Below are 107,869 nucleotides of genomic sequence, written 5' to 3'. Positions count from 1 at the left end.
GAAAAATATCTTTAAAACTTTCAAGTACTTATTATAGTTAAAAGTAAAAGCCATGCTATTATGGTAAAAAGTATAACAGTATATACAAAACTATGGGCCTAGCTGACAGATTGAAGATTATTTTGAGAAGAGAAATAATTAAGGACCAGAGAGATTTAAGCAAGATTAAAATAATGTAATAACTCAGTAATAGGACTTCATGACTGTTAAGTGGATGGCAAAGTAACCTCAGAATAACTTGAAGATGTAAAAATTAAGGCAGAGTAAAATTGATTATAATAGTATAAAACTGAGCAAAAAATGTACATAGATCATTACATAAAAACACAAGGATAAATGTAATTGGATTAAAGTTATCTCACAGAAGAAGTGATTTTATTTGTAATAAGTCAACTGCATTTTTATCCTTTTTAAAATCTGAAATAAACTTAATAAGACATCATATAATTTTTTCTAGAGATAACCAGGTAACAAGTTCTAATAGCTCAAGTTTTCTATGAATAGAATGAGACTAAAGAAAGGAAAGTATCCTGGGCCTTCTTAATGTTACTAATGAGTGGAAATAAGAGAACATTAATGAGGAACTTTAATTTCTCATATCCCCATTTAGAAAAATGCATTCATTATTTTTTATTTTAATTTTTTGCTCCTGTAGAGAATTAAAATAAACATTCCAATTTTACAATCCACACAGGGAGTAATAATAATATCTTTCTCATGGTTCTTGTCTCCTAACTCCTCTTACTTTTTCATATCTTCTTTTTTAAATTCAGGGGTATGAGTGCAGGTTTGTTACATGGGTGAACTTGTGTCTTGGAGGTTTTTTGTACAGATTTTTTTGTCACCCAGGTATTAAGCCTGGTACCCATTAGTTATTTTTCCTGATCCTCCCCCTCCTTCCACCCTTCACCCACTGACAGGCCCCAGTGTGTGTTGTTCCCCTCTATGTGTCTATGTGTTGTCATCATTTAGCTCACACTTATAAGTGAGAGCATGTGGTGTTTGGTTTTCTGTTCCTGCATTAGTTTGCTAAAGATAATGGTCTGGAGCTCCATCCATGTCACTGCAAAGGCCAGGATGTCATTCTTTTTTATGGCTGCATAGTAGTCCATGGTGCATATGTATCACATTTTCTTTATTCTATCATTGATGGGCATTTAGGTTGATTCCATGTCTTTGCTATTATGAATAGTGCTGCAATGAACATACACGTCTGTGTGTCTTTATAATAGAAATTTTAATATTCCTTTGGGTATATATCCATTAATGGGATTGCTGGGTCAAATGGTGTTTCTGTAGGTCTTTAAGGAATAGCCACACTGTCTTCCACAATGGTTGAAATAATTTATGATACTGTCTCTTTTTTAATCAAATTAACTTTTCCACATCATTCCCATGTACATGTACCATTTTACCTTCTCTTCTTCTTGCTTGCATCTTTTGTATATTATATAATATAAACAGTCATTCCTATAGCAGAATAATCAAAAGAACTTTAAAAATCAACAAATATAAATGCTAATATGCTTGATGAGAGCTTCCTACCCTTTCTGATTTTTATTTGGAAACTCATTTCTTCATTTGTTTGATGCTATTTTGTTTCAATTAGTGTTTCTAACTATAAATCACAGATCAACTGATTTATTTTGTTTATTAATATTTCATTGCTAAGTTCTTAATATATTTGGAAATTCAGTGCAATATTTTTTTCTCAGAAAATAATTATCCCTTCCACCTTATGTCTATCTAATTCCATTTTATCCCTAGAGTTATCACACAGATAAAGGAGCTCTTGAAGTACACTCCAAAGTCTTTCACAATATACATTAACTAAAATGCTATCACATGAAAAATAATTACATTTAATACTTTTTAGAGGTGCTTCTGGTTATTGTCAACCATTGAATTGGCGAAGGAAACTAGAAAGTAATATACCATACAACCAATAGTGAGTTTCTCATTTTTTTCCCCCAGTATCTTCTGACCTAAACTTAAAAGCAGTCAAGAAATGTACACTGGGTGCAGACAGAAAGAGTTCCAGAGGAACCTATTTCTAGGCCATCCGATGAGCAGGAAAGGAGGCCCCTGTGAGTCAACGAGAGTGGGACAATTTTCTTCTTTTTTTTGTGTGTGTTACTTTTGGCGCCACCTTCCAAGTAATCCTGTAGCAGCAATGGCAGCAACAATATCAGTGAGTAGTCAACAGCCTAAAACTTAGAGAGTGGCGTTTTATCATTGACCAGAGAATCTGATCTGAAGAGGGGAGAATGTCCAATAATTTATTTTTCTCTCTTTACCCTCTCACCACTTGGCTCTGGATGCAGACACATTTTCAGGAATGCATGACACAGTAGGAAACCAAAGCCACAGCTTTTTATGAAGAGGATCAGTGAGAAGGGCCTCTGGGAGTTAGAAACCACTGGGAGAGTATAGAGAGGAGAGAGCTCAAGAAAGCAATACTCTAGAGTTTTGTATTTGCTTTTGTCCTTGCCCTGTAACTATTTTCAAATTTGACTCTGAACAGTGTGTAAAACGATTCAAGAACTGAACTATGAATTTAGACTGCCATCCAGGTCTCATAGTAGCTACCGTGTTGCATTTGAAATTGAACTAACATTGAAACTACAGCCCACAGAAAGCAGGTATAAACTTGCTGCTTTAATCTCACAAGCCAATTTCATGCCCAAACAAGCAAGTAAATAAATAAATGAGTATTTTTCCATAGGACTAAAATAAAACCCAGAGTCATATAATATTCAAAAGACCCAAGATATAATCCAAAATTGTTCAATATATAAGAACCAGGAAAATCTCAGCATGTTGCTAGGTAAAATACAATAAATACCAACACATAGCAATTGAAATTATTAGACTACGATTGTAAAATAGCTATTATAGCCATGTTCCAAAAAGTAAGTACATTGAACACACCTGAAATGAATGGAAAGCTGGAAAGTCTCAGCAGAGAAAGATATAGAAAGAAACCAAATGGACATTTTGGAACTGAAAATTACAAGTGAAAACAATTTCACTGTATGCTTGACAGCAGAATGAAGATGACAGAGGAAATCAGTACACTTAAAGACAGATTAATATAAATGATCTAATCTGAACAAGAGGGAAAAGATTTTAAAATATTGAAAGATAAATAAATACCTTCTCAGATTGAGAAAAGCTGAGGGAATTTGTTAATAGCAGACTTACTCTTAAAGAAATACTAAAAGATCTTTAGATGAAAGGGAATTGCTACTAGAGAGAAAGACAGAATTTTAAGAATAAATGGAGAACAATGAAAATGGCAAACATCGGGGTAAATACGATAGATAATATTTCTCCTCTAAAGTTCTATAAAATATATATGATGGTGTATCAGTGTATATATGTGCAACACTTATGATACCTGCAAGACAAATGAAGCAGAGTAAAGGGACCTATCTATAAGATAAGGTTTCTACATTCCCTTTAAATTAAAATATTAATTCAGAGTAGATGATGAAAAGTTAACCATGTCCATTTTAATTCCTAGAGCAACAACTATGAAAAACTATTCGAAGAGATACAGCTGAAGTGGAATATTAAAAATTATTCAAATAATTCAAAATAAGGCAGAAGCTAGGAAACAGAGAAACAAAGAATAAAGAGAACAAATGGTAAAGAAATAATAAGATGACAGAGCTACCGTTACATTCTAAATTTCATCCTAGGAGTCCTATGACCTCTTAAATAATTTTTAAAGAAATTTGCATATTTAAGACTCTCTTATTGCTGTAAAGTTCTATGAGTTTTGACAAATACATAGTATTTTGTATCCATCATTATGGTGTCATAAAAATAGTGACATTGCTCAAAAAAATGCATGGTGCTTCACTTACTTAACTCTTCCTCTTGTTCTAACCCTCTCTTAGCCGCTAATATTTTTGTCATCTCTACAGTTTTGACAGTTCATGAATGGCAAATAACTAAATCATACAATATATATAGCCTTTCAGAATGCTTTCTTTTATTTAGCAATATGCATTTAAAATGAATACATGTATTTTCACGGCTTGATAGCTCATTCCTTTTTATTGCTGAGTACTATTCCACTGAATGGAAGTTTATTTCACCTTTTGAAGGAGATTTGGCTCCTTTCAGTTTGGCAATTATGAATAAAGCTCCTAACAACATTTCAAATCAATTGACTAAATACCTAGAAGAAAACTGCTAAATTGCATAATAAGGCTACATTTTACTTTGTAAGAAACTGTCAAGCTGTCTTCCAAATTTGTTGTACCATTTTACATTCACATCAGCAATGGACTTTCTGTTGCTCTGCAACCTTATCAGTAATTAGTATTGTCAGGGTTTTTATTTTATTTTATTTTAGACATTTTAATGTGTGCAGTCATATCTCATGGTTGTTTTAATTTGTATATCCCTAATGTATATTGAGTATCTTTTCATAAGCTTATTTGCCATCCGTCTATCTCTTTGGAGAGGTGTCTGTTTAGATCTTTTGCCCAATTTGTTCATTGAGAGACTTTTAAAAAAATCTTAACTTGATGGGAATTTTATTAGAATTCCATTAAATGAAGATTTAATATCTCAGTAATATTACACCTTCAAATTCATTAATATAGAATATCTCTCAATTTACTTATATCTATGATTTCTTCATTCAATGTTTTGCAGTTTCTGCATTCAGATGGTATTCATACTTCGTTAGAATTATATCTACAAGTATTTCATTTCCAGCACTATTGTAAATGTATTGTTTAATTTTAAGTTCCAATGTTCATTGATGGTGTATAGATAGGAAAGTGGCTTTTATATATTCACTTTATAATCTGTGACCTTGCTGTATTAACCTATTGGTTGCAGAAATTATTGCGTAGATTATTTGAAATTTCTGCATAGGCAATCATGTCATTTCCAAATAAAAACAGCTTTTTTCGATATGCATACCTTTTTTTTCTTATTTTAGTGCTCTAAATAGAGCTTCCCTTATGACGCTGACTATGACTGCTGTGAAAGGACATCCTTACATTTTCCCAAACTTAGGGAAAAAGCATTCAGTCTTTCAACATTAAGTATTAATTGTTTCAAAAAGAGGCTTGTTTCAGAATGGTGGTATGTATATATATATTTTTTGCATAACTCTTATTTTTTCTAGCAAATAATTTTTAGAAAATTTTCTCTATTCTTAGTTTGCTTAAAAATTTTATTATGAATTGGATTTTTTTCAAATGATTTTCCTGCACCAATGTATGATTATATCCTTTTTCTTTTATATCCTTTGACATGTCAGATTATGTTGAATGGTTTTTAATGTTGAACAAGGCTTGTCCACATTGAATAAATCCCACTTCATGCAGGTGTATCTTTTTATATTATTAGATTCAACTTGCTAATATTTAGTTGAAGATTTTTGAGTATATGTTCATTAGAGATACTGGTCTGTAGTTTTTCTATTATGTTAGGTCTCTATCTGGCTTTGAAATTAGGGTAACACTGGCCTCATAGAATAAGAGTATTCTTTATGCTTATTTTTTATGGAAGACATTGTGGAGAATTAGTATTATTTCTGACTAAATGTTTGTTAAAATTCACCAGTGAAACCAACTGGGCCTGGTGTTTTATTTTGGAAGGTTATTAATTATTGGTTAAATTTCCTTAATATACTTAGGGCTACTGAGGTTATCGCTTTCTCTTTGGGTATGTTTTTCAAGAAATTTATTCATTTCATTTAAGCTATCAAATGTATGGACATAGAGTGTTCATAGTATAACTTTGTTATAATTTTAATGTCAGTGAAATCAGTAGTGGTGGCCCTTCTTTCATTTCTGAGACTAACTGCAGCATTTCCAAACAATTTTCTTGAAGCCCTGACCCCTATTGACTATGTCTTCTCCCCTCTCTTTGGTGAGACAGGAAGCCTGGAAGGAGGTCTGAAGTGGGAAGAATACCCTGGGGTAAACTACAGCCCAGTCTTTTCTCCCAGAGATTAGGCCTTTATTATGGAGAAGGTTCTCAGAATACTTCAGAATGATTAATACTTCCTTTCTCTGCTAGAGCCACAAGGAATCTTTCTTGGATCTTCATCATATAAACATGCTGTGATTCCTGGAGGCTGCCCTATGACTATGACCTCCAGTAGTTTCTCATATCACACCAGTCCACACTCCATCTCCAGCAATTCATTAAAATGACCATAAAATATTTCTATCAGATTATGACTCCAAGGTAAGCAGATCTTGGCTGTGTCTCTCTGGATGTGTCTGTCCAGGTTTCAGGGTGGAGGTTTGTCCTACAACCTCAGTTGTCTGATGGGTCCAAGGAAAGTCCTGATTTTCAGTTTATCCTTCTTTCTCACGATGTAAGGATAGGAGTGACAACTTTCAAGCTCTATATATGTCAGGGTTGAAACTGGAAGTCTACTAGTTGATTTAAGTTGCAAAGACATTTCAATAAAGTAAGAACTGTCCTTTGAACACATGGTATTGGAACAATTTTATATAAATCAGTCAGAACAACTCATTCTAAATCTCACACCCTATACAAAATATTAAGTCAAAATAGATACATCTAAACAAAAAATTTCAAACTATAAATTTTTTGAATAAAACCTAAGTGAACATTTTCCTGACATTGATTTAAGCAGTGTTTTTATGTATGGCACTAAAAGCTTGATCCATAGAGAAAATAAAACCTAAGCTGGATTTTATGAGAATTTAAAACTTTCTTGTAAATTTTTAAATTTGCTTTCTGAAAGACATTTTTCAGAGAATGATAAGACAAGCTCTAGACTGGGAGAAAGCACAGTTGCTTCTTGTTATTTGCACTGGTTATGTGCTATAAAGTACCATGAACAATGAATTGATGAGTACCGAATAATTGCTTCTGGAGGAAATACATGGTTAATTCTCTGGTCACAATATTTTCATTAACTGATCAATACACATCCTTGTTATATGTTTGTTTCTGTTTAAATATGCCTTATTTAATAAGTATTGTTTGCTCTTTAACATTGAATTCACGGCCAACAGCTCTAAAGTCACGCCTGAATGAACCTTGTCTAACTCATAACATTTTTTCTGTAAGGCACATCACAGCCTTCTTGTGCTTGAGATCACTAGACGGCACTTCAGCACTATGTTCAGGGCCATTCTAAATGACTGAATTCCAAAAAAAAAAAAAGAGTGAAAAATATGTGATTAAGTACGCTGCAAAAAGGATGCTTTACTATGAGAGCTGATGCAAGAGAGCAAAGTGTCACCTTATTCAACCTTGGTGAGGAATGCTAGGCAACACAAATGTTTTACCACTCTTTGCATGCCTGTGAATTACTGCAAAAAGATGGTGAGAGTATTAACTTGGAGTTATTATTAAGTTGTAGTGAGCAGACAAATGTGCATTATGGAATCTGCAAATAACATTCAGGTATATTTTAAAATCATATATCCACCAAAGTACTTACATTCTGAATATGTAACAGTCAAACTCCACAGTAAAAAAAAAAAAAAAAAATGCAATAAAAAACGGGTAGCAGGCAAACATTTTCAACAGACACTTTACCAAAAGAGATATAGGGATGGCAAATAAGCACATGAAAAGACGCTCAATATATTAGCATTAGAGTAATGCCAGTTAAAAGCACAGTGACATACCAAGTCCTATGACATACCTAGTAGAACCGCTAAAACAAACAAACAAAATAAACTGACAAAACCAAGTGCTAGCAAGGATTCAGAACACGTAGATATTTCACACATTGCTAGTGCAAATGAAAAATGTACAGCCATTCAGGAAAACAGATTGGTGGTTTTAGGTAAACTTAAAATTATACTTACCATTTGAGTCAACAAATCGATTCCTTATTATTTACCCTGGAGATACAAAAACTTAGGTTTGGAAACCTGTACATGAATGTTTATAGCAACTCTATTAATAATCATTAGAAATGAAAAACAGTCCAAAGGTATTACAATGGATAAGTGCATCATACAAACTCTGATCCATAGATACATCCATACAATGGAATACTGCTTAGCTATAAAAAAAAATCATCAACACATGCAACAATATGGATGAATCTCAAAGGCAGTTTGTGTTGAATGAAGGAAGCCAGTCTCTAACAGTTACATACTATATGATTTTACTTAATAACATTCTGGGAAAGAGAAATCTGTAAAGACAGGGACAAGATCAGTAGTTGCTAGATTGAGTAATGGAGAGATGGTTTGACTACAAAAAAAAAAAAAAGCAGAAGAAAAAGTTTTGCGGTGTAATAGAACTAGTCTGTATTTTGGTTGTGGTGTTATATCAATATAAATGCATTAAAATACAATTGTGCACCAAAAAAATCCTTTTCACAGTATTTAACTTAAAAATATGGGGGTCATAAACATTCAATTGTTAGAAACGTTAAGTTCAATATATTCTTCTTATAAGTTTTATTCTTTCTCTTTTCTCATGCACTACTTAAAAAAAAATAAAATACACAGTGTTTTAACACACCCAAATTCTCCATCAGTGAGAAATTGAATGAATGTATGTTGTGCATATATATGTACAATAAAGAAAATTTTGATAATTTCTCCCCAGTTCTCGTGACCATTTTCTGCACCATTAGGTACTCAAAGAAATGTAGTTAAGTCTAGTGCCTAATTTTACAGGCTCAAGCACACTTCTTTCAAGCTCTGAAATCACTTTTCAAATAGTACAATATTATATTAGTTCTTTCTTGCACTGTTATAAAGAAATACCTGAGACTGGGTAATTTATAAAGAAAAGAGGTTTAATTGGCTCACAGTTCTGCAGGCTGTACAGGAAGCATTGTGGCTTCTGCTTCTGCGGAGGCTGGAGGAAACTTCCAATCATGGTGAAAGGCAAACAGGGAGCAAGGCACTTCAGAAGGAAAATGCTGGAGCAGAAGGAAGACAGAGATGGGAGAAGACGCTAGACACTTTTAAGCAACCAGATCTCACGAGAACTCACTCACTATCACGAGAACAGCACTAAGCAGGATGGTGTTAAATCATTCATGAGAAACCACCCCCATGAACCAATCACCTCCCACCAGGCCTCACTGCCAACATTGAGGATTATAATTCTACATGAGATTTGGGCAAGGACACAGATCAAAACCATACCAAATGGTCTTAAATTCATCTAGATTAGGAAAATCTTCACTCTTCCTGAATTTCAAAAAGTTTTTCAAAATAATTCAGTCATTATTTCTTTCCTTATGTTTAGTTTGAACTTTTAGAAAATGCCATTTAATTTTTCCTCCAGTTTGAACTCTATTTTTTACTTTTTTTTGAGATGGAGTCTCACTCTGTTGCCCAGGATGGAGTGCAGTGGTGCTATCTCGGCTCACTGCAACCTCTGCCTCCCGGGTTCAAGCGATTCTCTTGGCTCAGCCTCCTGAATAGCTGGGATTACGTGCCCATGCCACCAGTCCTGGCTAATTTTTGTATTTTTAGTAGATACAGGTTTTCGCCATGTTGGCCCGGCTGGTCTCAAACTTCTGACCTCAGGTGATTTGCCTGCCTCAGCCTCCCAAAGTTCTGGCATTACAGGCATAAGCTACAATGCCTGGCCCAGTTTGAATTTTAAATGTAAGGATGGTTTTCCTAACAAAATGTCTTATGTACTACACTCTGTATGAATGCATTGTTAATTAAAAGAGGACTTGATACCAGCTCTTTGAGATGGGACCCAGAAGATCCCAAGGTTGCTGATCGTAGCTTTCCTCATTTATAGCAAGATTCTTTCTACTTGGACAAGCTACTTTAAAGTAGAGGTGGCAATTTTGATTTTTTTTTTGTTTGTTTTTACAAACTGTTTAGATCATCTCCAAAGCGATTTTCAGATTTCCTAAAAATAGCAACTTCAGGGAAAGTGTGAAATCATGATGCTTTCCTAAAAGGAGATATTCTACATTCCATATCATATCTTTCAGACATGTTTGAAAATTTCGATAAATATGTCATTAACTGATCCATTAAGTAAAATTATTTTCTACCCTTCAGCTTTTCCTCTAAGGAGTTTTCAAGATAGTCCATTTAGGTTAAGCAAGTACTTGTCAGGTAAGTCAGGGTGTAATAACGAAGTATTTTTAGCCCAGGAGACTCCCACTGGATCTTACTCAATTTGTTCATCTTGGTTTTTATTACGACATTTAAAATCAGACTTAATATTTTTTACAAGGCTAATTTATACTGACCTAAGATAAAGCTTACCTTTTAATTCTTGCATTGTTAGACTCATTGTTGGACTCAGACATTTACATATATACATACATAGTCCAAGTGTTTTTAAAACTTCATTAATAACAGCAATATCAGCTTAATCATTCATTTAAAATGTTATTTCTCATTTGTTTGTTAAAAAAATTAGTCCTTCTCAGATAATTTTTAAAATTTGCTTAGTTTTGTAAATAAGACACTTTGTCCTTGCTATGCAAATGGAAAGATTGTATGAAGGAGCGCATGTGTGTGAGCCTTGGCAGAATTAGGTTCAAACCTTTGGGTGGATTACTTAATTCTGAACCTCTGTTTTCTCATCTCTCAAATGGGGACAATAATATTTGTCTTGTAGGGATGTTAAAGTTCTAGAAATAGTATAAGAAAAGGAATCAGTCAGTGGCTGGCAGTAGTTGTTGGCCCACAATTAATGGCAATAATTTGAAACCAATAACTTCTACAACCCACAGATTTAATTTTTTTCCCTGAAAGAAAACTCAGCTCTCTTAACAGGTATTCTTTCTTTAGTCTAGCATCCAAGAAAAATTTGTTTATGCAGTATATATTTATGTTAGAGATTGTATTCCTTAAAAAAGAAAAAACAAAACAAAATAATAATTGATATTTATAAAAACACCCTTAAAACTTCTAGATATTTTTACTATTAAATTAAAAATGATTAATATCAGATTTTAAAATGGTAATGGCTATCAACATTTCAAGAATAACTTTTTCTTCCACTTTTCTTTTAAATATTGGATTTCTTTTCACTGTAAACATGATACCATTGTTATCAAGAACATTTTTCCCTATGGTGTGTAAAATTATTTATATTATATGATATATACATATATATTTAGTTTTTAATTTGAAATTTTCTAAGATTTCTTCTAGTCTATGCCTTGGTTTTCCTTAGAGAAAACTAACCCAGCACTTTTGTTTTTAATTTAAAATGTATTTTTAATCAAAATATGCATATTAAAATTAGTCCATGATATTACCTAGTATCAGTGTTTTATTCTTCTCAAAGTTTTTTTTTCTTCAAATTAGGTGAAATTTTGCTCTTGAGTAATCAATAGTTGAGAAGTCATTATTTAAAAATCAATACATTTTTTGGTATTTCTTCAAAGAGAGAAAGTCAAGGAAAAGCTTCTATTTCAGAGTCAATAGATTTGTAATCATTTATTTGTTGTTGAAGGAATTTCTATGCATTTTTCATACTCTACCACAAGGTGGAGTATTGCTTTAAATATTGGACCTTTTTACCCCATGTGTTCCTAACTAGACTAATTCTATTATGTAGGTAAACAGTGAAATAAAATTTTGGTGAATGTTAACAGAACTTTGGGCAGTAAAATTTTGATCACTAAAGGATTCACCTGATAACTACTAAGGTATATTAAGAAAAAAAGCCATAAATATTGCATTCAACGGCCCTCAACAGAAGAAAGCAAATTTATTCCACTGTAGGGACTTTATGACATAAGTCTTGAAATGATATTTAACTTTCATATATCTTTTTCCTCAAAGGCAGGAGTGTCATAGCCTACTGTTTAGATAATTTACTTCTATTTTGTATATATGCATTCATTGTGAAAATGTAGTCTGTGCTGAAGAGTATTCATTGAATTCCATCACATTGTTTTGAAATGACGGCTGTGCTACTGAACTGCTTTAGAATCATCATGCTGAAAACTTACCAGAACAAAATTTTTTATTGACACTAAATGATTTCTAGCTGAGGTACAGTCAAAGGAAATCCTTCAATTACTCGATGCTGCTTTTAATTCAGAGCAAGCAGATGATCTCCCCAGAAGCTAAGGCTACTTGCAGGAATTTTTATGGATTTAACGGTCATGAGATTACATCTCTCTGCCTTACCACTCATGTTTGTAACTCTACAGGCTAATGGCAGGGGCTATGATAGGTAGCAACATAGATATAACAGAATCACAAATGACAGTTATTTATGAATGTGAAGAATGCATGCTTAAATAGTATCCAGTGGCTCATCTCTCAGACCTCTATGAGAAGACAAATGAAATGTTTGAAGTGCTGCACATGACTTAGACCAAAATGTCTCATATTCTCATTCAGACATATCTATTTTTTTAAAAAAAATTTCAACTTTTGAACATTGGATGAAGAAGTAAAAAAGAAAAAGAGGACTTTTCCTAGCTCCTCAGCCCACCCCCAGCATGTATATAAAGCTAAGATTAAGACAGTAAAAAGACAAATTCTAATTTGGAAAGGTGAGGATGACATTTAAAGCAATTATTTCAAAATCAAAGAGATGTTTAATTTTTCTTTTTATAATTGCTGAATAGTAAGACACCAGTTTATGTTTAGACCAAATCGTATTTTTTTCATTGATGTGCAGTTCAAATAACATACAGTAAACCATTTTAAGGTGTACAATGCAGTGGCATTTAGTGCATTTGAAATGTTTTGCAACTACTTCTTCTTTCAGTTTCAAAACATTACCACCTCAAAAAACACCTTGTAGCCATTACATGATCACTCAATATTCTCTGCTTTCTCTGTCCCCTAGCAACCAGAAATCTGCTTTCTGTCTGCATGAATTTGCCTCTTCTGTATATTTCATTAAAAAGACATAATATATAACCTTTCATATCTGGCTTCTTTCATTTAGCATAATGTTTTCAAGGTTCATGCATGTTGTAGCATGTGCCAGAATTTCATTCCTTTAAGGCTGAATAATATTCTATTGTATGTATATTACCACATTTTGTTTATATTTGTCTGCTAATGGACATTTGGCTTGCTTCCACCTTTTGTCTATTGTAAATAATGTGGCAATGAACATCGGCAAACAAAAACCTGTATCCTAGAAGTGGAATTGCTAGATCATATAGTAATGTTATATTTAGATTTTTGAGGAACAGCCAAATCGTTTTGTACAATGGTTGCTTCATTTTACATGTCTACCAGGAATGTATGAGGATCCCAATATCTCTGTATCTTTGTCAATACTTATCTTCTGTTAAACAATTATATCATTCCTAATAGTTGTGAAGTGGTATCTCATTATGGTTTTGTGTTTTCTTAATGACTAATTATGTTGAACGTCGTTTCATGTGCTATTGGTCATTTGTATTCTTCCTTGAAGAAATGTCTGTTCAAGTCATTTGTTCTGTTTTTAATTAGATTGTCTTTTTGTTGCTGAGTGTTAGGAATTCTTTGCATATACTGGATATTAAACCCTAATCAGATATGATTTGCAAATATTTTCTCCAATTCCAGAGGTTGTCTTTTCACTTTCTTGGAACTGTCCTTTGATGCACACAATTTTTTATTTTTATGAAATCCAACTTATCTTTTGTTGTTGTTGTTACTTGTGCTCTTGGTGTTAAATCTATGCATTCATTGCCAATTAGAAGTCATCAATTATTACTCCCAATGTTTTCTTCTAATAGTTTTAGAGTTTTGGCTCTTGCATTTTGGTTGTTTTTCCATTTTGAGTTTGCATATGAAGTAAGGTAGGAGTCTAACTTAATTCTATAACATGTGGTTGCCCTGTTGTCTCATCACCTTATGGCAAGGAACTATTCTTTCCTCATTGAATGATCTTGGCACCTTTGTTAAAAATCAATTGTCCATAGATGTTCAGGTTTTCTTTGGGACTTTCAATTCTAGTCCATTGATGTAGATTTGTATCCTTATGCCAGTATCACATTGTTTTGAATACTGTAACTTTGTAGTAAGTTTTAAATCAGGAAGTGTGAATTCTTCAAGTCTGTTTTTCCCTTTATATATTATTTTGGCTATTTGGGGGTACCTTGAAATTTCATGTGATTTTTGGAATTGGCTTTTCCATTTCTGCAAAAAAAAAGGCAATAGGAATTTTGATAGAGATTGCATTGAATCTCTGTATCACTTTGTGGATATCTGTTGCCATCTTAACTGAATTAAGTCTTTCAGTCCATGAACACAGGGTGTCTTTCCATTTATTTAGGTCTTTAATTTCTTTCAGGAATATTTTGTCATTTTCAGTATATAAATCTTGCACCCCATTGTTTAAATTTCTTCTTTGGTATTCTTTTGGATGCTAATGTAAATAATATTATTTTCTTTATTTGACCTCAGATTGTTTATTGTAGGTGTAAAGAAACACAGATTTTTTAATAATGATCTTATAACACAACTTTGCTGAATCTGTTTATTAGCTCTAATAGGTTTTTTAAGGGGTTCTTTGGGATTTTCTATTTATTTCATCATCAAATAGTTTATTCATTCTTTTTTACTTGGATATCTTTTATTTATTTTTCTTGCCTAACTGGCAAGACTGGCCAGAACTTCCAGTATAATGTTGAAGGGCAGTGGTAACAGTGGACATCCTGATGTTATTTCTAATCTTAAAGAAAAGATTTCCATCATTCACCATCGAATATGATGTTAGCTGTGGGTTTTTTATAAATGCCTTTACCATGTTGAGGAAGTTCCTTGCTGTTCCTAGTTTGCTGAGTGTTGTTATCATTAAGGAGTGTCAGATTTTGTCAAATGCTGTTTTCATGCCTATTGAAATGACCACAGGTTTTGGAGTCTTTTTCCCCCCCTTGGTTTTATAAATATGTTGCTTTTTATTGGCTGATTTTCATATGTTTGACCACTCTTTTATTTCTTGGAAAAATCAAACTTGGTGATGGTATATAAACATTTTAATGTACTGTTAAATTCAGTTTGCTAGTATTTTGTTGAAGATTTTTGGCTTTATTTTACTAATGGGTATTGGTCTATTTTTTTCTTTTCTTGTAATGTCTTTGTCTCATTTTAGAATTAGAGTAATGCTGGAATCATAGGATGTGCTAGAAAGTGTTTCCTCCTCTTCTATTTAGGAAGAGTTTGAGTAGGATGGGTGTTACTTCTCTATATATTTGGCAGACTATATCAGCAGAAGTTATCTGGCTATGGACTTTCTTTGTTGTGAGATTTTTGATTACTTACTGATTCAATCTTTTACTTGTCGGAGCAGTGTTAAGATTTTCTGTCCTTTCTGAAGTCAATTTTGATAATTTGTGTGTTTCTAGAAATTTGTTCCATTCACCCATTTATACAATTGTTTAGCCTACAATTGTTCATAGTATCCTCTCAAAATATTTTTAATTTCTTAAGGTCAATAGTAATATCCCTACTTTTATTTCTAATTTGAGTTATGTATTCTGTTTATTTTTCTTAGTTTGACTAAGAAATGCCAATTTTGTTGATCTTTTTAAAAAACCAACTTCTGGGTTTGTTGATTCTATTGTTTTTCTGTTCTTTATTTCATTTATCTCTGCTCAAATCTTTATTGCTGCTTGTTTGGGATTTAGTTTTCCTTATTTTTTAAAGGTCCTTAAGGTGTAAAGTTGGGTTGTTGATTTGAGCTCTTTCTTCCTTGTTAATGTGGATATTCATAGCTATATACTCCTCTCTAGGCATTGCTTTTGCTACATCCTGTGTTTTGATTTTTGTGTTTTAATTTCCATTTTCATTTATTTCCAAGTATATTCTAATTTTTCTAATGACTTTTTTTGACCCATTGGTAGTTTAAGAGCATGTTGTTTAATTTTCATTTTCTTTCTGTTATTTATTTCCATCTTCACTCCACTGTACTTGGATAAGATACTTAACATAAATTCAATCTTTTAACATTTACTGAGAATATATTATAGCTGTAAATATTTATAGCCTGGAGAATGTTTTATGTGAACTCCGCTTTCATTGCGTGGTGTGTTTCTGTATACAGCTGTTAGGTTTAATTGGCCTATGGTGTTGTTCAAGTCTTCTACTGTTGATTTTATTTATAGATATTCTATCCATTCTTGAAAGTGGAGTATTGAAGATTCCAACTATTATTGTCAAATTATCTATTTTTTAAATTCAATTCTGTCAGTGTTTGTAAAATGGACCAATCAGCTGGACGTGGGTGGGGACAAATAAGGGAATAAAAGCTGGCCACTCCAGCCAGCAGCGGCAACCCATTCATGTCCACTTCCATGCCGTGGAAGCTTTATTCTTTTGCCCTTCACAATAAATCTTGCTGCTGCTCACTCTTTGGGTCTGTGCCACCTTTAAGAGTTGTAACACTCACCACAGAGGTCTGTGGCTTCATTCTTGAAGTCAGCGAGACCAAGAACTCACTGGAAGGAACTAACTCCGGACACATCTTGGTGACCATGAAAGAAGCATCACCAACTGGTGAGTACCATCGGACCTCTTTCGCTTGCTATTCTGTCCTATTTTTCCTTAGAATTCAGGGGCTAAACTCCAGGCAGCTTTCGGCCAGTTAAAAGCAACTAGCACAGCCAGCAGACTAAAGACACAGGTGTCAGGCTTTCTGGGAAAGGGCTCTCTAACAATCCCCGACTCTTTGGAGTTGGAAGTGTTGGTTTGCCTGGAACCAGCTTTCGCTTTTCCTGTACTTCTGGGCTGAGCTGAGTGTTGACAGAGAGGAAAACTATTCAGCTCCGGGGTCCCGACAAAACGTTGGTTGACCCTGCAGACATGAGCAGAACTCTCAAAGTCACGTTGCCCAAGTGAGACTCTCCCATCTATCCTATCTTTCCTGACCCTTGCCTCCTGGGTCCTCATGCCTTCAGACAAATTTCCTTTCACTTCTCTTCTCCAAGGCTATTTCCACTTCTAAAAACCACTCCTTGTCTCTGGTGCTTTTCTAGTTTCTCCTAGAAGAATGATTTCTAGTATAAATTTTGGGACTCTGTTCCTTTCTTCAGGCACCCAGGCTCACCAATCAGAAACACACAATTTTTGTCCAAAGCCCCATCGGCGGGAGACTATCTGGAATTTTAGGATCCCTCCTCACACTAGCAGGCCTAACAAAGGCTATTCCTGAAGTTAGGATATGGGGAGCCTCAGAAATGATATCCTTCCTATCCATAAGACGAAAAGTGAGGACAAAAGGCATCACTCTTCCAACCCTAGAGATCTCTTCCCTCCCTCAGGGTGTGGCCCTCCACTCCATTTTGAGGCATAACATCTTTATAGGACAGGGGTAAGGTCCCAATACTAACAGGGGAAAACACTTAGGACTCTAACAGGTTTTAGAGACTGTGTTGATAAGGGCCACTAAATCCGATTTTTCTTGGTCCTCTTCGTGGTCTAAGAGGAAAGGCAAGGGTGCAGCTTTTCAAGAATGCATTGCTAAGGGCCACTAAATTCGACCTTCCTCAGTCCTCTTTGTGGTCTAGGAGGAAAACTAGTATTTCTGCTGCTGCATCAGTAAGTGCAACTATTCCGATCAGCAAGGTTCAGGGACCGTCGTGGGTTCTTGGGCAAGAGGGGATCTGCTGCTGTGTCGGTGAGTGCAACTATTCTGATCAGCAGGGTACAGGGACTGTTGTGGGTTCTTGGGCAAGAGGGGGACCTGCTGCTGTGTCGGTGAGTGCAACTATTCCCATCAGCAGGGTCCAGGGACCCTTGTGAGTTCTAGGGCAAGGGGGGAATAACAAACCAAAACCGCAGGTGATTTTTTCTTTTAGATAGGAAACACTCAGGCGTCAACAGCCTCACCCTTGAAATGCATCCTAAGCCATTGGGACCAATTTGACCTGCAAACCCTGAAAAAGAGGCAGCTCACTTTTTTCTGCACTACAGCCTGGCCCCAATATTCTCTCTCTGATGGGGAGAAATGGCTACCTGAGGGGAGTATAAATTACAATACTATCCTGCAGCTTGACCTTTTCTGTAAGAGGGAGGGCAAATGGGGTGAAATACCTTACGTCCAAGCTTTCTTTTCACTGAGGAGAATGCACAACTATGTAAAGCTTGCAATTTACATCCCACAGGAGGACCTCTCAGCTAACCCCCATATCCTAGCCTTCCTACTAAAGATAAGTCTCCTCTAATCTCCCCTGCCCAGAAGGAAATAAGCAAAGAAATCTCCAAAGGACAACAAAAAACCCCTGGCTATCAGTTATGTCCCCTTCAAGGGGTAGGGGGAGGGGAATTTGGCCCAACCCAGGTACATATCCCTTTCTCCCTCTCTGATTTAAAGCAGATCCAGGCAGACCTGAGGAAATTTTCAGATGTTCCTGATAGGTACATAGATGTCCTACAGGGTCTAGAGCAAACCTTCAATCTCACTTGGAGAGATATCATGCTATTGTTAGATCAAACCCTGGCCTTCAATGAAAAGAATGTGTCTTTAGCTGCAGTCTGAGAGTTTGGAGTTACCTGGTATCTTAGTCAAGTAAGTGATAGAATGACAGTCAAAGAAAGGGACACATTCCCTACTGGTCAGCAAGCCGTTCCCAGTATGGATCTCCACTGGGACCTAGACTCAGATCATGGAGACTGGAGTCATAAATATCTGTGGACCTGTGTCCTAGAAAGACTAAGGAGAATTAGGAAAAAGTCCACGAATTATTCTATGATGTCCACCATACCTCAGGGAAAGGAAGAAAATCCTTCTGCCTTCCTCAAGCAGCTACGGGAGGCCTTAAGAATATATACTCCCTTGTCACCCAACTCACTTGAAGGTCCATTGATCCTAAAAGACAAGTTTATTACCCAATCAGCAACAGATATCAGGAGAAAGCTCCAAAAGCGAGCCCTGGGCCCTGAACAAAATCTGAAGGCATTATTAAACCTGGCAAACTTGGTGTTCTATAATAGGGACCAAGAGGAACAGGCAGAAAAGGAAAAGCAAGATCAGAGAAAGACTGCAGCCTTAGTCATGGCCCTCAGACAAACAAACCTTGGTGGTTCAGAGAGAACAGAAAATGGAGCAGGCCGGTCACCTGGTAGGGCTTGTTATCAGTGTGGTTTGCAAGGACACTTTAAAAAAGATTGTCCAGTGAGAAACAAGCTGCCCCCTCGCCCATGTCCACTGACATGGCAAGGCAATCACTGGAAGGCATACTGCCCCAGAGGTCAAAGTTTCTCCGGGCCTGAAGCCCCCAACCAGATGATCCAACAACAGGACTGAGGGTGCCTGGGGCAAGCGCCAACTCATGTCATCACCCTCACTGAGCCCCAGGTACATTTAACCTTTGAGGGCCAAGAAATTGACTTCCTCTTGGACATTGGCATGGCTTTCTCAGTGTTAATCTCCTGTCTCAGACAGCTATCCTCAAAGTCCCTTACCATCCAAGGAATCCTGGGACAGCCTGTGACCAGGTATTTCTCCCACCTCCTCAGTTGAAATTGGGAGACTTTGCATTTTCACATTCCTTTCTTGTTATGCCTGAAAGTCCCACACCCTTATTAGGGAGGGACATATTAGCCAAAGCTGAAGCTATTATCTACGTGAATATGGGGAATAAGTTACCCATTTGTTGTCCCCTGCTTAAGGAGGGAATCAACCCTGAAGTCTGGGCATTGGAAGGACAATTCAGAAGGGCAATTCAGAAGGGCAAAAAATGCCTGCCCAGTCCAAATCAGGTTAAAAGACCCCACCACTTTTCCTTATCAAAGGCAACATCCCTTAAGGTCTGAAGCTCATAAAGGATTACAGGATATTGTTAGACATTTAAAAGCTCAAGGCTTAATAAGAAAATGCAGCAGTCCCAGCAACAAATTCTAGGAGTACAAAAACTGAACAGTCAGTGGAGACTAGCGCAAGATTTTAGACTCATCAATGAGGCAGTAATTCCTCTATATCCAGTTGTACCCAACCCCTATACCCTGCTCTCTCAAATACCAGAGGAAGCAGAATCATTCACTGTTCTGGACCTCAAGGATGCCTTCTTCTGTATTCCCCTGCACTCTGACTCCCAGTTTCTCTTTGCCTTTGAGGATCCCACAGACCACAACTCCCAACTTACATGGATGGTCTTGCCCCAGGGGTTTAGGGATAGCCCTCATCTGTTTGGTCAGGCACAGGCCCAAGATCTAGTTCACTTCTCAAGTCCAGGCACTCTGGTTGTTCAGTATATGGATGATTTACTTTTGGCTACCAGTTCGGAAGCCTCATGCCAGCAGGCTACTCTAGATCTCTTAAACTTTCTAGCTAATCAAGGGTGCAAGGTGTCTAAATTGAAGGCCCAACTCTGCCTATAATAAGTCACATATCTAGGCCTAATCTTAGCCAGAGGAACCAGGGCCCTCAGCACGGAATGAATACAGCCTATACTGTCTTATCCTTGCCCTAAGACATTAAAACAGTTTTGGGGGTTCCTTCGAATCACTGGCCTTTGCCAACTATAGATCCCCGGATACAGCGAGATAGCTAGGCCCCTTTATACTCTAATCAAGGAGACCCAGAGGGCAAATACTCATCTAGTAGAATGGGAACCACAGGCAAAAGAGCCTTCAAAACCTAAAAGCAGGCTCTAGTACAAGCTCCAGCCTTAAGCCTTCCCACAGGACAAAACTTCTCTTTATACATCACAAAGAGAGTGGGAATAGCTCTTGGAGTCCTTACTCAGACTCATGGGACAACCCCACAACCAGTGGCATACCTAAGTAAGGAAATTGATGTAGTAGCAAAAGGTTGGCCTCACTGTTTACAGGTAGTTGCGGCAGTGGCTATCTTAGTATCCCAGGCTATCAAAATAATACAAGGAAAGGATCTCACAGTCTGAACTATTCATGATGTAAATGGCATTCTAGGTGCCAAAGGAAGTTTATGGCTATCAGACAACTGCCTGCTCAGATACCAGGCACTACTCCTTGAGGGACTGGTGCTTCAAATACACATGTGTGGCCCTCAATCCTGCCACTTTTCTCCCAGAGGATGGAGAATGAATCGAGCATGACTGCCAACAAATTATAGTCCAGACTTATGCCCACTGAGAGGATCTCTTAGAAGTCCCCTTAGCTAATCCTGACCTTAACCTGTATGCCGATGGAAGTTTATTTGTGGAGAATGGGATATGAAAGGCAGATTATGCCATAGTTAGTGATGTAACAGTACTTGAAAGTAAGCATCTTCCCCCAGGGACCATCACCCAGTTAGCAGAACGAGTGGCACTTACCCAAGCCTTAGGACTGGGAATGGGAAAAAGAATAAATGTGTATACAAATAGCAAGTATGCTTATCTAATCCTACATGACCATACTGCAATATGGAAAGAAAGGGAGTTCCTAACCTCTAGGGGAATCCCCATTAAATACCACAAGGAAATCATGGAGTTATTGCAAGCAGCACAAAAACCCAAGGAAGTGGCAGTCTTGCAATGCCAAAGCCATCAAAAATGGGAAGGAGTGGCAGGGAAAGACCAGCAGAGAGGAAAGACACAGACAGAAAGTCAAAGAGAAAGAAAGAGGTGGTGGGGAGGAGGGGAAAGACAGTCAAAGAGAGCAGGAAAGAGAGAGAGAGGAAGAGACAGAGAGACAAAGAAGGAGTCAGAGAGAGAGGAAGAGACAGAGAGACAGAAAGAGAGACAGACAGAAAGGCAAAGAGAGAAGGAAAGAGAGAGAGAGAGATAAAAGTATAAAGAAAAAACTGTGTACCCTATTCCTTTAAAAGACAGGGTAAATTTAAAACCTATAATTGATAATTGAAGGTCTTATCCATAACCCTATAACACCCCAATACCACCTTGTCAGTGTAAACAGGGGCGTAGCCCGAAAGCACTGAGGTCACTCACAACCCATAGCCTTCCTATTAAAAATCCTTAACCCAGGAAGTTTCCTAACAGGGGATCTAAATCTTAATTAATTACCATACAAAGGTCCAACTAGACCTAGGAGGAACTCTCTTCAGGACAGGACAATAGATGTTTCCTCCCAGGCGATTAAGGGAAAAAGACACAGTGGATATTCAGTAAGTGATAAGGAAACTCTTGTAGAAGCAGTTAAGAAAATTGCCTAATAATTGGTCTGCTCAAATGTGTGAGCTGTTTGCACTCAGCCAAACCTGAAAGTATGTACAGAATCAGGAAGGAGCCATCTATACCAATTCTAAGTTAATATGGACTGAACGAAGTCTTATTAATAGCAAAGAATAATTGAAATCCCAAACTTCAAAGGTTTCCAACAAAAGTAAGTTTGCTACCAAAACCACTAAGGCCTAGACCTCCTCACTACTGAGAAAGGAGCACTTTGTGCCTTCTTAGGGGAACAGTGTTGTATTTACACTAACCAGTCAAGGATAGTATGAGGTGCCACCCAGCGTTTACAGGAAAAGGCTTCTGAAATAAGACAATGCCTTTCAAACTCTTATACCAACCTCTGTAGTTGGGCGACATGGCTTCTCCCCTTTCTAGGTCCCGTGACAGCCATCTTGCTATTACTCGCCTTTGGGCCCTGTATTTTTAACCTCCTTGTCAAACTTGTTTCCTCCAGGATTGATGCCATCAAGTTACAAATGGTCTTACAAATGGAACCCCAAATGAGCTCAACTAACAACTTCTACCGAGGACCCCTGGACTGACCTGCTGACCCTTTGGCTGGCCTACAGAGTTCTCCTCTGGAGGACACTACCACTGCAGGGCCCCTTCTTCACCCCTATCCAGCAGGAAATAGCTAGAGTGGTCATCGCCCAATTCTCAAAAGCTGTTGGGGTGTCCAGTTTAGAGGAGAGATTGAGAGGTGAAGCCAGCTAGACTTCTGGGTCAGGTGGCGACTCAGAGAACTTTTCTGTCTTACAAGAGGATTGTAAAATGCACCAATCAACACTCTGTAGCTAGGATTGTAAAACACACCAATCAGCGCTCTGTGGCTAGCTAGAGGTTTGTAAAATGTGCCAATCAGTGCTCTGTAAAAATGCACCAATCAGCGCTCTATGGCTAGCTAGAGGTTTGTAAAATGGACCAATCAGCACTCTGTAAAATGGACCAATCAGCACTCTGTAAAATGGACCAATCAGCAGGACATGGGTGGTGACAAATAAGGGAATAAAAGCTGGCCACCCCAGCCAGCAGTGGCAACCCGCTCAGATCCCCTTCCATGCTGTGGAGCTTTGTTTTTTTTGCTCTTCACAATAAATCTTGCTGCTGCTCACTCTTTGGGTTTGTACCACCTTTAAGAGCTGTAACACTCGCCACAGATGTCCGCAGCTTCATTCATGAAGTCAGCAAGACAAAGAACCCACCAGAAGGAACCAACTCCGGACACATTACTTTAAAGTTTATTTTGTCTGAAATTAAAATAGCAACACTTGATAATTTATGTTTTCCATTTGCTTGATAGATTTTTCTCCATCTCTTTACTTTGAGCCTATGATGTCATTGCATGTGAGATGGGTGTCTTGAAGACAGTATACCATTTTTTGTGTCTTGCTTCTTTATCCAATTCACCACTCTGTGTCTTTTAATTGAGGCACTTAACCTATTTACATTTAAAGTTAGTATTCACATGTACAGATTTCTTCCTGTCATCATGTTGTTAGCTGGTTTTTATGCAGACTTGGTCGTATAGTTTCTTTATAGTGTCACTGGCCTATGTACTTAAGTGTGTTTTTGTAGTGGCTGGTAATGGTCCTTCCTTTCCATGTTTACGACTATTTTCAGGACCTCTTGTAAGGCCAGTCTTGTCTGGTGGTAATGAAACCCCTTAGCATTTGCAAGTTTGAAAAGGATTTTATTTCGTCTTTGCTTAGGAAGCTTAGTTTTGCTGGATTTGAAATTCTTGGTTGGAAATTCTTTTCTTTAATAATGCTGAGTATAGGCCTCCATTTGCTTCTAGTTTTTAGAGTTTCTGCTAAAAGATCTACTGTTAGCCTGATTGGGTTCCCTTTGCAGGTGACCTGCCCCTTCTCTATAGCTGCCTTTAGCATTTTTTTCCTTTTATTTAGATTGGAGAATATGACGACTGTGTGTCTTAGGGATAGTCTTCATTTGTATTATTTTGGAGGTATCCTCTGCATTTCTTGAATTTGAAATGTTGGCCTCTGTAGCGAGGTGTGGAAATTTTCATGGAAAATATACTGAAATATGTTTTCCAATTTGCTTGCTTTCTCCCCATCTCTTTCAGGGATGCCAATGAGTCCTAAATTTTGTCTCCTTATGTAATCTCATATTTCTTGGAGGTATTGTTTGTTCATTTGTTCTTTTTCTTTATTTTTGTCTGAGTTAGTTAGTTTGAAGAACCTGACCTGATCTCTGAGATTCTTTGCTCAGCTTGGTCTATTCTCCTGATAATACTGCAGTTGCATTATGAAATTATTCTAGCGTTTTTTTTTCAGCTCTATTAGATCAGTTTGATTGTTTCCTATAATGGTCATTTTGTCTATCAACTCCCACATTAATTTATTGTAATTCTCAGATTCCTTGAATTGGGTTTTAACTTTCTCCTGAATCTCAGTAATCTTCATGCCTATCTGTATTCTGAATTCTGTTTCTGTCATTTCAACCATTTCAGCCTGGTTAACAACACTTGCTAGAGAACTAGTATGGTCATTTGGAGGAAAGAAGACACTCTGGCTTTTTGCATTGCCAGAGTTTTTGCACTGGTTCTTTCTCATTTGTGTAAGCTGATATTCCTTTAATTTCTAGGTAATTTGAGTACAGTCAGTAGATCTTTTTTCTGGATGTTTTCAGACAGTCAAGGCTTTGTGCAGGGTCCTTATCTGTAGCTGAATTTTTGTCCTTGTTTTCACAGGGGTGTACATTAGCAAAGAATTTTTGGTGTCAAAGTTTGGGCTGCAATCCAGTAGACAGTGTTTGGGCATAATGGTTAGTAGGTAGGTTCTTCCTCAGCCACCTGGGTTCTCTGTATTACCTCATGATTGCAGCCATGCTCCCTCTCAATGCTCTCAAACTGTGGGCTCCTCTCTCATTTGAGTGCTGTCTGCATAACTTGGCTTAGCGCTCTTGAGCTGCACACTGCAGCTCTGGGGTGAGCTTATACTTTATGTTCCCTCTGCAGCTTGGAGGCAGGAGGGGAAGGGATGTTGGTAGTGGATGTGGCAGAGGGTCTTTTACTTGTCTCTTGGGGTTCCACCCCAGAGAAATGCAGAGCCACTATAAATAACTCTGACTGGCCCAAGGTGGGGGCGCCTTCTCTGTGGGCCCAATCTGAGGGGACTCTGCCTGGTGATGAACATGGGGTACAGAGGGGTCATGAAGACAGACTGGCCTCATCTCCTTATGGTCACTGCAGCTTGCTGGAGGTGTGCTTAAAGCACTAAGGATCTTTGCCCTTTCCCCAGTCCAAGGGTAAAAATAGCAGTGCCACTGCAGTGGTACTGGCAGAGGGGCTTTCAGTTGTCCCTGGGTCTATCTCAGAGAAATGCAGAGGAACTGCTACCAGAAATATTCAGTAAGAGGGTAGAGAGGCTGCACTGCTGCCTGAGTCAGGGGCTCTCCTTGGTGAAGAGCCAGGGTTGACGGCTCTCAGAGAGAAGAGACAGAGCTCCTCTCCATATAGTGACTGTGGCATGCTGGAAGTACAAGTGAAACCCTTGCACTTTCAAGTGGTTCAGCAGGAACAGAACCATTGCTGTGTTACTGGCAGAGAGGCTGTTGGTTGCCTCTGGGGGCCCCTTCCCAGGGAATCACACAGCCAATACCAGTGGGTAAGCTCAGCCAGGGATGGGACAACTGTTTTGTGGTCCCAAGTTGGGGCCTCTGTATTCTGAAGAGTGGAGTATGGAAGCTTACAAGGAAGAGAGGCTGGACTCCTCTCTGTATGGCAGCTGCCGAGTGGTGGAGGTTCCAGCATAGCAACCAGGTCTTTTGTTCCTTCTCCAGCCCAGTGGTGGTTAGGGCAGTACTACAGCCGCTGCAATGGCAGAGGGGCTATGGGTTGTCTGTGTGATTACCTCCTCAGAGAAATGCAGAGCCATCTCTGACTAAAGTGTTTGGGTAAGGGCAGGATAGTTGTGCTAGAGTCCTAGGTCAGGAAGCTTTGACCAGTGAAGAGAAGTGGGAACGGGGACCCATGTGGAAAAGAGTCTGGCCAGTATTCTGTGGGGCAGCTTTGCTGTGCTGAGGGATCTGTGCCAATTCCTAATCACCGTGCTCCACCCAGGGCCTGAGGGCAACAATGGTGAGGGTTGTAGGACAGCAAGAATGGCCACCTGCATCTCTGGGAACTCTGTCCCAGGGAAGTACAGAGCTGCTACTGGCCTGAGAACCCAGCCGAGGGTTGGCTGGAGTCCTAGGTTGGGAGGCTCTGTCCAGTGAGGAAAAGCAGAAATGAGGACCTGCATTGAAAACAGTCTGGTCACTTTTCTTTGGGGTGGATTCACTGTGCTAGGGATCCACTCCAATCCCTAATTACCATGCTCACTCCAGAGCCTGAGGGCAACAGTGGTGAGGGGTGTGAGAGAGCAAAAATAGCAGCCTGCCTTTCCCTCTGGGAGCTCTGTCTCAAGGAATTTCAGAGCTGCTACCAGCTTGAGAGCCCAGGTGGGGCAGAGGAGGGCACACTATGGTCCCAGTCCAGAGGGCTTTATCCCAAGAGGGCCAGTACAGGCAAACTCTGCAGTCTGTCATGGCTCAGCCCCCAGGATTTGGCTCCTTTTTTCAGGGTATGCAAGGGAGCCTGACCTCCCCCATAGCTGGAGCTGGAGCCACTAATGCTGGGATGCCTGGGGATCCAAGGCACCTGGGACTCCATGTGTGCCTGAGTGGTGGCCTTGCCCAGACTCCATGTAGCTCTCCATGTCAGTCTGGAGGCCTTGGTGTGGGGACTCATGCGGGAATCACCTGAGCCCAGGGTTGCAAAGCTCTGTGGCAGAAGTGTGGGTCCCTGGGGACTCTCACTCACTTACAATTTCCCTACTATAGAGGGACCTACCCTGGCTTTGTGCCACTCCTGGGTGGGCAGTTGTCCTGTCTCGCTCCTCTCTGTTCTCCATGGGTCGAATTGTTTCCTTGATTAATCCCATTGAGTCCACTTGGACATTCCAGCAGAAGAGGTTGTATTTACTCACAATTGTTTCTCTCTCAGTGAGAACAGTGCACACTAGCTGCTTCTAGTCAGCCATCTTGACTCTTCTCAAATGCTTTTTATCTTTTCCTTTCTCTGTCTTGTCTTCTGTGAATTCTATAACGTGCATATTGGTATGCTTGATAGTGTCCCATAAGTCCCTTTGTGTCTTCATTTTTCTTTCTTTTGTCTTTCTTCTCCTCAGGCTGGATAATTTTATTTTAGCTATCTTTAAGTGCACCAATTCTTCAGAAGTTACATCTTGGTTTAACCCTTCTAGTGATTTTTTCATTTCGTTTGTTGTACTTTTTAGCTCCAAAATTTATAGTTGGTTTCTTTTTACAATTTCTATCTCTTCATTTGGTATTTCCTACTTGTTCATACATTATTCTTCTGATTTCCTTTTTTTTTTTTTGTCCATGGTTCCCTTCAGTTCTTTGAGCATATTTAAGATACTAAAGTATTTGTCTCGTAAGTCCAATGTAAGAACATCCTTGAAAATAACTTTTCTCATTTTATTTTTCTAAGTAAGTAGGGTAGAACTTTCTCCTTTTATTTTTGTTGATTTTGTTGTTGTTGTTTAGAAATGGACCCTTTGACTATTTTAATGTATTGATAGTAATTCTAGAAATCAGATTTTTCTCCCTCTCCAGGATTGTTCTTTTCTTATTGAAGGTTGCAGTCATTCATTTGTTTATTACTTTTCCAAACTATTTTTGCAAAGACTATTCCTTTTTTTCTCTGTGGTCACTGAAGTCACTCTTCCGTTATCTGTGCAGTCAACCTATCACCTAAGATATTTCCTTGAATGCTCTGACTCAAGGGGTAAAAAAAAAAAAAAAAAGGTGTCTGACTCTAAATTCTTTCAACAGATGCTTCTAGGGAAGTAGCTTTAGACTGAGGGTGTTGAAACAAAGGCCAGCTTCTGAGCAGGTTCCTCAGTGAACCACCAGGCAGATTCAAACCTAAAACTCCAATTATTGGAGGACAAGGTTTTCATTGTTCACCCTGACAGAGGCAGACTACACCATGAGTTTTGGCCACTGTTTCCATGGCCATTTGCCCTGAGGCTGGAGATGGTTGTTGCAACACAAAATGCTGAAATTCACCCATATTCACCAGCCACTTTCTTTCATCAAACACTCTTGTTGATGAGTCCAGTTTACAACTAAACTTGAGGTCTAAAATAGTTGATTCTCACAGTCTTGAGAGCTTAGTAGTTGTTCTGGTGGCGGAAGTGATTCCTGAGCTGCCTACTCTGATATCTTTTGTGTCATCACTACTAGAAATCCTAACAAATTTGATGATATACTATCTTTCTGATAACAATAAAAATCCACATACCTGCTTGTACATAAATTCCTTTAATTTAGGTTAGATGTTTTATGAAAATAGTTAATCCTTGGGTGGCTTTTTATTTTTTGCCATAAGTATTATTTCACCTCTTTTTTTCCCGTTTAATATAGTCAAATATTAAACTCTGCTTCTGTAACACATGCTCCAAAGAAACCTTAAATATTCTGGGAATGAAGAAAAATCTTTAATCTGATGGTTCCACCTCATTTCTTGTTTATATCACCTCTACAAGAACCCACCAATCTTCCATTTAAACATCTCAGGGCTTGGAGTTTATATTATTATCAACATTATTCCATTCCATATTTTAGAATCTTTGATTGCTGTAATGATCTACTTTGTATGAAGTTGACACTTTCCCCCACTACTTTGGTACTAGTTTATTTATGAGGTAATCACAAAATAAACCTGAACTTCTACCACATAACAGAAATGGATATTTGTAAATGGTTGTTCTCTGGGTTGTCTGAACTAAGTGTTCTTAGTCTTTTCCATTTTTTTTTCCCACATAAACTTTTAATCAAACCACTCAGGTAATAGCTTATTTATGGACATTTTCATCCTGGGAATATTATTCCTAAAACAGAAACTCAGTACTCCAGAACAATTGACCAGCTTCGGATTGATCATTCTAGAAACTACTAAAAAGAAATAATTACAATCCGGCTTTATTTTCTTCATGAACTCACCGTGGCATCTTCCATTTAGATACTAATAAACCCATTTTGTAATGCGTTTATTAGTATTTAATTCCTTAGATATATATATTACAGAAACTGTAGAAAAAAGAATAAAATGGATTATTACACTACTCTAATACTACTATTATGATTTTTCAGTGTTTCTTCTTGTGCTCTATTGTGTAAGTATAATATCTTAAGGTTTTTAAAGTTTTAGTGATAAACTTAGGAAGAATCAATATTCTCACCATTATAACATAATTAGTATTTAGAGTAAAATTAATACAAATTTTGGGCTAAATGTTTCTTTTTTTAAAGTAAGCATTTTAATGCAATTAGCACATATGCAATTTCATATACTACTTTTTAATATTATATGCGATTACATGGTATTTGTAACTATCATTTTCAGGTTTCGTTAACAATTTCCCTAAAGGTGCTATATTTAATCTTGATGTAATATTTGTATACATCTTTATATGTATAATTTTGTATTAGGTTTACTTATGTAAGTTAGAAAATTGAAAAGAATGGGCTAAACACCATGAATCTTGAAACCAAGTAGATATTTCTATGTTCCAAAAACAGGTTAAAGAAATTCACATTGCTGTGAGAAATTTATGCCCACTTCACTTTGTACTTTTTAACATCATTTTTCATCATCTTTTATTAGGTTGGTGCAAAAGTAATTGCAGTTTTTTCTGTGAGTAATGGCAAAAACCACAAATACTTTTGCACCAACCTAATAGTTTGATAAGCAAAAAAAGTCATTTCTTTCTTTGCAGTTCTCTGATTACAGTTGATATTAAGTTTTTAACTCTCCATGTTTGTTTACTATTGTCTTTCTTCTATGAATTACCTATTCATGGTATTTGTCAGTTTATTGATATTTTATCTTTTCATCTTGATAATGTTTTTGAAAGTAATATTAACTTTAATTTTTGCTCCACATCTTTTAAATCTTGAGTTGCTTCATTTTCTTTTCATGCATAGAAGTTCAAATATCCATGTATTTCTATATTTTCTATTTATTCTGTTATTTTGTGCTTAAATTGTTCCTCCCAACTGTTCCATACCATTTTTTCTAGGCTGTCTATGGATTGTTATTTTGCATTTAATTCTTTAATTACCCTCAAATTTACTTTGCAATTTTAATGAGATTCTGTTCTGGTTTATTTTTCTAAGACACTGAATATTTATTTATAACAGTTGTGTTGACATCCTTTGCCCTCATTTCTTTCTTCCTGGATAACAGGAAACCATCTCTCCGTTCATTGAAGGTGTGAGTCTCACGGTGTTCTTAGGTGAGTCCACACGATACCATTCTTTCAACCCTGCCAGCTAGTCTTCAAGGGCAAGACCCCTGAAAGAAACTGATGAAGTCTCTGACAAAATACTTTCAGTTCTATCAAACAAGTTTTCTTTCATGGGAAATATGAGTATGTTCTGGAGAGGTGGATCATGCAATGACTGTGATTTTGGTGGTGATTATTGTGTTTGTTTTTTGTTTTACACTCAGGTCTTGTTTCTTAGTCTCTTAATTTTCCCAAATAGTGATTTTTGTCATGATGTTTATCCTTTCCCCATCAGTTTTTTATTGGCTATTAAACCTGTGTGTATACTTGTGAACCTGTTTCAACACATGAGGCTGAACTCAGATTCTGTCTAACGAGGCTCCTGAGCCTGTGAAAATCAGGAGATCTACTTAATAGTGAGAAATAAAAGATATATCTTAACTGTATCAATCAAGTTATTTTTAACTGAATTTCAGCTCTCATTTTGCCCAAATACCCAATAAAATATTCTTAAAAGACCCCAAATTAGACCTAAAATTTTCAACTTACTCTCAAAACAAAGTCTTTTCAACTTGTATATTTAACTAACTAATCACAGATATAGTAAAGGAAAATGAATAAAATCTTGATTTCTCGAATGAAAAAGATCTAAGTTTGAATCTTAACTCTCTCACTTCCCAGTTCTGTGACTCTGGGCTATCAGACTTAACTTTTCCAGATTTGAGTAATAACTTCTTTACAGTTTACTCTGAGGACTAAAGGGAGATGATTCTTTAAGTTCTTAGCAAGGTAACTGGTGTGTTATAAACATCCTGCAGTCTTGGGTATTATTATTTTATCTATTAACATACATATAATATGCATAATACAATATAACAATTTTCAACTTTGTTGAAATGGGCAGTTGGGAAGTGGGAGTTTGTATGCTAAGTTAAACCTTGACATAACAATGAAAAATATTGGAAATCAAAGGTCTAGCAATTTAAGCCTCTAAATATATCTCTAAAACAACAACCTGTTATATTTAGGAAAAATAACTAATTTCTATAAAAATCCTACTAAATAGGTAATAATTTCCCCCATTTAACAGATGAGTAAATTGATGTTCATAGAATTTAGTTTGCTAAAGTTTATTCAGCTGAGAAATAGCTAAATGGAAGTTTAAATCCAATTTTATCAAATCTCTTTTACTAACTAGCTATAGCTTTTGAATAGTTTTTATTGAAGACACAATTTACATAATGTCAATAATTTTTATTTGAAAGGATTCTAGGTAAATCAAGAGCAATTCATAATATCTTCCCATGTATGAAGTTAGATTCTATGGCAGAAATATAGTACTTTAGAAATGTTATAATTTAAATAACAGGCTACTTCCGGCACCTATGAGACACCCATAATTTAAGTATTAGGTTACCTCAGAATCCTATAAAACACTGCACTGTTTCAATAAGAAGTGTGTCTAATATCCACATTGAGGATGGAAAGAAGGTATTATTTTTTGTTGCAGAGACAAGGGAGGTGAATCCAACTCATCATTTATGCTGTCGATTCGCTTTCCTATAATATTCTCAGCTTTTACCCAGTGAAAATGCTTATTTCCTAGCCTAGAGGCCAACAGGTTAGGGAGTAAAACAAGGATTTGACTGAATGTGGGAGGTTAGTGTTTCTGAATGGGAGAGAACTGAAGTTCTTTGGAAGAAATGGTCAATCCCCTCCATCAGTTGTGGTAAGCGGAGACTACAACAAACTCAGCAGCCATCCTGTATTAGTCAGGATTCTCAAGAGGAACAGAACTCATAGGATATATGTATATATGAAAGGGAGTTTATTAGGGAGAATTGGCTCACATGATCACAAAGTGAAGTCCCATGATAGGGATAGGCTGTCTGCAAGCAGGGGAAGAAAGAAGCCATTGGCTCAGTCCAACTCCAAAAGCCTCAAAAGAAGGAAAGCTAACAGTGAGAGCCCCCAGCAATCCACTAGTGTAAGTCCAAGAGTGCAAAGGCCAAAGAAATTGTAGTCTGATGTCCAAGGGCAGGAAGCATCAAGCACGGGAGAAAGATGAAAGCCAGAAGACTTAGCAAGCCAGGTTATCCTCTTCTTCCACATGCTTTGTTCTAGCCAGGCTGGCAGCCGACTGGATGGTGCCCACTCATATTGAGGGTAGGTCTTCCTCTCCCAGTCCACCTACTCAAATATCAGTCTCCTCTGGCAACACTCTCACAGACACACCCAGAAACAATACTTTACCAGCTATCTAGGCATCCTTCCATCCAATCCAGTTAACACCTAATATTAATCATCACATATCTTCAACCCTCTTTTCCTGCCCATCATTTACTACATCAGCTAAAAATTCAATATACTGTCTTTTCCAGTATATTTTGTAGCTAGGGTATCCATGATGAAGCCCAATGAGATATAAAAAGAACTCTGCTGGAGGATTTTATTAAGGATTTTTCTTCTCCTTGATAAACATGCAGAAAAAGAAACATGCAAAAAATAAAACCTGCTTGCTGTCTTCGGGCATGATCATGTGAGAATATGGTCATGCATCAACAGGATGCTTGCTGCTTTGAAAACACACCTTGTGACTATGGGAGAAGAGCCAAAAGAACACCAGTGACACGAACAAAGCACACGGTATTGTTGAACTGCTAAGCACCCTGCCTCCAGATTCTTCCTTATGTGAGCTGTCTTTATTGTGAAAGCAAGTACTAGTTTGTTTTTTTCTTCTTGTTTGCATTTGAAAATGCCTTAAGTGAAGCAGGAATCTCTTGGAGATTCTTCATTTTCTTAGCGTAGTTTTTATTATTTTTACTTACTGTTATTATAGATTCAGGGGTACATGTGAAGATTTGTTACATGGTTGTACTGTGGAATGGTGAAGTTTGGGCTTCTAGTATACCCATCACCCAGATAGTGAACACTGTACTCAACAGGTAATTTTTCAAACTTTAGCCTCCCAACCACCCCATTTTTGGAGTTCTTAGTATCTATTATTTTCATCTTTATGTCTGTAAGTACCCTTTTTTTTTTAGCTCGTACTTATAAGTGAGTACATGTGGTATTTGATTTTCTGTTTCTGAGGCACTGTTTTTCTTATCAGATTCTTTCACCATTCTCAGTAATTGATCTGCCCGCTTCCCTTTACACTACCCCAAATCAATTGCTGTGATAGCAGAATGTTTCCACATTAGCTCAATAAAAAGCTACAAGATATTATATTTTATTTTCAAACTCCCCTGCCGTTGGACTAAGGGAGAGACATGAGGGATGTGTCATCTTCCTAAATTGCTATTGTTTATCAACTCTGGAAATCAGAATTTTCATCATAATTGAGAGCTGGATGGAATTCCTCCATTGTGAAATTCATCAATTCCACATATCTATCTAAAGCAATACATAAATGTGATGTCAAGATACGTATTTTGGGGTGTAGTGGTAGGTGTTTTACTCAGTAACTAGAAACTTTACCCTAGTTCAGTATATGTCAAATACACAAAAAAAGAATTAACTAAGTAAGACGTCTTCCCATGACATGAAATAAAAACTTATTAACTACTAAACAGATAATTCAGGTATGAATGTATATGTATTCAACATGTATTTAGTATACATAAAGCAAAGTACATATTCTATGAAGAGAGGATTGGTTCCAGATTGAGTTCATGATAAAAGTGACCATACCATATTCTAGAATTTGGAGGTATCATAAAATTTCAGGTAAAATAATTTCAAGGCACCTATGAGCATTTTACTCTTTAACCAGTTCATGGCATCATTACAAAGTATACACAAGCACATCTTTTGACTTTTCTCTCTCATTTTTTGTTGATACATAAGGATATGGGATCAAAGAATTCATTGTTTGATCAGTTAACAGAGGGATTAGGTTATGCTTCTTAAAGAGAGCCATGTCATAAAAGTTTTGTGCCAGGGGTGTGGTCTTGGGTACAGTGGTGGTATTTATAAAAGTGTCAGGTGAACTGCTCCCAGAGAGAGAACGTGTGGTTTGAGACAGTCAGATGTCTGGGCTCCTGCTGAACTTGGTGTAAAACCTTCCCCCTCTCCTGTCTCCCTGGCACACAAAAATATAAAGTAGAAGTAAAAGACCATGATTGACATGATGTGATAAATTGCTTATAAAAGGCATAGGAGAAGATGCAGGGACAGAACCCATATGGCCAGTTTGGAACACTTTCTACATGGCAGAATCACTTGGAATCCAAGAAAGAAGGGTTTGTGTACTGTGGGAAGAGGAGAAGAAGCCTAAAGGAAGCAGATTATTGAAATGTCACAGAGTCATATCTAAATATATGCAACATTTGCAGATTGCAGCTTGAAAAAATACAAGCTAGAATCAAGCCTAGTTCAGAGTAACAGAAGTAGCTACACAGAGATATGATCTGTTTTTTTTTTCCACTACTTCAGCATAAAAACAGAAGAAGGAACTATTGCACTTGAAGCAGGTATCCTGGTCCATTCCAATGGGAATATAATAATCAGAGTAAAAGAGGGCATATTTTATTTTAAACTGACAACTAAGAAGAGTTATGATTGAACATATACAAAGATATAAGAACAAAAGTGAAAATAAACACTTTCTAACAGATAATAAAGACACATCAAGAAAATGTAGCCATGAAAAGACAAATGGTATAGCCACATATTTCAAAACAAGGTAAAGTAAACAAAGATAAAAGATTTTTTTAAAAGTATAAATCTGAATTAGATAACAATGATATAGTTAGGCAATAGGTAAACAATATAAAGATGATATAATGACAGAACTTAGAAAAGCATTATATGGTGCATAACGATGTTCTGGTCAACAGCAGTCCACATGTATGACAATAGTTGCATAAGATTATCATACAGATGAAAAATTCCTTTCACCTAGTGATGTCCTTGCCATGGTAACTATGTAGGGCAAAGTATTACTTAAGTGTCTGTGGTGATGCTAGTGTAAAAAAACATACTTTGCTGCCAGTTGTATAAAAGGATAGCATATCCAGAGATTCAACTTCTTCCTCACTTAGTTTTGGGAGGGTGTATGTGTCCAGGAATTTATCCATTTCTTCTAGATTTTCTAGTTTATTTGCATAGAGGTGTTTATAGTATTCTCTGATGGTAATTAATAGACTACCAACCAAAAAGTGTCCAGGATGAGACAGATTCACAGCCGAATTTTAACAGAGGTACAAAAGGAGCTGGTACCATTCCTTCTGAAACTATTTCTTCAAACTAAAAGAAGATATTTATGCAATAGAAAAAGAAGGAATCCTCCCTAACTAATTTTTTGAGTCCAGCATCATCCTGATAACAAAGCCTGGCAGAGACACAATAAAAAAAGAGACTTTTAGACCAATATCCCTGATGAAAAATGATGCGAAAATCCTAAATAAAATACTGTCAAGCCGAATCCAGTAGCACAGTGAAAAGCTTATCCACCACGATCAAGTCGGCTTCATCCCTGGAATGCAAGGCTGGTTCAACATATGCAAATCAATAAATGTAATCCATCACATAAACAGATCCAACAACAAAAACCACATGATTATCTCAATAGATGCAGAAAAGGCCTTCGACAAAATTCAACAGCCTTTCATGCTAAAAACTCTCAATAAACTAGGTATTGATGAAATGTCTCTCGAAATAATAAGAGCTATTTATGACAAACCCACAGCCAATATCATACTGAATGGGCAAAAACTGGAAGCATTCCTTTTGAAAACTGGCACAAGACAAGGATGTCCTCTCTCACCACTCCTATTCAACATAGTGTTGCAAGTTCTCGCCAGGGCAATCAGGAAACAGAAAGAAATAAAGGGTATTCAATTAAGAAAAGAGGAGTCAAATTGTCCCTGTTTGCAGATGACATGATTGTATATTTAGAAAACCCCATTTTCTCAGCCCAAAACCTCCATAAGCTGATAAGCAACTTCAGCAAAGTCTCAGGATACAAAATCAATGGGCAAAAATCACACGCTTCCTATACACCAAAAACAGCCAAACAGAGAGCCAAATCATGAGTGAACTCCCATTCACAATTACTACAGAGAGAATAAAATACCTAGGAATCCAACTTACAAGGGATATGAAGGACCTCTTCAAGGAGAACTATAAACCACTGCTCAATGAAATAAAAGAGGACACAAACAAATAGAAGAACATTCCATGCTCCTGGACAGAAAGAATCAATCTTGTGAAAATGGCCATACTGCCCATGGTAATTTATAGATTCAGTGCCATCCCCATCAAGGTACCAATGACTTTCTTCACAGAATTGGAAAAAACTACTTTAAAGTTCATATGGAACCAAAAAAGAGCCTGCATCGCCAAGACAATCCTAAGCCAAAAGAACAAAGCTGGAGGCATCACGCTACCTGACTTCAAACTACACTACAAGGCTACAGTAACCAAAGCAGCATAGTACTGGTACCAAAACAGACATATAGACTAATGGAACAGAACAGAGCCCTCAGAAATAACGCTGCATATCTACAACTATCTGATCTTTGACAAACCTGACAAAAACAAGAAATGGGGAAAGGATTCCCTATTTAATAAATGCTACTGGGAAAACTGGCTAGCCATATGTAGAAAGCTGAAACTGGATCGCTTCCTTACACCTTATACAAAAATTAACTTAAGATGGATTAAAGACTTAAATGTTAGACCTAAAACCATAAAAACCCTAGAGGAAATCCTAGGCAATACCATTCAGGACATAGGCATGGGCAAAGACTTCATGAATAAGACACCAAAAGCAATGGTAACAAAAGCCAAAATTGACAAACGGATCTAATTAAACTAAAGAGCTTCTGCACAGCAAAAGAAACTACCATCAGAGTGAAAAGGCAACCTACAGAATGGGAGAAAATTTTTGCAATCTACCCATCTGACAAAGGGCTAATATCCAGAATCTACAATGAACTCAAACAAATTTACAAGAAAAAAACCAAACAACCCATCAAAGTGGGCAAAGGATATGAACAGACACTTCTCAAAAGAAGACATTTATGCAGCCAACAGATACATGAAAAAATGCTCATCATCACTGGTCATCAGAGAAATGCAAATCAAAACCACAATGAGATACCATCTCACACCAGTTAGAATGGCGATCATTAAAAAGTCAGGAAACGGCCGGGCGCGGTGGCTCACGCCTGTAATCCCAGCACTTTGGGAGGCTGAGGCGGGCGGATCACGAGGTCAGGAGATCGAGACCATCCTGGCTAACACGGTGAAACCCCGTCTCTACTAAAAATACAAAAAATTAGCCGGGCGTGGTAGCGGGCGCCTGTAGTCCCAGCTACTCAGGACGCTGAGGCAGGAGAATGGCGTGAACCCGGGAGGCGGAGCTTGCAGTGAGCCGAGATCGCGCGACTGCACTCCAGCCTGGGCGACAGAGTGAGACTCCGTCTCAAAAAAAAAAAAAAAAAAAAAAAAAAAAAAAAAAAAAAGTCAGGAAACAACAGATGCTGGATAGGATGTGGAGAAATAGGAATGCTTTTACACTGTTGGTGGGAGTGTAAATTAGTTCAACCATTGTGGAAGACAGCATGGTGATTCCTCAGGGATCTAGAACTAGAAATACCATTTGACCCAGTGATCCCATGACTGGGTATATACCCAAAGGATTATAAATCATGCTACTATAAAGACACATGTACACATATGTTTACTGTTGCACTATTCACAATAGCAAAGACTTGGAACCAACCCAAATGTCCATCAATGATAGAGTAGATTAAGAAAATGTAGCACATACACACCATGGAATACTATGCAGCATAAAAAGAATTAGTTCATGTCCTTTGCAGGGACATGGATGAAGCTGGAAACCATCATTCTCAGCAAACTGTCACAAGGACAGAAAACCAAATACCACATGTTCTCACTCATATGTGGGAATTGAACAATGAGAACACATGGACACAGGGCAGGGAACATCACACACTGGGGCCTATCATGGGGTAGGGGGCGGGGGGAGGGATAGCATTAGGAGAAATACCTAATGTAAATGACAAGTTGATGGGTGCAGGAAATGAACATGGCACGTGTATACATATGTATCAAACCTGCACATTGGGCACATGTACCTTAGAACTTAAAGTATAATAAAAAAATAAAAATAAATAAATATCTCCAATACTAGGATGGAAATATGGAACATATGGAACATATGGAAATATGGAACATATGGATGGCATGTACTAGATTGTCCTACATTTTATTTTTATTTGGATTTGCTTTGAGTTATAAAATTATTCTTTTCTGAAAAAATGCATACAATTAAAAAAATAAAAGTATAGTATATTCAACTATGTACAGTACATAATACTTGATAATGTCAATAAAAACTGTTGCTAGTTTATGTATTCAACATATTTTTAATTATTTTCAAAGTTACTGTATTTATATAAAAAAGAAATGTACAAGAGTCTCAAGCAAGGTCTTCAGGAGGTATTCCAGAGGAAGGCATTGGTATCACAGGAGATGACACCTCCATGTGTTATTGCCCCCAAGACCCTCCAGTGGAACAAGATGTGAAGGTGGAAAACAGTAATATTGATGATCCTGACTCTGTGGAGGCCTAGGTTAATGTGTGTGTTTGTGTCTTACTTTTCAACCAAAAATTTTAAGAAGTAAAAAATATTAAAAATAAAAAGCTTATAGAATAAGGCTATAAAGGAAATATTTTTGTACAGCTGTAGATGTATTTAAGCTGTATTACAAAACAGTCAACAAATTAAACTTTAAACGTTCATAAAGTGAAAAAGTTACAGTAAGCTAAGGTTAATTTATTATTGGAGAAAGTAATTTTTAAAAAATAAATTTAGTGTCATCCGAGTGTGCTGTGCTTATAGTCTATCATTGAATATGGTAATGTTCTAGGCCTTCACATTCCCTCATCTCACTCACTCACTGACACACCGAAACCAACTTCCAATCCTGTAGACTCTAACCATGGTAATTACCCTATAAAGATGTACCACTTTTTAAAATCTTTTATAACATATTTTACTGGAGTTTTCTATTTAGATGTACAAATACTTACTATTGGGTTACAATTGCCTATAGTATTCAGTACAGTAACATGCTGTACAGGTTTGTAGCTCAGGAGCAATAGGCTATACCACCTAGGTTTGTGTTAATATACTTTATGATGTTCCCACTATCACAGAGTCACCTAAGGACACATTTCTAAGAATATATCCCAGTGTTTCCATGACATATGACTGTATACATAAAATTTTTGGTCTTCATCTCTTAATATTTCTCTTTCGTAGCCTAGTAATTTTATATCTTTATCCTCTTTTAATACTTTTTTATTTTATTTTATTATTATTATACTTTAAGTTTTAGGGTACATGTGCACATTGTACAGGTTAGTTACATATGTATACATGTGCCATGCTGGTGTGCTGCACCCATTAACTCGTCATTTAGCATTAGGTTTATCTCCTAATGCTATCCCTCCCCACTCCCCCCACCCCACAACAGTCCCCAGAGTGTGATGTTCCCCTTCCTGTGTCCATGTGTTCTCATTGTTCAATTCCACCTATGAGTGAGAACATGCGGTGTTTGCTTTTTTGTTCTTGCGATAGTTTAGTGAGAATGATGATTTCCACTTTCATCCATGTCCCTACAAAAGACATGAACTCATCATTTTTTATGACTGCATAGTATTCCATGGTGTATATGTGCCACATTTTCTTAATCCAGTCTATCATTGTTGGACATTTGGTTTGGTTCCAAGTCTTTGCTATTGTGAATAGAGCTGCAATAAACATAAGTGTGCTTGTGTCTTTATAGCAGCATGACTTATAGTCCTTTGGGTATATACCCAGTAATGGGATGGCTGGGTCAAATGGTATTTCTAGTTCTAGATCCCTGAGGAATCGCCACACTGACTTCCACAATGGTTGAACTAGTTTACAGTCCCACCAACAGTGTAAAGGTGTTCCTATTTCTCCATATCCTCTCAAGCACCTGTTGTTTCCTGACTTTTTAATGATTGCCATTCTAACTGGTGTGAGATGGTATCTCATTGTGGTTTTGATTTGCATTTCTCTGATGGCCAGTGATGGTGAGCATTTTTTCATGTGTTTTTTGGCTGCATAAATGTCTTCTTTTGAGAAGTGTCTGTTCATGTCCTTCGCCCACTTTTTGATGGGGTTGTTTGTTTTTTTTCTTGTAAATTTGTTTGAGTTCTTTGTAGATTCTGGATATTAGCCCTTTGTCAGATGAGTAGGTTGCGAAAATTTTCTCCCATTTTGTAGGTTGCCTTTTCACTCTGATGGTAGTTTCTTTTGCTGTGCAGAAGCTCTTTAGTTTAATTAGATCCCATTTGTCAATTTTGCCTTTGGTTGCCATTGCTTTTGGTGTTTTAGACATGAAGTCCTTGCCCATGCCTATGTCCTGAATGGTAATGCCTAGGTTTTCTTCTAGGGTTTTTACGGTTTTACGTCTAATGTTTAATTCTTTAATCCATCTTGAATTGATTTTTGTATAAGGTGTAAGGAAGGGATCCAGTTTCAGCTTTCTACATATGGCTAGCCAGTTTTCCCAGCACCATTTATTAAATAGGGAATCCTTTCCCCATTGCTTGTTTTTCTCAGGTTTGTCAAAGATCAGATAGTTGTAGATATGCGGCGTTATTTCTGAGGGCTCTGTTCTGTTCCATTGATCTATATCTCTGTTTTGGTACCAGTACCATGCTGTTTTGGTTACTGTAGCCTTGTAGCATAGTTTGAAGTCAGGTAGCGTGATGCTTCCAGCTTTCTTCTTTTGGCTTAGGATTGACTTGGTGATGTGGGCTCTTTTTTCGTTCCATATGAATTTTAAAGTAGTTTTTTCCAATTCTGTGAAGAAAGTCATTGGTATCTTGATGGGAATGGCATTGAATCTGTAAATTACCTTGGGCTGTATGGCCGTTTTCACGATATTGATTCTTTCTACCCATAAGCATGGAATGTTCTTCCATTTCTTTGTATCCTCTTTTATTTCACTGAGCTGTGGTTTGTAATTCTCCTTGAAGAGGTTCTTCACGTCCCTTCTAAGTTGGATTCCTAGGTATTTTATTCTCTTTGAAGCAATTGTGAATGGGAATTCACTCATGATTTGGCTCTCTGTTTGTCTGTTGTTGGTGTATAAGAATGCTTGTGATTTCTGTACATTGATTTTGTATCCTGAGACTTTGCTGAAGTTGCTTATCAGCTTAAGGAGATTTTGGGCTGAGACAATGGGGTTTTCTAGATATACAATCATGTCATCTGCAAACAGGGACAATTTGACTTCATCTTTTCCTAATTGAATACCCTTTATTTCCTTCTCCTGCCTAATTGCCCTGGCCAGAACTTCCAACACTATGTTGAATAGGAGTGGTGAGAGAGGGCATCCCTGTCTTGTGCCAGTTTTCAAGAAATAACTAAAATCAGAGCAGAACTGAAGGAAATAGAGACACAAAAAATCCTTCAAAAAATTAATGAATCCAGGAACTGGTTTTTTGAAAGGATCAACAAAATTGACAGACTGCTAGCAAAACTAATAAAGTAGAAAAGAGAGAAGAATCAAATAGATGCAATAAAAAACGATAAAGGGGATATCACCACCGCTCCCACAGAAATACAAACTACCATCAGAGAATACTACAAACACCTCTACGCAAATAAACTAGAAAATCTAGAAGAAATGGAAAAATTCCTCGACACATACACCCTCCCAAGACTAAACCAGGAAGAAGTTGAATCTCTGAATAGACCAATAACAGGCTCTGAAATTGTGGCAATAATCAATAGCTTACCAACCAAAAAGAGTCCAGGATCAGAGGGATTCACAGCCGAATTCTACCAGAGGTACAAGGAGGAACTGGTACCATTCCTTCTGAAAATATTCCAATCAATAGAAAAAGAGGGAATCCTCCCTAACTCATTTTATGAGGCCAGCATCATCCTGATACCAAAGCCAGGCAGAGACACAACCAAAAAAGGGAATTTTAGACCAATATCCTTGATGAACATTGATGCAAAAATCCTCAATAAAATACTGGCAAACCGAAACCAACAAGAACAAAGACACAACATACCAGAATCTCTGGGACACATTCAAAGCAGTGTGTAGAGGGAAATTTATAGCACTAAATGCCCACAAGAGAAAGCAGGAAAGATCCAAAATTGACACCCTAACATCACAATTAAAAGAACTAGAAAAGCAAGAACAAACACATTCAAAAGCTAGCAGAAGGCAAGAAATAACTAAAATCCCGAGTAGCTGGGATTACAGGCACATCCCATAATGCCCAGCTCATTTTTGTATTTTTGCTAGAGACAAGGTTTAGCCATGTTGGCCAGGCTTGTCACAAACTCCTGACCTCAGGTGATCCACCCACCTCAGCCTCCCAAAGTGCTGGGATTACAGGCATAAGGCACACATGGGGCCAGAATCATCATGTTTTTTATGGCTGAACAGTACTCCACTTTGTATAAGTACCATATACTCCTTATGCATTCATCTTTTGATGGGCACTTAGGTTGTTTCCAAATCTTAGCTACTGTGAACAAAGCTGCAACAAACATGGAGTGTAGATATTTCTTTGACATACTGATTTCCTTTTTTGGGGGTATACACTGAGCAGTAGGATTTCTAGATTGTATGAAAGCCCTATTTTTAGTTTTTTGAGAAACCTCCAAACTGTTCTCCGTAGTGGTTGTACTAATTTACCTTACTAACAACAGTGTATGAGGGTTCCCATTTCTCTACATCTTCTCTAGCATTTGTTATTGCTTGTGTTATAGATATAAGCCATTTTAACGGTGGCGAAATGATATCTCATTCTAGTTTTGATTTGCATTTATCAGATGATCAGTGATGCTGAGCACCTTTTCATATGCATGAGTGTCATTTGTGTATCTTCTTTTGAGAAGCGTTTATTCAAAATCTTTTGCCCATTTTTAAAACAGGTTATTAGATTTTTCCCCCCATGGAGTTGGTTGCACTCCTTATATATTGTGTTATTAATCCCTTAACAGATGGGTAGTTTGCAAATATTTTCTCCCATTCTGTAGGTTGCCTCTTTGCTTCGCTGATTGTTTCCTTTGTCATGCAGAAGCTTTTTAACTTGATGTGATCCCACTTGCCTACTTTTGCTTTAGTTGCCTGTGCTTGTAGTGTATTACTCAAGAATCTTTGACCAGATCAATGTCCTGGAGAGTTTCCCCAATGTTTTATTGCAGTTGTTCCATAGTTTGAGGTCTTAGTTTAAGTCTTTAATTCATTTTGATTTTTGTATATGGTGAGAGATAGGCGTCTAGTTTCATTCTTCTGCTTACGGATATTGAGTTTTCCCATCCACGAGACATCCACGAGACTGTCTCTTCCCCAGGGTATATTCTTGGCCCCTTTTTTGAAAAGGAATTCACTGTAGGTGTGTGGATTTGTTTCTGGGTTTTGTATTCTGTTCCATTTGTTTGTGTGTCTGTTTTTATGCCAACACCATGTCATTTTGGTTACTAAGCTCTGTAGTATAATCTGAAGTCAGATAATTTGATTCCTCCAGTTTTGCTCTTTTTCCTTAGGATAGGTTTGGCTTTTCTGGGTCATTTGTGGTTTCATATACATTTTAGAATTGTTTTTTCTATTTCTGCAAAGAATGTCATTGGTATTTTCTTTTTCTTTTTTTTTTTTTTTGAGATGGAGTCTCCTCTGTCCCCAGGCTGGAGTGCAGTGGTGCGATCTCGGTTCACTGCAAGCTCCACCTCCCAGGTTCACGCCATTCTCCTGCCTCAGCCTTCCAAGTAGCTGGGACTACAGAAGCCTGCCACCACGCCTGGCTAATTTTTTGTATTTTTAGTAAAAGCAAAGACGGGATTTCACCGTGTTAGCCAGGATGGTCTTGATCTCCTGACCTCGTGATTCGCTCGCCTCAGCCTCCCAACGTGCTGGGATTAAAGGCGTGAGCCACCGCGCCCGGCCATGTCATTGGTATTTTCATAAGGATTGCAATGAGTCTGTAGATTGCTTTAGGCGGGATGAACATATTAACAATATTGATTCTTCCAATCCAAGAACACAAAATGTCTTTTTTTTTTTGGTGTCAACTTCAATTTATTTCATAAATGTTTTATAGTTTTCATTATAGAGATCTTTCACTTCTTTGGTTTAATTTCTAGGTATTGAATTTTATCTGTGGCTAACTATAAATGAGATTAATTTTGTATTTCTTTTTCAGATTGTGCACTGTTGCCATACAGAAATGCTATTGACTTTTGCACGTTGATTTCGTCTCCTGCAACTTTACTGATTTATCAGTTCTAATAGTTTTTGTGTGTGTGTGTGGAGTCTTTAGGTTTTTCCAAATAAAAGATTATATAATCTGCATATAAGGAACATTTGACATTTTCCTTTCCAACTGGGTACCTTTTAAGTCTTTCTTTTGTATGACTGCTCTAGCTAGGACTTTCAGTACTATGTTGAATAACAGTGGTGAAAGTGGGCATCCTTGCCATGTCCCAGATCTTAGAGGACAGGACTTCAGTTTTCTCATATTCAATATGACACTAGCTGTGGGTCTGTTGTATATGGCTTTTATTATATTGAGCTATGTTCCTTCTATACTCAGTTTTTTGGGGGATTTTTATTATGAAGAGATGTTGAATTTTATCAAATGTTTTTTTCGGCATCAATTGAAATAAGCATATGGATTTTGTCCTTCATTCCGTTGATATGATGTATCACATTGATTGATTTGCATATGTTGAACCATTCTTGCATCCCTGGAATAAATCCCACTTGAACATGATGAGTGATCCCTTTAATGTATTGTTGAATTCAGTTTCCTAGTATTTTGTTGAGGAGTTTTACATCAATATATATTAGAGATGTTGGCCTGTGGTTTTCTTTTTCTGATGTGTCTTTGTCTGGTTTTGGTATTAGAGTAATATGGTCTTCATAAAATGAATTTGGAAGTATTCCTTCATCTATCTTTTGGATTAGTTTGAGCAGGATTGGTATCAGCTCTACTTTAAGTGTTTGGTAGAATTTAATAGTAAAGCCCCTGGACCCCAGGCTATTTTTTACTGGCTGACTTTTGTTACGGCTTCAATCTCAGTACTTGTTATTGATGTGTTCAGGTTTTTGGATTTCTTCCTGGTTCGATCTTGATAGGTTGTATGTGTTTCAGAATTTCTCCATTTCTTCTAGATTTCCCTATTTATTGGCATATAGTTGCTCATAATAACCTCTAACGATCCTTTCAATTTCTACAGTATCAATTGTTACGTGTTCTTTTTCATCTCTGATTTTATTTAGATATTCTCTTTTATTCTTTTTCTGGCTAATAGGTTGTCAGTTTTGTTTAATTTTTCATAAAACTTTTTGTTTCATTTATCTTTTGTATTGTTTTCTTCATTTTATTTCTGCTCTAATTTTTATTATTTCTTTTCTTTTACTAATTGTGGGTTTGCTCTTACTTTTCTAGTTCTTTAAGATGCATCATTAGGTTATTAATTTGAAGTTTTTCTTATTTTTTAATGTATCCACTTATATCTAAAAAAGTCTCTTAGTACTGCTTTTGCTGTATCCCATAGTTTTTGATATGTTGTGTTTACATCATTGTCTATTTCCAGAAATTTTTCAATTTCTTTCTTAATTTCTTTATTGACCCACTGGTTATTCGGGAGCATATAGTTTAATTTCTATGTGTTTGTATAGTTTCCAAAGTTCTTCCTGTATTGATTCCTAGTTTTATTCCATTCCAAAGAACATGCTTGATAGTAATTTTTTGAGTGTTTTGAGACATGTTTTGTGACCTAGTATATGTTCTATCCTTAAGCATGATCCAAGTGCTGAGGAAAAGAATGTGTATTCTGTAGCCTTTGGGTGAAATCTTCTGTAAATATCTATTAGACCCATTTGGTCTATAGTACAAATCAAGTCTGATATTTGTCAATTTTCTGTCTGGAAGATCTGACCAATGCTGAAAGTTGGGTGTTGAAGTCTCCATCCATTATTGTCTTAGGATCTCTCTTTCTTTAGCTCTAATAGTATTTGCTTTATATATCTGGGTGCTCCGGTGTTGGGTGCATATATAATTAAAATTGTTATATCTTCTTGCTAAATTGACCCCTTCATAATTATATAGTGACCTTCTTTGTCTCGTCTTACAGTTTTTGTCTTGAAATCTGTTTTTGTCTGATATGAGTATAGCTACTCCTGATCTTTTTTGGTTTCCACTGGCATGGAATATCTTTTTCCATCCCTTTATTTTTAGTCTATGTGTGTCTTTATAGGTGAAGTGTATTTTCTTTAGGCAATAGATCACTGGGTCTTGTTTTTTAATCCATTCAGCCAGTCTATGTCTTTTGAGAATTTAGTCCATATACATTAAATGTCATGATTGATAGGTCAGGACTTACTCCTGCCATTTTGTTACTTGTTTTCTGGTTGTTTTGTGATTTTCTCTTCCTCCTTTCTTTCTTTCCTGTCTTACTTTTAGTGAGGTGATTTTCACTGGGGACATAATTTAGTTTCATGCTTTTCACTTTTTGTGTATCCATTTAGTGTTTTTTTTTGCATAGAGGTTACCATTAGGCTTGCACATACTATCTTATAACCAATTGTTTAAAGCTGATAAAAATACTGTTTGCATAAACAAAGAAGCAAAAACAAAAATAATAAAACTCTATGCTTAAATTCATCCCCCAGATTTTTACTTTTTGTTGTTACTATTTATATCTTATTGTACTGTTTGTGTCTTGAAAATTTGTTGTAGTTATTCTTGTAGATGGGTTCATCATTTAGTCTTTGTACTTACCATAAGAATAGTTTACACACCACAGTTACAGTGTTATAATATTCTATGTTTTTTCTGTACTTACTATTACAGGTGAGTTTTGTACTTTAAGAAGGTTTATTAGTGCTCATTAACATCCTTTTCTTTCTGATTGAAATACTCCCTTCACCATTTCTTGTAGAATAGGTCTGGTGTTGATGAAATCCCTCAGCTTTTGTCTGGAAAAGTCTTTAGTTCTCCTTCATGTTTGAAGGACATTTTCACCAGATATCCTATTTTAGGGTAAAAGTTTTCCTTTCCTTCAGCACTTTAAATATATCATACCACTCTCTCCTAGCCTATAAGGTTTCCACTGAAAAGTCTGCTGCCAGACATATTGGAGCTTCATTGTATGCTGTTTCTTTCTTGTTGTTGTTTTTAGGATCCTTTCTTTATTCTTGACTTTTGGGACTCTGATTATTAAATGCCTTGAGGTAGTCTTCTTTGGGTTAAATCTGCTTGGTTTTCTACAACCTTCTTGTACCTGAATGATGATATCTTTCCCTAGGTTTGGAAAGTTCTCTGTTATTATCCTTTTGAATAAACGTTCTACTCCTTTCTCTCAACCTCCTCTTTAAGGCCAATAACAAATATGCATTTTTGAGACTTTTTAAGATCCTGTAGAGATGCTTTATGTTTTCTTATTCTTTTGTCTCCTCTGACAGTGTTTTCAAATAACCTCTGTTCATGCTCACTATTTCTTTCTTCTGCTTGATCAATTAAAACACTCTGATGCATTCTTCAGTATGCAAGTTGCGTTTTTCAGCTCCAGAATTTCAGCTTCTTTTAAATTATTTCAATCTCCTTAAGTTTATATAATAGAATTCTGAATTTCTTCTGTGTTACCTTCAATTTCTTTGAGTTTCCTCAACACAGCTCTTTTGAATTATCTGTCTGAAAGGTCACATATCTCTGTTTCTCTGGGATTGGTCCCAGGTTCCTTATTTAGTTCATTTGATGAGGTAGTATTCTCCTGGATTGTCTTAATACTTGTAGGTATCTGTCCCTGGGCATTGAAGAGTTAGCTATTTAATGTAGTCTTCACAGCCTAAGTTTGCTTGTATTCAAAAGGACTTCAGTGTTGTGATCTAAGCTGTATCTGTTTTAGGAAGGACCCCAAACCCAGTAACTATGTGGGTTTTACAGACTCATAAAGATACTACCTTGATGGTTTTGGACAAGAAACAAAATAATTCTCTGAATTGCCAGGCAGAGACTCTTGTTCTCTTATCTTACTTTCTCCCAAACAAGTGGAGTCTCTCTGTCCCTTGTGAGCTACTTGAAGCTGGGGGTAGAGTGACACAAACCCCCCTGTGGCCACTACCCCTAGGACTATGCTGAGTCTGACCTGAAGCCAGCACAACACACAGCACTAGGGTTCGACCAAGGCCTGCTATAACCACTTCCTGGCTACTGCCTGTGTTTGCTCAAGGTCCTCATGCTCTATAATCAGCAGGTGGCAGAGCCAGCAGTCCTGTGTCCTTCCCTTCAGGATGGTGAGTTCCCATCTGGGAGCCAGGGATTAGACTCAAACCTTAGAAGTCTAGCAGGTGTTCTATCATACTGAAGCTGAGTTAGCGCTCAGAGTTAGCACTCAAACCACAGGTTTCAGTCTTTCTCACTCTTCCCTCCCCTTTCCAAAGGCAGAGGAACATCACTCCATGGCCACCACCACCTCAGATACATGGGGAATACTGCCAGACTATTGTTGATATTTCCTTAGGGCCCAAGGGCTCTTCGGTCAGCTTGTGGTGAATGCTGCCTGGCTTGGGACTCCCCCTTTGCGTCAGTGGGCTCCCCTATGGCCGAGGGAAGGTCCAGAAATGTGAGCCAAGTCCTAGAGCCTTTGGTGCTCTACCCCCTGTTGCTGAGCTGGTACCTGAAGCCTACAACTCACAGAGTCTCACCCAAGGCCCAGAACATAGTACCTGGGTATCACTGCTGGTTATTCAGGGCTCAAGGGCTCTTCAGTTAGCAGGTAATTAATCCTGCCAGGACTGGTTCCTTCTAATAAAGGCAGAAGTTTCCCTTATGGCCCAGGGTGTGTCTAGAAATGTCATTTAGAAGGTAGGGCCTAGAAAGGGGACCTCATGACTCAGATCAGTACCCTATCCTGCTGTGGCTGAGCTGGTATCCAAGGTGCAAGACAATGTCCTCCCCACTCTTCCATCTCTTATCCTCAAGCAAAAAGAAGTGGTCTCTTTTGGATCCATGAGCTACGCAGCTTGGAGTTAGGGGAGTGGTGATGCCAGCACTCTCTTAGATGCCCCAGCTGATGCCTCAGCAGGTCACGTGTGCCCCAGTTCACTTGCTCTGGGCTCAGTTCAGTACTAGACTTGCCTAACAATTGTAGTTCTTGCTGTCTTTCCTAAGCTTTCTTCCTTGCTGCAGTCCTAAGCTGTCTTCCAATTTCATTAAGGACCCCAGATCTTTTTCACCCATGGTGCTGAGGCTTGGGGAACTCAGATTCTGAGCATTGGGATCAGTGATTCCTCTCTAGCTAGGGCTGGTTAAATGCTCCTTCTGTGGGCAGGTGTCAGGTGAGTTTGGTCTGGTTTTGCTTTCTGTTATAACAAAGGCAACACTGAGTTCCATGCCACACAATTACCGGCTCTCTTCCTCAGCGCACAGAAACACCGCACTATGCCACTGCTGCCGAGGGATTATGGAGGGGTGGGGTTGGTGACTGGAGACTGTTTTTCCTTCTATGCCTCTTTCGGCAATATGAAAATAAAACTGGGTACTGTTGAGTGCTCACCTGATTTTTGGTTCTTATGAAGGTGTTTTTTTGGTGTGTGTAGATAGTTGTTAAATTGGTGTTCTTGTCGGGGGAACGATTGGTGGAGCCTTCTATTCCACCATCTTGCTCTGCCCACCAGTCCTATGTTTTTTAGAAATTAATAAACTTTAATATTTAAAGCAGTTTTAGTTACACAGCAAAAGTAAGCAGAAAGAGTTTTCATGTACACCTTACCCTCACACATGCACAATTTCACCTACTATCATTCTGCATCCCAGTTGTACTTCTTATTACAATTGGTAACCTACATCGACAGGTCATTATCACCAAACTCTATAGTTTACATTAGGGTTCACTCTTGCTTTTGTACATTCTATAGGTTTTGACAAATGTACAGTGATGTGTATCCACCACTGTAGTATCAAACAGCGTAATTTTACTGCTCTAAAAATCCTCTGTGATCTGCCTAATTATGCTTCCCTTATCACTTACCCCAAGAAACCACTGATTTTTTTTTTACTGTCTTTATACTTTTGCCTTTTTCAGAATCTGATGTAGTTGGAATCAAGCAGTCTGTAGAATTTTTAGATTGTCTTCTGTCACTTAGCAATATGCATTTAACTTTTATCCATTTCTTTCCATGGCTTGATTATTTTTTTAGCACTGAAATATATTCTATTGTCTGAACATACTGCAGTTTACCCACTTATCAACTAAAGGACATGTTGGTTTCTTTCAAATTTTGGCAATTATGAATAAAGTCGTTATAAACATCTGTGTGCGGGCTTTTTGTAGACATAAATTTTTAATTCATTTGGGTAAATACCAATAAGTGTGATTGCAGTATTTTATGGTAAGAGTATCTTTAGTTTTTAAAGAAAATGCCAAACTGTCTTTCAAAGTGGCTGTATCATTTTGCATTCATATCAACAATGAATGAGAGTTTCTGTTGCTCTACATCCTTGCCAGCATTTGGTGTTGTCAGTGTTTTGGATTTGGGCCATTCTAAGAGTTGTGTAGTCATATCCCACTGTTGTTTTAAAGTGCAATTCCCTAAAGACATATGATGTTGAACGTCTTTTCGTATACTTAATTGCCACCTCTATATCTTCTTTCGTGAGGTGTCTGTGCAGGTCTCTGGCTCGTTTTTTTAAAATCTGGTTCTTAGTTTCCTTATTTTTTATTAGGTTGGTGCAGATATGATTGTGGTTTTTGTCATTACTTTCAATGGCAAAAACCGCAATCACATCTGCACCAACCTAATAAGAGTTCTTAATATATGTTAGATAATAGTACTTTATCAGATGCAAATTTTTTCCCAGTATTTGGCTTCTCTTCTCATTTTCTTGACATCATCTTTTACCGAAAATAAGTTTTTAATTTTAGTAGATTCAATCTTCTCAATAATTTTATTCATGGATCATGCCTTAATGTTTTATCTAAGAAGTCATCTCATACCCAAGATCATCCAGGCTTTCTCCTATGTTATTTTCTAGAAGTTTTATAGTTTTGAAGTTTCAATTTAGACCTATGATTTACTTTGACTTAACTTTGGTAAAAGGTGTAAAGTCTATGCCTAGGTTTATATTATTGCATGTGGATGTTCAGGTTTTCTACCACTATTTGTGGAAAAAGACTATCTTCACTTCATTGTGATGCTTTGCTCCTTCGTTAAATATCAGGTGACCATGTTTATGTTGGTCTATTTCTGGGCTCTCTATGCTGTTCCACTGATCTACTTCTCTATTCATTTACCAATACCACACTGTCTTAATGAATAGCTTTATAGTAAGTCCCTAGGGTAGTGTCAGTTTTTGATTTTGTTCTTCTTCAATATTAATGTAACTATTCTAGGTCTCATCAGAATTGGTTTGTTGATATCCACAGAATTGCTTGCTGGGATTTTCATTGTTTTGTATTGAATCTCATAGATCAAACTGGAAATAACTGCCATCTTGACAATATGGTGTCTTCCAGTCCAAGACCACAAATTATGTTTCCATTAATTGGTTCTTCTGTGGTTTCTGTCATCTGAATTTTGTAGTTTTCTTCATACAGATTGTGTACATATTTTGTTATACTTATAACTAATATTTTTGATGGATGCTAATGTAAATGATAATGTTTTTAATTAGAAATTCCACTTGTTCATTGCTAGTATATAGAGAAGTGATTGACTTTTGTATATTAACCTTGTAATCTGCAACCATTCTATAATAGCTTATTAGTTCCAGAAAATTGTTGCATTTCTTTTGGGTTTTCTACATATTATTATCATCTTATCTGCAAAAAAAGAGTTTTATTTCTTCCTTCCCAGTCTGTATACATTTTATCTCATTTTATTGCCGATTACACTAGCTGGGACATACAATACAATGTTTAAAAGCCATGATAACACAAGGAACTCATTGCTTTGTTCCTGATTTTTGTGAGATAGCGTCCAGTTTCTAAGCATTATGTATGGCATAAGTTTTATTTTTTTAGATGTTCTTTATCAGGTTGAGGAAGTTCTCCCTCTTTACCTAGTGTTCTGAGTGGTTTTTTTTTTTATCATTAATGAATGTTGAAATTTGTCAAATGTTTTTTCTGCATCTATTGATATAGTCATGTGATTTGTCTTCTTTTGTCTGTTGACATGATAGATTAAATTGATTGATTTTCAAATGCTGAACTAGCCTTGCATACCTGGGATAGATCCAACATAGTTGTCATGTATAACTTTTTTCATGTAATGTTTTTGTCTGGTTTTGATATTAGGGTAATGACCTCATAGACTGAATTTGGAAATATTCCCTCTGCTTCTATCTTCAGGAAGAGACTGTGTAGGATTGATATAATTTATTCCTTAAATGTTGTCAGTGAACTCATCTGGTCCTGATGCTGTTTTGGAAGATTATTATTAGTTATTGATTCAATTACCTTAATATATATAGGCCTTTATCCATTAAAGAAAGGCAGGTATAGGACAATTTATATTGTTGATTTCTTCTGTTGGGAGTTTTAGCAAATTGTGTCTTTCAAATAATTGGTCCATTTCATTCAAGTTAACTAATTTGTAGACATAGGGTTGTTAATAACATTCTTTTATTTCCTTTTTAATGTCATTGGGATCTGTAGTGATGTCTTCCGTTTCATTTCTGACATTTGTAATTTGTGCCTTCTGTCTTTTTTTCTTAACCTTTCTAGAGGATTATCAATTTTGTGAATTTTTAAAGGAACTAGATTTTAGTTTATTTTATATATATATATAATTTAATTTGGAGTTCTTGAAGAAATAATAAATCAGAACATATATATATAAGATTTTCAGTCAAGAAAACTTTTCCATTTATAGAAAATAACATATTAGAATCAATATACCAAAAGGTATACTAATCTTCAGAGAACAAAAATAATTTGGGTTACCATTGATTATAGTTGCATGCGGGAAAGAGCAATTGACATGAGATATCTATACAGAAATATTTTCTAGTAGAAGAAAATAGAATAATGCTTTTAAGATACCCAAGGGAAGAAAATATGAGCCAAGGACTTTATACCCAGCCAAATTTTACTTCATGTACCAAAGCAATGCACAAACTATTAGAAACTGGCAAGAACTCAAGACATTACTTTCATAACCACTTTTTGAGTAACTTAAGATAATGGTGTCCCAAGCAAATAAGAAATAACTGGAAAAGCTTCACCATAAATTCTGGTGGATTTCACTAAACATACTCCATTGTAGAAAGTAAGTTTAATACAGAGATAAGGGAACAAGTGTATGTGTAGTGCTTTATATTTTGCAAAGCACATTTATGTACTCAATTTTAGTTTATATTTCCTAATAGTTTTGAGAGCAAGAAAGTCAAGGATTAGAAACATTACATTTGACAAATGAGTAAATATAGTAAACCAGGTAAAATGATTTTCCTAAGTTTACATAACTGGAAAGTGGCTGAGTCAGAGTTTGAACTCAAATCTTCCTTCTCATAAGTAAAGTTGTAAAGGGGAATAAAAAGTAGGTTCGGGGATGGTGAATAAATCACTTGGAAAATAAGCAAGATTTGCACAGATAAGATGTAGGAAATTATTTTTTAAAAGTAAACTAAACCCAAATATCGAGAGCTTTGACAACCAGGAAAGCCCTAAAATATCTAAGCAGAGAAGTTATATGGTTGTAGGGATATTTGAAGAAATTAATTCCAAAGTCAGCTTGCAGAAATAAATGAAAAGGGACATTAGAGAGAAGAATTCTTATGAGAATGGTTTTACCATTATGTCTATCTAAATGGCCCAGTTTATGGGTTAAAAAGTAGTGGTGTAAAAGGAAGGCAGAAAGAAATGTCGGAGCCATTTTGTCATGAATTTATTAAATCCCTACCAAAATAATTCTCAACTGTGTGTCAGAGAATCTATGAACCAGAAACTCTTGGAGAAATGACACAGAAAAGGTAATTCTGATAAACACCTAAGTTTGAGAACCCATGAACTTTATATTGTGGCAGGAATAATTAATTTTAATGACTAATTGAACACAGAAGTAAGGATGCATATAAAATCAAGATGATTCCAAATTTTTAAGCCTGGGAGACTTTATCCCAGGAAAATGAGAATAACTTTGTCATTATTATTATTATTATCAAAAATAATCTATCAATTCTGCTAATTCCTGTTGTGTTAAATTTAAAATTCACTGAAACATAATGCCTAGATGTTAGAAAGTTTATAACAGATGCAATTAAAACATTTATTGGCATATATAAACTCAAGGAAATGAGACATGGCAATTTAAAAGTCATGGCAGAGTAATTAAAATGGATTACTATGTATCTACCTATAGTTACAGAAAAAGATAATTTTAAAAGTAGAAAAGATACAATATTTGAAGAGGTAATAATTATAAATTTGTCAGGATTAATGAAAGACAAGAGTTCCTTTACTCACTGCGAACACCTATGAGGCAATGAATGAATACTCTGGCCATTAATTTCCTATTTTTGAAGTCTATGAATTTTTACCTTGTCAAAGCATACAACATTGGCATACTGTTAGCCTTGTTCTTATCATCTGAAGATAAAATGAAATCAAGTATAAAAACATGCTTTGTAAAACACTACACAATATCAATTCATTTGTCTTTATTTTAATATTTCTTTCTAATTCCCCTGCCATTCAAGGCACAGTTGGGATTTTAGACTATTTTTTATTAATGTCAATCATTAGGTCCTTTGTTCACTGATGTGCATTTCTATTTATATAGACTTCAACTATTAAAAATGGTGATGCATTTTTTGAATCAATTTCAATTTGTAATCTCTCCTCTTGTCTACTTACCTAGAGAATAAATACACTAAGGTAGTGAATTTCATCTTATTACCACTCCTGCCAAAAAAGAAACTACATCTAACAAGTACCCAATGTTTGATGGCTTTATTGATTTTCTTCGGAACAGTTTCCATTAGATTTTCCCATAAAAAATGTGGCAGGATTTATGTCATTGTTCCAACTGCAGGTGGCACTGACTGACTTAATTTGTCAGTTCTGTTCTTGGTTATTCTTTCTTAACCTGGAAGTGAACAGAATACTACACATCATGAATCATCCCGAAGAAAAAGCTGGATAAATAGTTCCTTTGAGGGAGCAGTTTCATGTGGGAAACCCTTTTCTCTTTTTATCTATTGTGCTCCTAGGAGTCCAGCCATGACCACATCTGTTTAGTTTATTTGATATATCTTAGTGTCTACCATGGTGATGTGAATATGTAGATATTTGATAAATAATGTATCATGATGGTTGTGGCTATCATCATTAGGGTGATTATGTAACCTATTCAAGGGTTTTGATGTTTTGACTTCAAGGTAGGATTTGTTTCATTTCTAGATTTCTCTTTATTAATGGAGGCCTTGAATGAATTACATTTTGTTTAAGCATTCAGAGAGTCAAAAGAAAGAGCTATAGAGGTCACCAGTCTATATATATTATTTCACACAGGAAGGATTTTGAAGAACAGGGAGGTTTGACTTGCTCAATATAAAGCATGTAGTTAGTTTCAGTTCTAAGACTTAAAAAGCAGGTCTTCTGATCCTAAACACAGTATAATTTCCACTACACTAAAATTAGAAATTGCCTTAGCTATTACATAAATGGTAATGTACAGCTCTGATTCAAAATCGTATTTTAGAATTTTGCTTTAGAATTCACAATGAAGGACAAAGAACAGAGAAGTGAAAATCACTTGATGTATTTCTTCCCAATTTAGAGATTTTGACAGAGTGGGTGGGTCCATCCCATTTTATCAGGCATTATGGAACAGCAATAAAATCCTGAGCTAAGAGAATACAACCGAATTAAAGCTAGTTGGGTAGCCAGTTTCAACCACAGCTGACAAAGGAAACTGACAGAATGTAAGTGAAGAGAACTTCAGGATATGTGTTAATACTGGCTGAGGGGAATTTAAAAAAAAAAAAAAAGAGAGATTTAACTCCCTGTTGAGATGGCTAGTGTTAAAAGCAAATGTTCTTTATAGTGATCTGGATATCAATTTCTGTTGGGGTTCAGAAAAATGACTGGGGACTTCAAAACATACAATATCATGTATATTCTGACATTAATGATTTTCATCAACTGAGGTAAAGAGATGGAGTATAAGATGAAAATCCTATACATCCCAAAGTCGGCTTGATGCACAATGCAGCTACCATAACAAACCTCAAAAGACATTTGTTCATGTGGTTAATTTTGTAGCCAAATGTTTTATTTCATAATTCTGGAAGTCAACCAATTCTCTGTTCCCTTACTACATTTCAACACTGAATAAATACAATGCTGGACCTGGCCCACTGAAAACGACCTGCTATCACTCATACAGACAAAGCCATGATTCTGAATTGATTTGGTCCTCCTTCTGGATTGTGGTAGGGAAAATAAATGCATGTGGTGACTTATGACTGTTTCTTCAGGTGACTTGCACCTTGGCTGACTTGATTTGTACTGATGGGACCACAGAGAGACCTTTATCTGCTTCCCAGCCACCAAAGGTCAAGCTATTTTCATGCTTCTCCGTCTCATTTTCCTTCCTTCTGGGATTGGTACTGTTTTTGCAGGCTCTATATTATTGTCATATCTACTTTTTTCAACCCATATTTACTTTTTGATTATTGTAAGTCCCTCTTAAATATAGCATAAACCTATGTAATTATTTTACAAAGGAAGAATCATTATGTAAGGCCTTTTCTTTCCCTTTCATCTCTTTTTGCTTTTGTCTATGCTGCTTCATTTGCCTAGAATGTTCATTCTTTCCTTTTGTTCCTGGCTAATTTCTATTACCCTTCAAGATTTAGTTTACCTACCACTCTACCAGAAAACCTTTCCTAACCCATTCAGTCTGAATTCAGTGCCCCTATGTTGCAATTGCAAAGTAAATGCTATCTTGGCTTATTATTCTATTTCTCGCACTATATTGTTATTGCCATTTTATTGCTCTCACACATCCCACCAGCACTCTATAAGCCAACTCAGAGCAATTACTGGCTTCTTTTTTTTTGTCTGGGCCAAGCATAGGGCGTGGGACACAATAAATATATAACACATGGCAGATGAATAAATGCATGGATATTTAGAATAAGATTCAGCGGTTCGTCACTTATTTTTTTAAAAAATACCAAAGTTATTGGTATAGATAGAAGAAAATTATATTTAGAATCAGAAGACATGAGGTATGACCCAGACAAATCTTAGCTTACCTCCTCATTTTAATTTACTAATGTGAAATAAAGCTATATGTGATTTATAATGAAAAAAACAGTTCTTAGAGACAGATTACACTTTTCTCATTGTAAGAGACAGTGAAGTGTTGTGACAGTTTAGCTGCAATTGGACACCACATATTAAATCTCTAATAAGTGTTTGTCAATATATAATGTTGATAGCACTTTTCAAACTTATTCAGAGCTGAGCTAATAATAATAATAATAATAATAATAAATATTCACATAAATAAATGTTGTAACCTTAACAAAACCAATTTGGTGGAGACCACAGGTGACATGCCAATGTCTATAGAGAAAGGAAACTATGACTCAGGATGATCCTAGGGAGAAATGCTACAGAAAAGGAATTTCACAATTTAAGGGCTCAGGACCAGCAAAGGCTAATTTAATTATAAAAAACCAAATAGGTTCTTAGGGTCACCAATCTCCTTTGATTTAGAACAATTTCAGTTGAGGTTTGATGAATCATACCAAATCAAAGGAGTCACACAGTCCTTCCCTGGGATTAAAGTTTCTCAATCTGATACTCTTTTCACTGTAACATCTGACCTGCAATATAATAAACTAAGGCTACGAGCTAGTACTAACAAAGCACATGTAAAGCCAAAGATAGGGGGAAAAAAGTAGAGCACATGTGAATACTGTATACCTAAACAGCAAACGTAGCCTCAAAACTCCAGCTAGATATTTTAGACAAAATTTGGGCATATATTTCAAATGCTATGTGAAGTAAATGCCTAATTTTTTTTTCACCCAACATCACTTTCTTTATTATAAGAAAACTCCAATTTTACTCAATAAACTGTCTCTTCCAGCCTCAATCTTTATAGTAATAGCTTGTGTCAGGAGCTTCTTGATCTAGGAGCAATCTTGTTGCTAATCTGTGTATTTCTAAATTTATTGCCCCAGAGTCATAGGCAGTTGAAGAGTAAATGTTATAAAGTGGGTAAAAGAATATAGTTCTCCTGTCTAACTTTTGGAAGCTCTGAGATCTGACCTATTGAAGATTATCATCTATTCTATAATAGATGATATTTATATTATAAATACAGCATATTTATGTCAAATACAGTTGACCCTTGAACAACTTAGGTTTGAATTGTGTGGGTCTACTTATGCACTGATTTTTTCAATAAATATACTGGAATTTTTAAAAGATTTGCAACAATTTGAAAAAACTTGCAGGTGAATCTCAGTAGCTTAGAAATATGGAAAAAAAAAGAGAAAGTCAGGTATGTCATGAGGCCATAAAATATAGATACATATTAGTTCATTTTATCATTTACTATCATAAAATATGCAAAAATCTGTAATAAAAAGTCAAAGTTTATCAAAATATATACACACAAACACAGACCATACATGGTGTCAGTTGTAGCTGAGAGAAATGTAAACAAACATAAAAATGCAGAATGAAATCATAACAGAATAAGATTAACTGTTGTACATATTATACTACTATAATAATTTTGTAGCCATCTCCTGTTGCTATTGCAGTGAGATCTGTTTAAGATGCCATATGATGCTAATCATCTCCAGTAAATTGCATGTCACAGAAAAAAATGATCTCACAGTTCTTGTGTATTTCCCATTTTTCATCATGCTTAGTGCAGTACTGTAAACCTTGAGTAACGCCACTGGATCCCTATGAAGTGTCACTAGCAATGCTGGAAGTGCTGCCAAGAAGCAGAGAAAAGTCATTACACTACATAAAAAAGTTGACTTGCTTGATACATGCAGCAGGCTGAGATCTATAGCTGCAGTTTCCCACCATTTCAAGAGAAATAAATTCAACATGAGGCACACTGTGAAAGACAGGAAAAGAGAAGAAAGGGAGGGAAGGAAGAAGGGGAGGGGAGGGATGGGGTGCAGGGGAGGGCAGGAGAGAGAGAGAGAGAGAGACAGAGAGAGAAAAGAAAAAAGGAAGAAAGAGAGAAAAAAAGGAAGAAAGAAAAGAAAAAAGGAAGAAAGGAAGAGAGAGAGAGGAGGGAGGGAGGAAGGAAAGGAGGAAGGAAAGAAGGAAGGAAAGGAGGAAAGAAATAAAGGAAGGAAGGGAGAGAGAGAAAGAAAAGGGGAGGGAGGGAGGAAGGAAAGGAAGGAAAGGAAGGAAGGAAGAAAGAAGGAAAGAAGGAAAGAAAAGGGGAGGGAGGGAAGGAAGGAAGGAATTCATGAAGCTGTTGCTTCATGAGTAGCTGTGCTAGCAAGTATAAAAACCTTGCACTTTCTGCAAAATACTTTTTAATCTCATATTGAAAATTCAGTTTATATGTGGGTACAGGATTACTATAAGAAAGTATACCTATAGACTAAATTTATTTTTTTAAAAGGAAGTCATTATGCAACATCTTAAAATGAAAGTCTCTAAACCTGGAGAATTTAATGCCAGCAATGGATGGTTTGATAATTTAGGAAGAGGTTTGTCTTAAAAAAAAAAACTCAAGATAACAGGAGAAGCAGCTTCAGTTGATCAAGAGGCTGTAGATGAGTTCCCAGAGGTGTCATTAAGAAAATTATTGAAGAGGGCTGGGCACGGTGGCTCACGCCTGTAATCCCAGCACTTTGGGAGGCCAAGGTGGGCAGATCACAAGATCAGATCAAGACCATCCTGGCTAACATGGTGAAACCCCGTCTCTACTAAAAATACAAAAAATTAGCTGGCGAGGTGGCGGGTACCTGTAGCCCCAGCTAGTCGGGGGTCTGAGGCAGGAGAATGGCATGAACCCGGGAGCCTGGGAGGCAGAGCTTGCAGTGAGTCGAGATCGTGCCACTGCATTCCAGCCTGGCCCACAGAGTGAGACTCCGTCTCAAAAAAAAAAAAAAAAAAAAAAAAGGAAAAAAAGAAAAAGAAAAATATTGAAGGAAAGAATATTTGCTCAAACAGATTTTTAATGCGGACAAAAGTGCTCTACTTTGGGTAAAACAATGCCATAAAGAAAATTTATTAGGAAGGAAAAGAAGCAAGTACCAGGACTTAAGGGAAGAAGAAAAAGGTTAACCCTACTGTTTGTTGCGCAAATGCAGTCAGGTTTATGATCAGGACTACCCTTATACATAAAGCCACTAAGCTCTTACCCTCGAAGGAAAAAGGGAAACACCAGCTACCGGTCTTCTGGTTATAAAAGAAGACCCGAACGAGACCCTTTTTCTGGATTGGTTCCATTGATTTTTTGTCCCTGAAGTCAGGAAGTATCTTGCTAATAAGGGACTGTCTTTTAAAGTTCTTTTGATATCGGACAATGTTCCTGGCCACTCAGAACACCAAGATTTCAACAACAAAGACACTGAAACTGTCTACTTGTCCCCAAACACATCTTTAATTCAACCTGTAGTTCAGAGAGTCATAAAAACCTTTAAGACCAATTACACATGGTGCTCTATGGAAAGGATTGTCATTGCTATGGAAGAGAACCCTCAGAAAGAGCATCATGAAAGTCTTAAAGCATTACATTGAAGATGTCATCATTGTTACAGAAAAAGCTGTGAAAGCCATCAAGCCTAAAACAATAAATTTCTACTGGAGAAAACTGTGTCCAGATGGTACACATGACTTCACAGGATTTATGACAGAGCCAATCAAGGAAATCATGACAGAGATTGTGGATATGGCAAAAAAAAAAAAAAGACAGGTGAAAAGTTTCAAGGTATGAATCTTCAAGAAATTTGAGAGTTAATAGACACCACACCAGAGCAATTAACAGAAGACAACTTAATGGAGACAAGTGCTTTTGAACTAGTTCCAGATGATGAGGAAGATGGAGAAGAAACAATGCCAGAAAACAAACTGACATCAGACAATCTGGCAGGAGAATTCTGATTATTCAAGACAGTTGTGACTTTTTTTAGACATGGATTCTTCCATGATATGAGCCACAGTGGAAGAAGGATTGGTACCATATAGAAAATTTTTTGAGAAATGCAAAAGCAAAAATATCAGGCAGAAATTATGATGATGACTTCTGTAAAGTTACAGCAATTGTAACCTGCCTCTCCTTCCACACCCCAACCTCTTTCACCTCTGCCACCTCTGATACAATAAGACCAACCCCTCCTCTTCTGCCTCCTAAGCCTACTCAATGTGAAGACAATGAGAATGAAGACCTTTAAGATAAAACACTTCCACTTAATGAATAGCAAAAATATTTTCTCTTCCTTAGAATTTTCATAGTAACATTTTCTTTTCTCTAGCATAATTTATTGTAAGAATATAGTATAAAATACATAAAACAAACAAAATAGGTGCTAATCGATTGTTTATTTTCAGTGAGGCTTATGGTCAACATTAGGGGTTTAGTTAAGTTTTGGAAGAGCCAAAAGATAATACACAAATTTTCGACTGTGAAGGGGTCACTACCCCTAAGCCCTGCATTGTTCAAGGGTCAATTGTATTTATTGAAATTTTTTTCCACCTCTGATGCTTTCAACCTTTGCCTTTACCTGCTAAGGTCATCTTTAAGATATGTAAACTTCATTCTCAATTTCCCTACATGCAAGGTTTCCATCAAAAAGTTTCTGCTAGACCATATTCCACTCAAACTCTTATTCACAATCCCAAATTACCAATAGTAATAGTCTGATTTTCCTCTTCCTTAATTGTACTTTTAAAACATTGCCTCTCTTTACAGAAGAGTGCTGGCTCTACAGATGAACCTCTTTGGGTTAGAATGCTGGCTGAGCCACATATTAGTTATACAACCTTGGGAAAACTACTTAACACTTCAAAGCATAATTTTATTCATCTGCAAAATATATAATAATTTATATGTACTGCACATGAATTTTGTAGGGCTAATATAGGTTACATAACACATTTAGCAGAGTTCATAGTACTTAGTGAGCACCCTATAAATACTAGATATTATTATCATTATTATTATTTTAAAGCAGTAACTTTGGATACTCTTTTCCATGTAAGAGTCTTACATACTTATTAATACTAAGACTCTTACATACTTAATGCAACTGTATTCTTTACTGATCATTTGGTGATAAAATAAATATTTGATTATCTCTAACAACTTTAAGCATTTCAGAGAGAGAGAGGGAGAGAGAGAGAGAAAGTTGACATGTCTAGTCTGTGCCACTAGATTTCACCCTCTTTCTTAAGGAAGAACTGAGAGCTTCTGCATCTTATTATCCCTAGCTCCTAGCATAAAACCTGGCACTCAGAAAGAAGAAAGGAGAAAAGACAACAAAGTATTTCATCACAGTATTTTACAATTTTTTCACTGTGAATTCTAGAAAACTTTTTAAACTGGTAAATAAAATTATATATATTTCTCTATATAATCAAAATATAAATAAACGGCCAGATTTCTTACCTGATTAAACTATAACATGTCAAATATTTCTTTAAATAAAATTATGAACTGAGACTTTTTAAAAGGTGTGTCAAAACAGACATATTTCTTTTTATAAATAAATTTTATTCATTTGACATATAAGATTATTGACCTCCTATTATGAGGCAGGTAATATGCCAGATGCTGAGAATGTGAAGACAAATAAAATATAATCTCTGCCTTTCAGTGGATTACGGATTAATGAAGTAGAATGACTAGTAGGTAGATACACTGTGATATAACATGGCAAGTGTGTGATATGGTGAAGTTGTAAGTTAGTATGGATCCTGAGGATGAGATAACTAACACAATGGGACGCTGAATGGTTATATGAACACTAGCTCTTGGTTCTTTTTGATGGAATAGAATGTACTCGTGTCAACTTAAAAAAACAGTATTTTTTCACACATCTGAGGCTTTGAAGGTGACTAGGTGTGTTCTCCTTGCCTTCCCTTTACAGGGGCCGATATTTTCTTCTCTAACGTAACTCTCTGACTTTTACCTCTATCATTTTTCTCCTCCCAAAATTGGATAGTAAGGGCACAGCCAAGGACAAAGGCAGGACTGGAGACATAAGATTGTTGGTATACAAGTGGAGATAGTATATATTACCCTTTTGGTGCAGTGACAGAAATGCAACTCAAACTTGCTTAGACAAGAAACGTGAGGTATTATCCTTCACTACAAACTGTTGCTGGGGACTACTGCTGCTAGGGAATTTGAATGCTGACAAAATTCTCTCACCATTTCACATATGTACTACTTCTATTTCTATTTCATTCTCTCAGACATTATCCATACTACTGAAATTATGGTTGCTAGTAGCTTCCAGGCTTTCATGATACAGCAAGGGGCTGTATTGTTAGTATCTACTTTAAAACATCTTTAGAAAAATTGTAATTGGCCAGCAGTGACGAGGAACAATAAAATGTGTCCAGAGGAGTAAGCTCTAAAAGAAGACTTTGGCTGTTGTTCAACCATGCAGTGGAGGGAGAGTAAGAAAAAACCCATTCTAGAAGAAAGGGGATGAGGGGGTAGGGCAAACAGAAGCAACCATACATAGATGCTGGCATTCAACAACTGTCTATTGAGTTCCTAATGTGCCAAGCACTGGACTTGGTGCTATAGCCTAGTATGGGAGAATAATACTAATCAAATAATCTATAGACAAATCCTCTCTATGGAGAACAGGAGCAGCTTCCCTGTTGCACCTGAATTCCACCATCTGGCAGCTTCCTGATCCTGACTACAGCCAGTGCTATCAACCCAGAATCAGTCAGGAAAACAGAGCTATCCTAACTCTTCCAAGAATAAGGTTTCGCTCAGAAATCAGGCTTTACACAGATGTTGGAAGAGCTGGAGAGGGAAGGTCAGAGCGTTGCCATGGTAAAACTGGGACTGCTGAAGCCGGAAAGTCAGGGATGCTGGGGAAAATCTCTGCCATCTGCCGCAGTATGGATGGTTCTCGTGTGCTCACTGAGTAGCTGCTATCTCTCACGCCTGCCTATAAGTTTGGTTGCAACCATATCCAGAGAATAAGAGCTTTTTCTCTTCTGCTGTCTAAATCTCATGCAACTTCCTCTCAATGGGAAATTCTACCCAGAAAATAATAGGGAAGGGGAGTTTGGGGAATGCAATTTTCAGGCCTTTGAAGGGTGGGGGAATGATGCTGAGCTGACAGTAGACAATCCAGCCCAGCAGCCTTACCCAGTTTCAGATATTAGTATGTTGGTCAATCATTTTATTGATGACCCATCCTGACAGTCCCTGTGCTCAGTATGTTGTATTTCCTTAGCCTTACAGCAACCCTAATGCTATTGTGTGTGGTGTGGGAAGAGAGCAGGAAGGGGAGGGAGTTTTTTCCTACATGTACAGATAAAATTAAAGCAAATCAGGGTAATTGATCCAGGGTTCCACAGCTGTAGTAACAATGGAGCTGAGGTTCAAATACAAATTTGCCTGATATAAAGCCTGATTTCTGAACTATACACACTGTTGCACCTATATCTCTTCTATCTAATTGTGGGTTGAGACTAAGGGAGCCAAAGCCAGTTCATTTTCCCATGTAATTTCCCTGTGGATGGTACTCCTAATTCCAATTACTCCTATAAAACAGTCCGGTCTCCAGAATAATGTAATTTATAAGGGGGCAGTGTTCAAAGGGCTTAAATGAAGAAGGCTTCCATCTCTCTACAGTCCTTCTCTATGATCTCTCACTCTCCAATTTCTTCTTGCTAATTTGACTTCTGAATACTTTGATACTGGAAATGAGGTATTTTTTATAGTAAAAATGATTTTATTACTGGAAAGATATGTTCCAATATAAATACATATATCTGAAAATTGCTTTATAAATGCATTTCAGATGCATATATAATCAAATTTCTCAATACTGTATGTATTAACTAGTATATTAAAATCTTGGACATAGAGAGCTGAGAGCCACATACTAGACCACTAAGATGACTCCACTAGCAACTTCATGGATTTCATTATGATATGGCCTGCAGCCCTGTCTTCCTATGTCTAGAAGAGGAAAATACAAGGGTATTTCAGTCCAACTGAAGTTGAGAAAATTGTCTCAAACATGTGCCATTGGGAGTTAGGGTGCTGTATTTCTTGTTTCTTAGCTTGTGTAAGGAGGATGTTAAAAGTCTGTCTCCCTTTAGTATCTGTGAAGATTTAATAATATTTTTAATACAATTTAATACCATTTAAATGGTAGCCAAACTACTCTTTAAGTGCAGGAGAATTTAGTTTTAATTAATGGTAAAGGTCATTTTGGGAAGATAGATTCAATAAATGAAATTAACCTTTTTTTAAAAAAAAAAGTCATGAGGCACAAACAATAAATTGACTATCATGAAATGGTATTTTTTAACCCTATTGGTCAAATTGACTGGTATTTGTACATTTTAAGCGATAGCATCATCAAATGTAAGGTAATAAAAATATAATAATCTGCTAATTCCAAACATTTTTCTCTCTAAATTTTGAGAATAGATAAGAATGGCACAGTTAAAAGCAACATGCACCTTTAGTGGCTTATAATAACTCTATTGAACTATTCAGAGTTCTCAAGGGAAAAAAATTCTTTCATTATTCCTAGATATTTTCTTTAAAGACTTTAAGCTTCTTTCTATTCAATAGGTAAAGGCTGCATCATGCCAACCTGTCATCATTCTATCACCTCTCACCACCGAAATTCAAAAGAAAACTCCTGCTGAGGTGGCTTGGAAGGAAACAGAAAATTGTAAAATGCCTTCAGTAAATAAGGCTCCTTAGCCAGCAGTCAGACAGCATGCATTCACTGTGAAACTCAGTGCACTTACAATCACCTCTGCTGTCTCCTCCTAGGTTGGCTTCTATGTGGTAGCTGGGAAAATGCAAAATATAAATAAACAGAAAAAAACAGGTGTCATGGGGATTTGGTAAAGCAACCTTTCATTTCTGGAAGTCTGTGTGAAAAATAATGCCAAAATCAAAATCCAAAAGTGTTGGGTGGAGTGAACCCAGTCTCTGGATATTTGGCTGTACAAACTCAAAAGCCCTAAGCCTTCTGGCCAAGAGGAGCATGATTGGCAGCTTGCAGAGATGGCTGGGATGGAAACAGCAGGCATGTGGATCAGGGCTGAGGTGAGTGAACAAAAATGCCTGGATCCCTGGGGAAAGAGTGTAGAGGGAGGATAAATGATATTTTGGCATTTAGGGAAGTTTCTGGCATATCATATTGAATAAAAGATAATGTGTACTTGGCAATAGAAATGAAACTCAATGACTCATTAGTTGAGATAAATCTGATTCCTCTTGAAAGAAATTCTGTCTCAGGTTGCAGATATAAGTAATTATGTATGTCATGAAGTGACTTATTTAATTTTAAATCAAAATGGGGATGACTTTTAATAGCAGCAAAAAGAAAAAAGCAAAATTAATGATGATAATGTCTCTTAGCAATGTATTAGTACATAGGCAGGAGTTATAAATTGCTGAGGTCTGCACATAACAGTTTACAAGCATGTGATATACAGCCCTGATGCATTGATATCTATTTTAATTGAGTTGGTGTTTTTAGCAGTAAATAATCTACCAGCCAATTCCAAAAGGAAAAAAAACCAAACACATAAACCTAAACCTTCAGCCTGTATAAAAATTCAGGCTTTAACACTGAATCACTAACATGTAGTAACAAATAAGACAAATATGTAGGAGTATTAAATAGGATCCATAGCACCCAATTGCCAAGTTCTAAGAATACTCATTTATTCTGCCAATCTGGAATTTGACATTTATTTTACATATTCACAGACAAAATATCTTTGAAACGAGGAAGCTATGATGGAGAAAGGCATTATATGGCACAATCCTAGAGCCAGAAAGACATTATAACATGTTACAGAAACGTAAGAAAGGGGGAGAGGGAGGAAAAGAGGAAGAAGGAACAGAGGGAGGAAGGTAGGAAGGTCAGGAGGGAGGAAGGAAAGAAAAAAGGAAGGAGGAAGGATACAAGCAAGCAAGCTGGCTGCTGCTACTAATATTATATATACAGTATAATATAAACATATATATTAGAGAACCCATATATTATGATTCAGATAATTAAAAGTTAGAACAATAGACTGATAATCATAAAGATTTCCAAGCTGTATGTATTCCATAAATTTAGAAAATACAGGGAAAATGAGAGAGGTGTGCTCTAGGGAATTATAGGAAAGTAAAGGTAGATAATCTGTACTGTAATGAGGTACGACAGCAAGTTTCTATGATGTTCCCCTTCCTGTGTCCATGCACATGTACCCTAAAACTTAAAGTATAATAATAATAAAAAAAAGAAAGTTTCTATGGAGGCAGTGTTCTAGTCATTCTAGTCACTTTGACGTTGATAAGCAGTATATTTGTAATACTGTGTAGAGGCTGGTGCTTCATATAAACCAAATATAAATGGACACATTTCAAAGTTCTACGTGGATTATTTCTAACACAACTGTTCAACTGTAGTTTTGTTTCTCATTATATGAGAAATATATCTTTGACCATAGGATTTGTTCCAATAGGCTTACCTAGGGTTAGCTGCAATTCTCTGATGGCTGGTGAGCTCCTGTTCATTCCTTTTTATCCAACAAGCTAGATAGGAAAGCAACCAATGAAGAATAATTTTATTATGGAAATTATCTTATATTTGCTTCTCTTTTTTGTGAAGAGATACATATCATATTCCTTTATTTAATTTTAAGCCCTCTTTTAGTTTTGTTCCCCATTTCTTTTTTTCTCTAATTTTTTATATTATGGTAAAATATACATAACATAAAATTTACCATCTTAATCACTCTTAAGTGTACAGTTCAGTGACATTAAATACATCCATATCGTTGTATAGCCATCACCACCATCCAACTCCACAACACTTTTCATCTTGTAAAACTGAAACTCTGTACCTATCAAATAATAAGTCTCCATTTCTCCCTCTTCCTCATCCCTGACAATCACTACTCTACTTTCTATGTCTATGATTTTGACAACTCCGGGTAATTCATATAAGTGGACTCATACAATATTTGCTTTTTTGTGACTTGCTTATTTCACTGCCATAATGTCCTCAAGGTTCATTCATATTATGGCAGATTGCAGAAGTTACTTTTTTAAAGGCTGAATAACATTTCATTGTATGGATATACCACATTTGTTTACTCTTTCATCCACTGAAGGACACTAGGGTTGTTTCCACATTTTGCAATTGTGAGTTATGCTACTATGAATATGGATATGCAAATGCAAATGTATTTTCAAGACCCTGCTTTCAATTCTTTTAGGTATATACACAGAAGTGAAGATGCTGGATCATATGGTAATTCTATTCATAATTTTTTGAAGAACCACTCACTATACTGTTTTTCACAGCAACTACACTATTTTCCATTCCAACCAGCACTACACAAGTGTACGAATTTCTCCACATCCTCATCAACACTTATTTTTACTATTTTTTATGGTAGCCATTGTAGTCTGTGTGAGGTGGTATCTCAATGCAGTTTTGATTTGCATTTCCCTAATGATTAGTGATTTTGAGCATCTTTTTATGTGCTTATAGGCCATGTGCATATCTTCTTCGGAGAGATGTGTACCCAAGTACATTGCCCATTTTTGCATTTTGTTATTGTTGTTGTTGTTATTGAATGTTAGGAGTTCTCTACATATTCTGGATATTAATTCTTTAGATGTATGATTTACAAATATTTTCTTTCATTCTGTGGGTTTTCTTTTTACTCTGTTGATAGTGTCTTTCGAGGCACAAATTATTTTTTTAGGAAGTTTAATTTGTGTATTTTTTCTTTTGTTGCCTGTGCCTTTGGTCTCATATCCAAGAAATCATTGCCAAATCCAATGCTGTAAAGCCTGTGCTCTATGTTTTCTTCTAACAGTTTTATTTCTTTTAGTCTTATATTTATGTTTTTGATCCATTTAATTTTTGTATATGTTGTTATATAAAGTTCCAACTTTATTCCTTTGCTTGTTAATATCCAGTTTTCTCAGCACCATTTATTGAAAACTGTCCTTTACCCAGTGGATGGTCTTGACAGTCATGTCAAAAATCATTTGACAATATATGTGAGGGTTTATTTGTGGTCTCTCCATTTCACTAGTCTGTATTTGTACCTACACCATAATGTGTTGATTACCATAGCTTTGCAGTAAGTTTTGAAATCAGAAAGTGTGAGTTCTCCAGCTTTGTTCTTTTTTTCAAGACTATTTTGGCTACTCAGTTTCCTTTGCAATTTCATATACATGTTAAGATGAGTTTTTCTATTTTTACAAATAAAAATTATTGGGAATTTATTACTGTATTGAATCTATAGATTTCTTTGGGTAGTACTGATATCTTAACACTATTAAGCCTTCCAATCTATGGTCATGGGATGTTTTCATTTATTTATGTCAACAATTTCTTTTACCAATGTTTTCTAGTTTTCATTGTACACGTCTTTCACCTACTTGGTTAGATTAATCCCTAAATATTTTATTCTTTCTGAAATGATTGTAAATTGAATTATTTTATAATTTCCTTTTCATATTAGTTATGTTAGCGTATATTAATGCACCTAGTTTTTGCATGTTAACTTTTTGTCCTGCTATTTTGCTGAATTCATTTATCATTTATAACAGTTTTTGATTACTGAACTTTTATTAATTCAATCTCCTTACTCATTATAGAAGTTTATTCAGGTATTTTATTTCTTGATGATTTAGTTTTACAGGTTTTATGTTTCTAAAAATTTGTCCATTTCATCTAGGTTATCCAATTTTTTGACAAGCAATTGTTCATAGAACTCTCCTAGAATCATTTATTGTGCTGTAGAATCAGTAGTAACATCTGCACTTTTATTTCTAATTTTAGTAATTTGAGTCCTCTTAACTCTTTTTCTTAGTGTAGCTAGTTAAAGGCTTGTCGACTTTATTCATCTTTATAAAGAACCACCTTTTGGCTTTATTGATTCTATTTTTTCTATCATTTATTTCATTTATCTATGTTCTACTTTTTATTATTTCTTACTTCTGCTAGCTCTGGGCTTAGTTTGTTCTCTTTTTCTAGTTCCTTAAGGTGTAAAGTTAAATTGTTGACTTAGGATCTTTCTTGTTTTTTAATGTAAGTATTTATAAATTTCTCCATTAGTACTGCTTTCACTAAGTCCTATTAAGTTTTGGTATGTTGTGTTTTAATTCATCTTTAACTATTTCCTTATGTGCCTTATGGTTTTTCTTTGATCCATTGGTTGCTTAAGAGTTTGCTGTTTTATTTTCACAATTTGTAAAGTTTCCAGTTTTACTTCTGTTTTTGACTTCTAGGTTTATCCTATTGTGGTCAGAGAAGATACTTTGTATGACAGGTATTTTGAAATATACTGTGACTTAACTTTTGGCCTGGAGAATGTCCCCTATGCACTTGAAAAGAATGTGTATGATGTTGTTAAAGAGAGTGTTCTGCATATGTCTTTTACATCTAGTTGATTTATTGTGCTGTTTAAGTTCTATATTTCCACATTTTCCTTTAGTTCTTTGAACCTCTTGAAGACAGTTGTTTTAAAATTTATATAAGTTAGTTCTGTCATTGGGTGCTTTTGAATGACAGTTTCTGCTGATTTATTTATTTCCTTTGAATAAGTATTACTTTCCTGAATCTTTATATGCCTTATGATTGTTGGGTTGAAAATGGGATATTTCAATCTAATAATGTGGTACCTGGAAATTCGATTCTTCTTCTCTCCTGGTTTGCTATTTGCTGTTGTTTTATATTGTTTTTGTACTTTAGAAAACTATTTGCAAACTGTCTCTGTACTGAGAATCAGTCTGAGACCCTTAAGGTCTTCTCAAGTCTTTTTGAGCTTGTGTCTTTTCCTGAGCATGCCCAGTACTTTCCAATTTTTCTCCTATATGCAGTTGTTTTTGAGTGTCCTAGTCTTTAAGATCTGGCTTCTAAAAGGGGGAAAAGAGAAAAATGAAAAGAAGGAGGAGAAAGGGCTCCAGCCGTTTAAATACTCTGGAAGTCACAATAGCTGAGGGAGAAGCACTTTCACTGCTGGTGGATGGTGCCATAACAATGGTTATCCATCTTTTTATTTGCACCTCTGTGATCAGAGGGAGCAATCGAAGATCATAGCACCAATCCCTAATACTGAAAGACAGGGTGCTTTTTGCCCACCCTTACTCCTGCAAGCTGTGGCAAGTTGCTCACAGAAGCGTGCAAAGCTGGCTGCCCCTGGTTGGGGGTGGGGGATAGGAAGCTTACATTATACTAACAGCTGAGACTGATAAAAATTAACTGCATTTTACCATCCAAGCCTTCTCCTAAAAGTTGCAAGCCTTCAATAGCTCCAGAGTTTCAAAATAATTATACCAAACAGGTAATGCCAGTGCAATTGTTGTCTAGGTAGGGATACAGATTCATGGTTGTTCCTACTCTGCCATCTTCCCAGAATCCTCATATGTATTTTAAAAGAAGAAAAATAACCTGAAAATTTAAGTTATTTTCAATATCACATTGCTTGGACATACCTTATAATATACCAAGGTATAGCAAATTTACTCTCAGAACCACTATAAATGGTAAAGGACTCTTCAAAAATTTAGAGATAAAAGGGCCAAAATCCATTAGAAAACTGAGCAAAGCACATAAAGACAAAATTCACAAGAAGTGATATGTAAATAACTCAAACATATGAAAAGATGTTCATATTTAGTTTTTGTCCAGCAATTCCATGTTTAGTAACTTAACCTGATGATATATCCTCCCAAATACAAAGACATATGTTGAAGCTTATTCATGGCAGCATTACTTACAATATCAAAATATTGAAAATGACCTAAAAGTCTATATATACGGGAACGATAGAATAAACTATGGTAATTTCCTATAATAGAAGGCTAATACATTATTTAAAAAGTGAGGAATATGTCTGTGAACTGATATTGAGAAATTTCATGGGATGTATACATTAGATAAACAGAAGCAACAGGGAAAGGGCATCTATTGAACACTACCTTTTGTGTGAACACAAGCTCATATGTATGTCTGCATATTTACTTCTATATATCTATCATCACTGTATGCTCATTTTTCAAGAAGACATGCAGTAAGGATAAATTAGCCACTAATAAAATTGTTTACTTACAAGAAGTGATTAAGAATCCAGAGAAAGAGATTGGGAAGGAAATTGCATTTTGAAACATGTTAATATTTTACATAAGCAAAAAATAAAACTATTTCAACAAAGGGAAGAAATCCTAAAATTCAATATAAACAGAAACGGCCTATAACTATGTATCAAGGAGGTAACATATTCACTTAGATAGAAAGATAAAATTTATCCAAATAAATTTTTCATATGATAACTTAACTGTATAATTCCAATGGTATATATTCTAAGGACAAAAAATATTAAGGTATCTTGAACTTTCCTTATTAGGTTTATTATTTGCAGTGTTACTAACACAGAAATTCCAACACTATTTTGTATTTATTGTAGAATTGAGAAAATAAGTTATTATATATTGATATTGTTGATAAATTAGGATATTTTGGCTGTAGAAGAAGAAAAATACAATTATGGAATAGGAGAAAAAGAAGAAACATATTGTGGTGCTAGAAATGGAATTGGGAGTATTTGTCTACAAAAAGGATCTAACAAAATGGCACCCTAGTAGCAATAATAATTCCTAACTTACCAATATCACTTTTGACATATCATTTTACACTAAAAGGAACAAGAGCTCCTTGGAGAAAAGGCTGATTCCAGATCGAGAGCAGGAAGGTTATAGTGTGACCGTCAACTATCCCGTTGTGCCAGGAAATAAGAAGAACCTGGAGAACTAACACAGACATATCCTGAGGAAACCGGCATTAAGAGTCTTTCACTGGCCAAATTTGGGACAATTTTTTGCTTCACAATAAATACTTACAGAAATAGAATTACACACACAAAAAATCTACAAATCGATACTGATTTTAAAATAGATGAATTGGGAAGGGATAATTTGAGTAAATGATTTTTTAAAGAAGACAGACTAATAAACATTGAAGAAACTGCATTTATCAATTATAAAATGCTAAGCAAATCTTTACCATGAAGAAATCATATCTTAACTAATCAAACTTAACATAAACAGTTATGGCAAAGAGTGATATCATGTACTCCCAATGTGATAAATTGGGAAAGACCAAATATTACTAACATAAAATTTCTGCCAAAAATGTTTCTGCTTACTAGGAAATTACCTAACAAGGCCAAAATATGTGTCATTCTGACCTTGATTCTTCAAAAATATCAGTTTCAAGAAAGACATAAAAAATGCTGATGTCTTCTAGATTACAGAAGATAACAGACATCACAAATAAAATGCATGATTCTTGAGTGGTTATTGAATTAAATGAAAAACAGCTTTTCCCTAAAAAATGGTGGAGTCAAGACTTTTTGTGTGTCTCAGCCAGTTGGAAATAACAAGATTGTACATGAAGATCAACTTGTGAGTTTTAATTTAAGAAGAAAGACACAAATCCACCAGAATCATGAAGATACCCCAGATCTCAGGGAGAACAACAGGGACAAAGAGCCCCTGTGATGGTATCCAGGTGATAAAAGCAGATCTCTAGGCATTGGCAGCACACTCTCACCTGGATCAGCAGCCTGAGCCACCCCACTCTTCGTGTGCATACATCGTGGTGCAGTGGGGTGCTCTCCACTACATGACCAGGAAGATATCGAGGCATTCAGAGCAACTACTTTCCTAGTTCAGCAGCCTTAGCCACTCCACCCATCCTAGACATATATCATGGTGTGGTAGAGCCCTTTCTGCTCCATGGCCAGGCAGATCTCCAGGCATGCAGAGTATCTGCTTACTTGGATAAGCAGCTGGAGCCACCCCACTCTTCCTGTGCATAGATCATTGTGCAGTGGGGTCCACTCTGCTCCATGCCTAGGCAAATCTTCAGGCATTCAAAGGACCGGCTTGACCTACAATTCCTGTGCAGAGATCCTGGAGCCAGGGTGGGGTGAGGGTCCCTCTCTTCTTCATGCCCTTGCAGATCTCCAGACATTCAGAGTACCTGCTCACCTGGATAAGCAGCCCCACCCTTCCTGTGCATAGATCATTGTGCTGTGGGGTCCACTCTGCTTCATGCCCAGGCAGATCTATGGGTATTCAAAGGACCAGCTTGCCCCACAATTCCTGTGCAGAGATCCTGGAGCCAGGGTTGGGAGAGGGGCCTTCTCTTCTTCATGCCCTTGCAGATCTCCAGGCATTCAGAGCACCTGCTCACAAGATTCACAGCCTGAGCTGCGCTACCCTTCCTGCATAGAAACTGCGGTGCACCAGGGCCCTTTCTACTCCATGCCCAGGCAGATCTCTAGTGATTCAGAGCACCCACCTGCCTGAATGAGTAGCCTGTGCCACCTATTTTTTCTGTGCAGAGATTTTGATGCACTGTGGCCCTCTGCACTCCACCCTCAGGCAGATCTCCAGGCATCTAGAGTGACTACCCTCCTGGAATGGCAGTTTAGGCCACCCAACTACCTGTGCAAAGAACTGAAAACTAAGTAGGTTGCCCAGCTCCATGCCTAGACATAATTCTGAGTGCTTGGTGGCACACCCACTGGATTCTCTCTCAGCACTGGTGCTTGTGCTTGCCATGAGGGAATATGTAGGTGGTCCTGCCCAGTCTAACCCTTGCCATCTTGAGCCCCACTCCCTTGGGCTGAACAGGGAGCTCAGACTTCTGTGCAAACCACAGATCAGCCTGTGGCCTGAGACAACAGATAGTTCTACCTGGTAAACAAGAATCAAGTACATACCTAGCCATGTTGGCTTCAGCTGGCTCTTACCCATAAATGTTATATATTGACTTGCAGGTCGAACCATACAGCCTAATATAAAACCTGCTGAAAAACCTGCATAGGGCTATAAAAGCAAAGCCAAAACACCCTAATCAACATTCTCTAAAGTCAAACACCCAAGGGAGGGGGTGGGGTGAAAGGTAAAGGAAAAAATATACTGAAAGAAACAAATTCTCCTCGCACAAAAATAATTACCAAAATTAGAAGGGCCAGCATATCCAGATGAAAAGGAACCAGTGCAAGAATTGTGGCACCATGTAATACCTGAAAAAAAAAAAGGATCACACTAGGTCTCCAACAGGAAATGAAGGAACTGATATATATCTTTAAAAGAAAGCAATTGGAGATTTTGGAATAGAAAAACTCATTTAAGGAATTTCAAAATATCATTGAAACTTTTATCAACAGAGTGGACAAAGCAGAAGTAAGTATTTCAGAGCTTGAAGGCACGTCTTTCAAACTAATTCAGTCAGACAAAAAAAAAGAATAAGAATAAAGCATTAAAAAAATGAAAAGTCTTCAAGAAATATGAGATTCTATAAAGTGACCAAGTCTATAAAGTGTTGGCAATCCTGAGAGAGGAGAAAAAACAATTTCAAAAACATATTTTAGGAAATATTTCCAGAAAATTTCCCTAATCTTGCTAGAGATGTTGACATTCAGACACAATACATCCAAAGAACACCTGTGAGATACTGTATGAAACGAACAACAGCAAGGCATAAAGTCATCAAACTATCTAAGGTCAATGATAAAGACAGAAATCTTAAAGGCACCTAAAGAAAAAGGTCAGATATGTACAAAGGGAATGTTATCAGGCTAACAGCAGAGTTATCAGCAGAAATCTTACAAGTCAGGAGAGATTGAGGTCTATTTTCAGCATTCTTAAAGAAAATACATTCCAACTGAGAATTACATATCCCACTAAACTAAGCCTCATAAGCAAAGGATAAATAAAATATTTTCCAGAGAAGCAAGCAGTAAGGGAATTTATTACCATTAGACCAGCCCTCCTTAGGGAAGTTCTAAACATGTATATGAAAGAATGATAATTGCTACCGTAAAACACACTTAAGTACATAGTCCATAGACCCTATAAAGCAACCGCACAATAGAAACTACAAAGCAACCAGCTAACAACTTCACAATAGGATCAAAATGTCGCATATCAATATTAACCTTGAATGTAAATGGTCTAAAGGCCCCATTTACAGGCAGAGTTTCAAATTGGATTAAAAAAAAAAAAAAAGACCTATCTGTCTTCTGTCTCTAAGAGCCCCACCTCGCAGGTAAGGACACATATGCAGGACAAAATGATTGGAGAAAGGTCTATCACATAAACGGAGAACAGAAAAGAGCAGGGGTCACTATTATTATGTTAGATAAAAGAGACTTTAAAAGATTCAATTCAATCAGAAGACTTGACTATTGTAAATATAGACACACCCAACATTGGAGCACGCAGATTCATAAAACGAGTACTTCTGGACTTAGGAAAAGACTTAGACAGACATACAATAATAGTGGGGAACATCAACACCCCACTGGCAGTATTAGGTAGTTCATCGAAGCAGAAAACTCACAAATAAATTCTGGACTTAATTAGATGGTCAATTGGACCCAATAGACATCTACAGAACACTCCACCCAACAACCACATAATATGCATTTACAGAATATACATTTGTATACAGAACATACTCCAAGATTGACCACATGCTCAGCCATAAAGTTTCAATAAATTCAAAAATATTGAAATTATACCAACCATATTCTCAAACCATAGTGGAATAAAAATAGAAATCAGTACCTAGAACATCTCCAAAAATAGCACAATTTCATAGAAATTAAACAACTTGCTCCTGAATGACTTTTGGTTAAAAATAAAATTAAGGCAGAAATCAAAAAGTTCTTTAAAATAAATGAAAATAGACATACAACATACCAATGTCTCCCAGGTACAGGAAAAGCAGTGTTAAGAGGAAAGTTTATGCTTTTCCACTAAATGCTTACCTCAAAAAGTTAGAAAGATCTCAAATTAACAATTTAACTTCACACTTAGAAGAACTAGAAAAACAAAGACAAACTCCAAAGCTATAAGGAAAGAAATAACTAAAATCAGAGTGGAAGTGAATGAAATTGAGACTCAAAAATCCATACAAAGAATCAATAAATCCAAAAGTCTGTCCTTTGAAAGGAAACAAGATTAATAGACCACTAGCTAGATTAACAAAGAAAAAAGAGAGAAGATCCAAATAAGCATAAGCAGAGACAACACAGGCGACATTAAAACAAATCCCACAAAATTACATTAGATCCTCTAACACTATTATAAGCAACTCTATGCACATAAACACGATAACCTAGAAAAAATGAATAAATTCCTGGAAACACACAATCTTTCCATATTGAATCAGAAATAAACTGAAACTCTGAACAGACTAATATTGAGTTCTGAAATTGAGTCAGTAAGAAAAATCCTACCAACCAAAAACAGCCTTGGACCAGATAGATTCACAGCTGAATTATACTTGATATACAAAAAACGAGTGGGTACAAATTCTAATGAAACTATTCCAAAAAATCAAGGAGGACAGATTCCTCCCTAACTCATTGTCTCATTCTATGAAACCATCATCACCCCTATACCAAATCCTCGCAAAGAAACAATGAAAAACATAACAAACAAACAAACATAAAAACAAAACCAATATTCCTGATGATCATAGATGCAAAAACCCTCAACAAAATACTAGCAAACCCAATCCAGTAGCACGTAAAAAGCTATTTACCACAATCAAGTAGGCTTCATTCTTGGGATGTAAGGTACATTCAACAGATGTAAGTCAATAAATGTGATTAATCACATAAACATAATTAAAAACAAAAATCATATAATTATCTCAACAGATATGGGAAAAGCCTTTGATAAAATCCAATAACACGGCGGGGCGCAGTGGCTCACGCCTGTAATCCCAGCACTTTGGGAGGCCGAGGCGGGCGGATCATGAGTTCAGGAGATCAAGACCATCCTGGCTAACACGGTGAAACCGCGTCTCTACTAAAAATACAAAAAAAAATTAGCCGGTCATAGTGGCGTGTGCCGGGAGGCGGAGCTTGCAGTGAGCTGAGATTGTGCCACTGCACTCCAGCCTGGGCGACAGAGCCAGACTCCGTCTCAAAAAAAAAAAAAATCCAATAACACTTCATAACAAAAACCCTCAATAAACTAGGCATTGAAGGATCATAACTAAAAGTAAGAACCATCTATGACAGACCCACAGCCAATATCATACTGGATGAGCAAAAGCTGGAGGCATTTTCCTTGAGAACTGGAACAAGACAAGGATGCCCACTGTCCTCATTCCTATTCAACATAGTACTGGAATTTCTTGCCAGGGCAATCAGACAAGATAAAGAAATACAGGGCATCAAAATAGGAGAAGAAAAATTCTCAAACTATCTCTCTTCACGAACAATATGATACTATACCTATAAAATCTTAAAGACTCCACCAAAGGCTCCTGGAACAGAAAAAATACTTCAGTAAAGTTTCAGGATACAAAAAATCAATGTACAAAAAATAGTAATATTTCTATATACCAATAATCTTCAAGTGAGAGCCAAATCAAGAATGCAATTACATTTTCAATAGCAACAAAATAAATAAAACACCTAGGAATTCATCTAATCAAGGAGGCGAAATAACATATCTTTACAAGGAGAACTACAAAACACTGCTAAAATTAATAATAGGTGACATAAACAAATGGAAAAACATTCCATCCTTATGGATTGGAAAAAGCAATATTATTAAAATGGAGATACTGCCCAAAGTAATTTGCTGATTAATTGGTATTCCTATCAAATTACCAAAGTCATTTTTTGCAGAATTAGAAAAAGCTATTTTAAAATTCATATGGAATCAAAAAAGAGCCTCAATAGCCAAAGCATCGCAAGCAAAAAGAGTAACTCCAGGGGCATCACATTACCCAACTTCAAACTGTGCTGTAAAGCTACAGTAACCCAAACCAAATGTTACTGTTATATAAACAGACACCTAGACCAAATGGAACAGAATAGAGAACCCGGAAGTAAAGCCACACACCTATAGACATCTGATCTTTGATAAAGTTGACAAAAATAAGCAATAGAGAAAGGATTCTCTATTCAATAAATGATGCTGGGATAGCTGGCTAGCTACATTCAGAAGAATGAAACTAGACCTCTACCTTTCACCATATATAATATTAACTCAAGATGGATCAAAGATTTAGATGTAAGTCTAAATCTTCTAGAATTCCAGAAGAAAACCAGGAAACACCATTCTGGACACGGGCCTTGGTACATAATTTATGACTAAGTCCTCAAAAGCCATTGCAACGAAAACAAAAACAAATGAGAAGTTAGACCTAATTAAACTAAAGAGCTTCTGCACAGCAAAAGATATTATCAATAGGGTTAAAGCGACAATCTACTGAATGGGAGGAAATATTCACAAACTACACATTCAACAAAGGCCTAATATCCAGAATCTATAAAGAACTTTGACAATTCAACAAGCAAAAAACAAATAAACTCATTAAAAAATTGGCAACACATGGGCAGACACTTCTCAAAAGTAGACATACAAGTGGCCAACAAAGATATGAAAAAATGCTCATAAACACTAATCATCGGAGAAATGTAAATCAAAACCACAATAAGATATCATCTCACACAAGTCAGAGTGGTTACCAGAAAAAGTCAAAAGATAACAGATTCTAGTAAGGTTGTAGATAAAAGGGAATGTTTATACACTGTAGGTGGGTATATATTAGTTCAGCTACTGTGAAAAGCAGTTTGGAGATTTCTTAAGGAACATTAAGCAGGGCTACCATTTGACCCAGCAATCCCCTTACTGGGTATATATACAAAGGAGAGTAAATTGTTCTACCAAAAAGATATACAGTGTGTACATTCACTGTAGTGTAATTCACAATAGCAAAGATAAAGACTTAACTTAGGTGCCCATCACTGGTGGTTTAGATAAAGGAAATGTGGTATGTATACACCATGGAATACTACAGAGCCATAAAAACAATGAGATCATGACATTTGCAGCAACATGGATGCAGCTGGAAGCCATTATACTAAGAAAATTAATGCATTAACAGAATACCAAATATCACATGTTCTCATTTATAAGTAGGAGCTAAACATTGGGTACTCATGAACATAAAGATGGTAACAATAGACATTGGGGACTTAGAGAGTGGGGAGGAAGAAAGGAGGCAAGAAATGATAAACTAAGTGTTGAGTACTATGCATACTATCTGGCTTACAGGATCATTCATATCCCAAATATCGACATCACACAATATACTCATGTAATGAACCTGCACATATACTCCCTGAACCTAAAATAAAATATAAAATTACGTTAAAAATACAAGCTATAAAGAAAACTATTGTTATTATTGGGAATATATGAATACATATCATATATTAAATATACCATCCATATTCAATGCCAGATTTCCTGAGTTTGATCATTCTATTCTATTTAAGTAGAACATCTTTGTTCTCACAAGATACGTAGAAAAGTAGTTAGCTATAGACTGCCACAATGTCTGAAACTATGTCTCAGTAAATACAAGCTTTCCTATATATTTCATGTGACATTTCTACTGGTAAAATAAATCCACCGTCTTCATATCTCTGCGAAGTGGTAGGGCCAGCAAAACAGCTGATGTGGAGCCCAGAAGGTCTGATGCAGTAGCATCAGTAGTGGAGCACAGCCAGGGACAGCCATCCCTCTAGGCTCAACTTGCTCCCATAGCAGACTTTAGCCCTAGAAAAACTGCTGGACCTGATCTCTGCAGGGTAGTCTTGCCCAACAGATGGGGCTGCTCTGACCTGAGCACCCCGTGGTCTGCTGCCCACTCCTGGGGCCCTAGCCTGGCCACCCCTGCTTGCTGGGAAGTCTTGGGTGCCCTGGGGACCCACACCATAGCTTCTGCCCTGGCAGATTTTACCAGACCAGTAGAAAGCTCCAGTGAGGCAGCCCTATGGACACACACCAGTCCGTCCACTCCCTCCCTATAATGCAGCTTCCTCCAGGCACACAGCAACTATCCACATCACTTTGCATGTGCATGTCTGCACAGGCAGGTTTTGCTTTCCTTGCCCTGCCAGCAGTCCAGCAGTCTACCCCCCGCCGACTGTCATAGCAGACAGAGCCTTGGCAACACAGAGCCAGAAAGCCTCAACCCCACCAGCACCCCACCCTTGCACTAACACTGCTCAGAACAGTGGATTCTCCCTCACCCTGAGCAATCCCTTCTGCTTGCAGGGCACAGAGAAGGCACCCAGACCTGTATCCACGAGCACCCCACTTCCAAGTCAACGCCACCTCCAGCGTGACCACACCGATAGTCTCCTACCCCACCCCCAGCAGCATTGTTTCTGCCACTGTGGTGAATGCTCTCAGGAAGGCAGGCACCCTGACACCCACTAGCACTCTGCCACAGCTACCGCACCTCCACTCCCCCCACCCACAGTTCAGTGGATTTCAGACTTCAAGAGACATAGAAACAAAGTTGGGGTCCAGTACAAGTCCCCAAGACTTACAGCATGCAGTCCAGGAGTTGGGAGCTGAGTGTTGGCCCCCTAAAATCTTCCAGAAATGAAGCTGGCTGAATTCACCTTATACCACAATCAAACCCTCAAGGTCATCAGATAGCATAAAAGAAAAAAAAATCTAAAGGTCAGAAACTTCAAAGATTGAAGATAGATAACCCCACAAAGATGAGGAAGAATCAGCATAAGATTCCTGAAAACTCAAAAAGCCAGAGTGCCATCCTTTCTTCAAATGACCATATCTCCTCTCCAGCAAGGGTTTTGAACCAGGCTGAGGTGGCTGAAATGACAAATAGAATTCAGAATATGAATAGCAATGAAGATCATTGAGGTACAGGAGTATGTTGAAACCCAATGCAAGGAAGATGAAAATCATGATAAAACAATGTAGGAGCTGACAGACAAAACAGCCAGTACAGAAAAGAATGTGACTGACCTAACAGAGCTGAAAAACACACTATAAAAATCTCATAAGGCAATCACAAGTATTAATAGCAGTATAGACCAAGTGGAGCAAAGATCGCAGAGCTTGCAGACTGGCTTTCTGAAATAAGGCAGTTACACAACAATAGACAAAAAAGAATTGTAAAGGAATGAACGAAACCTTCAAGAAATATGGGATTATGTAAAGAGGCTGAATCTACGACTCATTGGTGTCCCTGTAAGAGATGGGAAGAATGCAGCCAATGTGGAAAACATATTTCAAGACAACATGCATGAGTAGTTCCCCAATCTAGCTAGAGAGGCCAACATTCAAATTCAGGAAATGCAGAAAACCCCAGTAAGATACTTCACAGAAGATCATCCTCAAGACACATAATCATCAGATTCTTCAAGGTTAAAATGAAAGGAAAAGAATGTTAAAGGCATCTAGAGAGAAAGGTCACTTACAAAGGGAAGCCCATCAGACTAACAGCAGACCTCTCAGCAGAAACCCAACAAGCCAGGAGAGATTGAGGATCAACATTCAACATTCTTAAAGAAATTACAATGCAGAATTTCATATTCACCCAAACTAAGCTTCATAAGTGAAGGAGAAATAAGACCTTTTTCAGACAAACAAATGCTGAGGGAAATCATTACCACCAGACCTGCCTTACAAGAGCTCCTGAAGGAAGCACTGCGTATGAAAAGGAGACTGTTAGCAGACACTTTAAAAACACACTAAAATACACAGACCAGTGAAACTATAAAGCAACCACATAAACAAGTCTGCAAAATAACCAGCTAACATCATGATGACAAGATCAAATCCACACATATCTATACTAACCTTAAATGTAAATGGGCTAAATGCCTTAATTAAAAGACACAGAACAGCAAGGTGGATAAGGAACCCAGACCCACTGGTATACTGTCTACAGGAGACCCATCTCACATGCAATGACACACAGGTTTAAAATAAAGGGATGGAAGAAAATCTACCAAGCAAATGGAAACCAGAAAAAAGCAGGGATTGCAATTCTAGTTTCTGACAAAGCAGACTTTATACCAAAAAAGATAAAAAAGTAAAGAAGGGCATTACATAACGGTAAAGGGTTCAATTCAACAAGAAAATCTAACTATCCAAAATATATATGCACCCAATACAGGAGCACCCATATTAATAAAGCAAGTTCTTAAAGACCTTCAAAGAGACTTAGATTCCCACACAATAATAGTGGGAAAATTTAACACCCCACTGACAGTATTAGGCAGATTGTTGAGACAGAAAATTAACAGATATTCAGGACCTGAACTCAGCACTGGACCAAATGGACCTGAGAGATATATACACAACTCTCTACCCCCAAACAACAGAATATACATTCTTCTTATAGTTACATGGCACGTATTCTAAAATTGATCACCTATTCAGAAGTAAAACACTCCTCAGCAAATGCAAAAAAAACTGAAATTATAACCATCTCTCAGACCCCAGAACAATCAAATTAGAAGTCAAGACTAGGAAATTCACTCAGAACCATGCAATTACATGGAATATTGAATAACTTGCTTCTAAATGACTTTTGCGTAAATACTGAATTTAAGACAGAAATCAACAAGTTCTTTGAAACTAATAAAAAGAAAGTTACAACATACCAGAATCTCTGGGACACAGCTAAGGCAGTGTTAAGAGGGAAATTTATAGCACTAAACGCCCACATCAAAAAGTTAGAAATTTCTCAAGTTAACTTAACATCACAATTAAAGAACTAGAGAACCAAGAGCAAACAAATTCCAAAGCTAGCAGCAGACAAGGAAAACCCAAAATCAGAGCTGAACTGAAGAAGATAAGAGATATTAAAAACCATTCAAAAGATTAATGAATCCAGGAGCTGTTTTTTTAAATGAATAAAATAGTTAGACTTCTAGCTAGATTAATAAAGAGGAAAACAGAGATTCAAATAAACACAATCAGAAACAACAAAGGGGAGATTACCACTGACCACAGAGAAATACAAATAACCATCACAGACTATTATGAATACCTCTATTTATACAAACCAGAAAGTCTAGAAGAAATGAATAAATTCCTGGACATGCATAGCCTCCTAAGACTCAACCAGGAAGAAACTGAATCCCTGAACAGACCAATAATTAGCTTTAAAATTGAGTCAGTAATAAATAGCCTACCAACAAAAAAAAGCCCAAGACCACATGGATTCACAGATGAATTCTACCAGATATACAAAGAAAAGCTGGTACCATTCATGCTGAAACTACTCCAAAAAATTGAAGAGAAGGAATTCCTCCCTAACTTATGCTACAAAACTAGCATCACACTGCTACCAAAACCTGACAGAGACACAACAACAACAAAAATTTCAGGCAAATACTCTTGATGAACATTGATGCAAAGTACTCAACAAAATACTTGCAAACCAAATCCAGCAGCACATCAAAAAGCTTATCCACCATGATCAATTTGGCTTTATCCCTGGGATGCAAGGTTGGTTCAACATCTGCAAATCAATAAATGTGATTCATCACATAAACACCACTAAAGACAAAAACCACATGATTATCTCAATAGATGCAGAAAAGGCTTTTGATAAAATCCCATATCCCTTCATGTTAAAAACTGTCAATAATCTAGGTATTGAAGGAACACACCTCAAAGTAATAAGAGCCACCTATAACAAACCCACAGCCAACATCATACTGAATGGGCAAAAGCTGGAAGCAATCCCCTTGAAAACTGGAATAAGACAAGAATACCCTTTCTTATCACTCCTATTCAAAATAGTATTGGAAGTCCTGGTCAGGACAATCAGGCAAGAGAAAGAAATAAAGGCATCCCAGTAGGAAGAAAGGAAGTCAAACTATCCCTGTTTGCAGACAACATGATCCTATAGCTAGAAAACCCCACAGTCTCAGCCCAAAAGCTTTTTAAGCTGATAACTTCAGCAAAGCCTCAGGATACAAAATCAATGTGCAAAAGTCAGTAATATTCTTATACACCAACAACAGTCAAGCCAAGATCCAAATCAGGAATGCAATCTCATTTAAAATTGCCACAAAATAATAAAATACCTAAGAATACAGCTAACCAAGAAGGTAAAAGATCTCTACAAGGAGAACTACAAAACATGGCTCAGAGAAACCAGAGATGACACAAACAAATGGAAAAACATTCTTTGCTCATGGATAGGCAGAATCAATATTGTAAAAATGGTCATACTGCCAAAAAATGATTTATAGATTCTATACCATTCCTATTACACTACCATTCAAATTCTTCACAGAACTAGAAAAACACTATTTTACAATTCACATAGAAACAAAAAAGAGCCCTAATAGCCAAGGCAATCCTAATAGCCAAGTCAATCATAAGCAAAAAGAACAAAGCTAGAGTCATTGTGCTACTTGACTTCAAACTATATTACAGAGCTTTGGTAAACAAAATATCATAGTATTGGTACAAAACAGATACACAGACCAATGGAACAGAATAAAGAATTCAGCAATAAGGCTGCACATCTACAACTACCTGATCTTTGACAAACCTGATAAAAACAAGCAATGGGTAAAGGACTTCCTATTCAAAAAATGATGCTGGAATAACTGGCTAGCCATATGCAGAAGATTGAAACTGGACCCCTTCCTATACCATATACAAAAACTAACTCAAGATGGATCAAAGACTTAAATGTAAAGCCCAAAACTATAAAAACCTGAAAGACAACATAGGCAATACTATTCAGGACATAGGAATGAGCAAAGATTTCATGATGAAGATGCCAAAAGCAATTGCAACAAAACCACAAAATGACAAATGGGATCTAATTAAATAAAAGAGCTTCTGCACAGCAAAGGAAATTATCAATAGAATGAACAGACAACCTACAGAATGGGAGAACATATTTGCAAACTAGGTATCTGATAAAGGTGTAATAACCAGAATCCATAAGAAACTTAAAATAATTTACAAGAAAAAAAACGAGCAACTCTATTAAAAAGTGTACAAAAGACATGAACGGACACTTTTCAAAAGAAGATATGCATGCAGCCAACAAGCATCTGAAAAATAGCTCAATATCACTGATCATTAGAGAGATGCAAATCAAAACCACAGTGAGATACCATCTAACACCAGTCAGAAGGGCTATTATTAAAAAGTCAAAAAATAAAAGACACTGGTGAGGTTGCAGAGAAAAAGGATTATACACTGTTGGTGGGAGTGTAAATTAGTTCAGACCTTGTGGAAGGCAGTTTGGTGATTCTTCAAAGACCTAGAGGCAGAAATGGTAGACCTAGAGGTTGAATGGTAATTCAACCCAGCAATCTCAGTACTGGGTATGTACCCAAAGAAATATAAATCATTCTTTTATGAAGATACATGCCTATGTAAGTTCATTGCAGCACTATTCACAATAGTGAAGACATGGGATCAACCTAAATGCCCATCAGTGATAGACTGTATAAAGAAAATATGGTACATATACACCATGGAGTACTATGCAGCTATATAAAATAAGAAAAAGATTATGCTGCCTGCAGGAACAGGGATGGAGCTGGAGGCCATTATCCTTAGCAAACTAATGCAGGAACAGAAAACAAAATACCACATGTTCTCACTTGTAAGTAGGAGGTAATGATGAGAACACATGGGCTTATACAGGAGAGCACCACATGCTGGGGCCTATTGGAGGGTGGGGTTGAGAGGAGGGAGAGAGTTAGGGAAAAAAACCCACTAATGGGTACTAGGCTTAGTACCTGAGGATAAAATAGTTTGTACAACAAACCCCCATTACCCACGTTTGCCTATATAATAAACCTGCACATATACCCTGAACCTAAAATAAAACTCTTTGCAAATACATATATTGATATTTTGGCATACCCCTTGTAATTCTGAAATGTTTACTACAACTTCTTTACATTCATTTACCATATATATTTTTTGTTTTAGCATCATTTCTGTCTTCCCTTACCCCCCTTATCTGAATGCCTACAGCTTCATTCACCGGGGCTATTTCTGGCGGCTCATTGTAACCTTTATTCACTACAAAATCATTTCAAACTGCAATTTCTTTAAATAGATTCCCTTTAAATTTTTAGACATGAATTATCTATTTATGAAGTTTCTCTAATTACAGCATGAGTTACTTGGAAATTCCCATCTGTATCCAATGTACAGTTGGCATCATGCTACAGTTATTTTCTTAAGTTTCTTTCTTAGAAGAAAAAAAGTGGAAGAAAAATCATACTAAAAATAGCAATCATATTTCTATAAACATTAATGCTAGTGCAATCTTCCTCAATGTCTTAGCTAGTACTTTTTTCTTAATATGTATTTATCTGGAGCCCAGCTCCCTCGACAGCTTCTTTGGAAACCCTTCTAATATGTGACAGGTCTGCAAAGGGATCAGCGTGTTTCAATATCATATACTCAGTGCAATTTAGAATAGTCTAAACCAACAGACAGCTTCGAACAGTATGAATTTCATGTCTATTTACATAGAAGACATTCATTGGAGGAGAACTAACATTATCTATAAAGAGACATACTTACCCATACAAACATAATCAGTCAATGTTGTTGATTATCCTCCTGGAAAAGACCAGAGGGCTTACTGTGATTCTTTTAAACTCCTCCCCAGTTCCAATCGAACTGTAAAACAGTTGTGTCTCTTTACAGATCCTGAAAGCTGATATGAAATTATATGAGCAAGTAAGTATTCAACTACATATTTTCTAATTTTAGGATTTTTAGTATTCCTCTTAAAAATCATTGGTGGTTTTATACTCAGACCCTGGAAATGTTAAACAAACTAAAAAAAAGGCCAAGTCACCTAAGGAGTACTGTATGTAATCAAAAGTTTGTGATAAAAGTTAAAGCTTGTATCTACTCTGTCAGCCCTGTTGTTCAGTAGTCTGAATCATTATTTAAAATTCCAGTATTGCGTATAATTGCTTGTTACTTCAAATGGCATAAGAACGAAACAAAGGAGAAATTTGTGAGATTGTCTTTTAAGAAAAAATCCAGCAAATATGGTAGCCATAGTGTTCTTGTCAGTTACTAACGATGGAACAAATAGTAAAGTTTTCTACAGGAACTTCAGGGGATCTGTGCCTGCTACCTCTCCACAGTAGCAATCTCCTTCTAACCTGGGTGGCAAGGAGAAAGCAATTCTTCCTCCCAATATGTCTAACAAGCTCCTCTCATAACTTCTTTCTTAGAAGAAAAAAAGTGGAAGAAAAATCATACTAAAAATAGGAATCATATTTCTATAAACATTAATGCTAGTGCAGGGTATAGAAAAACACTGATTTCACAAAAAGAATAGATGCATAATCACACATTAACAGCTAGCAGCTTTCAAAGCATATATTTGAAGGCTTCAATAGAAATCAGTTTATAAAATCTCAGTTCTTTGAGACTGATTAATTACATAAAGAAAACCTAACACTTAGGGCCCTGAAGCAGGAAGGCTAATATCTATCAGTAGGTAGGATTAGATAAGAACCAAGGGAGGCACAGAAAGGAACTACTTCCCTGCCCAATTTGGTTAAGCCTTCCTACCAATTCCATGCTGGAGAAATTAGAACTGATACAACATTATCCTTTTTAAAAAATAACTTATTGTGATTTAAATACAAAGTAAACTGAATATGGGGAATCACTTTCAACATACCCACTTGTCAATTTCATCAAGTCCTAAATTTAAAAACTGCTATGAATTGCTGCATATAGGTTCCCAGACAGCATAGAACCTCCCTGATTATGAGAGTCAAGGTGCTGGTGTTGAGTTATGACAAATCTAGATATGCAGTTCCTTTAAACGCCTTGCTCAGAAGCGTACTTTTGTCTGGGTGTACTCGCAATGACATTGTTTTGTTGCAAAGAAAAACATATCTAACTCCTGAAAAAAGTGGGCAAATAATTTCATTTAGAGATACACCCTTAATAATAGAAAGAAAATAATCTAAACATAATAATAAGACAAAATAAAATGTTATTTACCATTATTACTACATCAAATTGCATTTGGTGTGAAATTTGTCCTCTAATGAGTCTGGACTTTATAGTCCTGGTCTCATACCATTTACTATTTCACAGCATCTATAGTCAAAACGCCAGGCACAGTGTACATGGACCCTTTCCTAGCATCTTACAAAGCTAAAAACAAGGTATCCATATGGCTGGAGTCTCATCTGGAATTTGGGGTACTCTGTCAGGTTTACTCAGCTTGTTGGAAGAAGTTTTCTGCAGTTGTAGGACTGAGGTTCCCTTCTTCTTGGTGGCTATTGGCCTGGGACCACACTCAGCCCCTAGAGGTCACCCTAAGTTCCTTGCCACATCCCTCAACCACAGTCTATTAACGACATGGTGGTTGCTCTTTCAAGGCCAACAAGGGAGTATCTCTGTCTCTTTTAATCCTTCTGACTTATTTTAAGGGTTCACCTGATTAGATAGGGCCTGTCCAGGATAATCTTTCTCTCATAAACTCAATTTATATGAGACTTTCATTATATCTGTAAAATCCCTTTACAGACCCATGTAGATTATTATTTAATTCAATAAATGAAAGAAAATGTGTATAACAGAGGGGTGGGGATATTGGGGCCATCTTAGAATTCTGCCTTCCACAATCATATGCTTAACTCAAAACTCATCATCATTATTGTCCCATGTATGACTATTTTATTGATTTACTTTTACATTTATTTAATACTATAATGAATAGCTACAAACCTCCTGTTCAACTCAAGAAGCATAGCATAGTAATAATTACCAATGTTTACCAAAATGTACTTCCACATTCTGTCTTCCTGATAAGCGATAGCTTTCTAAATTTCATTTATTATTCATAATATTTAACATTTTTACCAATATACATGTCCACATATTTCATTTCACTTATTCTGAACTTAAGATACACTGTAAGTATTCTGCTGGGACTTGCTTCATCCATTGTGCTTGTATAATGTTATTACTTCCATCTCCTTGGTTGGTATAACTTCAGGGGTTTGATTAAAAAGCCTTTTGTACATCTTGTAGATAAGAAAACTAAGGTATAGAAAGCCCTTACAGTATCATTTTGTATTGGTGGACTTTTATCACCAAAACTCACTGTCATTTCTACTGTTTAGTACATTTCAATGAAGTCTCCTACAGTATATTAAAAGATGTTTATTTGTACCATTATAAATAAACTTTGAATAACTTTATTAATGAACCAAATTATGCTAAAATCAGTAAAACTCTTCCCAATGTGTCACGATACAAATAACAAAACACAAAAATATCTTGTCAGAGTGGTTAGAATTTCTGCAGTATCCCTTTATAAATTATAGAAAAAGAAACATAATAAGTAAAAATCTGGATTTAAACTGACTTTTTCAAGAACCACACAAACCACTATCAGAAATTCTCAAATGATATTCCTGGTAATTATTGGGTATTTATTGAATAACAATGAATGGTTAGCATCCCATAACAGGCATAATATAAAATATCTGTAGAATGAAAAACTTCCTGTAATACATGTTGTTATTATTGGAAGGAGAAACTTTAGCAGGATAAGCAATGCTTTAAAACAGGAGTTATTGCCACTTGATAGAGATGGTATAGTGTAGTACAGCTAAAAGACAGAGTGGTGGGTAGTAAAAAAATTAGTATTTCTTAAACTTTTTTATCTATAAAGATAGGTTTCTTTATACAAGGTATTGGATGAAGGAGGAAAGAAGTTGACTATTTCCTTCAGTTAACTCTGTGTTTGGAAAGGGAGCCCCCTTAGAGTCGTGAGACCAGATGGTTATGCGATAGCTGCATTTATCAGGTCTATCAGCTACCTCCTTTTGTATCATCCTTTCCTTGTGTTATTGCACAACCACCAGAGACATCAGTTATTAGAGAGTGGGTAGAGAGGAGTAAATATCTGGATGCAAAAAGGACAGAACAGATCAAGAACAAGATATGACTATATGAAATATAACTTTAGGAATATCCCTTGCTTCTGCCTCTCCAACCCCCAAATCTTTTATATGGTGTTCTGTGTCACTTTAACTGTGCATAGTCAAATGAAACTGAAATTTACTTTAGCAACAAAATGAACTTAACAGTCCTGAATCCTGCCTCCTGTCTGTCAGTTTCCTCTTCCTTTTAACTAGTGTTGCCTATGACTATCTCCCAGACATTTGTGTAGTTCACTCATCTTAACTTGGTTGTCTCCTTAAACAATTAGGAGTCCATGAACTTTATTGTGAGAATGAATATTGACCTCTTACGAGCATTTCCTAATCCAGTGTGTCCTGTCCTGTCTTCCATAAATTGATTTTTTAGACTATTAGATACTGAGATAATTAGAAAAGCTCAGGCCAACTGGGATTACATATAAAGGCCATAAAACAAATAAATAAAATAGAGTTTAATGAACCAACTATAGACCACAAAATATAATTACAGCAGCAGCAGCAGCAGAGATTTATAAAACCAAGAATGTCTTCTCTTGTTTAGTATACTTAGCTCTTACTGTACTTCGCAGGAAAATTTGCTAATTACAATAAGGTAATCTTAAAATGACAACGTATACTTTAAGATCTTAAGACACATTAGAATTCTAAGTAATTATGATAGAATTTAACTTGTTGAAAAGCCATTTAATTTACCAATAGTATTGGTACACAGGTGAATAAGGAATTCAATAAGTAGCAAATGAAATAGATCACTGATGGCCCCAATAATGAATATTTGGGGCTACAAGTCTCTATATCAGCATTGAGTGTTTTTGTTTTTCATCATATAGCAACTGTGCCCTGTCCACAAGATCACAGGCTCATGGAATTTTTTTCAGCACCTACTAATTTGTGCTAAAAATCTTATGAAAAATATCACCAGCTTTTAATGACACAAAACTGTCTCTTTAAATTTTCATTTAATTTAAAAGATAATTGTATATCCACATGCTATTGTAAAAAAAAATAAGAGATTTCATGTATCTTTTAACCAATTCTTCCCAATGGTAACATCTTGAAAACTGTAATCCAATATTGCAATCTGAATATTGACATTGATACAGTCAAAATACACAGCATTTTCAATATCACGGGTCCCTTATGTTGTACTTTCATAGCCACAGGCCTTTCCCAACTCAAACTCTGGCAACCACTAACCTGTTCTCTATTTCTGTAATTTTTTTCATTTCAATGAAATATAAATGGACTCATATGTTATATAACCCTTATAGCCTAATTCTGTGGATCATTATTCAGTTTGCTGCATTTACCATTATCTTGCTCATTTTTTTGCTGAGTGGTATTTCATGGTATAGATGTATCACAATTTAAGTGTTCACTCATTAACAGACAACTGGGTTGTGTCCAATTTTTGTATATTATGGATAAGACTAGTATAAACATGTACAGATTTTGTGTGAACAGAAATCTTCATTTCTCTGAGATAAATGTCTAGGATTGCAATTTCTGGTTTTATGTTAGCTGCATGCTTAGTTCTTTATGAATGTACCAAACAAATTTTCCACAGTGGTTGTACCACTTTCATTCTCACCAGCAATATATTTAGTGATCCAGTTTCTCTTATTCTCTCTAGAATGTGGTATTGCCACTATTTCTATTTTAGCCATCTTAATAGGTATATAATAATATATCAATTTGGTTTAATTTACATTTCCTTAATGACTTGTGATGCTGAAGATCATTTTATGTGCTTACTTCCCAAGTATATATCCCTCTTCAGTAAAATGTCTTTTCATGGTTTGAACCATTTTCTTTTTTTAATTAATTGATTTTTAAATTTTGTGGGTACCTAGTAGGTGTATATATTTATGGGGTAAATTAGATGTTTTGATATAGGCATGCAATGTGAAATAAGCACATCATGGAGAAGGGGGTATACATTCCCTCAAGCATTTATCCTTTGAGTTACAAATAATCCCATTACATCCTTTATTTCAAAATGTACAATTAAGCTATTATTGACTATAGTCACCCTATTGTGCTATTGAAAAGTAGGTATTATTCATTCATTCTAATTTTTGGAGCCGTTAACCAAACCTACCTCCCCACTACCCTTTAGGTTTAATTATGAGAGTTCTTTCTGTATTCTAGATACTGTTCTCTTGTCAGATATGTGGTTAGCAAATATTTTTTCCCAGTCTATACCTTATTTTTTAATACTATGAACAGGGTGTTTTATAGAAATGTGCATTTTTTAGTTTTGGTTAAGTCTAATTTACCAGTTTTTCCTTTTATGAATTGCATTTGTTGTGTTAAGTTTGAGAACTTATTGCCTAGACCTTGCTCTGATACAGTTGTGGATCTCTCTATTAATAATTTTTCTTTCAATTCTGGGTTTTTTCCTTACACATTTAATAACTCTGTTGCTTAGTGCATACATATTTAGCACTGCTACATCTTCTTTGTAACTTAAGCCTTTTATAATTGTATAAACTCCATGTGGTAATTTTTTATTTTTTGCTCTGAAGTCTGATATTAACATAGCTTCTCCTGCTTTCCTTTGATTAATATTTCTATGAAATATATTTTACATCCTTTTTACTCTCAACCTGAATATGTCACTATATTTGAAGTGACTTTATTGTCAACAGCCTATAGTTGGGTGGTTAATTCAACGTGTCAACTTTCATTTTTTAATTGGTGAATTTAGACTATTCACATTTAGTGTAATTATTGATATGTTAGGGCTCGAGTTTGCCATTTTGTTTTTGTTTGTTCTGTTTTTCACTTCTTTGTCTTTTTCATGATCTCTGAGTTCAGTAAACACCTTTTTAGAATTTTATTTTGAATTTATCTATATAATGGACTACATCTCTTTGTAAAGATTTTTTCAGTGGTTGCTCCAGGTATTACAATATATGTGTATAACTTACCACAGTTTATTGATGTCCTTATTTTACCAGTTTGAGTATAGAAATTTATCTCCCTTTATGTCTCACCCATTTGTAACATAATTATCTTAAATATTTTCTGACTCTATATAGATATTTGGCAAATTTATTATTTCTTTCTTCATTCATCAAACAGCATTTTGAAAACCCAAGATAAAATAAAAGCCTATTGTACGTACTCATATTTTTGCTTACTGTGTTCTGTCGTTCTTCCTGGAATTCTAAGTTTCTTTTATTTGTACCTTTCTGTTTAGGGAATTTCCCTTAGCCATTATTTTAGGGTAAAATTATGGGACTAATTATTTTAGTTTTTCTTCCTCTTGATTTCCCTTTCATTCCTGAATGGTATATTCACTGTCTATAGAATTCTGAGCTGACAGTTCTTTTCCTGTAGCACCTGAAATATATTGTTGTCATTTTCTTCTCATCTCCATGGTTTCTGATTAAAAAAATCTTGTCAATCTGGTTAATCCGATACATAAGGCATTATATTTGTCTGATTGCTTTCTAGATTTGTCTTTAATTTTCAGTAGTTTAATTTTGATGTGCTTTGGCATCGATTACTTTGTGTTTATCATATTTGGGTCTTATATATAGTACCTTGAACTCGTAAGTTTTTATCTCTTGCCAAATTTTGAAGGTTTCTGGACATTGTTTCTTTGGTAATTTTTTCAGCCCTGCCCTCTCTTCTCTTCTAAAACTTTGAAGGATATTAGATATTTTGTTATGATCACCAAGGTCCTTGAGGCTCTGTTCATTTATGGTCAGCCAATTTGCTCTTTTTCACTCAGATTGGGTAATTTCAATTATAGTGCTTTCTTCAGACCCCTCCAGTCTACTATGAAGGCTATTTATTCACTGGCCTGTTAATTTCAGTTTTATTTTTCAGTTGTAAAATTATCATGTAGTTCTTCTTTATATCTTCTATTTCCTTGTTGAGAGTTGAATTTTTCACTGGTTTCAAGTGTGATTTTAATTGCCCACTGAAGCATTTTTATGACATCCCCTTTAAGATATTTATTAGATAATTCTAACACCTATGTAATATTTCTGTTAATATCTTCTGATTTTTTGTTTCATTCAGTATGAGATTGTCCTCATTCTTGGTGTGACAAGTAATTTTCGATTGCAACTTGGATATTTTTGTGATATGTTCTAAGATTCTGGGTCTTATTTAAAACTTCAATTTTAGCGAACTTTCATTAGCACTTCTCTGGCAGGAGAAGAGGGACCTCTGCATCATTAATGTTAGTTGGTGATAAAAGCAACATTCTCCACTCATCTTCCATTGACACAAGACAGGAGGTAGCTTCTAGTTATGCTGCATGGGGCAGCTATTGTGAAAGCCCTAACTCTCCCCTAGGTCTCCACTGACTCCACTCCAATGGGAAGGTGAAGAAGTGCCTTGTTACTGCTGGGCGAGTGTGGATGAAAAGGCTCCACTCTTGCCCTCTGCTGATACTGAGGATTGGAGTGATGGCTCACTAATGGCCAATAAAGATGAAAGTTCCAGCTCTCTATGTGGCTTTTCTTGACATCACACAGTGGGGAGTTGTGGTGCCTCGTTGCAACCTCAGGAAGGTGAATTCTAGACACCCCACTTAGCTTTTACTAGTAGGGGTTGGGGTGATGCCCTACTGTTTCATGTGGTTTTTGGCTACAGTACTTATTATCTAAATGTTTTTTTTTTGTCATGGCTCATAGAATGTTAATGTTTAAGGAACTTAAGAAATTGTGTCGTTTAACTCTTTAATTTTACTTATGAGGCCCAGAAAAAATTTAATGTATTGCTTATGATAAATATTTCTACTTAGTATCAGATAGTGTATTAAAACATAAATGTTTGGATTCCCACTTCAATATTGTTTTCCTTTGTCAGGCACTTTGTACAACCTCAATTAATTCAAGGAATGGAAGAGTACCATTCTAGATATTTAAAAATTACTTTGCTCTTTTAGACAACTATGTATTTGTGAATTTAATGATCCAAACATAAATGTTTCCCTTCATTATATCAATGTAAATATAGCAAAATCCTAAAACCTCTGGAGCTATAGTTTTAACAAAAGTTGATGTAATATCATGGTCTTATAGTAAAATATTTCTTCCCATTTCTTTCTATAGAGTCCCACAACATTGCCTGGGAATTTGTTCTTAGAATACTTCACTGTTTGAAGTTCATTAGAAAAGATGCCCTCACAAGAAATGCTATTTTTTTCAAAACTGACCTTAAAATTAGTTCATTCTTCATAGTGGCATATAGAAGTGGTCATCATAGAAGAAAAGATGGGGCATATTTAGAATTTATGGTGTGCTCCTTGGAAGAGGTCTTTGCCCTAGATAGACATATTTATTTAGTCTTGGATGAGAGAACCAGTTTGAGGTGTTACTTTTCACACTAGGATTAGAGAATTGGTAACTATCCAAAGTGAAGGAAAAGGTTAAATCTACTAAAACCAAAACTATTTTTATAGGAGGACTTCCTTATTTAAAACTGTTTCTACCAGATATTGACATTGATACAAAAAAAAAAAAACTGTTTCTCAGGTCCATGCTTACTTTTCAGTGTTGGAGATTAGAGAAAATATAAAATTATCTTAGTCACAGCTTGACTGGGGAAGCAGTCAGGTTGACACATAAGGGAACCCCAGATAGCTGGCAAAGCATTATTTCTGGGGTATTTGTGAGGGTGTTTCTGGAAGGCACTAGCATGTAAATTTGTAGATGGAATAAAGAAGGTCACCCTCCCTGACATGGGTGGGCATCATCCAACCCATTGAGGTCTGAATAGAACAAAAAACTTTAAGAAGGAAAACTTTGCTCTCTGCTTGAGCTGAGACATCCATTTTCTTCTGTCCTTAAGAATAGGCATTCCTGGTTCTTGGGCCTTTGGACATGGACCTGGACTTATGCCATTGGCTGCTCTGAATCTCAGGATTTTGGACTGAAACGATAGCACTGGCTTACCTGGACCTCCAGTTTGTAGACAGTGGATAGTCTCCTCAGCCTCCATAATTAGGTAAGCCACTCCATCATATTATAGCTTACTCTTTCTATCTAGTGTAACTATCTATGTATCTATCTATGTATCTATCTGTCTGTCTCTCTCTCTGTCTGTCTTATTGTTTCTGTTTCTCTGGAGAATCCTGAGTAATACAATGGTGATTAATAACTTCATTTTTACTTTCAAAAATAACTCACCTTAGCCCATTAGAAACTTGAGATTATATATAAATTAATGGCACACATATTTTGAGATTTAGACATCATATACCTTTCATAAATAATACATTATCCAATTTAAAGGCCCTTTTACCATTGCATGGTAAAAGGAATGGAAGGATAAAAGCAGTAAGCTACTACATGGCGTGCAAGAGAACAGAGTATACTGGATGTACAATAGTAGGAAAGTGTAAAAAGTATCATAAAAACAGAGTATAAAAATATAAATATAAATAATGTTTTATAGGAGCTTATGAATAACAGTGATACATTAATTTGTATAAATCAAGTTATTAAATATTGCTGTATATGTGTAATAATTTTAGTCTTCTATTATTTAGTGTTCTGTCACGTTCAGCTAATTTACTATTCTTCATCTTACCACAACTTTTACTTTAACGTAATCCTTATTAAGCATAAAATAACAATTTACTATGTTATCAGTAATTTATTATCTACTATGAATCAGACAGTAGACCAAGTATAAACATTTTTAAAACTCAATTTCTTGCAGTTGTTTATAGTTTCATGACATGATATAGATTTGCAAACAAGTAAGAAATTATAACCAAGATTGTATGATATGTGTTGTAAGAGCAATATATATTATTGTAGTACAGAAGATTTTAAAAATTACTTTCTTTGAACGTTGAAATTCAGGAACAATGAAACATGTAAAAATACTCCATAGTTAGAAAAACCCAGGAAGCTTGTTTCTAAATTTAAAGTATGCCATGAAAGAGGGGATTATTTTCTGAAATTTGCAGATAACAACAAAATACAGTCACACATAGATGAAAATTGTTACTTAATGTTAATCTAGTTTGATAAAGATTTATATTCCCTTATGAAACCAGATGGTAAAGATTATATATTTTGATATAAAATGGGTAAATATGGCATGATGGAAAGAACACATTACAGGAGAACTTTGATCTATGGAGGTGCTAGAAACAATTAAAGATACAAAAGCAGCAAGTATCACCAGTCCCAGATGGAGTCCCTGTGAATTCGACTAAGTGTTCAAAGACTCTTTGACAATTTCTCTAGCAGATGTTTTCAATCTTGGATTGAGGGCTCAAGTGTTACCTGGATCCATGAAAAGGCTACTTTGGGAGTAATGGCAGGAAGGGTATACAGGATCTTGACACTGGCTGTTCGTTTTGAATGGTCTTTCTGATGTCAGTTCTATCAGCCAACTTCCAATCCTTGGTGATTTCTCTTCATGATGCACAAGAAAGGATGTGGGTCATTTGAGATCATTTGAAGGATATGATAGGAAGGGAACCAAACATGAGTATATATTTCCTAAAAGTATGCAAAGTAATATTTTACAGTAAAATGAGCTAATTTAAATAAACGTAGATTATTAGATTCTTTCAGTAAGAGTAGACTTGGAGGTAATATGTCACTCATCTAAATGGCAAAACAGAAGATATCTTATCCTGACATGGTCCAGATATTCTGGACATCTTAAGATTCAGTACAGAGGCTAAAGGAAAATTACTATCAGAAAAGAAATGGTTAGCATGACACCAAATAATAAGTTGTCTGTTGTAGCCTGAAGTTTAGATGCAACCTAAAAGTTCGAGAAGAAAAGACAGTTTTAAGTTCAACAATGTCTGCTTATTAGAGAAGAAACAAGGAATCAACAGTCATTTACTGACTTACTATTAGGTAATTAAAAAGAAGTGTATTTCTGAAGAAATGAGGAATAATAAGTAGACTTTTCATTCACACTACTGGATTTTTCTTTAGTATCTTCCAGTCTCACTTGGTAAGAGTCAAATATATTCTCAGGGAAATGCAAAAGGCAAAAGGATTTTTTCATGGGCATGGATACTACTGATTGAATTACAAAGCAAATGTAACATTTAAATGACAAACTTTAAAGTTGTACAATTGCCTTACTTTACTTTTGATAGGTAATAACAGAGTCACTGAATCAACTCTAATAATAAAAATTGATCATTTGTCAAAAATATTTCTCTCTCCTTCCTTCCCTATCTCTGTCTCTCTCTCTTTTTACTTTTGCTCTCACTCTCTTTTTTTATTCCAGACACTTTCATTTAGAGTCCTGGAGAAATAAATATTTCAGAGAGGAATTCCATGCTTTCTTTGGAAGAAAAATTCCCCAAGAGTTCAATAATGCTCTATAGAAACAGTTAGTGGTGGGAGGCCTTCCCTACTAAATTTAAAACAATATTATCAGCATGTCAATTAAAACCCTTGTGGGATTGGGTGTGGTGTTAGAAGCAACTCTAGGTCACTAGAGAACACAGAGAAAATGTTCAAAACAAACCTCTAAATTAAGTTGGGTCTTTTTTCCTTCTATTTTAATAGAAGGATGGTTCATTCTTATATTCATTCTGTTATTGATATAACCTTAATGTTTTGGCAACATGTCTCAGAAAGACTGACCACATCCCTACCTTTTATTCCATGAAAGATGGGGAAATGCTGATCTGGGTAATTTCCTGAGGAGACAGAGAGAAGGTTTGTGAACCTTAGCATTATTATAGTGCTCAAAGCAGGACTGTTGCAAGAAATTCGGACAGTGGGAGAGCACAATGATTTTCATCTTAAAATGCTATTGTCTAAATTTCTCTATGGACCACCAAGAATAACAGTGTTATAGCATAAATGGGTAACATAGATTTATGAAACAGTATTATGACATGTCTAGCAAAACATTTGGTATGTAAAGAAAAAGCAAAAAAAACCTCCTATACTTCCATGATTATTAACCATACCTATTTCCACATTTTTGTATTTCTAAAATTTGGATGTACTTTTTATAATTGGTGTATATGTTTGTAGTGAGACTTTTTAAAAAAGCTGCTAGTAAATCAATGACCGTTTTTCAAGATATCCAAGTATATTGTTTGTTATAAAATGGTACTCTTTAATTTCCTAATTTGGATTTTTCTTTTACTATGTGGAATATCTAAAACAAAAGACTATATGACTATATGAAAATCAAGTACATTGTAGATATTACATGACAAGATTTGGAGAACCCTTGCTTACACACGTGTAACACATGCAAATTCAAACATAGAGAAATATGCCATTTTCTTCGAATACAGCTACTATGCAAAACTTCCGATTATGAAAGCAGGTCATGGGCCAGTGAGAAGCTAGGTTCTCATGTGCGGCATTTTGGACTACATATGGGCTAAGTGAAAGGTGGTGGGTCACTTCAGTGTATGCTGTGCCATTTCAACCCAAATGTTTCTCTTCTACATTGATATAAAATAACTGAAATAAAGTTAAATATTTAAGTTAGGATGAGGTAGTCACTTAAGGGGAAAAAGAATGCTGTATCTTACTTCATATGTGTTGAAGGTCATCATTATGCATGGCAACTCTCAATGTTTATGATTTCTTCTCTGAGAAGCTCATATATACTAAGTGATTCATAGGTAAGTCAATACTGCTTGAAGTTTAAATTGTCTTCCAGTCTGGAAGAGAATATATGACACTAGTTAGTATTCTTAGAAAATGTGGAATAATGTACCATTGGATATTTTTTGCATAGAAAAAAAAACCTATTCAAGTTCAAGACAATACTATTGGGAATGAGAAATTCCATGAACATAATTGATTAAAAGTAGGTGACTCACACACCCAACCCTCTTAAATACATGTAGAAACATGTATTTGCTTTAAAGTGAGTAACTTCACTGAAGATGCCAACCTCTCCCTCTTAGATAAGGGCTTTCTAATCCATTTTGCAAAAAGATGTCACTTGGGGGCAAAATGGTGAGCAGTGGGAGAGAACAATTTTGAAGGACATATAAAATGCTTCTAGTTGGTCATCCTGGGTAAAATTTCCGTAACTCTTTCTTTAATGAAATTATGTATATGTAAGCACATCACATAGCCACATACACAAATAAAAGCCTCAATTAAAAAAGATTCGAGGAGTCTATATTTCCTGCACCCACTGTAATTCTTAGACATCATTGATAACCTAATATCTCTATATCTTTTCCCTCTAACAAAAGCCCAGGTTGAGGTATAGTTCAGGTGTCTAAGTTATTCAGTGGAGATACAAAGTCCCTTGTTTGAAGGCACTTAATGAAAAGCTTCTGACTACATGTCAGCACTCATTTTCCAAATACTTAGCTAGTTAAGAACTAGTCACCAAATATGTACCATAGCTAGTTGTTTTGACTTCTACAAAGATAAAATCCTGAAAATACAAGCACACCTCACAGATACTGAGAGTGAGTGGTTCCAGATCACCACAATAAAGCAAATATTGCAATAAAGCAAGTCACACAAATTTTTGTTTCCCAATGCATTTAAAAGTTACATTTACACTATCTTGTACTCTTTAAGTGTGCAATAACATTATGTCTAAAAAAGTAATGTACAATCCTTAATTTAAAAATATTCTATTACTAAAAAAGTGCTAATGGTCATATGAGCCTTCAGTGAGTTGTAAACTTTTTGCTGGTAGAGAATCTTGCCTTGATGTTGATGGCTTCTTCCCAATCAGGGTTGCTGAATGTTGGGAGGCTGTGGTAATTTCTTAAAATAAGAGAACAATAAAGTTTGCTGCATTGATGAACTCTTCCTTTTATGAAATATTTTTATAGTATGCAATGCTGTTTGATAGCATTTGACCCATACTAGGGCTTCAAAATTGGAGTCAATACTCTCAAATCTTGCTGCTGCTTTATCAACTAAGTTTATGTAATATTCTAAATCCTTTGTTGTCATTTCAACAGTGTTCACGGCATCTTCACCAGTAGTTTCAATCTCAAGAAACCATTTTCTTTAATTTCCAGTCAAGTTTTATCATGAGATTGCAGCAAATAAGTCACATCTTCAAGATTTATTTCTAATTCTTGTTCTCTTGGCTATTTCTGTCACATCTCCATTGATTTCCTCCACTGAAGTCTTGAACCCCTCAAGTTATCCATGAGGGCTGGAATCAACTTCTTCCAAATTCCTATTAATGTTGGTATCTTTGTCTCCTCCCATTAATCATGAATATTCTTAATGGTACCTAGAATGGTAAATCCTTTCTAGAATGTTTTTAATTTACTAGGCCCAGATCCATCAAAGAAATCATTATCTATGGCAGGTACAGGCTTATAAAATATATTTGTTAAATTAATAAGGCTTGGAAGTCAAAATTACTCCTTGATCTATGGCTTGTTAAATGGATGTTGTGTTGGCAAGCATGAAAACATTAATATCCTTGTAAATCTCTATCAGAGTTTTTGAGTGACTAGATACGGTGTCAATGAACAGTAACATTTTAAAAGAAATCTTTTTTCTTTTTCTGAGTAGTAGGTCACAACAGTTGGCTTTAAATGTTCAGTAAATCACGTTATAACCAGATATGTTTTCATCTAGGCTTTGTTGTTTATTTATAGGTCACAGGCACAGTAGATTTAGCATAATTCTTAAGGACTCTAGGATTTGGGGAATGACAAATGAACATTGACTTTAACTTAATTCACCAGCTGCGTTAGCTCCTAACAAGAGAGTCAGCCTGTTATTTGAAGCTTTGAAGCCAGGCATTTACTTCTCTTCTCTAACTGTGAAAATCATAGATAGTATCTTCTTCAAGTAGAAGGCTATTTTATCTACATTGAAAATCTGTTTAGTCTACCTTCATCAATTATTTTAGCTAGATCTTCTTGGATAACTTGCTACAGCTTTCCCATTAGCACTTGCTGCTTCACCTTGTACTTTTGTTACGGAAACAACTTCTTTCCTTAAATCTCAAGAACCAACCTCAGCTAGCTTCAGGCTTTTCTTCTACAGTTTCCCTTACCTCTCTCAGCCTTTATTGAATCAAAGAGAGGTTGGGTCTCCTCTGGATTAGGTTTTGGCATAAGGGGATGTTGTGGCTCATTTCATCTTCTATTCAGGCCACTAAAACTTTCTCCATATCAGCTGCTTCTCCAAAGCAGCAATAAGTCTGCTTTTCTTTCTTATAGATTAACACTTTTTTCTTCAATAACTTTTCCTTTGCATTTACGACTTGGCTGTATGGTGAGAGAGGCTTAATTTTTGGCCTGTCTTAGGTTTTGCATACCTTCCTCACTAAGTTTAATTATTTCTACCTTTTTACTGAAAGTAATGAGAGATACACAATTCTTCCTTTCACTTGAACATTTAGAAGCCATTGTAGTTTCATTATTTGGCTTAATGTCAGTATTATCATGTCTCAGGGAATAGGAAGGCCTGAGGAAAGAGAGAGAGAGAGAGAGATGGTGAAATGAATGGGTAGTGGAACAGTCAGAACACACACCAAAATTATCTATTAAGTTTGCTGTCTTACATGGGTACAGTTCATGATTCCCCAAAATAATTCTACTGGTAACATCAAAGACCCTGATCAGAGATCACCATAACAGATACATAATAAAAAGTTTGAAATATTGCGAGAATTTCCAAGATGTAAAACAGAGTCACAAAGTGAGCACATGCTGTTGGAACAATGGTGTATGCAAACTGTTCCAGTCCTCAATCAGAAAAGTGTACCAGGCTCTTAACACTTTTTTCTAAGACCTGACAGAAGTGACAAATCATTATAGCCATGTCTAAATTATCTTCTCAGAATTTCACACAGACCAAGTGGAAACCTTTCAACATTGTACTTCAGAAAATTGAAACCAGCTTGATAAATTTGTTTATTTTCCTCCAAGTGTGCCCTGGTTTTCGTAACACAGACAGTTTGTAAGTGTGCTAATGAATGGTAACTACCCCATCTGATTCTCAATCTTCATACTCACTCTGCCAAGAAATTTGTTTTGTGAATCTTCAACATTTGTTTTTCCACCACCTGAAGCTAGCCATGGGACCTGGTTTAAAGTTCGTTCATGCCATTTTTTTTCCAAATTCACTTACTTTCGTAACTGAAAATGACCTCAAAGAATGATTAATACCCTGTGGGGGTCCATGACATAAATCCGATCCAGTGTGCCTGATGCAAGCTCTCTCAGAAGGAATGTTACAGCTATATTGCCGTGGAAACCTGGTGACACTGAGCAGACCACCAGATATAAAATCTTCAAAAGGCATAACTACTTAACTTGGACTCAAATTTATGTTTACTTGACTTGTTACCAACAAAATGCAGTAAACTATTTTCCCTAGAAATTGCATAATGTGTTGCAAGACTACCAAGAATAATAATAGAACAATGAATGATAGATCATTTTTATTTCTTGGGTCTCTTTATGTTTTTTCCTATCTTAGGGAAAGGTAGTATAGTAAGGGCAATGAATGATGGGGGAAAGTAGGTATCAAAAATCTCTTAAATGTGTGTCTACACAAGGTACTGGGCCAACATGGTAGGTTTTGTTCAAAACATTTGTAAGGGCAATCTTTAATATAGTTGAAAGAATTATTTTATAGGAATCCTGTATACATAAATGAACTAATATTAAATCAATTCAGTACTTCTGTCTGACAAACTAAATAAATTATGAATTAGGAAACATTCATGGTTATGGTGACACAGGGAGATTATCATAGTGGTTAAGAACATGAGTTCTGGAGTTCAGTCATAGAGATCAAAACCCTGAGTGACCATGGGAAAGTTAATCTCATATGCCTCAGTTTCTTCAAATGTAAGTTGAAGATAATAATAGTAGCTATCTAATAGGGTTAGTAGCTATCTAATACGGTTATAATGAAAATTAAATGACTTATTTTTTTAAAAAGGCTTGGAAGAGTTGCCAGCAAATGCTCGATAAGAATTCTTTTAGATTCATATAAATGATTGTATCAATATAAAATATTAACTGAATGTAAATATAGTCATGTGGTAAGTGCTGAATTTACATAGCTAATTTCACAGTTGACTGTTCAAAAACACAGTCTTACCAATGTGACATGCTATATGCATACACAGGATTAAACCTACAGCCAATGAAGCTGCAAGAAACATAATAGGGTAGACATTAGGCTCTTTGAGAAAAGATTTTAGTTATAATCTAATATGATTTTCCAGGAAAGGAAACCAAGGTCCACAGAAATTAACTGGCTTTCCCAAAGGAACATAAATTAGTGGAAAAGCTGAGCCTTGAATGAAGATCTTCGGATTTTGTGTACCTGTAGAAAACTTATAGACAATTTACATTTTGGGGACAGTGTGTTTTAGACATTGTATTATAAAAAGATAATTGTATGTTAGCATAGAACAAATTCTATAATTTGGTCTTTTGATTCTTATCAAACACCATTAAATAATTTAGCTATGACTGACTTGAGTTATTTAGTAATCATAATGTTACAATATGTATGATTTGTATGATTATTTAAAACAAAAAGACTTTGGCGTATCCATACTGTAAATACTGCTAGTATAAGGTATGGTATAAAGCATAGACAGCATTTTAAAAACCAATTCTATATATTGAAGAAGAGAAACAAATATTTTCATTTTTCTTAATGCTAATGACATATTTTGTCATGTAATTCTCACAATTTTATAAGTAGTTATTATTGAACTTATTTTATAAATTACCTGAGGACCAAGGTTACTAGGTAGCTTTATCCAGGCTCACACTATTAGTGAGTGGTCCAGATGAATTCAAAGCCAGATCTCTAACACCAAATCCCACACACCTCCAGTATACTGGATGAATTTATTCTGCACATATTTACTCACTCTTTCCTTTGCCTTCTGAGAATATAAAAGTCTCTTGGAGATTATTTCTTTGCATGGTCCACATTTTTTTAATGTTAAATGAAATTTGATGATTTTCTTTTTTGCTCAAATTTCTTTACACAAGTCAAGGTGTTCAAAATCCTACTTATTTGAAGGATAAGCTAAGGCTGCCAGTATGAGCATTACCTAGGAGCTTAGACATGCAGATTCCTAGCTCTTCACTCAGATCTACTGAATTGGAATCTGCATTGTAACAAGCTCCCAGGTACTTTACGTGCACATGAAACATTGAAAAGCACCAGTCCAAATTACTATACACTTGTTTAAATGCTGTTCGACCATTAATGGTGTTAATAATGGTAGTTCCAGTGCTCATATTTCACAAATTAAACAGTTTGTGGAAAAAATTGTTTTTTAAATCAAAAGTTAAATCAATATTTATGATCTTTATATATTTTTTCTCTTCAATTTACCATAAGTTCTGCACAGCAATTAAAAAGTGTGAATTAAGGAAGTCAGAGGATTTCATATGCCTTTGAAAGCAAAGGGATTAATTACTGGATCATTGGACCTTTTACAAGGACTCTCAAAATACCTTCTGGAGAATTAGGAAGATAGGAATAATGGAGCATTGAATCACCATCCATCACCTTAATTGCTAACATTTATAAAATCTCTAAAGTTGAGAGGAAATTTCACATACATGATTATGAATGTTTCCGGCAGTGGGGGAAAATCATATAATTGAATAATCCAGAAATTAAGGTATATGACTTTAAGTGCAATGTAATTAGAAAAGTTTCTCTTAAAATTTGCTACTTGCACGAAGGCCTTTACATGTCATGTAGTTTGTAGGTCTCACGTTAAGTGTCAAAAACAAAATGTTTTTTTAAAAAATACATCACATTCCAAAAAGCTCACTCTTATAGATAAGTTGAGATAGAGTAATAGTGTAAAGACAGAAATAGGGGACCTGCTGGGAAAATATTGCAATAATCAAAATTGTAGGTCGGATCAAATTGGCAGTAGAAGATATGAGACATGAATAGATTCTGAAACTTTTGAATATAAAGAGAACTTGTTGGTGGATCAGAGGCGGAATGTGAGAGAAAAAGGGGAACAGAAGTTGGTCTCAAGTCTTTCAGCCTGAGAAACTGGTAAGGAGTTGCCATTAAATAAGATGTGGATGCCCTACTTGGAACATGTTTTTTTCAGGAAATATTATTAATATGAGGAAAAAATACTAGGAATAGGTGATGGGGAGATTAAAAATTTGCAATATGAAGGAAAGGTGTAACAAAAGCATGGTACTACAGTAAGGGAGTGAGCTTGAGAACATTGTGATTGTACACTAATTTGAGGTTTTGGTCATGAAGCTATAGTAATACCACCTTTTCAGGATATGCGATCATTTTCATCATTACCCAGCTGTACACATTCAGTAAGGCAGAAGACAGAGTTTGGTTTATCCTGGATTTGATTGTTGAAGGAAGAAAAGGAGAGTGAGTTGAGGAAATTCACCAAGGAATGTCTATAGTGTTGAGCTACAGAATTCAAGCAACGTAAAGGGGAGATAAGAATTAGCCCGGCGTGGTGGCAGGTGCCTGTAATCCTAGCTACTTGGGAGGCTGAGGCAG

At 36.1% G+C, this 107,869-nt stretch overlaps 2 long non-coding RNA genes across 2 annotated transcripts; both read right to left on the bottom strand.

The window, feature by feature from the left end:
- Positions 1-8,532: 8,532 nt before the first annotated feature.
- On the bottom strand, positions 8,533-88,121 carry LOC134810483 (uncharacterized). Its single transcript, XR_010158727.1, has 3 exons — positions 88,009-88,121; positions 68,067-68,130; positions 8,533-8,902 (listed from the first exon to the last, which is right to left on the bottom strand). It is a non-coding gene; the product is annotated as an uncharacterized LOC134810483 (long non-coding RNA).
- A 10,091-nt stretch (positions 88,122-98,212) lies between these two features.
- Positions 98,213-105,520, bottom strand: LOC134810522 (uncharacterized). Its single transcript, XR_010158804.1, has 3 exons — positions 100,921-105,520; positions 100,021-100,065; positions 98,213-98,809 (listed from the first exon to the last, which is right to left on the bottom strand). It is a non-coding gene; the product is annotated as an uncharacterized LOC134810522 (long non-coding RNA).
- Between the last annotated feature and the right edge of the window lie 2,349 nt (positions 105,521-107,869).

The sequence above is a fragment of the Pan troglodytes genome, chromosome 6 (assembly GCF_028858775.2).
Source record: "Pan troglodytes isolate AG18354 chromosome 6, NHGRI_mPanTro3-v2.0_pri, whole genome shotgun sequence".
In the NCBI taxonomy this organism is placed as follows: domain Eukaryota; kingdom Metazoa; phylum Chordata; class Mammalia; order Primates; family Hominidae; genus Pan; species Pan troglodytes.
The sequence above is the reverse complement of the archived record's forward strand: the minus strand, read 5'-3'. Positions and strand labels throughout refer to the sequence as shown.